Here is a 140,580-nt window from a genome sequence, read left to right on the forward strand (position 1 = left end):
TCCTAGAGACCACCTGGGCTCGTGATGGAAATTCCAAGAAATCTACTGACTTGTTATTCCCCCTAAAAGCAGCTTAGCTTTATTTCATTTTTTTTGTGGAGCCAAAGATCAACATTATTATATAAGTAAGACCTTATAATCTCCATTAGAGTGTAAAGGGATAAAAGGTATCTTTTATCTGTAATTCATCTGGTTGCTATAGGGAGAAAAAAAGAAACCAGAAAAATTGAAAAGGTTTTTTGATTGCTTCAAGGTGGAGAGGCTGTGAGAATGCATTCTTTTCTATAGTGGGTTGGAAAAGAAGAAAATCCTTAATCAGAATCACCAAATAGTGTAACTTTTACTTCCCAAGATGCTGCTGTAGGATCCATCACATGATGGGTGGTGGCTTGCATCCTGCACAAATGAGTAGGGTAGAAGGACCCCCACAATGCACCCCTCAAATTGCCTCTATAAGCAGACTCCCAGAATACATTCTGGCTTTACGATCAAGTTGCTCTTGCTAACTAATGGTAGCAGTGGAAAAGTAAGCCAGTAATCAGGGGTCCACAACCGAAAAGTTAACAGGGAGATGGCTTGGCCTGAGAAATAGCCCTGGGAAGAGTACATGAACAAGAGGCCCTCATCACCCATAATTCCTCTCTCTCCTAAACCCTTGCTTCCACCTCCTGCATTGCATTATGGACACTGCCATCAGTGACCCAAAGCCAAGGAAGCCTCTATTAAAAGTGAAAATCAGAATTTCAGAAAACTTGTACTCATATCCACCATGGTAAGCTTGACAGCTTACCAGTACTTGAAGACTTTTCTGATGAGATTAGCAAATGATTTTAAGAAATGTGATTTTTTGATATTATATAATGAAATGCGTCAATTTGGAAGATATGCATAAGTCAGTGAACCATTATTTTCCAAATAGCCAATGAATGCATGATACCTGTGGGTAAAATATCCATTCAAAATGCAAGACAGGCCAATAGATTTTAATGCAATAAGAGTATGAAGAGCTCATTGATATGATTTCACATTACACATTGCAACTAACATTTAGGAAACTTACAATTTCTCAAATTTTGGTGTAATATCAAAGAATAGATAGTTACCTAAAAAGCTCTTAAAGTACTCCTCCCTTTTTCAACTACATACCTATCTGAGGCCAGATTTTCTTCATGTACTTCAACCAAAATGGTATGTCACAGGTTAAATGAAGAGGTAGATATAAATCCAGCTATCTTCTATTAAGCCAGACGTAGATTTGCAAACCATGTAAAATAATGTCACTCTGCTCATTAATTTTTTTTGTTTTGGAAGATACAGTCATCTTCATAAAGTATGTATCTTATCATTTAATGGGTTTATTGTTATTAATTTAAAATAAATACATACCTAATTTGTCCTCAATTTTAATTCATGTATGGTAATACTGATAGGTATAATTCACATAAACAAAAGCTCTTCGGGGTTTTAAGAGTGTATGGGGTTCTAAGAAAATAGTTTGAGAACTGCTAGTCTAAGCTAAGGATTATGCTTCATTGCTTTTCATTTTAAAATATTGTGTCTCTGATAATTGTACAGAATGTTTGTGAGATGATATAGTATGTTTTATTTCATATAATAATTCTTTGATTCTGGAAAATTAAAACATAAATATGAGGAAAAAATAAACAGTTTTGGCTGAAAACAAACAAATAAATAAATATTTGTGTCTCTGGCATTGGTGGTATAATCACTACACATGGGTTAATTTCTATGGAAAATATATTCTGAGCTACCAACAGGTGACTTACAAATATACGTACTCTGGCTCTTTGAAGAAGACACAAGGTGTAATTTTAAATTTGGTCTTGATTAAACAACCAGGTAGTGGCCATAGAAGCTCTCATAATGTTTAGATTTGCTTTGGTACTTGTTAGTCTCTTCCCACTGGAGTTCTTTGGGGGCACAGAATGGTTATTTTTAACTGCTAGAGCCAGAGGATCTGGTACAAAGTATGACGTAATAAATATTAGTTGAATGAATGAATCAACAAAATAAATACTTAGACACACAAAGGTCATTCCAGACTATTTATAGTATTTATGGTTCCTTCATTGTCAGAAACACCAGCCAGAAGCAGCATACACCTTCCAAAGATATAAGTAAAAGTTCCTTTGATGAACTCAACCAGAAATCATTTCAGAAGATGGTACTTTAGTGAAACCAATTTGATTGTGGTATTGCTTTCCCTGGTCAAGTAAGGATCAGAAATGTGTATCAATGGAGAAGGAACATGTGGAACTACACTTTCTGCAAATATTAGCAGGCAGAAAAAAATCCTGTTTATCCAAACAGCTCACCTATTGCTAGGGGTTAAGCTACTTGGAAAATATAGTGAGGTCTGTTCTTGCATCTTATACCATCATGGCCAAGTTTAGAGTGTACTTAAAAAAGTTAAATGCCTCAAAAAAAATGATTAGAAATTATTCCAAAAACACAATCTGAAGACTTATTTCTGGAAGCAAACATCGTGTTTCCTAATGTATTTCTGGTTTCTGGAAAGGCCATCCCATGCATTATGTCTATTTCACAGTGTGGGGTACGTAGAGATGATGGTATTCACCACACAATGACTCTCCAGGTTTTCAATACCTGAAGTCTTCATATTTCAGTCACTCTAATTCGTTTTGGGGTAGAAGGGTGTGTGGCTCTAATATCTCTTCACAAAATTGGATTAATTCTATTTTTATTGACTTCAAGTTCTTTTGAAGGAGAGTTGACACTGTGAGAATTACTACTGACACTATAAATCCCTGTGGTAACTTTTCTTTTTCTTTTTTAAATTTATTGGGGTGACAATTGTTAGTGAAATTACATAGATTTCAGGTGTACAATTCTGTATTACATCATCTATAAATCCCATTGTGTGTTCACCACCCGGAGTCAGTTCTCCTTCCATCACCATATATTTGATCCCCCTTACCCTCATCTCCCACCCCCCACCCCCCTTACCCTCTGGTAACCACTAAACTATTGTCTGTGTCTATGAGTTTTTGTTTCTCATTTGTTTGTCTGTTCTTCTGTTGTTTTTGGTTTATGTACCACATATCAGTGAAATCATATGGTTCCCTGCTTTTTCTGTCTGACTTATTTCGCTTAGCATTATACTCAAGATCCATCCATGTTGTCACAAATGTTCCTATATCATCTTTTCTTACTGCCGAATAGTATTCCATTGTGTATATATACCACAACTTCTTTATCCATTCATCTATTGAAGGACATTTTGGTTGTTTCCATGTCTTGGCCACTGTAAACAAAGCTGCAACACGTGTCTTTATGTATAAATGTTTTCAGATTTTTTGGGTAGATACCCAGGAGAGGGATTGCTGGGTCATATGGTAATTCTATTCGTAATTTTTTGAGGAACCTCCACACTGCCTTCCATAACGCTGCACCAGTCTGCACTCCCAACAACAGTGTATGAAGGTTCCTTTATCTCCACAGCCTCTCCAACACTTGTTACTATTTGTCTTGTTGATGATAGCCATTCTGACTGGGGTGAGGTGATATCTCATTGTGGTTTTTATTTGCATTTCTCTGATGATTAGTGATGTTGAGCATTTTGTCATATGTCTATTTGCCATTTGTATGTCCTCTTTGGAGAAATGTCTTTTCAGGTCCTCTGCCCATTTTTCAATTGGGTTGTTTGTTTTTTTGTTGTTGAATTTCATGAGTTCCTTGTATATTTTCGATATTAGCCCCTTATTGGAGGCACTGTTTGCAAAAATCTTCTCCCATTCACTTGGTTGCCTCTTTATTTTGTCAATGGTTTCTTTTGCTGTGCAGAAGTTTTTAAGTTTCATATAGTCCCATTCGTTTATTTTAGCTTTTACTTCCATTGCTTTTGGAGTTAAATTCATAAAATGCTCTTTGAACCCAAGGTCCATAAGTTTAGTACCTATGTTTTCTTCTATGCAGTTTATTGTGTCAGGTCTTATGCTTAAGTCTTTGATCCATTTTGAATTAATTTTGGTACATGGTGACAGAGAGCAGTCCAGTTTCATTCTTTAGCACGTGGCTATCCAATTCTCCCAGCACCATTTATTGAAGAGGCTGTCTTTCCTCCATTGTATGTTTTTAGCTTCTTTGTCAAAAATTATCTGTCCATATTTATGTGGTTTTATTTCTGGGTTCTCAATTCTATTCCATTGGTCTATGTGTGTTTTTCTGCCAGTACCATGCTGTTTTGATTATTGTAGCCCTGTAGTACAAGCTAAAGTCAGGGAGTGTGATACCTCCAGTATTGTTCTTTTTTCTTAAGATTGCTTTGGCTATTTGGGGTCTTTTGTGGTTCCAAACAAATCCGATGTTTTTTTGGTCTATTTCTTTAAAAAATGCCATTGGGATTTTGATGGGGATTGCATTAAATCTGTATATTGCTTTGGGTAATATGGCCATTTTAACTATGTTGATTCTTCCAATCCACCTTTGATAACTTTTCAACCAACTTCCTCAGTATAGCCTGGAAACAAACCTCATTAATCATTAGGATAACTTAAGGTACAGAATAAACAAAAAAGAAGGATTTCAAAATTCCATGAGATAAGTAGTTTAAGTGTCAAAAACAGCTCTTGGATACCAGTGAAATATCCATTGATGAGAGGCTAGTTATATAATAGTTCTGTTGTTCTGTCAAAAGAAAATTCAGAGAACTTTACTTGATATGAATCTTTTATTGAACAAGAAACAAAATGCTCACAAACAGGGAGACTTAAAGCTGAAAGCAGTTAGAAGCTTGGCTTCTGGCAGCTGTAGCTCAGTTATAAAGCATAATAAAAGAGTACATTGTTTTTGTTATTGTGACTAGTCAGTAGAAACTTACAGTCTTTTTACTGTGTAAGCTTAGTTGTGCATAGCTGATTGGCTAGGAAGCTATAGGGTCACAATAACATGAAGAAAGCTTAAGTTTTGTTTAAGGTCAGAGTCAGCATTTGGGGAAAATAAAAGAGTTTAAGTTTTGGTCACATGACAATAATAAGGTTTGGTCTATGTATATATTCAAACTGTGTTCTCCATTTTGGTTTTCCTTTAATAGTTCTTACCTGTTCTTACTGTATGACATAATTCAAGCTCAGGAAGCATTCCTTTGCTTTGTGTTTGTCAAAGGGTTATATCACATTGCAAATAAAAAATCTTCCAAGACCAAAACTGGTATCCCTTATTCTCATGCAGTGGATTGATATTTTTACCTTTGGAATTATTTCAGTAATGTAAAGAGCTTAAGTCATACTGTAAATTAATAGATCAAATTTTCTGAACAGAATCTTGGTCATATTTTTTGGTTCATTGAACTCATCTAGTGTCCCAAAGTTGGATTACAGGGTCTCCCAAATGTCAGAACTAAAACAAATAAGCAAAAAATGTTTATTAGGTATTAAAAGTAAGTGTTTTATTTTATTAATGGGACTGAAAATACCAATGAAGCAATTAGTGAGAAAAAGCAAATGGATGAAATAGACCGTAAGTGAAGGAGCACTCTACACTGACCACTCACTATTCAATCCTTACACTAGATTGTTCCATCTTCTAAACTGTAAGCTACTTGAGGGCAAACATGATGTCTTTTTTTTCTCCATAATGTTTAGCAGAGTCTTTTATACCTACAAGTAATAAAAACAGCTAGTTAGTATTTGTTGGGTGTGTGTTTCTTTAATATATCTGATCTCAACAACTTATGTGGCAGTGTAATTAACTCCAGTTTACAGATGAATAAATTGAGGCTCACAGAGATTATGTGATCTAATTGAGATTTTATAGCATCTAAAGGATTGAATCAAGATTTGAACACAGAGCCCACTGTTTCCATCATATTCATTCACCCTATTCATTTATTGAGTACCATAAATTTGCTGAATTGATCAGTGCTTTTGTGACTTCTTCAGAAAAGGACTTTATTTGGATCATAGAAATCCTTTCATTCAACTCACACAACTGTTATTATAAATAAGCCATAAAGAAAAAAAAAGGAAGTCTCTATGTTAAACAGCTTACGGTCTCATTTATATAGCACTTCTGAATAAATTTAAGACAACTATCTAAATCCACTTCAGCATTAATTTGAGTTCTTGTGAGGAAACACTGTATTACGTGTAGGGAGATAAAATATTAAGTCTAGAAGAGACTTCCAAAATATTTTTTCAGCCTTTATTTTTTAGATAAAGGTTGGTTTGTCTCCTCCTGCTTTCCTTCTTCCTCCCTTTACCCTCCACCTCCTCGCTGCTTCTGATCTGATTATTCCTCTTTAAATAAACTATATAAAATTTTATGATTTATTGTAGTCAAACCCATATGTCAGTGGTTTTTAAGCTCAATACTATTTTTCCCTTTCTATTATATTGTAAAATTCAAATCTAGTTTTGGTTCTAAACACAATGGTTTCAGTTTTCTAATCAAAATCTTGGACTAGGGGCTTGATAACAGGTTTTGATGGGGCTTTATTCTGGAAAACCTAGTATTAATGTTTTTAATATTCTGTTTAAAAGAACTTGAACAGGTGGGAAATGCAGTATGAACACCAAAATATTAGATTATCAAAATACTCAGTGTCAATACTGAAACATGCAATTTGAAATTAAGGCAACTTCTGGAAAATTAACTCCTAATAGTAAACCAAAAGGAAGTCTTTTGTCTCTGTTTGGAGGGTATTTTCATAAAATTAAAATGAGAAATATAACAAAATTTAACCACTGGGGAAACACTTTCTTCACTTGGCATCCATGGAACTCTTCTATTTCCCCTTCTCATTCATCTTTACTAGAGCCTCCTTTTCTCTCCAGCTCTCCATGTGGGGCTGCTCCTTCTACACTCCTATAATGGTTTGAAATACTATCTACATGCTGATGACTCCCAAGTTTTGATCTCTAACCCACACCTCTCTCTCCTGTTGCAGAATCATACATCCCAATTGACTACTTGAAATCAACAATCAGATAACTAATAAGTGTCTCAAACTTAACATTGCCAGAACTGAAATCTTGATCCTACCCTTCAAATGTGCTCCACCTGAAGTCTGTCCCAGCTCAATCACTGGCAACTCCATCCTCCCACTCAGTTCACGTCTTGGAGTCATCTTTGACTCTTCTCTTTCTCTCATGCCCTTCATTCAATCGTCAGGAACTTTCAAAAGAATCTGATCACTTCTCGCCACCACCACTAGAATCACCCTGATTCAAGACACTGTCATTCCTCCCCTCCTTTCACTTTCCTTCCCTATAGTCTGTTCTCAAAAGAAGAGTCCGAGTAATACCTTTAAAATTTAAGTCAGGTCATGTTATTCCTTTTCTCAAATCCTCCAATAGATCTGCATCTCACATAAAATGAAAACCAAAGTCCTCACAAAACCCTACACAATCTGTCATTCCTAACCCACTCCCCCTTACTCATCTGACTCCTGACCTTTAGTGTTTCCCGAACATGCCAGGCTTGCTATTGCCTAGGAGCTTTGGAGCCGTATGGTTCCTTTGCCTGGAGTCTTCCTCAGATTAGCAGCTCTTCCCACAGATAACTGCATAGTTCCCCCCATTATCGCCTTCAAATCTTTGCCCAGTGTTAACTTTTCAAGAACGCCTACTCTGATTTCCTATTTAAAAGCCACAACATGCCCCTCTACCCTCTCTACTTTTATCCTGTTTCATTTTTTTCCATACCGTGTATTACTTTACAGCTCACCACACTATTTACTTGTGAGCTCATTTAAGGTCTTTCTAGTAGAATGCAAACTCTATACAACAAAGATTGTTTTGTTCCAATGTTTTGAGGGCTCGGCACATAGAAAACGCTCAATGAAGGATTCCACGAATTCAACATCGCACTACCCATACAGCTGGGCAACCCCCTTAACTTTCCTCAAACTTAAGTTTCAGCACCTTCTTAAACGACTACAGCTCTCGTGGCACTCCACGTTTTTCTTTAAGACCTTCCCGCCCCGGAAGTAAAAGCCTAATAGAGACGGTCAGAAAAAGAAGCTATTTCCGTTTCCGTACGGAGGCGAAGGAGCCAACACCATGGAGGAGGCCGGGGATAAGAGCGGCGGCAGCAGAAAGAAAGGCCTGAAACGCAAAGCCGCTACTGAAGAACTTCAGGAGGCTGCAGTGGTTGAGGATGGGGCGACGGAAAGCGGAGTTCAACCCCGGAAAGTGGCTGCCTTTCCTCCAGGCTTCAGCACTTCGGAGATTAAGAACAAACAGCGGCGACACTTAATGTTCACGCGGTGGAAGCAGCAGCAGCGGAAGGTATGAGAGGGGCGGGAGCAGCAGGGTGGGTGCATGCGCACTGTGCTTAGCTCGTGGGAGGTAGGGTTGTGGGGGGGGGGGTGTTGCACATGCGTGGTCACCCCTGCCTGGGGTCCCGGGCGGTGGTGATTAATCCGGAAGGTTTGAGGCGGAGGCTCATTTATCTTGATCCACTCTCCTTGCTTTTTGCCTAAGCCTCAAGGATTGCCTTCCTTACCAAGCTCTTAGCTGGGGGTCCTGGCTGAGAATGAAAGCAAGAAGTCGTGTTTTTCTAGTAGTGAAAATTACTCCCTCCTAACCATCTCTCCCCTTAGTCGGGTCCACCTAGCATTGATTAATTCCTAGAATTTGTAATACTGGCAATGTATAAATCCAGAATGATGCTTCTATGCTTCCTGCAGCAGTTCTTACCGAAATTAGTACTGTAAAGTTACTAGTAATTGTATTTTCTCCTTACAGCGTTATCCCCGTACTGTTCTGGGAGGTAAACTAGAAGACACACGCACACACTCACACTCAAAACCCCTGGGTCACAGCGCTTATTTGTGGTTAAATTGCAGTTGGAAGTAAGCATTTGCTTATTCTTAACCATCGTAAAAGTTCACACACATAATAAATACTCTTACATCCCTGCCTCTTACTAGTCTTTTTGGGGCCCCTATACTGAGTTATTCATCTTAAGTGCCAAAGTGCTATTGGAGTACATGGAGCATCTAACCACTTGTGGTGTGTGAGCATGGGGGAAGGGTGTCCTAGAAGACTTCTTGAGACTATAATTTCTAATATGAGACCTGATGGATTATGAGTTTTATAAGCGCTGGGGGAAATATTTTCTCTTTGATCAATTAAGCATTCTGTTCAGAAGCCTCCAGAAGGTACACATTTACAATACAAACACTCCTAACTCATCTTGCAAGTTCTTAATAATTGTAAAAGCATATTTTGATTATAAAATATATGGATAACTAGTGATGGTTTTTTGGAAGCAACCTGAAAACCCATCTCCCATTCCCATTTATTTTTAGTATTTTCCAAGAGAAGCAACCAACACAGCTATGGTTTTCTTTAGGACACAACTTGTTAGGAATGTAAAACAATACAACAAAAACTTGTTTAGATGTACATTTTGCACATTTCACTTAATTTGAGGTTTTACAGTAAAAGATAAAGTTGACGATATTTTAAATATTCAGACTTGACAATTTTGATTGTTTTGAAGGAGCAAGACCTTTGTTGAAATCTTAGTGACTGGCCAGTTCATTTGTTTTACAATAATTTAAGTATGAAAACCTATGTCAACATATTTATTTTAATGCATTACAAAGATTGCTCAGTGTAAGTATTCATAGTATTGGTAATTTGTGGTTTCAGTATGTGAGATATAACTAGTGGTTTCTCAATATTGTTCTTTTTTTTTTAAACCCTTTAGGAAAAGCTGGCAGCTAAGAAAAAACTTAAAAAAGAAAGAGAGGCCCTTGGTGATAAGGTAAATAAAATTTAGCCATCTGCTTTATAATATTCAGGAATGCTCCCTGATACTTAGGTTGACTTTCTCTTAAAATTTATTATGAAATATTTCAGATGTATAAAAATAGCATAACAAACTCCTTTCCTCCCCTTTACCCAGCCTAAGAAAAAAATGCATTAGCAAATATTGTTCAAAGCCCCTTGTGTGCTTCCAGGTTGCTTTTCTCTCCAAAGATAACCACTCATGAAGTTGTCCTTTATTGTTCCCATGTGCTTCTTTATTAATCCTTTAATATGCATGTTTGTGTCCCTGAACAGTAAACACAATGGTGATGTTGTGCATGTTTTTAAAATTTCACATAAATGGTATGTGTACTTCAACTTGCTTATTTTACTTAACTTTCTGTGTTCAAGAGGCAGAGACACATCTCCCTGACTTTGGAATGGGCAAGCTCCCTAGGATAGGCCTGTAGCTGGAGTTCTTAGGTCTTGAAGCAAAGGCTCTTTGTCAGGCCAGGCTGCGGAAAGGCAGGACAGAGCCTCTTGTGTAGTAGGGTTGGATATGTAAGAATGAGAACTGACACAGAGGGTGTGAATCTGAAGAGTGAGAATGGGGGGAGGAAGGAAAGTGAGATACCTGTTAGGGCAAAGAAGAGAGCAGAGAAAATGCATCAAAACAAGATTTGGCTATTTTTCTGGTATTGATCAGAAGTGAAATCTTTCTATTGAAAAATTTAAAAAGAAGTACTAAATACTTCCACATTATTGCACAGGTAAGTTATTTTCATTTCATTTCACTTTATTTATAGTTCTGGGTTATGATTTATACTTGCAAAATTTTGAAAACAACTCTTCCCCACTCCTGTCTCTTAAGATGAGATACCAACTAAGTAGTTTTGAAGAAGTGAAAAATATAAAGACTGTATACAAATGAAACACTCTGCTTTTTCATGCATTCTTTTACTAGTATTAGGTTAAATAACATGAAATTGCAAATAGTAGACTATTTTGACCTGTAAAATTCTATCAAGCAATATTAGTCTCTTTTTAGCTCTCAATAATCAGTCAGTTACAGCAAATAGATATCATTTTGATCAGCAAATAGCTGATCATCATTTGAAAATATCACCATTCTTGTTTTTTTGAACTGAAAGATGATTTCCTAGAACTAACTCCTTCAAAAAATTATTTATAACTTAATATTTATTTCATAGAGGAATGAAAAATAAAATCCTGAATAGCTCATCAGCTCATATTTTGTCATATCTCTGCTAGTGTACACATATTTTGAATTCATTTTAGTTTGTATGCTTACAGTTCTGTTCCTGCTCCATTTCATTCACACAGTTTTTGGGTTGAAGCTGAGTATGCGTGATTGCTGGTTCTCACAGTATCCCATTAGGTTGAAGTGCCATAGTCACTACGCTGTTGGACATTTGCCCTGTTTGCTGTTCATTTCTACTAACAATAGTGATACTACATATTTCTTTATGTAAATTGCTCCTCTCTTTTCTTCCTTACTGTAGATCTCCCAAACTAGAATTACTAGTTCAGCAGACAGAAACAGATTTGTAGCTATTGTTAAATATTTCTGAATAGCTTTCTGGAAGTATTGGAACAAAGCTACATGTATTTGTACTTACAAATTACACGTATTTGTAATTTTTTCCATTTTGTTTGATATTTTTCTTAGTGGATAGTTATTTTGATCTCAATTTCTTCTCTCTGTTACATCTGTGTAGTTTTAAGCCATTTTATCAAATGTTGACAATTCTTTCAGTATGTGTATGTTTCTGTTTAGACTGTTAAAAAAAAAAAAGCCTTTTACTCAGTAGTGTTACGATTGATGGAGCAGTGGATTGGAATGAGGAACAGATTGAGTTTTGAGATTGTTTGCAGATTTCTGTTGTTCTTTCCTAAATATAATGCAAAATTATTTATGTAAAGTGCTTCTGCAGCTTAACCTTTGTTATTTTATTTAGGCTCCACCAAAACCTATACCCAAGACCATTGACAACCAGCGAGTGTATGATGAAACCACAGTAGACCCTAATGATGAAGAGGTAATGTTAGAAGTCTTAAATAAATTTGGATGACCACACTTGAGGAATTATCTATTCATATGTTGATGTTTAACTTAAAGTACTGGCTGTTGAATTTGTATTATGGACTGATTCAGTTATACTGTTGGCATATTATGTTATTTGCTATAGAAAAAGTCAGTGATTTCTTTTTCTAGAAATGTATTATATTTATTCCTAGGTAAACTTTTTATCATTTAATCTCTGTGTAGTACTCGTTTTATATCATTTCAAAAGCACTTCTCATATATAGAATTTTGTAGTATTTGTTAAGACATTTTGATGCCTAAGGACAATATTTGATGGTATTTTTTTGTGTCCTCATAAAACTGGACTTCAAAATAATCTAATTTTCATATTTTCCCTTTAAGTACTTTGCAACTGTACAATGAGAGAATCAAGGTTTTAAAAACTTTGTATATGTTTTTTAAATTTTTATACAGGAAACTTGGTTTTGTTATGTTTACTTTCAAACAATGCTGCTATCAACATTCTGTCATGTCTCTCCTGGTATAGTCATTCATTCATTCTGTCTTCCACAAAATGTTTATTGATTGTGTATTATGTATTGAGATCTTTTTTAGGAGCTTGGGATCCATGAGTACACAAAACACTCTCACAAATATACACACAAAATTTCTGCCCACCCAGTGCTTACATTCTAGGAAGAGAGACAAACAATGAACATAATAAAATAAATAATTTATTACATGTTAGCAGATGATGGGTTACTAGAGTTAACAAATAGGTGAAGGAGATTCAGGACTACCTGGAGTAGAGTTTGCAGTTTTATATATAGGAGCTTGTGTGTGTGTATACATTCTATTCATTTTGACATAATTTCAGACTTAATAGAAAAATAGGAATTCATATATACCTTTTACCCAGATTTCCTAAACGTTAAACTGTGCTACACTTGCCTTTCATTTGTATTCTGTCTGAAAGGCTTGAGAGTAAGTGGCAAACATGAAGGAAGCCCCTTTTACCTATAAACACGTGTGTTTTTTAAATAAATACATTATACTTATCAAAATCAGACAGTTAACATTGATATACAATATCATCTTTACAGCTTATTCCAATGTCATCAATTATTCCAATGATGTTACTTTTAGCAAAATAAAAATCCAAGCTCATGCATTTTGTTCCATCATAATAACTCTTTAACCTCCTTTAATTTGGAACAGCTCCTCAGATGTCCTTTACTGTTAATGACATTGACATTTTTGAAGAGTACCCACTAGATGTTTTTATAGAATGTCACTAAATATGAGTTGGATGTTTGCTCATGATTATATTCAATTTATGTACTTTTGACTGATGTTCTTTACAGCGCCTCTTACTAGGAGTCAGATTTGTTGATTTTCCTGTTACTGGTTATGTTAGCTTTCATTACTTGATTAAAGTATCTGCCAGATTTCTGCATTATAACTGTATTTTTCCCTTTGTAATTAATTAATAAATATTGGGGGGATACTTTGAGATTATATAAATACATATTTGTTACTCTTCAAACTTTCACTCAAGATTTTGCAATTACAAATAATTTTTTCTAGTCTGATAGGTGAGAAATTGTATCTCAGTATAGTTTTAATTTGCAGTTCTCTTGTTATGAATGGGGTTGAACATCTTTCTTTTTCACCAATTATTAGTTCATGCCCATTTTTGTTGGTTAGGGTTGCAATTTCACATACAGTGGTCAGGGTAGTCTTCATTGAAAAGAGCTTTTAGCAAAGCCTTGAAGGATGATAAAGAAATTAGCCATCTTTGGGTAAAATGTGCTCTAGGATGTGGCAACAGACGGGGCAAAAGCTCTAAGGCAGGAGCATGCTCAGCATGTTTTTGAGGAATAGCAGAGAATCAGCATGCTGAAATAAAATGAGCAAGGGGGGAGAGGTGTAGAAGAGGTGCCAGGAAGGTGTGGAAAAGGGGAGAGGCCAGATCAGTGACTTTGTTGGCTATTGTGAGGACATTGGTGTTTCCACTTAGTGAAATGAGCCATTGATGGTTTTGAACAGAGGAATAATGTGATTGGACTTAATTTTCTAAAGTAATTGATTGCTGTGCTGAGTATTATTAAGGAGGTAAACAGACTAGTTAGGAAGCTACTGAAGTGATCCAGGAAAGACATGACGTTGATGACTTGGCCAAGGACGGTTACAATGAGTGTTGAGAATTGATGGAATTCTGAGTTGGTTTTTGTTTGTTTGTTTTTTTATTTTCTGGGTATATTTTGAAATTAGAGCTACTAGAATTTCTTGATAGATTGGATGTGGGGTGTGACAGAGGATCCGAAGATGATATTGAATTTTTTAGCCTCAGCAATTAGAAGGATGGAATTATCATTGAGGAGATATGGAAGAGGTCTTGACTGGAGATAAATTGGGGATCATAGGCATATAGAGGCTACATATATGTAAAAGATTTCCTAAATATTTGCCTAAGGGAGAATTTGTTGGGTCATGGGGTGTGTAAATGTTCAACTTCACGTGATAGTGTCAAATGTTTTGCAAAATAGTGTGGTATCATTTTGCACGCTCATTAGAACTGTTCCTGGTCATCCACATTCTGACCAATGCTTGGTACATTCAGACTAGTGATAAAGAGCTAACTCATTGTGGTTTGAGTTTGCATTTCCCTGATTCTTAATGTGGTTGAGCATCTTTTCATATATGTGCTGTGTTTTCAACAGAGATATGCCATCTTATGTCTTTTGCCCAATTTTCTATCCTGTAGATTATTTTACTGATTTGTAGAACTTCCCTTCATAATTTGGATACTAATCCTTTATGTGTTACAAGTATCTTCCAATTTGTAGATCCTGTTTGCACTTTCTCTGTATGCCTTTTGATGAACAAAAGTCCTTAATATAGTTGGGTTTTTAAATTTTTTAATATTTAATGCTTTTTGTCATATTTGAGAAATCTTTATCCTTTGATCATATATTCTCATTTTTTTCCTAAAAGAATTGAAGTGTTGCCCTTCACATTTATATCATCATCAGGAGTTGATTTTTCTGTTTGGTGTGAGAAAAGAAACCAATTTCTTTCTTCCTCTGCCCTCTTTCTCCACTGTGTACAGAGGGTGCCAAAAAAATGTATACACATTTTAAGAAAGGAAAATACTATTAAAATTGTAATATTCAATGTATAACAATAACAAAAGATGAATACAAGTCAAGTTTGACTTCTGCAATTACAGGAGGTACTCAAAGTGGTTACCATCAGCGTCCACACACCTCTGATTACAGCGAACTACTGCTTGAGCAACGTTGACCAGTGTCCGCTTGTATCGCTGTGCATATTTCAATTTCTTCCTGAAGTACTGCCAGTGTAGCTGGTTTTCTATGGTACACCACATACTTGAAGGCCCCCATAGGTTGAGGTCAAGGGGTGATAAGTCAGGAGAACGTTCTCGAGTTTCAAACACCACTTCAAAATGGTCTTGCACTCCTCAAACGACAACCGTGCTTCCATCATTTTCTTTGACTGTCCTGCCTGTCACATGGTGATGCTAGCATTCATTTGATTAACACCATCTTTTGAGGAAACATCATACTACACATTGTTGCCGTAATTCAGTTCAACTTCGAAAAGTGATACATAGATAACATCTCTTAAAATGTGTATACATTTTTTTGGCATCCCTGGTTTAACCAGTTTGCCCAGCACCATTTTTGGAGTAGTGCAACCTTTCCCCAAAGTGAATTATAATGCTGTGTCGTATTATCAAATATCCATAAATGCTTGGCTTTTTCTGGGCTTTCTATTTGCTTGGTCAGTTTGTCACTGTATCACTTTATTTTAATTATTTAGCTTCATGATAAGTTTTGGTATCTGTTAGAGCAAGATGCCCCTCCCAACCCCCATCCTCAAATGCCTACCTTTAGAAGTGTTCTTTTCCTGCACTTTTGGTCTTCCATATAGAATTATATAAATTGCACCCCCAAATCAGTTTGGGGGTCTCTGTATATATTGTTTTATTTAGGTTTTCTTTAAATGCTGAAAATGTATTTCAGTGAATTTCATAATTCATATAAATTTTACACATAAATTTGTTAGCTCTATTCCTGGTTATCTTAGGTTTTTTCTCGTTAGTGTAAATCACAGCTTTCTGAAAATTGTTTTATTTGATTTATAAAAATGCAATTGATTTTTGGATAGTGATCTTTTAACCACTTTACCAAATTCATTTATTTCTAATAATTTGTTTGAGTATTGTTTTCATGTTTAGATAAATCATTTCTGCAAGTTTTTTTCTTCCAATCCATTGTTTTTATTCTCACTTTGTGTTGACTAGAATGTACAGCATAATGTCAAATAAATAGAAAAAGCAATAGTACCATCCTGATTTTAAAGAGAATGCCTCTAATGTGTCATCACTAATATTTGTGTCATTAATGGTATATTCTTATGCCTTAAGGAAATTCAGTTTATTTTTTTTGCTGGGTTTTGTTTGTTTTATCATGAATGAATGTAGAATGTCATCAGATGCTTTTTCCGCCAATGACGAGATGAGTGTACAGGTTTTCTCCTTTATTGCATTAGCACAGTAAAAGAAATAGATTTTCTAATGTTAAACCTCTTGGCATTCTTGGGATAAGTCCAGGTATGATGTTTTATCTTTTTCTATACATTGTTTTTGTTTGTTAATACTTTTGCTAAGAGATACACATCTGTATTCATGAGTGAGACTGCAGTAATGTCCCATTTTTATTCCTAATATTATTTATTTGGGCTTTTCACCAATGGTATATCTATTTTGATATTCTTTTCAAAGTACTTGTTTTTCTTTGATCTTCTCTATTGAATCTTTGTTTTCTATTTCATTTATATCTCCCTTTATTGTTTCTTTCTACACTCTTAAGTTTGTTCTGTTTTTATTTATTTGATTTTTCATCTTCTAATATATGAGCAGTTAAGGCCACAGAATTCCCTCTAAGTACCACTTTTTGGTATATCCCACAAGTGTTAAAAAGATGTTTACTTTCATTATTGTTCAAATCTTAGCATCTCTCTTAATAGATTTGTTGATTCATTCTTGTAATTTCATTAGTTTTTTGCTTGATGTATTTTTATTTAATTAGTTTACCTCCTGCTTACTTAGGGTTTCATTTGCTCTGCTTTTCCTAGCTTCTAAAGATGAAAGCTTAGATTTATTGATTTTATACTTATTTGTATTATAAGCATATAAAGCTCTGGTTTTTCCCGAGCACTGCTTTAGGCACATTCCATAAATTTTAATATCTTTTATCATTTCCATTTTGTTCAAAATATGTTCTAATTTCTCTTGATTTCTTCTTTGGCTTGTTGATTTTTAAAATGTGTAATTTCCAAATATTTGAGGATTTTCCAGATTTCTCTGCTGTTGATTTCTAATTTAATTTTCATTGTGGTTGTGGAACATACTTTCAGTCCTTTTCAGTTAAAGAGACTGTTTTATGTCCTAGCCTATGATATGTTCTGGAGAATGCTCTGTCATATGCATTCTGCTATTTTAAGGTGGTTATAAGAGTTGTTTCAAGTTGACTGTGTTGTTTGTGTCTTCTATTCTTGCTGAATGCCTGTGTAGTATTGGTTACTGAGAGAGGAGTATTGAAATCTCCAGCTATAATGTGTAGTATTGGTTACTGAGAGAGGAGTATTGAAATCTCCAGCTATAATTGTTGAATCGTTCATTTCTTCCATTTCTTTTAGTTTTGCTTCATGTCATTTTGGGGGGTTTTTATGTGCATATACATTTATGATTATATATATCTTCCTGGTATAATTTTTTTCCGTGCTTTTACTTTCAACCAATTTGTGTCTTTGAATTTAAAGTGTCACTTACAGAGAGTGTACGGTTGGATATTGCTTTTTTATTCAGTCTGACAAAATTTATTAATTTTTATGTAGATTTAACATCTGCCATTTTGCTTTTTTTCACAACATAAAATTTTATACCTTTATTTTTATTGTTCCTCCTTGACTGCGTCCTTTTTTATTAAACAAATATTTTTTAATATGCTATTTTAATTGTTGATCTTTTGAGCTATACTTATTTTTTTAGTGGTTGTTCTAGGAATTACAACATGCATTTTTATCACAGTCTGCTTCAAGAAAGTACACAATTCTGGTAAAATACAGTAAGTTTGTACTAGTGTAGCTTCATTTCCTCCACTATTGTTCGTGCTGTTACTGTCGTATGTACTACTTCTGTTTATGTTGTAAATCCAGTGTTGTAATAACTGCTTTAAAGTCTTTTATTTTTTAAAAGAAATTAAGAGTGCACACACACACACACACACACACACAGTCTTGTGTTTACCTTCATATTTACCATTTCTTTCCTTCCTCTAGATTCAAGTTACTATGTAGTGTCATTTTCTTTCAACTTCTAGGATTTCCTTAAGTCTTTCTTTTTATAGTAGGTCTAGTAGCTCATTTTCTCAGTTATTGTTTATCTGAAAAATATGTGCATATTTTGCCTTCATTTATGAAAGACAGTTTTGTAGGATATAGAATTCTTAGCTGATACAAAATTCGGTTTTTTTTTTAGTATTTGAACATAATTCCATTGTATTTTGACATGCATTATTTCTGATAAGAAAGTCGCCATTAATCATTACTGTTCCGCTATACGATTCGTTTTTCTCTTTTTTCAAAATTTTCTCCGATTTTGGCTTTTAGCTTAAACTGCTAAAAGTTAAACTCTGATATGTTTAAGTATTATTCTTTCTTTTTATCCTACTTGGTGTTTCTTGGGCTTGGAGAACCAAGTTAGAGTTTTTCATCAAATTTGGGGAGTTTTCGGCCATATTTCTTCAAATATTTTTTTTTGCCCCGTTCTCACCTCCCTTTCTGGGACTCCCCTTTCACACATTGCTGAAATAATTAACATTGTCCTACAAATTTCTCCATCTTTGCTCCTTTTTCTGTGATTGACTTCTGTTATTCAGATTGGATATTATTCTTTTTTCTAGTTCATTGATTTTTCTGCCATCTCCGATCTGCTAGTAAGTCCATATTTTCAACTCCTTGAATATTTTTATTATAGTTACTTTGAAATTTTCACTAAATTTCAACCTCTAGGCCCAAAGTCAATTTTTATAGACTGCTTTTTTTCCTTATTATAGGTCATATTTTCCTGTTTCTTTACGTATCTGATTTTTTGCTTGAAAACTGGACATAATAGACAACATATTGCAGTAACTCAGGATTGTTTTATTTTTAAGGGTTATTGGTATTTTTTGTTGTTGTGCTAGTAACTTGCCTAGAACTGTATCTGTCTTCCTGACAGTAGCACTATGTCTCTACTCAGTTGTTTTTTTTTTAAAAAAAAAAAACTCTCTCCCTAGGGATTTCTCCTGTTTGTGTGGCTTATTGGCCTGCCAGTGATTTGAATAGAGGTTAGGATACCTTGAGCCACTAAGACATACATAGCTTCTGCCAGCTAAGCTGTGTGTGGGTTAAGGAATGTATTCAAAGTTGCAACCAGTTTTTATGTCTCCCTTGCCTTTCATGTGTGCTGGATTCCCTCCCAGGTCTCTTGCAGCTGTCAGCCAAGGATTTGTGGAGAGATTATGTAAACCTCTCCATGGCTCTTTCCCTTCCAGAGCTCTCCTTTAAATTTCTGGCTCCTTTAGATTTCCACACCTACCCTGAACTGGGCCTGTAACCTTGGACTGGCCAAGCTAGGGTTTTCACACACATATACACACACACCTTGACCCCCTGAATTGAGTCCACCACCTCTGGATTCAAGATTGCTGGTTCTTGCCTACCATCAGACCTGAAGTAGGTAAAGTTACTATTTTCACCAACCAAGTTGATGGGGGAAATGGAATAGCTCTAGCCAAGATTCCTGATACTCTTGGCTAGAGCTACAGCCATTTTTCAAGAATAAATGCATTTCAGTTTATGTCCTGAAATTGTTTTTGACAATTTTTTCCAGTTTTATTCTTGTATTCTATAGAAAGGAAATCAGCCAACTTCTTCATGGTGCCATTAACTTAAGTCCCTCCTGGGCTTTCTTTAAATCTCCTACCAGCTAGGTAATCGTAGCTGGTAGATCATAGAATCCTTCTAGAACTACTTTAACAATCCTGGCGCAGTAGCATATTCGATGTAAAATTATCTCTTTCTGTTCTTAGGTTGCTTATGATGAAGCTACAGATGAATTTGCTTCTTACTTCAACAGACAAACTTCTCCCAAGATTCTCATCACAACATCAGACAGACCTCATGGGGTAATAAATATATTAATTAGTATAGTTCTTGAATTCTTAATTTTCTTTTATTTCTTATACTATTTAAAGGAACTCTATTCAGAAGAGTTAAATTATTACTAATTGCCTTAGATGATGCCTGTAAATAAGCTAAGTAAAATGTAATAATGGTGATGCAAAGTAGGTTCACTACGCAGGATTCTTCAGGATAGGGTTTCTCAATCTCAATATTATTAACATTTTAGGCTGATAATTTTTTGTTATGGGGTTGTTCTGCTTAATATAGAATATTTAGTGAGTATCCCTAGCCTCTGTCCACTAGATATCAGTACCAGCCATCCCCTGCCCCGGTCATAATCACCAAAAATGTTTCCAGACATTGCCAAAGGTCTCCTGGTGGAGCAGAGTCACCCCCAGTTGAGAACCACTACTTTTAGGATTATCATCCTTTGGTAAAGGATGAAACACTATTCAGATTTCATTCTTTCTCTAGCCTTGCTCTCTATTAACAACATTATCTTATAATAATCATTACTCCTTTCCTTATGAATATGTATCACGTGAGATTTTTATTTTCACTTTGAGGGTTTTTATTTTGTTTTATAGAGAACAGTACGACTCTGTGAACAGCTCTCCACAGTTATACCAAACTCACATGTTTATTACAGAAGAGGACTGGCTCTGAAAAAAATAATTCCACAGTGCATCGCAAGAGATTTCACGGATCTGATTGTTATTAATGAAGATCGTAAAACACCAAGTATCCTTTGTTTTTTAAAGGACTCCTATTTTGCATGGTTTAAGAGATTAGCAATAACAAGCCTTTTTGTACAGTGCAGGTACTTAGGAATTGATGTTTGGATTTTGTAGTTTGCTTTTGACACAAATCATAATTTAGTGGGAATGTTTTAGAAAGGATTCAAGCCTTGATTTAGTTTGTAAGAAATGACCTTTTCCTCTCTTAACCCCCTTAAGATTTTATGATTTCTCAATGTGTAAATGATGCAGAAATACTTCTAGCTGTGCCTCATGAAGTTGAATTTGTGGTGAGTCTTTGGGAAATAAAGCAAAGAATTCCAATGTTTACTGCTAATCTGCTATATGGATGGCACTAATATCTGTCAGAAACAGATTTGTCTTCTACGAGCTAAGATTAATTGGGAAGAATTTACACGACTATAACTCAAATAAATGACAAGTGCTATAGTAACAGTAAGATCTGAGATTTAGAGCTTAATATTGACTGTAAAAAGAGGTAACATTTGAAGTGGGCCTTAATGGATGAGTAAAATATTGCAGATATTTGAAATAGCTCAGGCAAAAAAATACATGATAAGATTAACGTGTGTGGTGTATGAGAGATGGTGGTCAATGCCTATCAGTTAGGAAACAGCATAGGGAGACGTTAGGGAAGACAGGTTAGAAATGGTAGTTTGGAGCTACATGAGTGCCGTACTGATGTCTATTCTGTAGGTGAATCTGTGGTAAGAGTGGCTTGAAATTAATTATAGCTGTTAAGACTCAAAAATTAGATATCTAGTTTTTCACTTAGCACATGAAAAACTGGTACAGATATAATGACACAGCCAAGTCCCATAGCTTATTACTTAGAGAACCAAGGCCTGAATCCAGTCTGTATTAGAAGATGTCCTTGAAATGGTGAAGAGGTCAAACCAACCAGGATACTGTTTCAATAATCTAGATTAAAAAATCTCAAAGCCCTCAACTAAGACAGTAACAGTAAGGGAGAGGAGATATAAAAGTGAGGAACTTATGAAAAACAATGAATAGGATTTAGTGGGTGAGGAGGAAATTGAAGCTAACCATAGCTTCTACTCTGGATGAATGGGAATGTGTTGATCCCATTGTAAAGATGGCACTATGTTTTGTAAAACTCTTAGTGTATGCAGATATACTTGAAAACAGTCCAATTCTGATCTCCTTTTAAGGTTCAGTATTTGAGTCAAGTTGAACTACAAAGGCTTCAGGAATGTTGTATAGGTAGTAAATCTTAGTTTGCTGCATCCTGGGCTGCTGCTAACCCTGCTAGGTAGGTAGGTAGGTGTCTTATATTTTAATTGTAGTTTAGACTGTGTGGCACTATTCTCTGTTTATGGTAGACAATCAGCAAATCGTTACTGATTAGTTGATTTTAATTTATGGTACAGTGGTCCCAAAAGTAAGAGCTTCTCTTGAGAAACACTAATAACTTTAATTTTAAGAAGCGAGTTTAGAAGTCTGGTTTTGTGGGATGATACGCAAAGTTGACAGATTATTCTAACCTTACAAACACATATATAAACATATGCAAGTGTGCATTTTCAGTGTTTATAAGGTAACATGGAGGTAAACTTACATTGTTTACAATGTAGTTACTCTAGAACCCCGTTCTGTCTTAACCATTCCTGCTATAGTGGACGTTAGATAGTTCACTCACTTTAGTTGAATACTCAAATACCCTAGTGAGCGTGATGATGAGCTGTTTATATTGTGAAAAGAGAAAAGAGACAGTAGGTTAATCTGTTTTTGTGAAAGATTTGGGTTGCCTTTTGTGTCTCGAGTTTGGCGTATGGTAGGAAAATGTCCATTAACCCAGAGGAACACATGCACCCACATATTCACCTAACTACAGATTTTAGGAGTCTGAGGGCATACAGAGGACCAATTATTTAAACAATTTAAGATCTAGATTACAGTTTAGTATGTTCTTAGCTTTATGAACAGATGGATTAATACTGAGTCATTTGCCAAGTGGACCAACTGCTCATTTTAAAATGAGCAGTGTTCGTCTGCGTAAAGAAATGAAGGTAAGTTTTATGTATTCCTTGATTGGCATTGGTCTCATAGTATTTGCTTAAGTAGATGTTGTAACTGATTAATTTTAATATCCTGATTAAAGCAGTTTTATCTACTGACAGTTTTCTGAGACTGTCATAATTGAATTATGTGTAGACAGGCAGTAATAGCCTTCATTACTATGAAACGTTACTTTTCTAGTAGGACTTTTTTGGTCCATCCACAGCATATTAAAATAGTTTTAGATACATCTTATGGGTTCGATAAGCCATCTGTTGTCATTAAGGTAATTTTAAATTTTTCAAATTTGTCATATAAATTATAAAACTTAAAATTGCAATGATATAGTTTTGTCCATTAACTTAATTCACTATTGTGATTTTTCATCATTTTTGTAGAGAAGAGGCAAAGATCCTACAGAACACATACCTGAAATAATTCTGAATAATTTTACAACACGGCTGGGTCATTCTATTGGACGAATGTTTGCATCTCTCTTTCCCCATAATCCTCAGTTTATTGGAAGGCAGGTTGCCACATTTCACAATCAGCGGGATTATATCTTCTTCAGATTTCACAGGTGAGGAAGGTACTTTTAACTCCTTGGACTTTGACATCAATCATGAAATACATTTTTAACGTAACCTGTTTTCTAATGTATTGTGACAGGTATTGTACATGAGAAATAAATTATCGTTTGAACTCTGTCATAATGTTAAAGAAACAACATTTGGGTTTATGCAGACTAATTTCCGTAACTATTTTTGTCTTTGAAGATACATATTCAAGAGTGAAAAGAAAGTGGGAATTCAGGAACTCGGACCACGTTTTACCTTAAAATTAAGATCTCTTCAGAAAGGAACCTTTGATTCTAAATATGGAGAATATGAATGGGTCCATAAGGTATGTGCTGACTCTTTTGAGAAGCCATTTAGATGATTTTAAAAGTATGTAACCAGAAGGAAACCTAAGCTTTGGGTGTCTATGTCTCAAGTTAGGCTTCTGAATTTCTTCACCCATGAACTACCGTGTTTCCCCGAAAATAAGACCTAGCCAGATAATCAGCTCTAATGAATCTTTTGGAGCAAAAATTAAGGTAAGACCGGGTCTTACAGTGTAGACCCGGTCTTACCCGGTCTTAAATAAGACCAAGTATTATATTAATTTTTGCTCCAAAAGATGCATTAGAGCTGATTGTCCGGCTAGGTCTTATTTTCGGGAAGACATGGTAGACTCGTTCACTGACGTGGTGTTTGGTCTGGTGATTAATCCTGGTTCGTTTGAAGTATCCTAAAGATCAGTGGTATTAAAGTGGGACCAGCAGCATCACCTAGGATTTAAAATGGAAAATTGCTGGGACACAGACCTACAGATCTGAAACTTAAGGAGTGGGAATCAGCAATCTGTTTATAAGCCTGTTTCCCTGATTCTGGTGCATGCTGGAAAACTATTGCTATCAAGTTTTTATAGAAGTTGGGAGCTGATCATAAGTCATAAATGAAAACGTCAAAATTGTAAAATATATTATTTTCTACCTAGTAAAAAGTTATTCACTTAAGTGTGATTTTTACTTTAAAAGTATATAAGTATGTGTGTGTGTATATATATATATATATGTATATAAATAAATCACACATACATATATTTGAACCGTAACTTCTAATACCTTTTATATTAGACATGAAGAAAACAAGCCCAATCTTTTGCAGTAACCAAGATTGTTTACTAACTTTTTTTCCCCTTTCAGCCCCGGGAAATGGATACAAGTAGAAGAAAATTCCATTTATAAAGAAAGACTGAGGGAATAGTATTGGATTTTGCTGAACAGGTCTATCTTGAATTTGTGACAGAAGACCCTTTTTAAAATGGCATTTACTGATTTCATAAACCTTCTTTCATGTCTGGACAAATTACCAAATGCCATGAATTGCCACTCACTATTTCTGTAGGAAATACAAATAAAAGTCATTTTGGTAAGAGTTTAGAAGTTGCAATTTAGGTTTCCTGAAATTTAGTTCTTTTATTTTGGGTAATTGTGAATAATTTAAGTTGGAATCAAGATTCAAACTAACTTTCCTATTTGCACTTTCATGGATCACATGGGCTAGAGAAAAATACAGTGCTTGGTAGATTACGGTGGAACCAACCCACTCGTTTTCTACCATACTAATCTTGGATCTGGCACATAGTTTTTAACTCCATTTCCTGAATGATTGTTGGAGGACAAGTTTCTGGGATGTTTTAACATTCCCTTAGGCCTTTCAGAAGGGTGACGATTTTAAAGTAAAATAGTTTACCAAGAACTTAAAGTAAAGTTGTAGATTATAGAAGCTAATCTTCAGTGTTTTTTCCCCTGGCTCCTGTGTGTGTACCTCATTACATTGTACTATATATTCCATTCAGGAATTGTCTCAAGCTCTGAAGTTATTCTTAAGTCTTTTAATTCAATTCTTACATCTAGTCTTTTCTCTACTATCTTTATTAGGAGAGTCATCTGTTACGAAGTAACTTTAAAGTGTAATGGTAATACCCCTGCAAAGGAGTTTATCATAAATATTTATTAAAACAAAGTTAACCCTATAAATAACTCATGAACAGAAACTAATAGCCTCCTCCTGACCCTTAAGAGAATGAAAGTTGGCACCTCACCTTTATTTCTCTAGTAGTCTTGCAAGTGTATGGCATAAAGTTGTGTGAGAAGAGTTGGTAGAACAAACACTAAAAAGTTTAACCCATACGACAATGGGAAAATTGCCGTTTATCTTAGGTGTTCAAAACAAATAGTGTATTTAATACCAATAATTAAGCAAAAAAAATCCACTTAATACTAAGTATTTTATTGTATGCTGCTACCAGTGTATATAAAATAATTTCCCTTATGAAATAGAAATTCATGAAAATTCAGAGAGGTAGATGTTAAGGACTGACAAAAGCAGAAGTTTGTATATAGTATGGCACATGTTATAGGCAGAAGCTTTTTGTACAGGCATCAGATTTAGCTCTCCGGTGAATATTCACTGATTCATGAAAAGTGGTTTAGAAAACCTGAAATGGAAAAATAAAGGGAATTAGGGTAATGTCAAAGAACAGTAGTTTTTTCTGAGTAGCAGTAAATCTTGTACTGTCAAGGCATTCATCTGAATGTCAGTTTATAAAGTACTTTCAATTAAGCTAAACCTATTTAAAAAAGACATCACAGCATTTCTACGAAAAAATGAAAAAGAGGATGGAAAATGACTATAGTGTAAAATGTAACTTTCTCTTCTTTTTCACAATCAGTCTGAAGTATATATATCATTCATGGTTTATAAATAGATTTAAAGATTAACTTGCCAATACCATTGCCAAAATACGCTCTGTATCTTAATAAAACGGTTAATATAAAAATCTCTTTAAGTTCAGAAAAATCTGAACACCTCTAGAAAATGAGCAGGAGTATTTCAGAGAATAGTTTGGCAATATCTATTAAGATAGAAGATGCAAACCTATACAAACACTACTATTTACCTATTTACTTCTAATTTACCTATACAAACCTATACACAAAAAGAAATGTGTATAGGATATTGACTATAATAGTGTTAACAGCAAAGAAAGAACTGGAAATAGCCTAAATGGAACTCAACAGGCGAATGGATACGTAAGGTTTATTATACATGATGGAATACTATACAACTATTAAAATGATTAAATCTACATGAATCAACATAAATCTCTCAAAAGTAATGCAATAGTTATGCCTTTAAAAAAAATGAGTTATGTTTTGGGGGCGTTGGATGGCTCAATTGGTTAGATCACAAGCTTTCAACAACATGGTTGCAGGTTCAATTCCCACATGGGATGGTGGGCTGCGCCCCCTGCAACTAAGATTAAAAACAAACAGCAACTGGACTTGGAGCTGAGCTGCACCCTCCACAACTAGATTGAAGGACAATGTCTTGGAGCTCATGGGCCCTGGAGAAACACAGTCTTCTCCAGTGAAATTGAAAAAAAATTTAAAAAATAAATATAAAATTGTTTTAAAACTACAAAAAAAAATAAATATATGTTGTGAAAAGTAAAAACGAGGATACCAACTTCAGAGTAAATTACCTATGTGGAAAGGTAGAAAAAGTATCTTTATTTTTAAAAATTAAGGTACAGCATTTAATTCAGGATGGTAGATACAGGGTTCATCTTGATACTTATTTGAAAATGAACGAAAATGTTCAAGAGGCATAAATCAATGGTAGGAAAAAAATATTTAATCTCAACAAATTTGAATCAGTGCAAATTACAAAACACAAGATAGGCAGAAAATAGCAATTAGGCTGAGGTCTGTTTGGCCAGGGCTCAGCAAAAAAGCACTTTCAAACTCCAGGTAAAAGAGCAAAGTTTAAGACTAGTGTTATGAAATTTTAAATGTCATTCTTGAGTAATTTTACTTCTGGAAGTGTAGCTTAAATAAAGTATACATATAGGTACCAAGATACTCACTTCAGTGTATCGTCAAATTTGGAGACTTCCATATTCGATGAAGTGTAAGTAAGTTCCAGTACAACCAGTGAACATCTCATTTACAAATATTCAATGAAATAAGAAAATTCATTGTGCAGAGTGAAAAACTACTACTATGATGCTCATTTTAAAAAAAAGTTTCTCTCTTAAAAGGAAACATCTGCCAACAATAGTTATTTTTAGGTATGCCGATCATGGCAATTTCTATTTTCCTTGTACTAGCTATTGCTGAATTACCTATGCTTTTTTTTTTAAAGTGATAAATCGTATGTTTTTAAAAGCTATGAATTTAAAAGACTCAAATGTAGGTTCTCTGCATCCATGCCACTCATGGTGGGCCTAGGACCACCAGGGTCAGTCAGTATAACCTGAGAGCTTGTAAGAAATGCAGATCATAGGGCCTTACTCCAGACATTCTAAATTAGATTTTTAACAGTGATTTGTAGATACACTGAAATTGGAGAAGAAATGCTTCTACATCAAAATACTTTCCTAGCTTCAAATCTTAATATCCACAAAGCTGTTTTATTATACTGCCAGGATTAATAGCCACTATTTTATTTCAAAATCTGGGTGGTTATTACAGTCATTACGCTGAGCAAATCATTACGCTGAGCAAATCATTTAAACACTTATCAGTAGACTCCTATTAACAGCCAGTTAAGAAGCCAAGCTTCTTATCAGTATTTTATATCAAATGAAAAACCATTTTGTAAAGTGACTACAACTAGAACATGGGTTTAAAAAAGATCTTTAATAAGCCATAAAAATATAAAATTGCCAAAAGCTGCCATGAAGTATTAATATTGCTAGAAACAAGGAACTATTAAATATGAGATAGACTGTTAAAAAGAATTACTTCTTTATGGGAAACCTGTTAAAGGGTCTTTTTTCTCCCCCTAGTATTTCAAAAGTCTTAACCAATCATTGTATTTACTGGAAACATACAGATTTCCTGGACACTCCCAAATCTACAAGGCTTAATTAGGGAGGGCACACTATGTAACATGGTATTTTAGGAAGCAGCTTCCTGGACTTTGAAGAGTTAGAATGTTTGTAAAGGGTGTGTGCCATACAGAGGGCTTTTTTATTTGTTTTGTTGTTTTTTTAAGCACTGTTTAAGGTTGCGTCTCAGGTCAAAACTAGTGAGTATGCACTGTGACTACAGCACGACGGATTTTTTAAAGGTAGCATCATTGGACTTCATTTTAAATTATATACACAGCATGTTTCTGGTAACATCTCTTTTGGGCTAACATGTTTTTGCACACACTGACATTTGATTTGGAGGGTGCAGATTAAAATATACAAGTCAGTTTATTCAACTATCTCATTTTCTCTTCCATTCACAACTCCTAAGTCTTTGCTATGCTGCCCTATAGCTGGGTTCTATTAGAACAATAACATCAGAATTAATCTAAATCAATTGGTAGGACTTTAAAAGTCATCTTCTTAAACACTGCAGATTTTTAAAAACTGTCTAAATATGTGTCAGGCACACAATTATTAAACTAGTATTTAGGGACCCGAAAATACACCATTAGGCCAATGCTATAAAAAAAATGCCATGCTTGTCACAGCAGTAGAATTTTCCAGTAATTCTATATCTTCTTTATGGTTATTAAATCCTCTATTTAAACCTCTTTATGATAAAACAGAAACAATTAGCCTTCATGACTACCAAATCAGTGAATTTCATCAATCCTCACTTTCACAAAACAAAAAGACTGGATACTCTAAGTGCCAAACAAAAGTACATGGGATGATCTTTGTCAACTTTTAAGTGCTACAAAGTAAAACACTTGACTAGTTAATTCTGCTATGTGGGGTTTATTGTTTTAATCTAAAGAAACTTACCTCCAAAGATTAGTTTCACTACAAAAAGGAACAGACTTTCTGGGGTCTGAAGGGATTTGTACTTGAAGATACTCCAGTCAGCAGGGGGTCATGTTGAGCATTCTGCAGACAGAATTGTTTCAAATCTGCAGCTGCCTGGGAAACCTATAAATAACAAAGGGGAGGGGGAGATAGGACCTGGTGAGAATATTTTAAGGAAGGTTTTCTCAAATCTCTCAAAATACCTGCAATAAACACTTCTCTTAATTCAAAGGAACATACATACTAATTGAGGGTCAACAGTCATATAACTGAGCTCTTAAAATTACATGTAAATAAGACTAATTTGTTTTCTTACTAAAAGCATCAGATGATTCTGTGCAAACAGTACCATTCCACTTATCTGTCAAGTACTGCACATCTTGCTAGTTTATTAATAGGCTGTTCAAGTGCAACCTTGAGGGTAGGCAACATCTTGTTTACTAAAAGTAAACAGGACATTAGAGGTCAAGCAAAAAGTGTTAGAATTTTAGTAAACTATTCCTTTGTCTTGAAAGCAGTACTACTGGAAAAATGCTACTGTTAATGAACATAATGTTCTAAGCCTGAACCATTCAGGTCATTGTTTTGGTATGTACCATCAGCTGTTTAATGTTACAAGCTGGACAGTGACAGCCTTCTGCTAAGTGTCATGTGACTGAAAGGCTGACAGCAAACCAGTTAAATTTAACAACTTCACTGAGCAGCCTTTAAGGAATTGTATTATTTGCCTTAAATGTGATGCAGTAATTTTCGTATGTGTATGCAATGCAACACAAATAGGAGATAAGGAATTTATATGGCTTTTTAGCTATTTTGTTTATAATAGTGTAAACACTTAAACATCTATTTGTATGTATTCTGGTCAGGTGATGCAGGATACAACAATGAACTGAATGGTTCAGATGTAGAACACGAATGGCTAAAAGATGCCCCAAATGAATAAAATATCCTAAGTCTTGAATTGAGGTTTAGGAAGATGGGAAAAATAATCATTTATTCTCAGTTTTAAATATCACCAAGGAGGGTGAGGGCAGTTATCCAGTCCAACTGGGTATGTCCTTTGAAAGGGAGGTAAGAACACCACACACTCTTTCTATACCAAAAAATCCTGCAGATTTACAGCTGTACCCCAGACATTAACCTGATAATAGGATCCATTATCCTGACAGGAATCTAAATTCTGTTCTCAGAATCTATTTTACAACAGTCCAGGGTAATGATTCCCATAGGTTTATTTAGCAACTGTGTAAAGAAGTTGTTTCAACATACCTGGTACCAAGTACTGTGACAAATGTCCATTCTGCTCCCCCCAAAAAGAAGGTATAGAGGTCAAGTAGGGGAATGGGTGGTATCATTTTTCACAATCTTATGACTTGATTTCATTCTTATTAAGCAGCAGTAAAAATAAAATATCTGTTAATTTTCTGTCTAAAGTATAAGGAAGCACCAATTTAACTCCCTTTCACAAACTTCTCAAGCACCACTATATGCCAAATACACTTCTAGGCACTCAGAATACTTAAGAGCAGCCAGGTCCCTGCTGTTAGGGAGCTGACAATTCAGAGGAAAAGACAGACAAGGTGCTCTGCAGAAAAAAAGAGTGGTTTGTTACATTGTGACCTACAGGAAGGTGTCTCTGAGGAGATGACATTTAAAGAGATCTCAATGACACGAAATCCAGCCAAGTAACCATCAGAATTCCAAGCAGTGAGAAAAAACACAGAGACAAAGGCTCTAAAACTAAGCTGCTAGCCTGTAAGGCACTGTAATAATAATCACCAGCCAGGAGGTTGAAACCTTATAATCCTGGCATAATTATTAGTGTCCTCTTTCACTCAAAAGTGTCCTGAGTTGGCAATAAAGTTTGTCACCGTACATATGGGAGAATTGGTCAAGCATTTGTGATAATTTCTATCAACTATACTCAAACTTGTTTAAACAGTAAACTTACTTGTGCAAGATTAAAACTAAAATTTCACCCCCATAAAAGCATCTACCACAGATGGTTTACCACAGATGGATTAAAAAAGATGCATAAAATGAAATCGAATTAACTACATTTTGCAACTCATCTAAAGAAAAGCTCATTTCAAGTCCCAAGGTGGGATGTGCCCCTCTGCCCCGCCCCCTACAGCCAAATTCAGAACTAAATCCAAGTCGTTTGTGGTGGCTTTAATAATCCCGACCAGAAGCCGCCTGAAAAATTAAGTGTAAGAGGCAGGCCTCATGCTGGGCAGTTATTGGAGGGTCCAAGGTTTTCATAAAGCCCTCCGAGTACTTTAGTCGGAGGATTTCATCTCATTTTCCTTGGAGACTAGAGCTAAGTACCCCTACTTAACACTTACTGCTTTCAACCAGCATTTTTTTCTTTCCTGGGACACTCCAATCTATGGTAAAGGCACACCTGAATGCCAGTGTAATGGTTGGCAAAGCAATATATGATTTCAAATTTCAGAGTTAAATCCAGCCAAGACTGACCATCAACCACTGAGATGAGGTTACCAATCTGGAGATTAGACAAAAGGATTCAAACAGCAATGGCGTGTACAGCATTTAAAGGTCAGAAGACAGGGGAAACCCACACCAAGACTGACGGGAATTTCCCTCCCGAGGTGAACACAACTAAGGCAGGTCCCATTTCTCTTTAAGGAAGTAGGTACGTGGGAGACCATCTCCACAGAACATTTCAGAGAACTGAAGACTACTAGCCTGATGAGTCCAGACATCATCTTGAAAATTGGCTGCTCCTTTCAACAGAGTACATGATTTACATTCTGTTTTCTTATTTTAATTATAAAAAGTGTTTAACATGTAAGCTGACCTGCACCAGAAAGAAGTCAATTCACTTACGATTTTTCAAAAATCAAGAAACTTGGAATAGCACTTGAATGGGAGGTTGTCGTATCAACACACACAAAAGCTTCTTCCCCAAATAACCAAAGACAAGGTCAATACTAACCAGACACCAAAATAAAGACTGGTCCACCCTAGTCCCTTTCTCGGGTATGCGGACCGGTAGAAAGCCCCAAGGTCAGATCATGGCAAACTGCCAAACAGGTATGACATGAACGATTTATTCGAGGTTGTGCACCTAAAAACCGAGGACGTTTCAAAAACAAACATGCTGCTTTAACCTATAGTCGTAGTTATGCAAGAATTCGTTGTCAAGTATGTGTTCGGTGGATGAGAGCAGCTGGAAATAATCTACTAAACGGAGTGGGTTTGAAAAGTTCTGACACGAAGAGAGAAAATATGCATGTTCTAAATCAAAAGTCGGATAAAACCCTACCCAGTGACCAGAAACAGTGGGCGGCTGGCAGAAGGGTGCGGACCGCGCGCGGCCGGTGGCTAGGCCAGCGGCGAAGTCACCGCGAAGGGAGGGAGCGAGGGAGGAGGGCCGGAATGCGGAAAGCCGCTCTTCAGTCCAGGGACCAGCCCGCTTTGGAAAGTTCTGGGGCGGAAGGGAGCACTAACCGGCCCCCCGAACCACAACGCCGACCCGCGCCACTACGTCTCTAAGGTTGGCCGCTCCCGGGTCGCGGCCGCCCAGCGCGCGTCCTCCCCAGGGGAAGCGAGTCCCGCCCGCCCCAGCCAGCTCGACGGTTGGATACCTTCCCCTCCCCCTCGGCCGCCCGCCCCCGCTCACCTTCACGCGGTTGAGCCCGGCTTCCAGCCGCAGCTGTTGAACAACTTTCTTCATAGCGGTGACGCTGGAGGAACCAGACATGGCGCACGCGAGAGCCTGGCAGCTTAGTCGGTTCTGGGTCGGTGGGTCCTGGGTCCGCGGGGCCAGACGGCGGGGCAGCGAGGCGAGGGGCGGGGCTCGGAACTTAGTCGCTAAGTTTCCGGTTCTTTTCCCAGTGGCTCCACCCTCGATGCGCATGCGTGCCGTCCTCCGCTTGCTGGTTTAGCTCCTCGCCCGGGTGGGAGCAAGAGCCTGAGGGAAGTGGGGAGGAGAGCAAGCAGGGGCGGAGCACACGGGGGGCGCGGCAGCCGCGGACTCGAGCGCGACGGGACGCCCGGCCTCTCCTCCCTCCCTCTCCCGAGAAGCTGATTTGGGAGAGGTAAGGAAGGAGCTTGTCATTTCCCGCCAAGACCCGGGAAGGAGTCTGTAGAGGACCGGTGAGGGAAAGTCAGCCGCTAGACGGAGTTTAGGAAAGGCCTGGTGGCGGGGTGACACGGAGGTTGCAGTTTTCCTGACGGGGTTGGCGGCTGAGATTCAGGCGCGAGTCAGTGGCACCCAATCCCCATATAGAGACGTGTCTCTAAGTGACCCGAGTTTGTGCAACGGGCGGCCCATCCGCAGCCCGTTTCCTCAGGGTTAGAGCCCCGAAGCCTAAAGAGGGCGCGGAGGTCCGTGTAACCGACCCGAGAGAGTCCGGCGGCGTGGAGCAGGGGCGCTGGTTCGCTGGAGAAAAGACGATCTTCTCAAGGTTTGGCTTCTGTCGCCCTTACCTTTTGGTTTTCTGGAAGAGGTTGTGCAGAAGCTAAGGTGCTGGCTGAAGATTACACCTGTCATCCATTTAATTTGGGAGATTAACGCTTACTTTAGTTTAAAAAAAATAAAACGTCTTTTTGTGTTTTGTTTCGGGAGAGTTTGCTCTTTTGTATTTCAGTTGTAACTCACTACCGCTGCTTGAAATTGATCTTCAAAGGGGTTTTCTAGAGAAATAGATCTAACAAAGCAAAATCGGCGCAGTCAGTGTATGTTTCACCCATGGAAACGTTTGTGTTAAGTCACAGCATTTAGGACAGATGTTTCCTATTCTGTTAGGATAGTCCATTAACGAATATATTTTCTATAAATATGAACAATTTCATCAATACATTACAAATTTTTGTATAGTAAAAAGTTCCATGTATAATTTGCTCTATGTCAACCAAACCTAATTTATTTACTAAACAATTTAAGTCATTTCACAAAAATGTACAGTGTACTTCAGTATTTAACTCATACAGTGGATGTAATGACTCGGACAAACTAGGGTTTGAATTCTGGCTCTATCTGCCCTTGGTATCCCTGGGCAAGCCACTTAAACTTTGCTCAGCCTATGTTTACTCATTTCAAAATGAAATAATAAAACTTAATTCCCGTAGTTGTTTTTGAGAATGAAATGAAATTATATACTTAAAGAATATGACAAGTATCTCAATAAATGTCACTTCTTCCTCCTCCCTAGCAGTATTTTAAATTATTTCACCTTTGGTGACTTGTTGACTAATCTCATTCATACATTGCAGATTTGGAAAATATCTTTACTGAAAGAATGGTTCATTTTAGTAGTTGTAGAGTATGCCTCTAAACTTGAAGGTAAGAACTGTGAAATGGTAGTGCTAGAAGGGATTTCAGGAAATACTGTTTCCCCAAAAATAAGACCTAGCCAGACCATAAGCTTTAATGCGTCTTTTGGAGCAAAAATTAATATAAGACCCGGTCTTATTTTAATATAAGACCGGGTCTTAAATATAATATAATAAAATAATACCAGGTCTGTAATATAATATAATATAATATACCAGGTCTTATATTAATTTTTGCTCCAAAAGACGCATTAGAGCTGATGGTCTGGTGAGGTCTTATTTTTGGGGAAACAGGGTACATAGTTCAATCACCTCTTCTGTGAGGAAGAGTGTTAAGGAATGAGTAAAGCTCATTGTTATAGACATAAAAATTCTCAGAAAAAGCTTTTTGGTTTTTTTTTTAATTATTTCAGAGACCAACCACAGAGTTTGGATTGCTGTCTCAAATTAAGATACTGTTCTTAGTTTTTGTAGTGTCCATCTAATAAAGGATTCAATTTAAGATAGGAAGGAGGATAAAAAACATTGAGTTCATTTGAAATTCAGTTGCATGGGAATTAGCAGTAAATACAGTTTGTGAACTATCAATAATATCTCCGAAACAAGCCATGTTCTTTGACCTTCCACAGTGATTTAAAACAGACTTTACCAACTTTGCAGACATCGAATTTGCATTTCAGATAGTTAAACACAGGCCCTGTTGTAAAAACTGTTTACACCAAGAGAATCATTATACTAAGAATGAATGACAAGAAAACACAACCAAGAAATCTGTCGCATTTTTTTTGTTTTGTGAGCCTAATATAGTGAATTTAAATTTACCTGGGATCTTTACCTTATTGGATTAGTACCCTAAGTTCTTTCATTTAGTAGGTTTATATTCAGTATTTGAATACATAAAATACTTTGTTTCAAGTTCCTTGCTTTGTAATTTAAAAGCTGAATATTTTTAAGGGGAGGCTCACAATTCTGACTTCTTTTTCAAAGAGTGAGTTTATATTACTCTGTAGTCTCTAAGCAAATTGAGATTTGCAGGAGATAGGTGACTTGCCCACCATTGTACAGTTACTTTGTGGCAGAGACAAGACTAGAACTTAGCTCTCCTGATTTTTATACCATTAGATGTAGGTAATATATGTGTTCCATGGAGCTGCCCATATATTGCAATAATAATTAGTTTTCTTAGTTGGGTATAGAACTATAAGGAAATTTGGTTATAAGAAACAACAAAAAGACTTAAGGTATCCAGTAAAACTGTCATGACTGTACTTTATTTGTTCAACAGCTATGGATGTGAGGAGGTACCATTAAAGACCAGTTCATTTACAATTTTACATTTTTTCTATTACCTTTTCTGTTACCTTACGTTACCCTTCATCTCAGTAGTTACAATTCTGTCCAAAAAAAATGACAAATAATTTTATTACTGTGCTTTGTCCCCTTTTGGAAAATTTCCCAGAAGTAACATGGAGAACTGAAAGAGCAGTCTTTGTTTCATAGCTAGACATGTACATAGTTCAGAAGCTATATTCTTTCATAGGGAAAAAAGGAGAAGGGGGGCATGTATTCTTTCTCCCTCTTATAAACCCATACTGTGCTTTAATTTTGTGTTACTGATACCATACTGACTGGTACTTAATAATCAGGAAGAATGAGACAAGGTTTTGTTTTCTATGTTCAACTCTAAATATATTTGAAGCCCAGTCATTTCAATCTTGAACTCTATTTTTGTTTTTGAAATATAAACTTTGAGTTCTCCCTAACCAGACATTCAAATACTATTTACCAAGAGGAATATTGTAATGTGCATTTTAAATCAAGTTTTATTCTGGGCGAGAAGGTATCTCTATCTCTTTGAAAACTTAAGAAGTAATTTTTGAACAGAACAGAAAATTTTTTAAAATGTTCTATTGTTGTTTTATGATTATGAAAATTACACTTCCTTTAAAAAGACCTTGAAGGTATGTATATATGAATAAAAAACATAGCCTATAATTCCTTTTCAAACAGAGAGTCTAATTCTGTATTATTCTGCTATTCTCTGGGAGACCAGACCTCACTCTAAAATGCCCCCACATATCCTGAGAATATCCCAAACCAAGACAAATATGCCATTTTGTCTACACTAGAATCTATATGGAAAACAAACTTCATTTCTCTATTGGTCCTACAAGTCTAAGCACTATAAAATGCTTAGGAGTTCTGGAGTGATCCTTTAAATCGATTTATTTATTTACAGGTTAATCTGTGAACTAGATAGAACTCTCAAGACAAACATGTATATAAACTGAATTTATCCTGATCAGATAGACCTCGTGCCTTGGTAACTTAAGAATCAGGAATTATGTCAAGAATTTTAGAGCTGTAAAGGTCCAAACCACTTCATTTACAGACTAAGAAACTGAAGAGTGAATGAATGGTCTTATACAGGACTAGAAACCTGTTTCTTTGAATCCCAATCCATATAATTACTTTGTGTGAGATTCTACTATATTGGTATGTTTAAATATAGCCCATTCAAGGTTTCAAATTTTCATATTTATTTAGAATTTTCTAAGTCCACTGAGCATCTCTTTGTATGCCCTATGATCAAATCAAGCAGGAAATAAAAACCACTAGAATCCTTATTTCTAGGCGCTGAACAGTGTACAGAAATTCTTAAGCTTGATTTTCAGCTCTGCTACTGACTCCCAAAATCATTTTGGAAAAGTGCAGAGAAAGCATGATAGCTGATTCTCTTTAAAGTAGAGAGTAGATCAGAGAAGGCAGATAGGTGATATATCTACCAACACTTACTACTCCCAAACCCATGGTGGACTTGATAGTCTATTTCTGAACTCTCCTGCTGAGGCCTGATGTAGTCTTGAAGCAAAATTGTGCAGTAAATGAGAGATTAGACTAGAACTCTATAATCCTGTTATTTTTGGCTATCAAGCTATCAATCTTCTTTTGTTTATATTGCCGTTATTTTGTTCACCAGGTAATTAATAATACATAAGGAATTTGAAAATACCAAAGATTATATGTTAGCAGTTAGTACATGAAATGTGATTTGGTTAGGATAAACTACAAATTCTAGCACTAAATGAAGCCTCTTTTGGTTTCCATCGCAAAGACTTACTCAAGTTTCCTCAAACAATGAAGAGATTATTGTCAAGATCAACAAAGAGCAGTAGTGGAGACAGTCATCCCATTGAAATCCAGAAAATAAGAACTATTGCACTGATAGGCCAGACTTAGAGGGGGTGCAAGGCTATGTAGGGACTTCAACAGGGAAGTATTTTGACTCCTCTCTAGTGCTTAGCTATCAACATGAATCACCTATGTATCTCTGAAGATTCCTTCTCACTACCAGTTAGTCGTTCTCTCTATTCTTTGTCTCTTTTTCTATCTTCGTTTACAAATAATTATAGCTTTCTCATAACATGGGCTTGCTTCGTTGCTATGATAATACTTTATGACTTCCCTTACTACATTCTTTTTGCTTCAGTATCTACTAACTACATACTTGATTCTTGAGTTCTTCTCCCAATTCTAATTCCTAAAGGCTCATCTTTTCATGCCAGGCTATTTTATTTGTCTCTGACCAGCCAAGGTTTCGTCTTCAGTCTTGATCCAGTCAGAAATGACAAATGGAGTTATAGTTCAGAATGGCTTCTTTGCTATTCCTTAGAAGGGATAACATAGTAGGGCAGTTTACTGCAGACAATAGTGAAGCAGGTCTTGATTGATCTGTGTTGAGTTTGCTTAATTAAAAATTTGTTCTCAATTAAAATATCAAGTTTTTTTAAAATGCTTTCACAGAAATTAAAAATTCTAGCATACCAATTTGGATAACAGTTAATGTACTGTATTATAATTACCACTAATTCTTACCTAATAAGGAAATTACCATAGCTGTATCTGAGTTGTGCTTCGTTTAGGTTCATAATTGACACTAATATTAGTACAATGGCAGAAAGAGCCTTGGGTAGATATAGAAATGGAAAGATCTAAATGTTTTCTTAATATATTAATGTATTTAAAATAGTGTTTGAGATGGTTAAAATAAGAAAGCACATTTTTTAAGTTTTAATTATTGTAAGAAATTTATATAGGAAGCAATTTGTGAAACTACACGATTTAAAAGGTTGTATGTCCCAGGATATAATCTTTTAATTTTGATACCGTTAGAACAATTAATTAGTGGTCTCTGGTCGGACTTCGCAGAGCTGTAAACAGTATCAAATCACAAGATTTTTAAGTTTTGTTGGATTTAAATCACATTTTAATAAAAATCAAGTTGGAGCAATGCTTTGATATCTTGAAAAAGCTTTTACTCTGCTCTTGGTATGATAGTGTATCCTTAAGGATTGTCCAACTTTGATAATTCCTTTTTAGCTTATTTTTCAATTTTTGTTATACATATACCTTACATTTTATTGTCTATTCTTGTAAACTGCCATAAATCCTCTGAAGAAAATGCCAGGAAATAATACACAAGCATAACCTGATATACTAAAAGACTGGCATTTTCATCTGGAATGATCGTTCGCATTATTATTGAGGTACCCAAGCCCAGAAAGAAATGCATATGGTAAAAGAGTTTTTAATCATTCTACAGCCATTTGTATAAATTTAGTCTTCTCATTTACAAAAGTATTTTTCTACTTTATGTAAAATACTATACTTGTATATATTTTATCTTAATTTTTGGCCAAGAGAAGATGAATTGCTTAAAATATGTCCTGGTCTCAGTTTATTATAATTTACCACTTATTTGTACAGAATGTATATTCATTTCATTGCAATTACTGGCCATATTTACTAGTAATATATCTACTTGAATTATTATAATAAGATTGTGTATATTCCTATGTTGTCATTTTGAGTCTTATAAAGCCTTTTGTGTGTGTGTCTTTTTTTTCTACTTTTTGAATGCATCAGGGACCAGAAATTAGTGGAATGCTATCTTAAACAAGTCAAAAATCTGTTACAACCATTATACTATTTAAATGAAGAAAGATTTAAAAAAAAAAACAACCCACATAATTTCCAACTGATAATTACCCCATTCAGACACTGGTGAATATGTCCCTCAATCCAAGTCGACCTTCCTCATCAGAGGTAAGAAAATATTTTTATACTAAAATATAAGAAAAACCTGCTTATTGTTTTTGAAAAGATTTGATAAAGCAAAAAATATGGATTGTATAAAATATTAGATATTAACTTTCCTTTGCACCCAACTTCGTGTATTCCATTGTCTGATTATTGTTCTTATATCTCTAGCTCACTTCCTCTAAGTACCCTGATTGATCTGGGACCTCTAATCCATTGATCCTATCACTTTTTTTTTCATTCCTCACTTCATGATGCCCTCCATAGCTGACTTACATACCATAGGACAGTCTTTATCACTCTCTCACACTGTCAACTCTTTGCCCCTCTCTCAATTCATTGTATCCTTGGCAAAACAAAAACCCTGGTTAATCCAATTCTTCACCTATTTTACACTTAATGCCTATAGCAGAACATGGCTGGAAAAAAATATACCAACATAAGGACTATTCTCACTTTAAATTCATGACCATGAATCTCAAGTGGAGCCTTCTGCTGATATGTAGTCAGACTCTTCCACTCATTCATTCACTCTTCCACAATTCTATGCAACTGTTTCATATCTTCTCCCCATTTTCTATTTAAACCAACTCCAACTGAGCTTTTCTTTTTTTCCGCCAATTTCTGTATGGTTTTACAAGTATTTAATAGTGTAGCTATTAAATATGTGGTATTAATAGTACAATATAATATTAGCTATTAATAATATGGTATAGCTAGGGAATATTCTTATAAACGCTCTGGTGTTCAAAATACCATATAGCATATGGCATGCTTCACTATCAGAGCTATACAAACATCTTAAATTATCGGTTAATATTCTGTCATCAAAAGTATAGAAGTAATTTACTTTGTCTATGAAAACAACTTGAGGAAAGCATCCAGGTCAAGAGCCATTTTTATCTCCTATAAAAATTACTACTATTGTAGGTCATATTTACTTCAAAATTTGAAAGTTTTTTAACAGATATTTAATATTTTAGAATATAATCATTTGAACGTTTTGACTTGTAATATGCCATGAATATCAAACTTAATTAGATTAAAAAATAAGATTATATTTCTGTAATTGTTCTTTTTCTGTTGTAGTAATCTAAGTATTCTAAATAGAAGGATTCTAATTGAGGTCATAACAAAATATTAATAGAAAAGATAGCATATATAAGCACAGACAAAATAAGCTTACAGACATGCCCTATTTAAAAAGAACCATTCATTTCTTCATCACTGGTCAGGAATAGGTTCTTCCTAGGGTTCTTAGAAACAAAACTATTCCCCAAACCACAGTATGCACACTTTGCAGGTGCTGAGAACTAGCAATCATCACAACTGTGTTAGGGAGACAATGCATAAAAGGGTAAGGAATCCACAAGGTCACCCAAATGGAACTGAGTAGGTAGGGATTGGGAGAGGGGGAAAGGTTGGTAATAAGAAAACTGCTCTTGGTGGTCTAGTATTCTTACTGCAAGCCACAGAAAAAGCACTGTCTGTCAGAGATGTTAGGGTAATCTGGGACCACCTCTATGACAGTATGTCTAAGGGAAACCACTCCAAGTGCCAACTAGCCAACTTGACAAATTTTTGTCTCTTCATTTCGTTTTTTTGTTTGTTCAGAAGGATGCATGTATTGCATGTTTACTTCAATTATGTTTATTAAACTTAAAATTTTAGAGAAAATCAGTTGAGTTTCTTTCACTTTAAAAATATTTTAACTGATGTTCTTCTCAATTTATTCAGTTGGTGGAACTTCATGTTTTTTATGTCCCCGAAGGATCGTGGAACTATAAGTTAAATACCATTTCAATAGAAGTTGTTAACAAATTCATTTCAGCTGGATTTATAAGGCAAGTATTTTTGGAGTCATGTTACAGCATGTCTGAAAAAGCAATCTTTTTTTCTGCAGAGAAACATGCTTCCTGGAAATTTAAAAACTATAAGTGAAAAATATCCTAGCTATGTGATGGATCCAGTTCCGAGCTTAATGAATACTATCAATAAATAGTGCTATATAACAGTTAAATAAAAAAGTGCTGTAGGAACAGGTGTCACTTAGCCAAAGTACTGCCACCCAAAAAACAGGGTATAATCTATACATTACATCTTTGTGTATGGTTATACACAAAGAGAATTAAGAGAGAATTTATCTGAAATTAGAAACCTATTGAAGAGATGTGAATGGTAGTTCAGCCAGTATACCAACAAAGACTTTTTCACTGAACTGTTTAAAGATAGAAATGGAAGATATGTATGTGTACACTTATATGTATGTATGTATATGTGTATTTTCATATTCACAGAAACATGACACTATGTGACCTGCTTGTTGTTATTTCTCTTGTGTGTACCTTAGTCTCCCCATCACTTTCTTCAAGCACAGTAGCCTCCTTTCTGTTTTGGAACACATCAGACGTGGCCCTACCTCAGGGCCCTTGTGCTTGTTCCTTTTGTCTAGAATGCTCTTTCTGCCTTTACATATACTGTCTCATCTTCTTCAGGTCTTTACTCAAATATTACTTTTTGTTTAGATCTTCTCTGATCATTGTATTTTAAATTCCAGCTACCCTCCGTCTGTTTTGTTGACTGTTTTATTCCCATTCCTTAGAACAGTGCCTGATACATAGAAGGTGCTCAATAAATATTTGTTGATCATATAATATTTCCCAGGAGATCCTAGAAAAACAAGAACTCAGAGCAATAGCATAAGTGATGGCTTTAAATTTTGGATGTTGAGGTATGAAGTATCCCTCATAAGCAAAGATGTGGAGTCTGACAACATTTGATCATCAAAGAAATTTTTAAGCACTAGCTAATCCTGTCAAGCTTCCGAAATAAATATCTGTGGCTAAATCATTCTTTAATATATGTATAAAAGTATATAAATTCAATGGCAAAGTTTTGAATTAACAATAAAATTGGGCGGTGGATAAGAAAAGTAGACAAGTGTTTTCCTTTTCAGTATAAAGAGGGCCTTTATAAAGTGTTCATTTGCATAATTTTAAAAAGGCAGACTTTTAATCATTTATTTTTAAATAGTTACAAAGGCCTACAAAATGCCATGCAATGTAGAAACACGACATGTTAAGCTATATGTGATACATTAAGTTAGTATTTATATCTGAGATAGCTGAGTAAAGTTACCAGTCTTTAGTATAGCTGAAACTTCCTTCGTTTTACATTATGAGGTAATGTCATGATATTTCAGAGTATCTCCTCACCTTACTTTACAAGCCCTGAGGGAGCGTCTCAGTGAGTTTCTTGGTGAAGATGCTGTTGCAGAAAAATTTTTATTTCTGAAATGCATTGGAAATAATCTAGCTGTGGTAAGTTTCTTTTTTTCCCTTTTGATTAAAGAAAAATGTACCTTAACAAATTATAACTTTTAAATGCTTGTCAACTCAGCATCTTAACATACTATGAGATATGTAATCTCAAGCATAATGAAATGGAAATATCACACAGATCATCAAGAAAACATGGGTCTTATTGGCATATTATCAGGCCCTAAAATGATGGTATTTTTGCATGAGAATTTCCTTGGGAAGAAAAGAAAGACAAATGTAAAATGTTATCATATAAGTAATGTAAATTTTTAAATGTAAATGATAGTGTTTAAAAGCTTTGTAAACAAGTACTTACTTGTGTTCTGAAGAAATCATGGATCCAGTTTCATTTTTTTGCATGTATCTGTCCAGTTTTCCCAGCACCATTTATTAAATAGACTGTCTACCCCAATGTAAATTCTTGCTTCCTTTGTGATAAACGACCATATAAGCATGGATTTATTTCTGGGCTCTCTATTCTGTCCCATTGATCTATGTGTCTGTTTTTATGCCAGTATCATGCTGTTTTGATTACTATAGACTTGTGGTATAATTTGATATCAGGTAGCGTGATACCTCCAATTTGTTCTTCTTTCTCAAGGTATTATCTTTCAAAAGGGCCTTCTCCGACCACCTAGGTTTTAGATATCCTTTCTCTAAGTTACTCTCTATTATATCATTCAGTTTTATTTTCATAAGTCACATATCTCTATCCTAAATCATGTTTATTTAAGATCTGCGCTCCCAAGTAGAATGCATGCTGCACGAGAGCAGGAACTTTGCCTGTTTGCCATTTTATCCCCACCATATAGAAAACTGCCAGACACATAATATACCCTCAATATTTGTTGAATAAATGAATGAATGAATGAATGAATGAATGACAAATGAACTCTATGTGTTGAATGTTTAGGAAATAAAGTATACAAGGTTGAACTCTGGATCCAGATTCCTGGTTTTGATTCTCAAGTTGAAAATTTTCTAGCTATAAAATCTTGGGAAGTTACTTAACTTCTGTTTGCCTCAATCTTGTCTGTGAACTACAGGTAATATGTATCACATGGAATTGCCTATCACATGGAATTGTGAGGATTAACTCAGATAATATACTGGGGGTGCCAAAAAATGTATACAAGTGGACACTTTGGTCAGTGTTGCTCAAGCAATAGTTCGCCATAATCAGAAGTGTCTGGACACTGATGGTAACTTTGAGCACCTTTTGTAATTGCAGAAGTCAGACATGACTTGTATTCATCTTTTGTTACCGATATACAAGGTCTGATGATTAAGTTCTCAAACTCGTCCTATAAAAAGTGCTACATACCTCATTGCTGACTATCACTAAGGTCACCTTTGAAGTTCTCCCCTTGGGAAGCTATGCGTCCACACCAGTGCCTAGTCCACCCTTCAAAGCAATTTTGGAACTCTTTTTCTGGAATGGCCATCAGAACTGTCATTGTATTACCCTTGATGTCCTGCATGTCATCCAAACTTCTTCCTTTTAATATTTCCTTTATCTTCGGGTAAAGAAAGAAGTCATTGGGGGCCAGATCAGGTGAGTAAAAAGTGTGTTCCAATACAGTTATTTGTTTACTGGCTAAAAATTCCTTCACAGACAGTGCCGTGTGAGTTGGTGCATTGTCATGATGCAAGAGCCATGAATTGTTGGCGAAAAGTTCAGGTCACCTAACTTTTTGATGCAGCCTTTTTAGCACTTCCAAATAGTAAACTTGGTTAACTGTTTGTCCAGTTAATACAAATTCATAATGAATAACACCTCTGATATAAAAAAAAAGTTAGCAACATTGTTGCAACAAGTTCTTGAACCTAATTGTCAAACCTCATATATTGAGTATTACAATTTTAATAGTTTTTACCTTTCTTAAAATGTGTATACATATTTTTGGTACCCTCTGTTTATATATATATATATATATATATGAAATATCACTTAGAATGGTGCCTGGCACATAGTGAGTCCAGGTAACTGATAGCCATACTTTATTAAATGACATAAAATTTCTATTATGCTTATTACAGCAAATAGAAATAGGATTGATTATATTCTACATTTTCTAGAATCTAGCCTTAGTTACCAGCTTTTAGATTTGATTTTTGTTGCAGATATGTGACTTATGCAAAAAAAAAAAAAAAGTGGGGTAAAAAATAATTGAAAAACATTACAAAAGCTTTAATTTTTTTTTCTCATTTACTTCTAGGTAAAGGCAAAGCAAGAATCGGAACTGAAACTCAAATCATTTGCTCCTCCATATGTATGTAATGTGACGTTTAAAATGTATGCTCATTTTTTAACTTACTGGCTAATTTTTTTAACTTGCTGTTTTTTAAATTACAAACTAATTATTTTAAATTTCCTATGTATTTTAGGCTCTTCAACCAGAATTGTATTTGCTTCCTATAATGGATCATTTAGGAAATACTTATTCTGCATCAACCGTTTCTTTAGATGAACAGCAGATTCATAATAGTGTTGCTGAGGCTGATGGGATAATCCACAGACCAGCCAGTGTAACTTTGTCAAAAGAAGAACCTGGAACAGATCCCAGTTTTTTAGATAACACTTCGAAAGAGCTTCTTAACAAGAATCAAGAAGAAGGTGATTTCAACTGGAGTGGGAAAACCAAAGAGGTTTTTATAGTATTTTAGCAGTCAGGTCTGTAAGCAAAGTCTGGGCAAATCTAGCCTTACAAATATGGGCAGTATAAAAGGAAAGCTACAATTCAATTTGGGTATTTTAAAAAATAGTTTCACTAGGTGGGAGATAAAAAACAATTTAAGTACCATTTTAAAGTAAAAACAAAATCAAAATACTTACAGCACTTAAACTCTGCCACCTTTACTTCTTTCATAATAGTTTCTGAGAAAGTTAAGGTTAAAAGTGAAAAGAAAGGAAATGATGAGTGCATAAAACCTTGGTATTATTATTTTAAGTCCAGGAAGATCTTAGCCAGGACAACAGTATTAAGTCAAAGCAAAACAACTTTAATGTTGATAGACATTTGTATTTCAAAGATTTTAAAATTTTTTATCTGATTATACCCATCAATTTACTGATGATTCAGTTAAGTGGTAGGCAATTTAAAAATCAAACTTATATAAGTAAAGCTAGTACTGCACTCTCAGAATTAACTGAAAAAAATTATTTGAATTATTTTCCCTTATTTCATATAGAAAATAAACTTTTTGTGATGGAAAAGCAAGTATACTAAATATTTGTAAATGAACTGAATCGCCCATCCCAGACTAAAGACAACAGCCATTACAGCTACAAAATGTACCTGTTCTTAACTAGTTGCATTGTTCTCCGTCTTCAATTATAGCAATTCTTATATTCTAAGTTTATTTTATTCCAGTGATCTTCTAAACTTAGCACCAACTTTAATCTTAGGCACATTTAACATTATTGTTCTGATGTGATTTGTTATTTCTGATGAGACATATGAATGAGATCCACCTATTTTATTATTTGATGCCAATGACATGGTTGGTGAGATACTTTACCTCCTTCTTTATGTAGGCCTTTCTCTGCATTATTTTAAATACTGCTTTCCTGTCATGATTTCACTTAAAGGTTAAAGGGAAAAAAACACCTGGGGAAAAAATTCATAGTGGAATCCCAGTATTTCTGAAAAGTACAAGGTCAAGTGGCTAATGAAGTGGGCAATTGCCCTACATAAGGCTGTGAATAGTATCATATTTCATACTTTGGGCTACTGGCCAGATTCTTGAACTGCTACTTGCACAAAACCCAAAAAAGTCTGTGGCTGGAGTATTTAACCCTATGAAATTTGTGCAAGAAGAAAATAAAGATTAACAGTATAATTCCACCATCCAAGATAGTTTCTGCTAGTATTTTGGTGTATTCTTTCAGGTAGTTTTTAAAGTTCTTGTATATAAAATATTTTTTAACTTTTAAAAATGAGGATACATGCAAACTCTTTTAAAGCTTCTTAATTTTAGACTGTATTGTAGATATTTCATACCAATAAATATAGATCTACATCACTATAGAATTCCATGGTGCTGTAAGCAACATTTTTCAGAAACAGCTTCATGCATTTGTCCTGTAATTTTTTTAGAAGTTAAAATGCTGTTTTTAAGGTAATATTTTTTTTCTTCTTCTTCTTTAAAAAGAACTTTCTAATCTTGGGTCTCTCTCTCTTATCACATCTTCTTCCTTCCCCAGTAGAGATAACTACTACTTCGAGATAAGTGTTTTCTTGCTTTTTTTATAGTTTTACAACCTTAATATGTGTTCCTTAACAGTAGTTCAGTTTTGTCTATTTTTAATTTTATTTGGATGGCATCATATTGCAGATAGTTTATTTTGGACTTGCTTTTGTTACTCAATATTGTAATTGTAAGACTCAACTATGTTGTCATATGTACTTCAATTTCTTTTCATTGTTGCAAAATATTCCATTATATGTCTATGTCATAATTTGTAATATTTACCTATTCTGCTCATGGACATTTGGTTTGTTTTCGGTTTGGGGCTATTATAAATACACTATTATGTATATTCTTGTACATGACTTCTAAATGTACATGTGCAAGAGGATTTTAAGGGCATATAGCTAGGATTGACATTATATGCACATGTTCAGCTTCACTTTTACATTTCAAGAAAGTTCATGTGTTTTCCAAAGTGGTTATACCCAGCAGCAGTATCTGAAAGTTCCTATTGAACCATATCCTTTTAATTCTGTCAGACATTTTCTGTCTCCTTGTTTCTCTGCTTTACATTCTGGGTGATTTCTTCAGATCTTTCTTCCAAATCTATCTTATTGATTCTCTTTTTAGCTGTGTCTAATCTGCTGTAAATGCTTACACTGAATTATTAATTCCAAATATTTTATTTTTCTTTTCTAGCAATTCTTTTTAGTTGAGCATTTTTTCATACTTTTAATGGCCATTTGCATTTGCCTTCATTCAATTGTTTTGCCCATTTTCTGTTCTTTCTTTTAAATATTGATTCATTATGTATACGTATATATTTTTCTGCCATATCTTCACACACCACACACACCTGTGTGGTATAATTAATTATAGATTTTTTAGTTTGTGGCTTGTCTTTTTAGTCTTTTATGATTCTTTGAATAAAAGGAATTCTTAAATTTGTGAACATGCTCTAACAATTACAGAGGGAAGAGTGTTGACATCTTCAATGATCAGTTTTGCTTTATGTATTTTAAAGCTGTTACTACATTCATGCACATTTAGGATTATTGTCTTCTTGATGAATTAACCCCTATATTATTATTTAATGTTTCTCTTTATCTCTGGTAATAGTCTTTATTTTGAAGGTTACTTAATCTAACATTAATACAGTCATTCTAGCTCTGTTTTGGTTAGTGTTTGCATCGTATGTCTTTCTCCATTCATTGACTTTTATCTATGACTTTATATTAAAAGTGGATTCCTTTTAGAAGCATATATTTAGATTTTACTTTTTAATCCAATTTGATTATCTGTGTCTTTTTATAAGGATCTTTAGACCATTTCCATTTAATGTAATTATCAATGTGGTTGGTTTTAAATCTGTTATCTTGCAGTTTATATTCTATTTGTCTCATTTCTTCCATTTTCTTCATTTTTATGTTTTCTTACCTTTTGTTTGGATAGAGTAGTTTTTTTATGAGTCAGTTTTATCTCCACTATTGGCTCATTAGTCAATCCTTATCTTAAAAAACTTTTAGTGGTTGCTGTAGGGTAGAGGGCAGCAAACACCTATTATTTTCATATTATTTTATTTTAATCCATGTCCTGTGGCTTTTTTTAATCAATAAACTTTTAGTGAAACACAGTCATGCCCATTACAATAACAGAGTTGAGTAATGTGACAAAGACATTATGGTCCATGAGCCTGAAATATTTGCTGCTTTGCCCTTTAAGAAAATGTTTTCTGACTTCTGCACTAGGCTACACATTATACATCTTTAATTTGAAGTTTATTTTCAAATTATGTACAACTTCATATATAGTATAAGAACCTTACAGCAGTATACATCTATTTCCTCCTTCAAATCTTTTGTGCTGTTGTTGTCATACATTTTACTTATACATACATTATAAACTCCACAATATACATTTACCATTTTTACTTTACACCGTCAGTTATAATTCCAAGAGTATGCGCAGTATGTTTCACGATTCCTTTAATGAAGGAAAAAAGAAGTACAGTATTGCTTTCCCCATTTTTACATCTCGAAATGGGTATTCCTTTTCTTTAGTCATCTTATGTTCTTTCTTTCCCATGGAACACATCTCTATATTTTTGACATGCCTCAACTTTAACGTGTTTAATGCTCAACTCCATCATTACCCCCAAACCAGTATGCTTTCTTGATTTCTTTCTTTGCTTTCATCATTCTTCCACTTGTTCAGACTTTAAGCTTTCAAATTTTTCTTATTGTAGAATAATAGATTTTGAGGGTAAAAGAACCTCAAAATCCATCATGACTAGCCTCCTTGCTTATAATCTCCTTTCCAATCTATCTCTAGAGCGCTGTCAGCCTCATCATTCTTGTTACAAGTTGGATTATTTATCTCCCTGCTTAACAACCTTTGAAAGACTCATTGTTTGCTACTGAAAGCCCACATTTCTTAAGATGATGTAGAGAACCCTTCATGCTCTGACTTCAAACCCAGGGTTGTAAATGTTTGGCTATGCAGATTATTCAATGCCCTACTCCAGAAGGCTTCTTTCACATAGCTCATGATATGAATGGAGCTTTCAGGATTAGCTTAATAACATAGTTGGTTCAAAAATTGTTACCTATCAGTAGTGGTAGTACTACTATTATAATTTGGGGTTCGGAAGGGGAGGAAAAAGTACCTTGAAGTACAGCTGGAGAGGTAGGTAGGGACTTGGACTATAAGAGCCTTGATCGCAAAGCTAAGGAATCATGTAGGCAATGGGAAGCCATCTGAAGTTTTTAGCACGAGTGGCATGATTGAATTTAAGTTCCAGAAAAACAACTCAGGTGACAATATGGAGAACAGACCGAGGTAATTAAGAGCTGAACTAGAAAGTGCAGTGGAATAGAAATCAGAATTTGAAGAGACTTCTAAGAATTGGGTACTGTGTTGGGTGCTTCACATGTACTATGCCATTGTAGAAATAAGGAAACTGAAGTTAGAGAAATAACTTACCTCAGGTCACACCTGCTGTGACAATGCCAGGACTTGATCCCTATGGTTTGACTGAAGCCCATGCGTTATAACACTGTGTTAGAATCATACTTAACTTTTCACTGTTGGCAAAAATGCTGCATACATTAGCATTCTGTGACCTGCAAATGCCATTTTCTTTGTTTAAATTCTTTCTTCTTTGGGAGGCAAACATCTCACAATTCAAAACAGTTTCACAGTTATCGCTCCCATTTTTGTTGAAAGGTGCAGGTCGTTATGCTCCAAACTGTTACTAGGAATAAGAGATTCATGTCCTATGTACCTATCAAAATGTAATTCAGAATCAACTGAGTTTTGCAATGTTTCTTTTTTTGGGTGGATTGGGCGAGTGGTATTTTATTATTAGCTTTTAAACAGCTGACATATCCATTTTTTGTGTTCATTTTGCATTGAATATACCTTTTAGAAAATTTCTGTTTGTTGTCCTTAAATGATTATTCCATTGCCAGCTGAGAAATAAATAGTAGCAGCCAGACTAAAATTAAACCAATATGGCCTTCAGGTTGTAAAATATTGTGGCAATCCTTGTAAAATGATTTTTCAAGTATTAATATGACTCATTAATTTTTTCTCAATTAAAAAATTGATTTCTCCAAGTGGGGAAAAAATCTACATTATCACTGCCAGGTTCATGGGTCTTTTGTTTGTATAGATCATACAGAACATTAATGTTTTAAAGATAGGTTGTGTTTTTTTCCTACATGGAAAAATTCTGTTAAAATGAAGAGAGATGTTATAAATGGAAAGGTATGTGAAATACTAATGACGTTATATGCTCCGTGTTTACACCAGCAATTTCTGGAAAAGGTTCCTCAGAATATTACTTGAAAAGCCAAAAGCTTCCTGAAGACAATTAAGTTTGAATAAAACCCAGCTTACCCGCCTCTTGCAGATTCATATTATACATAAAAACAGAGAAATCTTGCAATAAGTAGGGGTGAGAGTGTGTGTGTGTGTGTGTGTGTGTGTGTGTGTGTGTGTGTGTGTATACAGGGTTGTGTTCCTGTTAGAGTTGCTTACCCAATTTTTCCCAAACTGAATTGACCAAAGAATTCTCCATTCACTTTGATGAAATGCCTCATGAAATTCACTTTGGAAATAGTTGCCTTGTATTATGTAGGGCAAACTTCTTGGATATTCTGAACCACAGGACAAGATAATAGCATGTACATATAAAAAAAAAACTTTTTTTTAGTATTTTATTAACGTTATGAACTCTATTTGCCGTGGATAAACGTCAACATCAGCTGAGGGCAAAGACATTCCAAAAGAAAACCAGCCTGGAAAAAAACAGTTCGGAAATTCTGAATTGCCAGGATCATTGGAAGATTCAAATGATTATGTTAGCAACAAAAACAGGTAATTAGTATAAATATTGATCCCACATTGCATAAATCTGAACTATAAGAAGAGTAAGATATCCAGGGTACTGTTATAGGGATGTCTAACTAGAACAAAGATATGAGTGAAATCAGTGATATTTTAAAGTAAAATTACCTTGATTCTGATCTTTACTGTTATATTCCAGCATTCCTCTCCAAAAAAATGATGGATATTTTATCAATTAAATTTGTTTTTGTTGTAAAACTTACTATTAGGGGCAACCTGATGACAGAAAAATTCCTGCATTCATTTGCATTTCTTAGAACTAATTTTTCAGCCTTTCTTATTAGATTCTTGGTTATGGGTAAACTAATTAGTATGCTTGAGTTTCACATTGGTATCATTTCATTCAAAATTATGGTACTTAAGCAACAATTCTGCATATACTCATCTTTTTAAATTAAGGAATTTTATAAATAATTATTCACAGAAGATCCGCGAATAAAATGTTTACAAAATTTCCACTTATTTACCTTGCAATAGATATTGGACTATGATATTAATTTAGCTATAATATAATAAAATATGATTTTATTACTGATACTAAATGTAGTTTATATTGATCGTTAATGAGATTGAAAGATAATATAATTGCCTCATGCTGACTTTAAAAAATTGTAATGTTATATCTATGTTTACAGAAGATGAAATAAAATATAAAATATGAAAAGCTAATATTTATGGGATCATTTTTTAATATTTTAAAATCTCTCATTCCTTTTAAGTCAGTTTCTTTGGAAGAATGAAGATGATAGAGCTAATATCATTAGAAGAGATGACAGTCAGGTATGATTTTAAGATGTTTCTTAAAATGTGGTATTGAAACCTAATATTTGTACTGAAATTCAAAATGAAACTGCAGATTAAAATGTCTAAATTTTCTAACATTATTGGTTAGAGAGTGGAGAAAAGCCTAAAAAAAAATTCAGGAGCTTGCCAATTCGGTGAAATTTCTGAGTTCCATGGTCTGGGATCTGTTGAGGTATGTATGCCCTTTGAGGTGAAAGCCAATGTTTTCGTATCTTGCCCCAGCTACCATTGACAACAAGTCACTTGATGGACCTCTGGGATTTGGAGAGAGATTTAACACATTTGGATGTGCTGCTCCAATTTTTTTGTTTTTCAATCGAGTAATTTAAAATACTGCCAACTAAGTGGGCCCAAAGCTAGAGAAGGCTCACCAGGTGATTGAAGCGGCCTTGCAAGTAGTGCTGCCACTTGGGTTTAATGTCCAGCTAATCCAGCGATGCTTGATGTGTCGTGGACTAGAATGCTGCATGGAGTCTGAGATAAGCCCAGGGAGGGGGATCGCAGCTCTGAGCCCCACAGAGCTGTCTTTACATATGTTTTGGAGCAAAGGCATGCCATCTTCAGCAAATAATTGCTCTGTTGTTGCTGGATATTAATAAAACATGCTGTCTTCAGGCTTTAAAAATTTTGTCAGTCTGGTGGATGCTTAATGCTATTTCACTGAGGTTTGGATTTTGATTTCCTGGATTACCCATAAAGTAGGATCATGATTTTATATTTTATGGACTCCATTTTGATAACTTTGTTTGGAAGTACCTTTTCAAGTATTTCTATAGGTTGTCTACCATAGATTTCAGATTAATGTGAATTTTTAATATACTCTGAAAGATGAGAGTCCTTTGGTGCTTGTGTATGTTGCAAATATCTTCCCCTCTTGTGTGCCATTTCTATAGTGTATCTTGCTGACTACATTGTTTAATTATTCCATATCCTTATTTTTTTCCACATTCTGCTATGTCTTAGACAAAATGGTATAGTAGAATCTCTTGTTATTAATGTGTTACTTTTTATCCGTACATCTTCTGTGGTTTCTGATTCAATTTTGATTTGGCACAAAGTTCTTAAGTGAATATTAATACCACTTTTGCATTATGAAGTATCCTTCTTGGACTTATTTATATTTTTTGGCCTAAATTCTTCCTTATCGTATATCACTTTCTGCTTTCTTTTTGTTTACATTTTTGTTATGCCCACCATCTTTCTTCCCATTTTTAGCCAGCCTTTCTGAATTGCTTTGTTTTAGGTATGTCGTTTACATACGGCTTAGAGATGGGTTTTGCTTTGTGAGCTTTGTAAATCTTTTTCATTTAGTAGATGAGTTATATCCATTTATGTTATTGATGGAAGTAATATGTTTGATGTCAGATTTGTCATTTTTTATAATGTTATAGTTAGTACATGATACTATGTGGGTTATTTGGACTTTTCCCCTCTTCTGATATTTAATAATACTGTATTTTTGTTCTTTTTTTTATCTTTATACTAATACATTCATGCTAGTATTCTTAGTCCTCTCTCTCTCTCTCTCTCTTTTTTTTTCTGTTTTTTTAATTGATGCTTCTCCTTTTGATTTGTTACCTCCAAAATTATTCTCTGACTCCTACCTGTTACATTCAGGGCAATCAAAAAATCACCCTTTTCTCTACTTTCTTCTCATGTATTTTTAGTTGTGTTATTTCTACTTTGTCAAAGAATATAAAATTTATATATTGTGCTCCTAGTTTTATCCCCGTCACCTCTGTTTTAGTCTCAGGTCTATAACTAAATATATCCAACACTTACTGCCAGTTCTTTTGCAGAAGATTTTTCATTCTCTTGCTTGGATTAAGCTCAGTTTATAATAGAAAGATCTCCTATGTACAATATTCTCTTACTTCTCCTACATTATAAACTTTGTCTAACGTAGGGGTGGGGAAACTATGGCCTGCAGGCTGTTTTGTGAGGCTGCCACGTACTCATGTTTTTACATTTTTGAAGAATTGAGGAAAGAATATGACAGTGATCATATGTGGCCCACAAAGCCTAAATTATTTACTCTCTGGCCTTTGACCAAGCCTGCTAACCCCTGTTCTGGAGCCTGGATACTTGAACAGTTTGATCGGCTATAACATCCTTGGCTTATACCTTTTTTTTCAGAGTTTCTTTAAAATGTTGTTTTACTGATATCTTGTTTTATGTGTTACTATTAAAAAGTGTGATGCCACCCTGATTTTCTTTTCTCTGTAAGCTGGCTTGAGTATTTCGGTCTGGAAAGCCAGAGGATCCTGTAATGTGTAGTAATTTACCAGACTGTATTTCAGTTGAGAATTCTAGGCCCAATTCTTCTGAAAAAGAGTGGGCCCTTTAAGTATGAAAAATCAGGACTTCTTTTGTTTTAAGAAACCAATTATAATTTTAGAAAACACTTTAAACAGCAGATCCATTCCATTGGTTTCTTTTTCTTTTTCAAGGACCACAATTAGTCTTATCTCAGATCTTTTTTACCTTTTATATCTGTTACTTCTCTGATGTATTTTGTTATTTTCTTTGTTTCATATTCCTTGCCCCTTTTATTTCGGTTCTCTATTATCCTTACTGTATATTTGGTCACATCTTTTCCTTCTTGGATACCTGCTAACTTACTCATTTCTAAGACAATTTTGGTTCTTCAATTTCTTTCTTCAGTTTGGCCATCTTCCATTTCACGTCTTCCTGTTTTCCATTTTCATTCTGAGTTATTTGATTTTAGATTTATGGGTGTTTGTTAATATCTGCAAATGCCTGCTTAATTATTTTTAATCTAGGTAAGGAATGTTAAATTTTTCTCTGTTTTATGGCTTTCTGTTTTTTAATTTTGTTTTAGTTCTCAATTTTGAGGGTTTTTAAAAAGTAACTTTGTGTGGATGCTAGATTACTTTGTAGGTAATGTTTGTACACGTTCATTTGTGTGGATTTTTCTGTATCAGTAATAACAGGTGTTCTTATAGAGGAACAAGGAGTGGTGTTTTGGTGGCTTTTCTGCTTCTTAGATCAGGAGGGCCCTCTTCCTCTTTGTTGTTACAGTGAAATGCAGTTATTTATTTATTTTTAAATAAGTGTGGCCTTTTGGGAAAGGGCTCTGTTTTCTTTGTTTGTTTTCTGCTAATTTCATTCAACAGAGCTGTTATCATGGCTACTCTCTTCCTTTTCCTTACCACGTAGCCCTGAAGGAATACCTCTCACTTCCAGAGCGTTTTCTAGTTTCTCAGAAGCTATGTCTTCCCATGGTTACCATCTCTGGTCCCCTACGTTTCACAAGTCCCTTTCTTTGGATTCCTCATAGAAAGTGCTCTGATGTACTAGATTTTATTCTTACTCTCAGTATGTCTGCACTGCATGGGAGGGGCTTCTTCTTCCAGACTAAACTGTGGTGGTTGTTTTTTGTGTTATGTGTTCACAGTTCTCTAATGTATCGTCACTTCTGACAGCTCAGTCATCAGCTCATGAACACACTCTGCTGGTCTAGGGGGTTTATTTCCCCACTTACATGTACATTAAAGCGTGTGTCAATTAAAGGATTCTATGTCCTAGTTATGCTGTAGGCATAAATTATGGGTGATTTTATTTGCTTTCCTTTATAGTAGTTGGCATGATGTGTGGAAGGATTCTAATTTAGGTGGTTGCCGTTATCCTTGAGAACCTGACTTTTATAAGTTAAAAAAAATAACATAGATTTTAAAAGGAATAATAGAGCGAAGTAGTAGTAAGGGCTTAATAAAGATAAATGTAGAGACTAGTAAGTTACAGAATTTAAAAACCCTAGCAGAACCGAAACAATTCAAGATCTATAAAGTGGTAGTGGGACAAACATCAACATTGGTAAGGCTTGAGGTAGTTTATCAAAAAAGCAAGCAGACATATAAAAATTTGGACCAATGAAGGTTATATAAACACAGATATAGAGCAGATAAAATATATGAAAATAATACGTATGCTAAAATTTGGAAATGTATAGGATGCCCCAACTTTCTAAGCTAATATAAATGATCAAAATTGGCTCAAGATGAAAAAAAAATCAGTAGCCATCTTAGAAAAATTTAAATGTTGCTAAAAGAAGTAGCTAAGATAGGAAATCTAGAATAAAATCATTTAGAAAGCAATAATGGTTTGGTTTTTTTTTTAATTTTAAGTTTGAAGTCCCTGTGATTAATGTCCATCTAATAGTGGAATGGAGAAGCTGGAGCACAAAAAAGAATCCATAGGTATAAACAGAGATTTGGGAGTTCATCACCACATAAGTAAAAAAATGCATTGCTGTTGTACCTTATCAAGTGCTTACAGGTGGATGAGAACTAATATGTCGTCCTACCAAATCTTACTGCATTTCATGTTTTCTTACAGACAGGTAATAAAGAGTACATCACCCTGCCAGATCTTATTGATTTTCCTTCACTTCCTTGGAAATCTGCTTTTACTCCAGGAATAACTGAAATTTCTTTATTACAGATTGAGAGTAAGTATGATAAAACTGTAAGAACAGATGATTCTGTGAAGTAAAATTAAATGATGTTAATGAGGAATTATTGTTTGATGAGAATAGAGTTTCAGTTTGGGAAGTTAAAAAAAGTTCCAGAGATAGATGGTGGTGATGGTTTCACTACATTATAAATATACATAATTCCATTGAACTGTACATTTAAAAATGCTTAAAATGATAATTTTATTAAGTATAGTTTACCACAAAAAAGGTAAATTGTTTTAAAGTATATGAATTGTATGTTGATTACTGCATATGTTTAGTCAGTAATATTTCTTTTAAAAATGTATTCTAAAATTTACATTTTCCATGTAAGATTTAAGTACACTATCTTAGGCCCAAGATAAATTTATCAAAAGAATTAAAACAAGAAATATAACTACTTAACCTTTATCTAGTTTTACAAATACATGTAAATTCAAATGAGACATACTGTATTATCCACATACATGTAAATAATGTAAATTATGTTTCACTCTTAGAATCTAAAATGAACTACTCAGTGTTTTCCATAGGGACAAATGCTATATTTATTATAGGAAGAAAAACAGAATTTAGGTAAAATTTATTTTTGCTGTTTTAAGCACTTTGAAGTTTTATACACTATATTTTTTAGGAAATGAACCATCTTTTAGCTTTTAGACATTGATAAATATGGGTTATATTTTAGGAGAGAAGATTATCAAACAAATAAAACAAGTAAAGGAAGAAAGAAGATATTTGGAAAGAATTAGAGAAGAATTAATGAGAAAAGTTGAAAAGCTATCTGGACAAAACAAATTGAAGCCATATCATGGTAAAGTTTATTACATATCTTTTGTCACTATAAAGAAAACTTGGACAGTATTTATGCTTTTTAATGTTTACTATTTTACTGTTGTGATTTCAGTGGTACACTACTAAGTTCAATACAGAAAACATGAAGTCATTGCTCAACTGTTTCACATTAGGTGTTTTTTACTAAAATTCACATATTTATCATAAGTGACATTCATTTATTTCTTTCTTTGTTGTTCCGTCCATTTACTGAATAAGTATTTATTAAGTGCCTACTGAATTTCACCACTTCCAGGGGCTGAGGAGATACTGGTAGGCAGACACGATCTGGTCACTGTCCTCCAAGAGCTTACAGCCCCCTGGGGAAATGATAATCCACTTAGGCAGTAATGATACATCCTGATGAACACTGTGATAAAGGCACCACAGAACTCTGTGCGTAGGAACACAGAAGAAGAACACCGAAGTTAGATGGAGAGATCGAGACAGGCTTCCAGGAAAAGATGTGCTAGAATCTGAAGCGTGCCTCCTCTTGGCTGCAGGCCTTCAGGCACGCCTTTCCCTCTGCCATCTGCATCTGCCTGTCCTCTCTTCCCCTTCTGTCCCCATCTTCCCAGTTCACCTGGCTATTTCCTACTAACCATTCTATTTCAGACTAGATATCACTTACTCTAGAAGCCTTCTTGCAGTCCCTTAGTCGCCCCCAGGTGCTGACTTTGTTGGGATGTCTGTCTGCTTTGCTGACCTGAATGAATGAATAAATGAATGAGAGAATTAGGTAGGACAAGTAGGTAGTTTTCTTAGAATACAATCAGAAACATTGTTACTGGAACTGGTGGAAATGGAAAAAATGACCCAGTGTGGAGAAAGTATAGGATAATGGTTTGCAAGGTGCTCAATGATTTGAGAGGCCTGCATTTTGGGTTGTTCTTGAGAATTATAAGGGTAAAAGGTTTACAAGGAATTAACTGGTTTAGGATTCTCAATTTACAGAAAATTATTGTTTCAGTACTATAACTGCCTGAAGATTTCAGACACTGTCAGGAGATATTTCTGAAGGTTCTACCTCCTAATATTAAAGTGTGTCCTGGAAGTGCTGGCAATGATAGCCTTGTTGTAATGGTAAACAAGCAATTTTATCAAACAAGTTTGAGCAATGGACTGGAAAGTACCAGGATTCTAATAGCAGATCAGCCTTTTGTTAGGCAAGAAATTTCTCCTTTGTGCCTCATTCTTTCTTTCTATAAAATGAAAATGATCAGTCACTTTCTACTTCAACAGGAATATTTCCAGATAAAGGCATGTCTCAGCCATCAAACACGAGTATTTATGGAGCCTACTATGTGTTCAATTCCCAGCATTGTTTTAAAAGCCTAGGATACAGCAGTAAATAAGACAAATGTGGCCGTGCCCTTGGGGAGCTTGCTTCTAATGGGGGTAGGGGAGCAGACAGACAATAAAAAAGTAAGACAATATCAGCTACTGATTAGAACTGTGAAGAGCATAATTTAAAAGAGCGTCATACAGAGTGATGGGGCAGGAGAGATGTTTTGGTTCCAAGGACACCATTTCTGTGGCGATATCACTACGATTTAATTAATAAGGAGGTAGGCATGTAAAGAGATAGGGAAAAACAGCCTGAGCAGAAGGAACGCTAAATGTCACGGTCCTAAGATAGGAATGAGCTTTCAGTCTTAGACCTGTAACAAGGCCAGTGGGTTGGAGTGTGAGATAAATAAGCAGGAATGAAGAGGGAGATAAAACCAAAAATTCAGCAAGGAACAGAGGCCAATTCAAGGAGTTTGGATTTTATTCTCAGTCAGGTGGTAAGCCATTGGAGGATTTTTAAGCTAAGGATTTACATGATTCTTAAAATATTTTAGAAAAATCAAAATGACTGCTATATGGAATAGCTTGTAGAGAGGCCAGAATGAAAGCAGAGAGACCAGTTAGGAAGCTAGTGCATACATACTACATGGTGCATGAGGATTACATACAGGGCAGAAGTTCAAATTTTGAGTTAAGTTCCATGTAGTTATGTAATTTTAAACAAATCACCACATAGAATTTCACATGGGGTTTGAATTTTTTTTTATAATCTTAAAAAAATAAACAAATCTGGAATGGTAGCATGTAGTTTGTGTTCCTATTAAGTATGTACTTAGAAGATTCTCACTGGTGCCTAAGTGATTCCTACCTGGCAGTACTGAATTTCTAATTAAGGATCTCAGGTTTGAGAAATTCTGCCCCACACAGTTTTGCAGATATGTTCGGAATAATTTTGATAAATGATGAATCAGATTCAGCCGACATCATAAAACATAAGTCATTTAGGGAGCTGAAAAAAATAAGGAAAAACCTAAAAAAGTATATTATTCCTCTTTCTTTCACAGTTATAGTTACGTATATAAATAACTTTTCCATAATCAAATCAAATGTAATCAAAATAAAAATATATGCATTTGGTTATTGGTGGTATTTTAAATAAAGGTGTTCCAGAAATGATTATAAGCTTAAAGAAGAACTTGGTTGTGGTTCCTGGATTTACACTATTCCATTGTATTTGTAGATAAGTACTTTTATTATCCAATAAACATTTTGTTCTTAGCTCTGATTTCCTCAGCATGTAAGGAAGAAAGAAGAGGGGAGTAGATGGGTTTAAATTAACTCTTGGGACCTTTCCAGGTTGAAAAATTTAATCCTTTAATCAGATTCAAACTATAGCCTTTGCTTTCCTTCTTTTTTTTTTTTATAGCTTATGATGGTTGGAAGAAAAAGCACTTTGAAACAAAGAAAGTCACAGCATCATTGGAAGAGGTTTTAACAAAACTTCGAGAAGATTTAGAACTTTACTATAAAAAATTGCTCATGCAACTTGAAGCCAGGGAGATCAAAATGAGACCAAAGAATCTGGCAAACATCACAGACTCTAAGGTGCTGTAAAAGTGTTCACATTCTATTAGAGAAGTTCTAGTCAAGATACATGCTTTCACATTGTTAGTATTATCATATTTCGGATGCTAGGGCACAAGTAGCAAAACCTTGATTTAACCTGGTTGAAATAAGAAAATTCATGATCTCATGTAATGGATGCTAAGGAGATACATTGAGCGGCTTACTGATGTCTTTGAGGGCCCAGGTGCTTCTGACATTTCTCCCTATTATGTTCAAGTGTTGGATCCATTATAAGAGGGCTTTCCCTCATGGTAGCAACAGAGTGGCCAATGGTAAGTAGGGCTATCTCCCTCCATACCCAGACAGAACCTCTTCCAGATGCATAGAATATGTAAAGCTTTCTCTTTTGCCTGGTGGGGCGTTAACCAGGCCCACCCTGGACTGCTGGTAGTTACCAGAGTGCTGTGTGCTGACTTAGACCAAGTAGGATCAAATCTGTACCTGAGGCCAGCGTCACTTTTCTTATTTATGGGGGAGATGAACATGTGATGCAATACAGAGGGGCACGAACATGGTACTGCACTCCTCGTTTTCAGTGTGTGTGGGGGTTAATAACACCCACGGAATTGGTTTTCTAAATATTAAATTATGTTTAATTTTCATCAATTAATTTTTGGAGATAGTCTTGAATGTTGAAAACTCAGAGACCTGAACTTTATTTTTTCAGTCAAGTAATTCTACCACATACTTAAAGAACAAATTCCAGAGGCCACTTTTCAGTTTAACTTGATTGATTTGATTCCACTTACCCAAAAAAAAGATTTTATGGTAATTACCATTAAAAGTATGGTTTTAACCTAAGACATATTGAATCATTAAAAGTTTATTCTTTTATATTTCTGCAGTTTTATTGAGATATCAATGACATAATGTATTAATTTAAGGTGTAAAACACAATGATTTGATGTAAGTACATACTGTGAAATGAGTACCACAATATATCTAGTTACCATCTATCACCTCACAGTTACTTTTTTTGTGTGTGTAAAGAGAACTTTTAAGATCTAGTCTGTTAACTTCCAAATATACAACACAGTATTTTTAATTCATTTCTGTTCTGTACATTACGTTCTAAACTTATTTATATAATAACTAGAAATTTGTGCCTTTTGGTTCCTCCACCTATTTCCTCTACCCACCATCCCTGGCAACCACCAAAATGTTCTCAGTTTCTATGAGTAAAAGTTTACCATTTTACATAAATTTAATGTAAAATCCTAATAGGCTCACATAACGATTTGTCCATATAGCTGATACTTTTTTTTTTTTTGCATAGCTGATGCTTTTTGTCCTACTATTTTATTAGTTTTAATGTGCAATGTTTTTTCACAAACACAGTTTAAAATTTTAAATAATTTCTGTGGTGACCATTACACCTCATAAACTTTTTGAACAAAAATAACCAAAAAGGTTTCTTATGTTAAATGGGTTCTCTTGTATTAAATAAGTTTTCTTATATAAAATATACTATTTCATTATTAAATATGTATTTTAAAGTTATTCTAATAAAGCATTGTGCCAATTTCAAAAGCATTGCTAATATCTTAAACCCAGCGTATTCCTTTCATAGTAATGGTTGTTGGCTTTTATGGTACTAATTTGATGGTTACTTTTACAAATATCTGTTTATCTTTATAATACATGAATAATGAGAGTAGAACAGAAGAGAAAGTGGCCCCTAAAACTTAAGAAATCAACTGGTCAGTAGTAATTTACTCCAAAGTAATAAGTTTATTTTATGGAATAGGTTATTTTCATGATTTGCTCTTTTGATATTTGTTATCACATTGCAGTTTATATTAGTAAGGCAGTTAAAAATAAAAATGTATAGATGTTATCCTTAGTAAAGATGTCTTTATATATCTCACACAGAATTACCTTATAATCCAGATCACCGAGGTACAGCGTGCAATTGACCAACTTAAGAGAAAATTGGATATAGACAAAATGAATCTCATCATAGAAGTTAAGGTAATTTGCATTTCTCCTAATCGGATTATAACATTTATCCTGAAATAGAATATTTTGGTGTTTTAACTTTGGGTGTCAGTAGCATAAAGGTAGTAAGGATTGACTGTGTTAAAATGGTTCCCTTAACAACAAAGAGCATGAGTGAAAACAAATTCAATAACAACAAGTAAATCGTGAAGAGATGCATATTATAACAAGTCCAAAGTAAAATTTAGAAAAATTCCAGTAAAAATTAAAAGAAAAGGGCCCTGTGAATCAGTATAGTGTCCATAAAGTATTTAAAGAAGTGGTCTTCACGTATTGAAGTCATTTGTAAATATGTCTGACAACCACTGAGCTTTCTGAGCTCCCACTGAATTTTTTTCCCTCTCTTGGGTGATTATCTCATTCTCTCTGATTATTTTCATATATATATATGAATATATATATATATAATGAATATATATATATGCATTGTGTGTATGTGTGTGTGTATATATATATGTATATATGTATATATGTGTATATATATATATATATGTATATATATATATATATTTGAATGCTCTCAATTCACCTCTTTATCAGAAATAGCCTTATGACACATAATAATGACCCTTTTCTGGAATCAGCACTGTCCAAGAGAACTTTCAGTGATGACTGAAATGTTTCATACCTGCTCTGTCCCATATAGCAGCCACTAGCCAAATAAGGGTATTGAGCACCTGAAATGTAGCTTGCTGGGTGACTAAGGAACTGAATTTTAAATTGTAGTTAATTTAAATTTAAATAGCTCCCTGTGGCAATTGGCTACTCTCTTGCACAGCACAGTTCTAGATTCTTTTCCCTAGCAGCATTCTCAAAGCTGAGCCCTGGCTAAATTCTACACACTGATAAGCTTAAAATACAGAAAAGGAAAATGGCAAAGAACAAATTTTAACAAAGTGTGAATATTTAGCATTGTTATACAGTATGCACTCAAAAAAATTACTCATTTGATGAATGAAAAGTGTGTATACAAAAAATGAACAGAAAGCCAATGGGAAATGTGTGCACTTAAGTATAGTTGGGTAGGAAAAAGGGAGTAATAGCCCCCAATGCCTTCAGTTATGACTCTTGCAATATTCTGTTCTTCTGGAAAGCATGCACATTACATCTTACCATCTTTGTACATTTTAACCTTATAAATGTCACCTATGAATTGTTTGGACCCATATTAGAATAATTAGTACAAAAACAGGAGAGACTACTAAGAAAAAGAGAACCAAGTTTTCAGCTTGGGGGAAAGTTTTTAGACTGGGGGAAAAGAATCCTACTTTTAACCATAATGCTTAATTGGCACATAGTATGTATTACTGATTTCCTGAATAATTTACCCAAAACTTACCTAGAAGATTCAGAACTAGGGGGCAGAAAACCTAGCCTGAGTCTTTTGCAACCATATTCAAGTTAGTATAGCATAAACAGTGCTTCAGTGCTTCTGTAAGTTTACTGTGAGATCACATGGGGATTCTTTGGAAGTTAGCGGGATCTGAGTCAGTAGGTCTGGGGTGAAGCCTGAGATTTTTCATTCCTAAGAAGCTCCCAGGTGCTGCGAATGCTTCTGGTCCACAGACAATACATGGAATAGTAAGGATTCTGGCACCAGTTGATGAGTTTGAATTCTGGTTATGACACTTAACTAGTTTTATATCTGGAGCGAGTTACTGAACTTCTAGGCATCTCAGTTACCTCAGCTGTAAAATGGAGATAAGTAATAGTATCTGCCTCAATAAAATATTTGAAAGAATCAAAGAGGTTAATCCATTTAGAAGAGTGCTTGCCGCCAAATAACACTTTTTTTTCCTCAGAATAACACTGTTATATTACTTGAGTACCTGTTCAGTTTCTAAGGGCTGGGAATTAAGATTTTTTGCAATTTTGTTTTTTGGGATATGGGATTTTTTTTTTTACTATTTCTTTACACTTGAAAACAACAGATTTTGAAGCTTGAGCAAAAGATTTCTTTTTTTTCCTCTCTGGCTTTTTACAACAATTTAATTGTATTATGACTGTATACTAATAAATGAAATTATTTAATAGCTTATCTGGCAGTAAAGAAGCATGCTTTTTCAACATGACTTTTGACCTATGTATTTACCATAATCAGTGGCAGTGAAGGCACTGAAGGGAAATGAGAGACTACAGTAAAAGCAGTTAAAAAAAACAACAACCTTTGTTTACATGACAATTATTTAATTTTAAAGGGGTGAAATGAAATTCATTTTTGAAAGGTAATTCTTTTTATAGATGAGAAAACAAGCAATTTCAGAAGTACGCACATTGAAAGCTGAACTGGCACAAAATAGAATGAATTTATCTTTACAGCCTCAATTAGGTATGTTAATTTAAAATTTTTATTTCTCTGAAAATTAAATATTTATTTGAACAGATTTGTTTAACCTTTGTTCTCCTTGGCAATGTTTTATGTAAATCATTAGGTTTACATCTTTTCGCTTTCTATGCAGGTATTACAAAGGGTTTCAGGAAATACTAGATATATAAAAGCAAAATGGTAGTAGGTATTTGGTTATTTTTAACGGTTTCAAATCTGTTACATATATTGACAGTACTATATTTCATACTTTTCATTTTGAAATAGTCTTAAATTTTAATAACTGTACAGTTGACTATAAAATAACTGTAAATATGACTGTAAATTTTAATAAAAAATCATCATTTAGTAAATATTCAAATATTGCTTGTAAATAGAGACAGTTTAATTTATTCATTGTATTTTAATTAAAACAATCTGGAAAAAAAAAGCAATAGGGATATTGAACTTGCATCTAGAGCTATGATACAATTTAGTGTCTAAGAATTTAAATTTTTTAGTAATTTATTTTGGAAATACAAAGACATTAGAAATTCAGCAAATGTATAGAAAATGGTTGGTTCTACAATGCCATGAATAATTGTGTAAGTATGAATTGAAATATTCTCATAAAAAAATGACTGAATCATCATTTCTTTCAATTTGGAGGGGAAAAAATGTGCAGGGAAGGTAGCATTTATGTAACTCCAGACTTCAAGGATGCAATCTTTTAATCTAAGAATTTATAGGGAAAAATATAAGTACAACACAGTGTTCTTAATTGCCTTGAGAAAGAAAATAGAGACCTCTGTACATTTAGAAAAGTTCTTTGCACAAAAATGTCTGTTTTAGAAAGCAACTACTTGAGAAACGAATGTCATAAAATAGTTAAAAGTAAAATGCAGATATATAAAAAAAAATTTAACTATGAAAAAAAATTAGCCAAGAAATAAAACATAGATGTCCACAAGTAAAGGAATATGAATAATGGAAGAGTAAATGATCATGGATAGAATCAGGTTCAGCAGCAAGCTTTTCCTGTTTTTAGTAAATGTCAGATATAACCTGATGAAAAATAATACAGCTGGAAAATATTAGGTAGCTCTAACCTACTAATTCCAAATATTAACAATTTCACTATCTGTATTTTGTGAGTATTTTAATCCTTATATTCTTTTTTTTAATTCCCTTCAGGGTTAAGTGAGTTTAATTCAAGAGAATGTGAGTACTATACAAAATCAGGAAGCATAAAATTATTCCAGGAGATCAATTCACCTAAAAAGGATACACTTAAATGGCAGGTTTTAAATTCAGATTTACACCCCCCAAAAAAAAAAAATTGCAGAACAACTGATTCTCAATGACTAGGTTTTTAAAAATCTATGCTAAGCAAACATATATGACTTCAAATTTGCATATTTTAAAAATTAGGATTGATTTTTAAGCATATATTTTAGTATCATGGGGAACAATTTAGCATAATAAAAAAAGCAATTGTTCCTACTTTATTAAAATACATGTTCAAATACATATACTATTAAAATATAGAGGAATATTTAATATAATAAGAATGTGTTTCTTTTATGTTTCTGGATACTTAACATATATATACATACATATATATATATTTCAAATTAAAAAAATCAAAGAATATATTTGTTTTTGAGTATTCTAATAACTACAACACATAGCAACATGAGAAAAATGTGTATATATTTTATCTCTTTGAAACTAGATTTGTTTATACAGATAATATTCTAAATCTTAATCGTTGAACAAAAGATGTTCATGTTTATACATGAACATAGTTTGGTTTTAAGGCTTTCCACATTTCTTCAGATTGCTGTTTGGCTACAGCATCTCCAGAGTAGTCAAGACAGTTTGCGTGCCACATGCCAATGCCGCGTAAGCCGTGCGTTTGTATATACGCTGCCTTTAAAGAAATGCTCTGTGGGTTATCATACCACACTTGATGGATACGGCCAGCAGCATCCTATACGAATAAATGAAATTGGAAATTTTAAGTATTTAGTACAACAAGACGGAAACACATTTCCTAAGTCTAATGATTCAAAAAGGATACAATGAAATCATAAAATTTTAGGGCAGAATATTTTCCAGCTCTAGGATTCCATGGTTCTACATGTGATGCTTGCTAGATATCATCACTTGTGGCACTTTTACAACAGCAGAGATTACACAAATGAATCTCTTAATATATTTCATTTAAGGCCCTTCTCATGCCCTAAGATTTCTTCCTTCTCTGATCTGATGATTATCAACCAAGATGTATATCTGAGTCACTTGTGGAGCTTTTAACAAATACAAATTCCCGGGACCCATACCACACGAAACCTACTGAATCAGAACTTGCCAGGGTCAGTGCTAGAACACGTTTGTTTTGTGTTTTATGTTCTCGTAGGTAATTCTGATATGCACCAAGGTTAAGGAGGACCACTGCTCTGGTCCTGTGATCCCAGCTTATACACTTTTTTGTATGCCCTACAGTTCCTGGAAGTATGCTTGGTTAGGAGCTCAACAGATGCTTTGGTTAATGACAAAACAGTTAAATCAAAAGGTAATGGCAAGAGACGAGAAAATTAACTCCTTTTCTTGGTCTTAGAGTATTGATTCTAGAGCCTGTCAGGTCTGAACTCCATGGTGCCTTAAGCTCACAGCTGATGAGGAACCATGAACTAGAAAATGGTCTTCAGCTCACCTTCCACCTATAAAGTCCTTTTCCTCAACAACACCTGCCTCCATCTAGTAATAATACAGTCTAGTAATAACACAGCCTCTCTTAGAAGGTATAGAGCTATGGATCAGGAAGAAAGGAAGGAGGGAAGGAGCAAATCTAGGCAAATAGGTAGAAAAGGGGAAAAAAATAGGATGCAAAAAATAGAATGACCTGTAATTAATTAAAAATAATTACTGTGTTTTATATACATCTGCGAAAGGTTTTATTCTCAACAAATACCAGTAACATTGTTTGTATGGTAGCACCACTGGAATTAGAATAGTCTCCTGAAATGACAACTTTGAAGGACAGTAGTCACTGGGTAAATGAATAAGCTGTGGCATATTTTAGTAGACTCATTACATACAAGCGTGTCTTATACTACATCTTATATTCTATTCTTTAAAATAATACTTAGAACTAGAAAAGGCCATGCATGCTCTAGTAATAATTGTAATTCACTATTACAAGGCAACTGGTAGAACCTGTACCTAAATATAGAAATATTTTTGAGGATTTGGGAGCAAACCCGAATACATATACTTTTCAATGTTGCCATCGTATTAGCTAGTACTTTGAGCCTTTTGATACTGGTAAGAAATTTCAAATGCCTCAAAACAGTGAACGATCAAAGGATGCATCACTGAGTATAAGTAAGATAGATACACACACGGTGAAAGCATAAATGCCTTCAAGAATATCAAGTTCAAGATGAAGTTGCTATTGCCAAGACAGCATGAGAAGGCAGAATGATTCTCTTCAATCACAGCAGAAATTTGATTTTAGTGGCTAAGAATTTTACAATGAAAATAAAAGAGGAACAAAAGAGTTATAACTAGATTATTGTCTAAAGTGCCATTGAATGAATGGCCTTGAAGGCCCATCAAAATGTTTCCTGAATTCTAACATCTTAAAGAATGTGTCTTCTTATTCATTAAGGAAAAAAATATTAAGAAATATTAAATATTTCTAAACTATAACTGGTTACATATAGTCTTTACCAAATTGATATCCATGAAACACTCTTCCTCATCCATGTTTCTAAGAGGGCTGGGAAACAAGGTTCTATGTTAAACAATTAAATGGCTTATGTAGTATATCACTTTTCAAATTCTTTAATATAATGCTGTACATTATAAATCTCTAAGAGGGACATACAGTATCTAGGCATTGTTTTCAAAATATTTGGCCATGGTATATGTGTGTATATTTCTGTGTGTGTATGTGTGTAATATTAACAGTTCCCAGGACAGAGTTCTATAAATACTTTTGGGCAAAGATAAGGTTACAGTATGCTCTAGCTTAATGAATAAGTATATACTTTAGATTCTAAAGTTAAGAAGAAAACTCTACAGTAAAGCTTCTTATATAATTTATATACAGGCATATACAGATGTATATCAATTATAATTTATTAACTGTGGCCATTTGCAGTCATTTTTAAAAAAAGAGTACTAGACCATTAATTAAAAGTACAAATTCTCACTGGAATTAACTTACAGCATATTATTTTAGAGATTTTATACAGTAACATAATTGAAAGTCAATACAAAGATGGTCTGTATTTAGGTTTTCGAGATGTGGAAAAGTTTTTATTATGCTAAACGTAAATTATGAAAAATATATCTTTTCTTTGGCTCTTTGGTAAGGCAATTCCTATTTATCAAACAGTAACTGACAGAAATGCTAATCATTCACTCCATTTACTCAAGTCTCTGTAATGTTTCAGTCTCCAATTTTAACATTGTTTATCATGTGTCTAATGTCACGTAGTTTGACCGAATTGTGAAATAATTTTGAAACGATGCCATTTCCCATTGTACAATCCACGATGGCACATCTCTTGTTCTCAGCCTCATTCCTCTCTAATAAGAGCCTCATCAGTGTCTTTATCTACTTTGAAATGGAGGCTGTCAGAGCTGGCAACCAGTTTTGGCCCAGAGCTCTTTTAGAAGCCATAGTCGTCATACATATTTCTCTAGTATTAAGGAAATCCTGTTTGTGAAATGCATGTTTTTATTATGTCATTATAGTAACAAGTAGCCTATGCAGAGCAGTTCCGCTATGAGCATAACTTGAGTTGCCCACCAGGGAAGTAAGAAAGATTACTGATTACACAGATGAAAGGCAGGTTTACTCATGTAAACAGAAGTTTGTATACTGTACCCTAAAAGAAAACTAGTAGAAATTCTCCATATCTAATATGTAATTATGAAAATATTCTATTAGGAACACTTATAGAAATAAATGTTCATAATTTGTAAAAAGTCTTACTTTATAGTTATAGTAAGGAGCCTTTTGACCTTCATCCCACTGGATTCCAGAAATAGAACTGTTTACTTGCTTCATAATGATTTTATAGGGCACCTGATGTCCTGCTGCATCACTACAAGGAGCCCCCCGGAAAGGGACTTTTGCAATGGTACAAACATGATCCTAGAAATGCAAAAATGTTCTTGTTACAGGTTATCAACTAACAGTATGTTGAAAGATAAATCAGAAAATACAGTCAAAACTATTTATTAGAAATATATACTATAAATAGATATCCTGACTATACAGTATAAAAATTAAACTTTATTATTAAATGAAATATATAACATTCAGAAACTTTCATGGGATTAAACAATTAATAACATCTCTACGTTTTAGTCTCAAACTATATTTCAGAAATTCTAAAGTTTACATACTCTATATAGAGAGAAGTTTATATATATGAAAAACGCAAGTTCTAAAAATGCAAAAGAAAGAGAAAAAAAATCATAAGAAATGAGCTGTTCTTACCTCCAATAAAGTCAGGCAGGTATAATCATAACCGTACCAGGGAACACCCATTACAAGTTTCTTAGGGTTAATGCCCATCTTGATGTAGTCATCATATGCTAATCAAAGACAGACAGTAAAAGCAATTTTTTTCTCTTCCTATGTGTACTAATGTGTTTATTCAAGCTATGCAACCACTCAGAATCTAAGTTTGTAAACATAGTATGTTTATGCAAAATACTAACACAGTGTTTCTCTAATGTGATTATAAAAGTCATCTTTAAAAACTTTAAATTCTAAATCACTTTCTAAACCATTTCTTTGGAATAATAAAAACATTCAAAACAATTAAGATTAACCTGATGCAAAAAGTTACAAAATTTAATTCTGGGAAGAATGGCACATTTCAGAAAGACATGCTAATTGTGTCTATTAACTACTAAGACATGATATATCTGATACTCTGGATTTTAAAGTTTCAAAAAAGTTCTGTAAGTCTTGAAACTTTCTGTCTGGGATGACCTCAGAATTTCTTATAGAAAGCACAAGTGTTTCATGTTTTACAAATATCCTGTAAGTAAGAATTACACCTAGGGATAAGATACTCTGTACTACATAATCTGTAGTTATAGGAAACAGAGAAAAAAATGAACAGATTTCTAGAACTATCTATTCCTTTCTTGCCCAGTGCTACAAGATATGTTTTCCTACCAAGAGAAGTTCCAAGACAATCTAGAATGTTAAGAAGTAAATTTGCTACTTTTCAGAGCCTTTAAAGTCATTTTGTACTTAAATATCCAAGAGAGGGGTGAGGTATGCATCATTTCTGAAATGTATTTGATAATGAACCTTTTCTTGAAAGAACACAATTATTACCTCTTTGATGAAACACAATTTGGGAACACTATATTAAATAAATACTTTTTAATTGTTACAGAATTAAATTGTTTTTTTCAAATTTTTAATAGTATGTGTTTGTGATCAGACTATTCTGTCCAAACAATTATGACATGATAAAATGAGGCCAGGTCCTAAGATTTTACCTGTATATGAAAAAGAAAAAAATTTTTATTTATTAACCAATCAACACTTAAATCAATGCCAGCTACCCCAGAAAATTTCACTTGAGTGCAAAAGATAGCAGGCAACCTTTTATGCAATTGGCTGATGTGATACAAACCAGTCCAAACTGTGGAAAGGATAATGCAAAGTCCAAATCATATGAATGACAGATCAGAATTACTTGTAATTCTAATGATATCATTTTTAATATAGCATGGGTACTAATATAAATGCCAAATAAAATAAAGCCATCCTATCATGTATAGAAAATACATCAAACTATCTTTGCTTTTAAATTATTTATCATTGGTTATTTCAACAAAAATATCCTGTCAAATTATAGATAAACAAATATCTTCTTCTTGTAATTTTGAGAGACCAGAGTTGACTTGAGGGTAAACACTTGCTTGAGTCCCAACTATATAATATTTAATAGCTGTGCAATCAGGAGAACTTAACACCCTCATCTCATCAAAAATAGATGGTTGGTAATAACATACTTGTCCCACATGATTTTTAGAAGAATTAAGTGAAAACTTTTAAAACTTTTTGTAAACTTTAAAGGTCTCTAAATTAATTGTTTTTCATATGTTTCAAGAAAGCATTACAAATGGAAGAGTTATACAAATGACTTAGAAATACTAAAAGATATATTAATGTCTGAGGTTATGGGATTAATATTACTTATGATCATTTGGTGTATTCTTACCAGTTAATGTCTGATTATAGGGAGCATTGGCTGCTGCAATACATTCTGACCAGACCTGACTTTGTTCATCATAAGACATGACAAAGAGAAAGTCACAAGCATCTGCAATTCCAGTATAATTATAGCACCTTCTGTCTATGCACTTTGGAGACCAAGCTACATCAAATGTTACCTGTGGAGAAATGCATGCAGTTTTACGTGACATGGTCAAATATGCATTATTATATCAGATATTTTGTTGAATACATATGCTCTTGCCTCATACTACCCAAGAAAACAGAACTGCTTACATATATAAATGTAGAATTTGAACACAGAGAACTAAAACTAGAACAATTCTAAGAAATATTTTTTGCCAACAGGACTAACCCAGACATATACTTGGACAATGATTTAGACATATATTTGGACGATGGACAATGGACCTATATTTGGACCCAACATATTGGGACATATACAGTGACCAGGAGCCAGAACGCTGTGTAGGAGAGGATTTTTAAACTCAAATATCTTCAGAGGCTTGACTGGTAACTCAGCTGACGGAAAGAAACAGGTGTAATGACAGTAGGATAGGATGAGGCCTGTGAGCAACTGGGAAGAAAAGCACACTAGAAGAATTCAAATACAACAGTTTTTTAAACTATTATACTGGCTAAAGTGGACATTTGTTGGCACAAGCTGACTGGCCTGTGTGGGAAGATTGAGCCCCTGATTTATAACTACATCATAGGTTAGTTTCAGTCCAACCTGACAGTGGTGTTTTATAGCTACACGTATAGATAGTCAACTCGAAATGTTGAACAAATCACTTAAATGGTCTTATTTTATGGAACTATTCCAATAAAATTTGAGTGATAAATTCTGTTATTTTGAATGGTGAGCCAGTCTGGCACAAGATATTTTTTGCCTTTAAAATATTTATTGCCTTAACCAAATATTAATCAGCCTTATTTTATATGTGTGCAAATGTTCTAACGCTTCATTAAAAAATTGTTTTTCATAATTCGGCTCTCAATAAACCCATTGATTGATTATTATAAACGATACTTTAGTTAAAATTTTTACACTTTGGCAAGTTTATTCTATTCTTTTTAGGACTTTCTCAAAGTTCTCTCTATAATTCTCTGAGTATTAGCACTAAAGGAAGCTCTGCTTTATAAGTATAAGCTTTCCTTAATAGTTCTCCAGCAAAATAGGTTATAAAGTGAAATGTTTACATATGGACCTCACTTTATTACAACCTCCTATTACAAAATGGAGCCATATATACTGTCATAAAGGAGAAACTAACAAGCTGGTAAGTTTCAAATCCATTTTGTTAGTCCTTATCTATCTCCTGAGCATTCAGAGTTATTCTCACCTCATTTCATAGTTAATCTCTGATTTTTGAGAAGGCAATATTAATATTTCAGATAAGAAATAAAGACTTTGTTTCTAATCTTGGCTCTGTTATAACTCAATCTATGTAACAAAAAACATCTGAATGTGTGTTCCCACCTATAAAAATGAGGATGTAGAAAGATCTCAAGAGCATTTCTAGCTCTTTAATTCTCTGACCACAATTCTGTAATCTTAAATTATCTTCTCTCCAAAATACATTTCTCCTTCCAGAGTCTTTTTCAGTCATTCATTTTCTGGCAACCAGTTCAAGAACCTTTGGGCCATTTTCTGAATCCTTTTCCCTACACACCATCACTAATAGTGCCTCTTCCAATCTTGAAAAACAAATCTCATGTAAGAGATGAAACTTGTCATCAGCCTAGCGTGAGCTCCTCGTTCTCTCTCAAACCTTTGTGATGGTTCACGTTGCTGTCTTTGTTCTTCTCACTCCCAGTAGGCGAGGGTGCTCCAAGACCCATCAGTGTCCCACAGGGAGAATCCCAGTGAGCACCAAGATGCAGGCGAATTAGAAACTAAACCCTTAGGCAGCTGGGAAAGTATGCAGTTAAACCCCTTCCCGGAGATGGATGTTTCTTCTTACTCCCTCTGGGTGGACCCTAAGTGTATAACCTTGGGGGTTCTTTCCCCATTTAAAAACTGCTTCTTTCTTTGCTGTAATCCTAAGGGACTCATGCATGCAAACCTTGCTGGCTATGAGAGCTGGGTGATTTAGGGGCCTGTCCCTTGAATGGCAGCCATAAGGTTGGGATGCTATATGTGTGGACATGTCCCTTTCAGGGAGATACTGGTGACCTGGATTTCGATGTGGTCATTTTCTTAGCCAGCCCACTGCTTGCCCTTCTGGGGCCTGGGGAGGATCACAGTCACTACCTAGACCTGCACTAATTAGAAGCCAGAAGCTAAGGCAGCAGCTTGGGAAGCACGAGGTCAAACGCTTCCAGAAAAGACTTGGAGCTGCATGTCTCTGCCTGCACCTTGTGAGCTGAGCCCTGGGGGATATCCAGTGCTGGTGCTCAAGTGCCCTGGGAGCCTCTTCTTTGTTTGCTACAGCCCCGTGAGACTCATGAAGGCAAGTCCTGTTGGCTTTCAGAGCAGGGTGTTTTGGTGGCCCATCCCTCATGTGGGAGCCTTAAAAGTTGGGGCACTAAATGTGCCCCTCAAGGAGAAGCTTGATCATACGGTGCTGTGTCAGGTGTGGGGTTTATTGGGAAAGTATGTCTAATCATTTCCCACTAGTTTCGATGTGGTCATTTTCTTAGTCATCTGATGTGTAGGAGTCAGTGAGCTCGATTCTGGATTTCACTCTGAAGAAATTGCTCCATTTGTAGCTGTACATTCTGTGTGTCCATGGGAGGAGGGAAATTCAGGGGCCTCCTATGTCTCCATTTGGTCCAGGATCTCCTAGCCTAGTAGTTCTAAACCATAATCACCGATGAAATTTTAAAAAAATACGGACTCAGGGCTTACCCCAACCTTCTGAATAATAATGTCTGGGAGTGTGTGTGTGTGTGTGTGTGTGTGTGTGTGTGTGTGCGCGCGCGCGCACGCGCGCGCCTTTTCTAAGACTCCTTGTTACCTTCATATATCTTGGCCAGGATTGAGAATCCCTTATCTGGGGCCACTGTATCCTTTGTTACCCATACACTGCCTGGCATGATGCCTGGTGCTGTGATCTGCTCTCATCATTCTCCCACTGGCAGTGGGGAAGCACCCTGCCTAGTCATAGTTCTGACTAGTTCGATGGAGTTAGTCCTTTGCGCCTTAGTGGGCCTGGGGGCTTTACAAGTAATTCAGAGTCTATGGAGCATCTGAGACACTTCCCCAGAACTACCCCTTCTCTTAGCAAGAGCCATCCCTGCTCTGCACGGGTGAAAGCAGGGCCTGGACAGCTGAGCACTTCCTGATTCTTGCGGATACTTTCCCTATCAAATATTCCTAACCCGTAAGTAAGTCTAAAAGGTGGGGTAATCCACATTGTATCTTGATGTCCATAGACAACAGATTTATCACACTAAAAGTCTGGAAGACTTTTTAATATAACCTCCGAAATTCCAGAAATCTTTTCTAAGACATAAATGCTGAAATTTTTTTCTACTCAATTACTATAAAACTGAGATTCTATTAATCATACCTTCATGAATACATTTTGATAGGGGTATTACAGGTTTTCCAAAAAATATCAAATGAATTTTTACCTGTGATCCCTCAATTTCACGATGGAAAGAATCTGTAGTTTCTTTGACTAAAGCAGTTAATGCATCATATTCAGGTGAAGAACGATTAACTTCTTGCTCTATGTCTATATTAATTCCATCCATGTATTGTGTTTTGCACAAGTTCACTTGTTGCGCTATCCAGGATGCTCTGAAAGTAGGATCGACAATCTCCTTTACCGACACGTCTCCTGGGGAAGAAACATACATCTTCTGTACATACAGGATTTTCACAGTTTAATAACATTTACTTCCCAAACCCATTCCAGGAGAGAAAACATCCTTAAAACATCTCATTATTTTGGAATACTAAGCTACCAATTGAAGTTTTTCAAAGGGAGAAGTAACATACCAAAATAATAAAAAGCCTTCTGTTATTAATCTTTTTTATCATTATTAATCTCCAAAATAACCATTATGAATAATTAGTAAAATCATTCTCAAATTAGAAGCAGAAATTGTGGATTAGGATAACCTAAAGGTCATTATGGTAATTAGGAGTCATATTTTCCTCAAAACTATGCAGTGGTTTATTTAAGTTTTTAACACTATCTGCATCTGTGAAATGAATTAAATAGCCTTCAACATTAATTTTCGAATGTTAAAAATATACCAGATGATGTGAAAAGGGAATTTTTTGGATCGTCAGGATAGCAGATGATTCAAGTAAACTTACCAATTGCCTGGACACATCTGGTAAAAACTGTCACTCACCTTTTAGCACTACTCTGGCCCCTTTTGAATGAGCATAGCACATAAGTTCTGGGTCATATTTTCCAAAGACTGCCACAGTTGTAATCTGTGACCAGTCATAAGATTTCCAAGTTTTGTCACCAACATGAAACACAAAGACCTGCCAGAATAACAGGAATAAGTACCATCACTTGAACCAAGAAAAATATCATGCCGAAAACCCAAAATAACATCAGTTGAACACCAACCATATGCCAGGCACTGGTGGGCACTGAGAGTACAAAGTGAATAAGACATATGGGTAGGGGGCCTATATAATTGGTAGCAGGGGAAATTAGCCAGCCTGGAAAGTAGGGAAAGGTGGCCTAGGAGGAAAGAGTGGCAAGTGACAAGACCCGCGGCAGAGAGGACGGTGGTTGTGTAACTGAATACGGAGTGTGGCTGAGGCCTAGAATGTGGATTGTGACAGCAGGGATGAGGCAGACAGTGGTAGGCAGGGGTAAGTCATAAAAGGCCTCGAAAATCCTCTTTTGAAAATAGTATTTTATCCTGAAGCAAGGGGTTTTAAAGGAGAAGTTGCATGTTTGCACTTTAGGTATGCATTTGTACATACATTTGAGACACATTCCTTCAGTTGAAGTGGAAATGGATTCAGAAGAGGCTAAAACTGGAGGCAGAATATCTACTATGGATGTTGTTGGAAGAATCCAGGCAAGAGATGATGGTGACCCTGCCAAAGCTGGGGCGAAGCAGAGACAAGTGAGGTAAATGAACAGGTCTGGAAGACCCAATGGAGCAAATTTCACAGGACTTTGTGACTATTTGAATGAGTGAGACGAGAAAGGAAGGAGGTTGGTGACACTCAGGATTCTGGCTGCTGCAGGTGGAGCCGTACATTCTGCATTTCTATGAATGATTTTTGGTGAACTTTACTTCTTAGAATAGTACTCAAGTTAAATTCCAACGAAGCTGATGTTTCTTCAGTATTTTTCCCCACGGAAAATTCTAGAAGCACAGAAGGCTAACTGATCATTTTTATTTATTCCAAATAAGGTGTTAAGTCAATTTTTCAGCAAATACTTATTGAATTCCATTAAGGTATAGGGAGCATATATTGCAAGGGATTAGTGACAAAGAGGTTAAAAAGAGAGACCAGGTTCATTATTTAATTACAATAGTATTCCAGGCTCCATCAGAATGCAGGGGGGCCATGACAGCGTATAAAGGTTGGGCAGGAAAACTTCCCTGAGGACTACGTACTTTTAGGATAGGACTGAAATCTAGATAATGACCTGGACAGAATGAAGGACGAAATCTGGGGAATTGACCTGGGCAGAATGGAGGAGGGGTACCTATAGACAAAAAGAGCATTCTCGGCAGAGGGAACGAAAAACGGCAAAGGTCTCAATTACTTCAGGAGAACTCTGAATTTCTGAAAATAAAAGAAAGTCAATGTGGCTGGAGCACAAAACCCTGTAAGTACATAGACTTGGATAAAACTAGTAAGGTAGGTGGTGCAAGGTCAAATAAAGCTTTGTAGACAACTAAGAATTTTATATTTTACCCTGAGGTCAATGGGAAGCCATTAGAGTATTTTAAGCAGGAATGCAGTAAACTAAGATTTGCCTTGAGAAATAGGAAAGGGAAGGAGGGGAGGGAGAGAGACAGGGAGGGAGATCATTGGGCCACTGTGAGTAGAATAGAGGGGGAAGGTTTGTGGGGAGATCTAGCTATAAAACTGAAACTGAACATTTCTCAATTTTCCAATCTCGGGGTTTTTTTTGTTTCGATTTTCTTTTCACAATTTACTGCATCACTCATTTCTGTTAAGCAACAGCCCACTGATACAATAAAAAGTACAAAATGTGAAATTGAACAGTTCACTGTTTTTGGACTCACATTTCTATCATGAACCTTATCTCCTGTTTTAATTCTGATAATTAAAATGAAATTTGTTTTAAAACATTCTGAGAGCTTGTCATATAACAGAAATCCTGAAAAATACCTGGATGATCCAATTGAAAATATAAGGGAAAAGAGCTACAGAGTCTCGTCTTTGTGTTTGAAAAGTATAGAAAAGGTCAGTAAAGAAAAAGACCATTTTATCGCTTCTCGGCCTTTTGGCTAAGATCAAGTGAAGAAAAAGACCATTTACCAGGAAGATACAAATGAACAATTTTGCTCAATTACATAATTGGTTTTCCAAATGCCTACAGACACTGCCTAACCCACTAACAGGTATTGGTGCTACAATAAGTCTTACAGATGTTATGTTTCCACACAGCAGGTTCTGCATAACTACTTTCACCACTTTTATTTCATCTCCTAAGCAATGCACATATACTTTTTTTACTGGGCATTTAAATGCCCCAGCCTGAAACTTATTCTGCTAGATTGAGAACTGGCAATTGTCCCTGTCACTACAAAAGAACTGCTCTTTGGACTAACTAAGACTTTTGACCTCCCTGATGTCCAATTCCTGTGGCAGTCATCAAACTAGGCAGTCAGGTAGTTTTCATGTTGCCTCCAAAACAGTTTAATTGAGGTTACTAGAGGCCTTATAAATCGTTAGGTGAATAGAAGTAAAATGGACTGATGGACCCATTTGTACCACCTTCTTGGGTGGTTTTGAGGTGCCTACAGGAAAGAGCTGGTGGGTACAGCAAAGCCCAGGGAGGCAAAACATGCTGCCTTCCGGTGTTCTGTTGGAGCGCTGAGATACTTTCAAACTGAATCCTCCTTCTCAAGGAAACCGGTGGGTCTTGTTACTTAGGGATATCTCATTATCCCAGCTCCTTGCTTGTAAGCCCAGAGTGCACTGCAGAGACACAGCGGGATGAAAGCAGCTTGTATTTGGAGTCAGACCTGGGTTTGAATACTTGACTGCCTTTTGCAGGCGACACTTACTGTGAGACGTGGGAGGAGTTAGTCAACCTCTCTGAGTCCAAGTTCCCTCATCTATAAGATGAAGCAATCTGGAAACAGAACAGCCCGAACGAGTGGTGAAAGTTGGTTTCAGCACCCACACCACCTCTTTTTAAGGCTCGGTTCTACTCTAACTTCTCTCGGGCCTAGAGGACCAGAGCTGGAGCGGCAGGCAAGAGGCGCTTACCTCGAAGTCGGGGTGGCGTTGGATGGGTTGGCAGAGCGCTGGATCCTGGCACGGGCAGTTGGCACCAGCCGGGAGCGGCAGCATCAGCAGCAGTGGCAGTAGCAGCAGCGAGGCCATCCCAGGGGCGCTGCTCCGCGGGCGGGCGAGGAGGCGCCAGCGCCTGAGCGCCGGCCTGGACAGGCCGCGGGATCACCTGGCTGTGCGAGCAGGATCCTCAGGCCAGAGCGGGCGGGGACTGACCCTCCACAGGCCGGGAGGGGCGGTGCTTCAGGGGCGGGGCGGGGAGGGTCTGGGCGGTAGCCTAGGCGGGTGCGTGTGGGCGGATGAACGTGGAAAGGCGCTGTGAGTGCTGCCCCCTACAGACCAGTGCTTCGGCTCACAGACGACCAGTTAATCAAGTAAATATAATCTGTACCGTTCATATGCCCTCTCCCCAGCACTCTGTCCCTGTCTTTGGCTTATTGTGGTAGTTGGTACAATCCTTGTGGAGTCTGAAGGTGAAGCCAAACTGCAGAAGTAGGGGGCCTTGGAAAGAGGCACTGAGCAACATGGTTGGAATGGCCAAAAGATTTTTAAAATACGTATATTAGTTCTGAGTCAACATTGATAGTAATACGATCACCTAATTTCGCTTTTCTCGTGCTTTAAACCTCTAAAACCCTAAGCCCACAAGGACAAGAAGACAGCAACAAATTTCGGAAGCTGGAAAGCACCAAGTATGAGACGGAAGTGCCCCAAGCCCCAACAATGGGGACAGCTGAGAAACAACCCAATTTAAACCATCGACTCCTTGAAAGTTTGTGGAACTGCAAGGGGTGTTTCGGGAGTTAGGATTGAAGGGGAGATAGGGGTATTTCTGAAAATAAGGGGAATTCGGTGAAAACTGCTTGCGAAGCAGTTAGATCTCTAGATTTTTTTTGTCTAGCGTTATGTCTCTTGGCAGCTGCCCCTTTCCACCTAGGCTGAAGTTTTGAGGTTGAATTCTCTGGAGAAAGTAAATGCTCTAGAAGGTGCTTGGGTGCTATACCTAAAATGGGAAGTACGTGACCTTGCGCCTGACCGAAGATACGGGCATAGGATTCTTCTCGACACACCATATACCCAGATCACTCTGTAGTGAAATTCAAAGTCAAAAGCATGACCCACCCACCCAGAGCTTTCTCCCTTTTTACTTTTTATCTTTTTTATTCATAGAAAACAAGAAAATTCAATAATATAAAAGGAAGAAGCTTAAACAACAGAAAAAGGAATATAGGGGAAACAAACACTGCAGGGTGAAGACTTCAAAAAACTCTCAGTAACATTCTCGGAAAGATAAGAGAGGATGAAGCCACAACAGAAATGCAATAAAATAGGAGAGGGGGGCTTGTGAGGAGTGGATAAATAGAGTGTTCTCAGAAATTACAGAAAAAGATAGCAGAAATGGGGGGAATTTACAGAATATTTGAGGAAAATAGAGCAAAAATACTCTTCAAAGAAGAACGATAAAATTGAAAGAGCAGTTCAGAGGGAAAGAAATCAAGTAATTCAAGAAAATCTTCCAGGACTGAAGGACATACGTTTTCAGAATAAAAGAACAAAGAATAAATCCTAAAAGCTTCCAGAGAGAAAAAAAAAAAATCACAGAGGATAGAGAATCAGAATATCACAGTTCTCAACAGCAACATCTGAAGCTCAAAGACAATGAAGGAAATCATTTGAAATTCTAAAAGAATATGATTTCCACTTAAAGTTCTACCAAATTATCAAGTAGGAAAGTCATGCAAACTTTCAAAGTATTTACGTGTCATATATTCTTTCTCAACCTACTAGAAAATGTGTTTTACCAAGACAAAGAATGAAAGAGGAATAAAAGGGATAAGGAAATACAAGATCTAAAACAGGAGAGAGAAGATGGAAATCTCCCCCCCACACACACACACAGAAAGATGGTGAATCCCATAATAACTGCTGAGTATCAGAGAACATCAACATGATCAGATTGGATCATGTCGGAGAATTCGTAAACGACATGCAAAGCTATTAGTCAATAATCAACTTATCTCCAGAGTGAACAGATAGTCAAGATGAAAGTCAGGGAGAACATCATTTTATTGATGAGATACACACTATATAGGGCAAAGACTGATAAGCCCAATAAAGTAGTATATTCATATGAATGGTTTCATTGAATCTAGTTATCTTTTAACAAACAAGGAAAGAGCTTTCTGATTCTCGTAGAATCAGAATATTCTGTAATACAGAAGAAAACACATTTCTACCTGTGTTGGGGTTTTCCAAGACCTCTTCCAAGTTCAGTAATTCACTAGAACTCACAGGACTCAGCAAATACTTATACTCACAGCTAAGATTTATTACAGCAGAAGGATGCAAAGCAAAATTAGCAAAAGGAAAAAGCACATGGAGTGAAGTCTGGAGGAAACCAAGCACAAGCTCCCCGTGGAGTAACATAGGACATACTTACTCCAGCGTCAAATTGTGACAATACGTGTGCAGTGTCCTATACCATGGAAACTCATTAGAGACTCTGGAAATGATAGGAACCAACTAAAATCGAACTTTCCAAAGGCCAACCAAGAGCCAAACTTGGAAGCAGGCCTTTCTAAGGGTGGCACTCTCAAGCCTGTTGTATTAACTCTTTTCTACACACTACCCAAATGAGGAATTCTTATATATCTGTATATGCATAGGAGATACATATACTTCTTGGAAGGATTCATAAGAAGCTAATGACATGTTTGCCTCTGAGGAGGGAAAAAGTTGGTGCCTGAGAGAAAGTGGTATGAGGGATACTTGCTTTTCACCATTTACCCTTTTGTTCCTTTTGAAACTCATATATGCAACAGAGCAAGATTTAAAGAACTATAACTTTATGTTAGGTACCTTTAACTACTTAATTTAATTTTTGTTCCTTCTCTAGATGTGAGCAGAACAAAATCCTCCAACTTGCTCCAATCTGTTTCTTAGAATGGAAAACTTCCCCAAGGGCATATACAGGTCTGTCTGGAACTTGCAGCTAGAGAAGTTTGACATTCAAAATCCCAAGCAGTGTTTTCCGTAGAGTCTTTAATTAATATGTGGTGGGGAAAAAAAAAATCTTGAATACTTCTAATAAAATTGCTTTGAAACCTGTAAGGAGCCTACTTACCAATAGTTACATAAATAACACATTCAGATGGTGAGACTGCTCAGATTGTTTCATGTAGCCTGTTGTAATCATCTTCTAGTTTTCTGGACTCTAGATTTTCCTTCCTTTAACTCATCTAATAATTATATGGTTTTCAAACCTTAGTCTTGATAAGAATAACCTGCAAGTCTCAAAATACAGGGTCATAGGCCCTATTCCCAGAGATTCTGATTCACAGCGTCTGGATGGGGCCCATGAATGTGAATTTCAAACAAGAGCCCCAGGTGATTGTGATGCAGGTGGTTGTGACATATAATTGGAGAGACACTGCCATAATTAGTGCAGTGCTTTCAGAATCTTTCTAAAGTTCAGGGTTTGGGGTTTTGTTTTTGTTTCTCACATCTCACTATCTTTTCAAAAATCTTTCCTCATTTAGTATGGCAGAATTTCTTAATCATATGGGAGCTCACAATTTCTTCTGAGGATCTAAAAATATGCACTCTCTAGAATAGTGTTATATGCATGTTCATACAAATTTTGTGTACAGTTTTTAAGTTTATCTATGGACCACTAGGGTAGTTGATCTTAGGTATAAGGCTAAGTGATTATTCACATGTACAGTCCTCAAATGCCCTTTATAGTATTTCTTTTACTGCTCAATTCACTCATGCCCATGTTCCCAAAGCTTCCTATGTTCAGCTCCTTCCCATTCCCCTTACCCACTGCTATCTTGTCATTTCCACCAATAACATGTAAATGGATCACATTTTCCTGAACCAAAAGTCAGGATTCTGTACAAGTGATGACACATGATGCAGATGATAGAACACTCTCTCTCACTCAGCCACAATCTCCGCTGCTTTTCACAGCCAGAAGTTATGGAGACTTCTGTTCCCAGCACTTGAACCCTGGACTACGGAGCCTGCTGTGTGGCTGGGCCCTATTATTCCTCACGAGAATCTCCAAAGCCAAGATACCCTCCTGATTTTTAACCGCACTCACAAGAGTGTGGGGCCAGTCTATTCCGTGTCCTGCCCCTACTCCCAGTCTTGACATGTCTTCTTCTATATATCCTTAATTACAGGACTTCTGTTCAGCTAGACTTCGGGCAATTCTCAGTGATGGTTGTTCTGTAGTTTAGTTGTAATTTTGATGTGGTTGTGGGAGGAGGGGAGCACAGCATTTACGCATCCATCTTGACCAGAAACCCCTCTTGGTCTAAACATCCTTGTGCAGATTTTTGTGTTATAGTATTTGTAAACAAAACAGAAATTTAAATTTACTTTTGCAGTTTAACTAAATGTAATTAAATACTTTTTCCAAAATAGAACCATTCACTATTCTATAATTGTATGTCCCTCAAGTTTATCTACTGATCTATAAGCGCATGCCATAGAGTAAAAAATAAAAATTACAGTAGCAACATAAAATATCAAACATATGGGATTGAATTGAACAAGTATGAAAGATACAAGACCTCTATGTAGAAAAGTGTAAAACATTATTCAGAAAAATGGGAAAAGATCAGTGAAAGAAAAGTATTCATATTGGAAAGGAAGAAGAAAAATTGTCTCTGTTAGCAGATGACATGATTGTATATATAGAAAACCATAAAGGCTCCACCCAAAAAAATATTAGAACTAATGAAGAAATTGAAGAAAGTTGCAAGATATAAAAATTACATACAAAAATCGGCTGAGTTTCTATACATTCACATTTTCTTTTTAAAATTCAAAATTTATTAGAATTAATACATTACGGCATTCATAGTTAAGGGCATTCTTTCCAAGTTTCAAAACAGTTTATTAAAATAAAACAATGAATTGGATGGGATAATATTACTTTCACATTACCAAATATCCAGTTAAATATGATCTGTGACTCCCAGTAAAAAATAAAATAATTATAAACACAGTGGTCCAATGGTCTAATCTCGTGGATTTAGCTTGATACACACTATGGCATTTTACTACAGGAACATGCTGTGAGAGCATCAACGATTTTGACCAAATCCTCACATTTGTGGTCTAGATTCCTCTGCTCCTCAACACCAGTGGATTCTAGAAGAAAAGAACATTTTGAAAGTTAATTTGTGCATTTAGGGATTCTCCTATTTAAATATCAGTAGGCAGCTAATGCAGGTGTCAGCCCGTGGGCAGTTAAGTTAAAAATGGAATATAAAATGTGTAGCAGTGGACTCTGTTCAAAGTATGTACTAGCATCCCTCTGCTCATTTAATTCTCACAACAACCTAGGAGACAGGTTCGATTACTATCCTCTCTAATTTACAAACAAAGGGGCACTGGAGGTTAAATAACAGTTTTGCTCAGATAGTAAGGCACGGAGCTAGGATTTAAACTGAGGCGATGTCACTCAAAGTCCATGATTATAACAAGTATGCTATGCAGTCTCCATCTCACAGCTGGAAATGCAAGTCTAAGACTGGGCAGGTGTGTGGGAACCCATCTTTTCTGGCCTTTGAGCAAGTGTCTATCAGGTCAGATGGAAGAGCACAGCTTCCCAGGACCATTTTCAGCAACCAAAGCAACACTATTTTAGCAGATGGTCATTTAAATTAAATAACGATATTATATGCTGTTTGCTGGGATGGAGAAAACAAGTCACCACTAAGGTGACTGTGGGGACAGAGTTCCAGAGAGCAGTTTCCAGGCTCTCAGCCTCACGCAGAAAGGTGCTGGCTCGGGTAGGGGATGGCTGTCAGCTGTGACTAGTTGGCCATCAGCTATTACTGGTTAGCCATTAGCCACTGATATAACTGCCATGTCTATGCTAGGGATTGGTGTGTTGGTTGCCAGAGAAGCATGGCGGATTGCAGTTAGCAAGTGAGGTTGGTTGGCAGAGAAGTGGACGGCAGATTGCAGATCATGTGGCTCTTGCTTCCTGTGTCTCCAACCCAGCAGCCAGCGAGAACATAGTGGTATGACTCCCCTATCTATGGCTCCATGGGTGTTCCTTTCTGGCCTCACCATATCCTGCGTTCTTATGTGGGGAGCGGGACTAGAGACCCTGCATGACACCCTGCATGACAATGACATAGCCCAAGACTGCCACAAAAATTAGCAGCATGGGCCAGGATGGCTTCTGGAATCTGCATGAGCCATCCTTACCACACTTTTGAATAGCAGGTCTCAAAGTCCCACCTTACACCTGTCTTCCCCTCCTATAAGAAGACCCTCGTGGGTCTTCCAGTATAACAAGCTCACCACCCCACAAAGCAGGCTGGCCTATTTTAAGGAAACTAATAATTACAAATAGCTTCCTAAGATGAGCCTGAAATTATCTACCTTTACCTTCATTGGTCCTGGTTCTTTCTCTCGTGGACCTCTAGAACAACTACAATCCCTTCCTCACCTGGTATCCTTCATGTATATGAAGATAGACAACACGTATTTTCTCCTCCTCTGCTTCCCAAATCCTTCTTTTTCTTGGCTAACTAATCGACTTTTGTCAACTGTTCATCATATAACATACTTTCCAGACTTTTTACCATCCCACCCACAACCCTTTTTGATGAGCTTTAAGGATATATATAAGTTGAATATTTGCATTCCAGGTCAGACATGATCTGGCCAATGCAGCGTACAACAGAATTGCTAACTTCTATGAGCTACAATGCCTAATGCTTCCTGCACATGAATGGTGTTCCTGAGCTTCCTGGGCAGCAGTATCCTTCTTGGCTCATAGTAAATTCATGACAACAAAACCCCTTTGCTACCTCTGTTTGACGGGAAGTATTTTGCACTGGATCTCTTTCATCTTTTACCTGTGCAGTCATTTTGCTTAAGAAATGACCTTACATTCACCCCTTGAAATTGTGTCTTATATGAGCCAGTCCATCCTGAATACAAAGAGACAAACAGTGTGGCCTCATGCGTTCCTCTTGGATTTTTGAAAACAAGCTGTCAACCTGTAAACGTGGTTTTTGTCTGTATGGACCACCATTGAAAAGGTGTCCATTACCTATTATCGCAATCAGGCTCTGAGAAAATGCCAGAGGCAGAACTGAGAAGCAAGTGGAAGCTTTCATTTCATAGCCTATGTGCTTCTCATCTTTATGACTTGTTTCTGCAGTCCCCCTACACGGAGATATACACAGTATTTCATCTGGTGTCTGTATATAGTTTGCTAGGGCTGCCATAACAAAGTACCACAAACCCAGTGGCTTAAACAACAGAAAGTGATTGTCTGATAGTTCTAGAGGAAAGAACTTAAGGTATTGGCAGGAACAGTTCCTTCTGGGCTTCTCCTTGGCTGGTAGGTGGTCATCTTCATGTTTCCATGATAGTCTCCTGCTCTGCCAGTCTGTCTTCTTTTTTTATAAAGGACACTATATATATGGGATCCTTGCCCACCCTAATGACTTTATTTTAACTTACTAAAGACCCTATCTCCAAATTGTCACGTCCAGCGCAACACAGGCAATGAGAGAACGAGAAGGGGCGGAGAAGGGTTAAGAGAGAAACAGAAATCAAGAAAGTTATGAAACGGGGCCAGGGGTCTCCCAGCCTCAAAGGACTGAGAGCCCTGAATCGGGCCCCTTCTGGCTTTTATTGATGAACACACAAGGAAGTAGCATTGTTTTCTCCACGGTCTATGAGTCTTCTACATCATACCAGAAAACTGACTCAAATCAATCACCCTTGCCTGCAAATAGCCGGAACAGAAAATCCCATGATGTCTTAACAATTATGGTATGTGCCTCCCCAGGGACAAATCCTTTATGCTGAAACTTATTGATAAGAATGGAAGGAGAACTGATGTTATCACATTGTTGACTCACTTCCCAAGCAGGTTGTGGGAAGGAATATAGCCACATAGGCAGAAGCTCTCCTTAGCCGGGGGAAGGTGGGGGGCTGTGCCCACCTCTATCGACCCCGTGAGTTCTCCTGGTGGTCCCCAAGCGGCTGCACCTGGCTTGGGTGGTTCCTTCCATGAGGAATCTTACCCGTCATTGACTGACCAGCCATCTTTTGGGGCCCAAACAGAGAGACATGAGGTGTAAGCACAAAAGTGAAGCAAAGTCCCTGAAAGGAACAGTCTCATAGACTCTTCTTTCTTTAGGGGCAGGTACGAGGGAACAGATTCTGGTTAGGCTGCTGTGTGACAACACAAATAATGTCACACTCCTAGGAACTGGGGGGTTAGGACTTCAACCTATGAATATTGAAGAGACACAATTCAACCCGTAACAGTGTGGATGTACCAACCACTTTGCAATGTCCATTTCTTCCACAGTGTTCAAGATACAGACACGTCTCTCTCGTATTCTGGTTGATATTTAAACGTTTGAAATTGCTCTCATGGTCACATGGACTATGCTAACACGAAGCTGATGAGGAGGGTGATTACGGTGGCCATGGTAGTGCTGGTGGCAATTTTTCTAACAGAAACTGCAGTTCAGTATCATGCAGACAAGCTACTCTACCTTGTTAAAAGAACTGTCATGTTCCAACTTACCCCACGTGTTTGCACAGCCAGAGACTTACCTCCCCATATGTCAGGGGCCAGGTAAACTAATCAGACGTAATTTAATAGGCAGCTAACATGTCCTCCTAATGACAGCCCTGGTTCATAGCATATTGATCCTGTTTATCACCATGATTCCATTGGGATCAGTGCTGCCCTTCCAGCACTTTTGATTTTGGACAGAATCAAAGGACCTGAATTCTAATCCCAGGTTTATATCTTTAACACTATTTGGCCCTAGCATTGTCGCTTGTCTTCGCTGGTTAATGAAAGGTAAAAAGAGAGAAAGGAATTGGCTTTCCAGAGGAAGCACAAGCCATTTCTGGATTCCGTGTGCAGGAGCCTGTCCCTCGTAGGCCGTTCCCTCAGGGTCACTGAGAAGGTCAAGCGGAGCCTCAGCCAGGCCAAGGCCAGGCCGGGGGCAGTAACTGCTCACCTGCCCTCTGTGCTCCAGCCTGAGAGGCAGGTCTCCCTTGCTGACATGGAACCCGAGTCTCCCGTGGGATGTTTAAAGACAGATAGCAAGACCCAAGGCAGCCTACTGCACACATCTCTACCACAGGGGGTCCGTGTGTTTGTTTCCTGTAAACTGGTGGTGCAGCTTCTTCAGAATTATGCTGGACACAGCCCGTCAGCATATGAGTCGTGTTGCCAAAATGTACAGTCATAAACTGGTGAAGGGTCCTGTTATATTAGCTAAACTGATGTTTCTCAGGAAAGTTAATGTTCTCTTAGTATACAAGAAGGCATTTGGGATATTGGCAACTGCAGGCTGAACGAAAGTACGTTTCCCTTCATTCCTGAATTATAGGAACCACGTGCTAATATCACGACTGGGCCCTGGTCACTGCACTTTAGCTCAGTAATTATCGGGCATTTGGGATTCTGATTATTTTCTTCAGCATCATTTTCCACAGATAACATGGATTTTTCCAGTCATCTAAGTTTTCTAACCTTCAAAGTTAGAGGATTGAGATAAGCCTGAAGAAAGTTCAGGAGCCTGCCAATTCGGTGAAATTTCTGAGAGTTCCATGGTCTGGGATCTGTTGAGGTATGTATGCCCTTCGAGGTGAAAGCCAATGTTTTCGTATCTTGCCCCAGCTACCATTGACAACGAGTCACTTGATGGACCTCTGGGATTTTGAGAGAGATTTAACATATTTGAATGTGCTGCTCCAATCTTTTTGTTTTTCAATCGAGTAATCTAAAAGACTGCCAACTGAGTGGGCCCAAAGCAAGAGAAGGCTCACCAGGTGATTCAAGCGGCCTTGCAAGTAGCGCTGCCACTTGGGTTTTAATGTCCAGCTAATCCAGCGATGCTTGATGTGTCGTGGACTGGAATGCTGCATGGAGTCTGAGATAAGCCCAGGGAGGGGGATCGCAGCTCTGAGCCCCACAGAGCTGTCATTACATATGTTTTGGAGCAAAGGCATGCCATCTTCAGCAAATAATTGCTCTGTTGTTGCTGGTTGTTAATAAAACATGCTTTCTTCAGGCTTTAAAAATTTTATCAGTCTGGTGGATGCTTAATGCTATTTCACTGAGGTTTGGATTTTGATTTCCTGAATTACGCATAAAATAGGGTCATGATTTTATATTTTATGGACTCCATTTTGATAACTTTGTTTAGAAGTACCTTTTCAAGTATTTCTATAGGTTGTCTACCATAGATTTCAGATTAATGTGAATTTTTAATATACTCTGAAAGATGAGAGTCCTTTGGTGCTTGTGTATGTTGCAAATATCTTCCCCTCTTGTGTGCCATTTCTATAGTGTATCTTGCTGACTACATTGTTTAATTATTCCATATCCTTATTTTTTCCATATTCTTCTGCTATGTCTTAGACTGAAAATGCTATAGTACAATCTCTTGTTATTAGCATGTTACTTTTTATCCTTATATCTCCTATAGTTTCTGATTTATTTAGATTTTAGTGTGTTATTTGGAACAAGGTTGTTCTCGTGAATGTTCGTATTATCACATTTGCATTATGAAGTGTCGTTGTTTGACTGATTTAATGCTTTTTTGGCTTGAATTCTCAGTCCTGCATGTCAACCTCTGCTTTCTTCTTGTTTACATTTTTGATATTCCCCATCTAACTCCCCCACTTTTTTTCAGCCTTTCTGAATTGCTTTATTTTTGATATGTCTTTTATGTACAGTGTAGAGTTGGGTTTGCTTTGTGAGACAGTCTGAAAATCTCTTTCATTTATTTAGTACATGACCTATGTCTGTTTACATTATTGATAAGACTGATATGTTTGATGTCACGTTTGTCATTTTATTTTATATTATAGTTGCTATGTGTTACTATGTGGTAGTTTGCATTTTTACCCTTCCTGATATTTAGAAAGATTGTATTTTTGTTCTAGTGTTTACCTTTATACTAATACATTGATACTAGTATTCTCAGTCCTCTTTTTTTTTTTTTAATTGGTGCTTCTGCTTTTGATTTGTTAGCTCTAAAATTACCCTTGACTCCTACCTGTTACATTCAGGACAATCAAATAATCACCCTTTTCCCTACTTTTTTCTCTCATGTATTTTTACCTGTGTTATTTCTACTTTGTCAAAGAACGTAACATTTATATATTGTGCTCCCTCATCTCTGTTTTAGTCTCAGATCTGTAACTGAATATGTTCAACACTTACTGCCAGTTCTTTTGCAGAAGATTTTTCAATCATCTCTTGCTTGTATTAAGCCCAGTTTATAATAGAAAGATCTCTTATGTACAATATTCCCTTACTTCTTCCACATTATAAACTTTGTCTAGAGTAGGGGTGGGGAAACTATGGCCTGCAGGCTGTTTTGTGTGCTGCCACCTACTCATGTTTTTCACATTTTTGAAGAGCTGAGGAAAGAATATGACAGTGATCATATGTAGCCCACAAAGCCTAAATTATTTACTCTCTGGCCTTTGACCAAGCCTGCTAACCCCTGTTCTGGAGCCTGGATACTTGAACAGTTTGATCGGCTGCAACATTTTTGGCTTATACCGTTTTTCTCTGAGTTTCTTTAAAATGTTGCTTTACAGATGTCTTACTTTATGTGTTACTATCAAAAAATGTGAGGCTATCCTGATTTTTTTTTTCTCTGTAAACTGGCTTGAGTAATTTGGTTTAAAAAGCCAAAGGATTCCTTTAATGTGTAATAATTTTACCAGGTTGTATCTCAGTTGAGAATTCTAGGTCAGATTCTTCTGGGTACACAGTGGGCTCTTTCAGTATGAAAATCAGGACTTCTTTTGTTTCCAGAATGTTTTCTAAAATAAACAACAGCACCATTCATTGTTTTGTTTTTCTTTTTCAGGGACCTCAATTTGTCTTAGCTTAGATCTTTTTTACCTTTTATTTCTGTTACTTTCTTCCATTTTACTACTCTCTTTACATTTCATTTTCTTTGCTTCTTTATTTTTATTCTCTCTTATCCTTACTGTAATTTTGGTTGTATCTGTTCCTTCTTGGATACCTGCTAATTTATTCATTTTTGAGATAGTTTTGTTTTTTCTTTATTTTTCAGTTTTGCCAGCTTCCAATTACATCTTCGGTTTTTATTCTGAGTTATTAAATTTTCAATTTATAGTGTCCATTCATATCTGCAAAAGCCTGCTTAATTATATTCAATCTAGGTAGGGAGCGTAAGTTTTCCTCTGCTTTATGGCTGCTTGTTATTTAATTTTGTTTTAGTTCTCAATTTTTAGGGTTTTTAAAAAGTAACTTTCTGTAGATGCTAGATACTTTGTAGATGTTGTTTGTATATGTGCATTTGTGTTGGAGTTTTCAGTATCAGTAATAACAGGTGTTCTTATAGAGGAACAGGGAGGGGTGCTTTGGTGGCTTTCTGCTTCTTACGTTATGAGCGCCCTCTTCTGTTGATATACTGAAATGCAGTTTATTTATTTTAAAAGAAATGGGGTCTTTTTGGAAAGGGGTCTGTTTTCTTCTGGATATCTTAGCCACTTTCTTCTTACCCCGAAGGAATATCTTTCGCTTCCAAAGCATTTTTCTCTCTCTCAGAAGCTATGTCTTCCCATGGTTACCATCTCTGGCCCCCTAACGTTTTACAAGTCCCCTTTTTTTGGATTCCTCATAGAAAGTGCTCTGATGTACGAGATCTTGTTCTTACTCTCAGTATGTCTGCACTGAATGGAGGACTGTCTCCTTCTAGGCTAAACTATGGATGACATAATCTGTGTTTTCTGTTTGTAGTTCTCTTTAATAAGTACTGTTAGGTTGGTGCAAAAGTAATTGCGATTTTTGCAATTATTTTTGACCTTTTAAACCGCAGTTACTTTTGCACCAGCCTAATACATGTCTGACTGCTCAAATGTAGACACCTGGGCACACTCTACTGATGTTGGGTGTTTATTTTTCCACATACATGAAGTATGAGTAAAATCTGTATCCTAGCTATGCAGTAGACATAATGTGGGTGATTTTCTTTGCTTTCTTTTTATGGTAGTTGGAAAATGAGTGGAGATTCTAAATTAGGTGTCTGTCATTATCCTGTGGGATCCTGACCACATAAATTAAGAAAAGAAAATAAAACAAACTAGAAAAAGAATAATCCAACAAAGTAGGAATAAAGGCTAACATATCTTTCAACACAAAAAGAAATGTAATTTATACAGAATTTCACTTTCAGAATAAAGAATAAAATTATAGTTAATATTTACTGTTTTACTATTATGATTTAAGTAGTACACTATTGATATAAGTTCAATTCACAAAGCATGAAATTATAGTTCAACTCTATTTTATACAATGCTTCACGTAGGCTATTTTTTATTAAAATTCAAATATTTTTATGTGACATTCACTTATTTCTTTCTTTGTTGTTCCGTCCATTTACTGAATAAGTATTTATTAAGTGCCTACTGAATTTCACCACTGTTCCAGGGGCTGAGGAGATACTGATAGGCAGACACGATCTGGTCACTGTCCTCCAAGAGCTTACAGCCCCCTGGGGAAATGATAATCCACTTAGGCAGTAATGATACATCCTGATGAACACTGTGATAAAGGCACCACAGAACTCTGTGCGTAGGAACACAGAAGAAGAACACCGAAGTTAGATGGAGAGATCGAGACAGGCTTCCAGGAAAAGATGTGCTAGAATCTGAAGCGTGCCTCCTCTTGGCTGCAGGCCTTCAGGCACGCCTTTCCCTCTGCCATCTGCATCTGCCTGTCCTCTCTTCCCCTTCTGTCCCCATCTTCCCAGTTCACCTGGCTATTTCCTACTAACCATTCTATTTCAGATTAGATATCACTTAGTCTAGAAGCCTTCTTGCAGTCCCTTAGTCGCCCCCAGGTGCTGACTTTGTTGGGATGTCTGTCTGCTTTGCTGACCTGAATGAATGAATAAATGAATGAGAGAATTAGGTAGGACAAGTAGGTAGTTTTCTTAGAATACAATCAGAAACATTGTTACTGGAACTGGTGGAAATGGAAAAAATGACCCAGTGTGGAGAAAGTATAGGATAATGGTTTGCAAGGTGCTCAATGATTTGAGAGGCCTGCATTTTGGGTTGTTCTTGAGAATTATAAGGGTAAAAGGTTTACATGGAATTAACTGGTTTAGGATTCTCAATTTACAGAAAATTATTGTTTCAGTACTATAACTGCCTGAAGATTTCAGACACTGTTAGGAGATATTTCTGAAGGTTCTACCTCCTAATATTAAAGTGTGTCCTGGAAGTGCTGGCAATGCTAGCCTTATTGTAATGTTAAACAAGCAATTTTATCAAACAAGTTTGAGCAATGGACTGGAAATCACAGCACCAGGATTCTAATAGCAGATCAGCCTTTTGTTAGGCAAGAAATTTCTCCTTTGTGCCTCATTCTTTCTTTCTATAAAATGAGAATGATCAGTCACTTTCTACTTCAACAGGAATATTTCCAGATAAAGGCATGTCTCAGCCATCAAACACGAGTATTTATGGAGCCTACTATGTGTTCAATTCCCAGCATTGTTTTAAAAGCCTAGGACACAGCAGTAAATAAGACAAATGTGGCGGTGCCCTTAGGGAGCTTGCTTCTAATGGGGGTAGGGGAGCAGACAGACAATAAAAAAGTAAGACAATATCAGCTACTGATTAGAACTGTGAAGAGCATAATTTAAAAGAGCGTCATACAGAGTGAAGGGGCAGGAGAGATGTTTTGGTTCCAAGGACACCATTTCTGTGGCGATATCACTACGATTTAATTAATAAGGAGGTAGGCATGTAAAGAGAGGGAAAAACAGCCTGAGCAGAAGGAACGCTAAAAGTCACGGTCCTAAGATAGGAATGAGCTTGCAGTCTTAGACCTGAAACAAGGCCAGTGGGTTGGAGTGTGAGATAAATAAGCAGGAATGAAGAGGGAGACAAAACCAAAACTTCAGCAAGGAACAGAGGCCAATTCAAGGAGTTTGGATTTTATTCTCAGTAAGGTCGTAAGCCATTGGAGGATTTTTAAGCTAAGGATTTACATGATTCTTAAAATATTTTAGAAAAATCAAAATGACTGCTATATGGAATAGCTTGTAGAGAGGCCAGAATGAAAGCAGAGAGACCAGTTAGGAAGCTAGTGCATACATACTACATGGTGCATGAGGATTACATACAGGGCAGAAGTTCAAATTTTGAGTTAAGTTCCATGTAGTTATGTAATTTTAAACAAATCACCACATAGAATTTCATGTGGGGTTTGATTTTTTTTGGATAATCTTAAAAAAATAAACAAATCTGGAATGGTAGCATGTAGTTTGTGTTGCTGTTAAGTTTGTAATTAGAAGATTCTCACTGGTGCCTAAGTGATTCCTAGCTGGCAGTACTGAATTTCTAATCAAGGATCTCAGGTTTGAGAAATTCTGCCCCACACAAATTTGCAGATATATTTGGAATAATTTTGATGAATGATGTCTCAGAATCAGCTAATATGATAAAATATGTCATTTTGGGAGATGAAAAAAATGAGGAAATATCTGAAAAAATATATTATGCCTCTTTTTTTCAGTTATAGTTATATAAATAACTTTCCCATAATCTAATCAGATTTGAAAAGTAACGGAAAAGTACTCAAAATAAAAATATATGCATTTGGTTATTGGTAGTATTTTAAATAAAGGTGCTCCAGAAATGATTACAAGCTTAAAGAAGAACTTGGTTGTGGTTCCTGGATTTACAGTGTTTTACTATATTTGTAAAGTACTTTTATTATCCAATAAACATTTTGCTCTTAGTTCTAATTTCCTCAGCATGTAAGGAAAGAAGACGAGGGGAGTGGAAGAGTGTAATATAACTCTAGGATACTTTCAAGGTTGAAAAGCTTAATCCTTTAATCAGATTCAAACTATAGCCTTTGCTTTTTTTTTTTTTTTATAGCTTATGATGGTTGGAGGAAAAAGCACTTTGAAACAAAGAAAGTCACAGCATCATTGGAAGAGTTTTTAACAAAACTTCGAGAAGATTTAGAACTTTACTATAAAAAATTGCTCATTCAACTTGAAGCCAGGGAGATCAAAATGAGACCAAAGAATCTGGCAAACATCACAGACTCTAAGGTGCTATAAAAGTGTTCACATTCTATTAGAGAAGTTCTAGTCAAGACACATGCTCTCTCATTGTTAGTATTATTGTATTTCGGATGCTAGGGCACAAGTAGCAAAACCTTGATTTAACCTGGTTGAAATAAGAAAATTCATGATCTCATGTAATGGATGCTAAGGAGATACATCCAGCAGCTTACTGATGTCTTTGAGGGCCCAGGTGCTTCTGACATTTCTCCCTATTATGTTCAAGTGTTGGATCCATTATAAGAGGGCTTTCCCTCATGGTAGCAACAGAGTGGCCAATGGTAAGTAGGGCTATCTCCCTCCATACCCAGACAGAACCTCTTCCAGATGCATGGAATATGTAAAGCTTTCTCTTTTGCCTGGTGGGGCGTTAACCAGGCCCACCCTGGACTGCTGGTAGTTACCAGAGTGCTGTGTGCTGACTTAGACCAAGTAGGATCAAATCTGTACCTGAGGCCAGCGTCACTTTTCTTATTTATGGGGGAGATGAACATGTGATGCAATACAGAGGGGCACGAACATGGTACTGCACTCCTCGTTTTCAGTGTGTGTGGGGTTAATAACACCCACGGAGTCAGGTATTGGTTTTCTAAAGAAATTTTTAAATTATATTAAATTTTGAAATAGTCTTGAATCTGAAAAATCAGAGACCAGGTGAATGTTTAATTGAGTAATTCCACCAGATATTTAAACAACAAGTTTCAGAGGCCATTTTTCAGATTAATTTTGTTGGTTGTTCCCACTTATCCAAAAAAAATTGTGTAATATGTTAGTTATTATTAAGTGTATAGTTTTAACCCGAGGCATATTGAAATATTGAAAGTTTACTCATTTATATTTTCCAGTTTTATGGAGATATAATTGACATAGTATTGTGTCGATTTAAGGCGTACAACACAATGATTTGATATATGTGTATACTACGAAATAATTACTCCAATATATCTATTAGGTTGGTACAAAAGTAATTGTGGTTTAAAAGGTTAAAAATAATTGAAAAACTGCAATAACTTTTGTACCAACCTAATAGTTAACATCTATTATCTCTCAGTTACAACTGTTTTCTTATAATGAAAACCTTTAAGAGCTAGTCTCGTTTAACTCTTAAATATACAATAGACATTGTTAACTATAGTTACTAGACGGTACATCACATCCCCCAACTTATTTATATTATAACTAGAAATTTGTACCTTTTGGCCCATTCACCTATTTCTTCCACCCACCATCCCTGGCAACCACCAATATAGTCTCGGTTTCTATGAGTAAAAGTTTACTATTTTAGGTAAATTTGATGTAAAATCCAAACAAGCTCAAGTGATGTTTTGTCCATATTAGCTGATACTTTTTTAAAGCATAGTTGGTACTTTCTGTCTTACTATTTTATGAAGTTCAATATACGCTAGTGTTTTTTTCACAATGGCAACTTAAATTTTTAAATAATTTCTTTGTTTATCATTATACCTCATAAACTTTTTGAACAAACGTAACCAAAATAGCTTATTATATTAAATATATTTTCTTGTATTAAGTAAGTTTTCTTATGTAAAATATGGTATCTCATTATTAAATATTTTAAAGTAATTCTCATCATATTCAGCTGATAGAACAAGAGCATTATGTCGATTTCTAAAGCATTGCTAATATCTGAAACCCAGCATATTCCTTTTATAGTAATAGTTGTTGGCTTTTATGGTCCTAATTTAATGGTAACTTTTACAAATATCTGTTTATCTTTATAATACATGAATAATGGTAGTAGAACAGAAGAGAAAGTAGTCCCTAAAACTTAAGAAATCAACTGGTCAGTAGTAATTTACTCCAAAGCAATAAGTTTATTTTATGGAATAGGTTATTTTCATGATTTGCTCTTTTGATATTTGTTATCACATTGCGGTTTATATTAGTAAGGCAGTTAAAAATAAAAATATATAGATGTTATCCTTAGTAAGGATGTCTTTATAAATCTCACACAGAATTACTTATAATCCAGATCACTGAGGTACAGCATGCAGTTAACCAGCTTAAGAGAAAATTGGATACTCACAAAATGAATCTCATCATAGAAGTTAAGATAATTTGCATTTCTCCTAATCAGATTACAACATTTATCCTGAAATAAAATATTTTGGTGTTTTAACTTTGGGTGTCAATAGCATAAAGGTAGTAAGGATTGACTGTCTTAAAATTGTTCCCTTAACAACAAAGAGCACGAGTGAAAAAAAATCAATAACAACAAGTAAATTGTGAAAAGATGCATGTTATAACAAGTCCAAAGTAAAATTTAGGAAAATTTCAGTAAGAATTAAAAGAAAAGGACCCTGTGAATCAGTATAAAGTGTCCATAAAATATTTAAAAGAAGTGGTTTTCATGTATTGCAATCATTCGTAAATAAATCTGACAAACCACTGAGATCTCTGAGTTCCCATTGAATTTTTTTCTCTCGCTTGCGTAATTATCTCATTCTCTCTGGTTATTTTCATATATATATATACACACACACATATATATATATACATATATATATTTATATATGTATATATATATATACGTATATATACATATATATGGTTGTCATCATATGTGGTTACCATCAGTGTAATTTTCATACACTTTTTTACTTTCTTAAATGTATATACATTTTTTTTGGCACCCTCTGTATTTACCATAATAATCCAGTGGCAGTGAAGGCATTAAAGGGAAATGAGACAAGACAGTTAAAGCTGTTAAAAAAAAAAAAAAAAAACCCAACCTTATTTACATGACAATTATGTAATTTTAAAAGGGTAAAATGAAATTCATTTTTGAAAGGTAGTTCTTTTTATAGATGAGAAAACAAGCCATTCCAGAGTTACACACATTAAAAGCTGAACTGGCACAGAATAAAATTAATACACCATTACTACTTCAATTAGGTATGTTAATTTAAAATTTTTATTTGTCTAAGACTTTAAATATTTATTTGAGCAGATTTGTTTAACCTTTGTTCTCCTCGGCAATGTTTTATGTAAATCATTAGATTTATATCTTTTCCCTTTCTGTGTGTGTATTACAAACGGTTTCAGAGAATACGAGATGTACGCATATAAAGGCAGCACGCGTGGTTATTTGGGTATTTTTTATGGTTTCGAATCCATTACATATTATTTGACAGTACTATATTGCATAATTTTCAGTTTTAAATAGTCTTAAAATTGAATAGCTATTGGTGTATATTTATTAATTGGAAAATTACCTTTTCAAATTAGTTGATAATGAGAATGATTATGCTTACTCTCACTTAGACAGTAGTAAATAGTCAATCCCCCAAAAATTTAATAGCTAATATGACTGCAAAATTTAATTATAAAAATAATAGTTTAGTAAATATGAATATAAAGAGGGTGCCAAAAAATGTGTACACATTTTAAGAAAGGAGAAAACTGTGTCAAAATTGAAATAATATATACCGATAACATAAGATGAACACAAGTCACGTTTGACTTCTGAAATTACAACAGGTGCTCAAAGTGGTTACCATCATTGTAAATTTAATACAGTTCTTTCTTTCTTAAAATGTGTATACATTTTCTTGGCACCCTCTGTATTTGCATGGAAATAGAGACATTTTAATTGGTCATTGTATTTTAATTAAAACAACCTGGCAATATAAAAGACTAGGGATATTGAACTTACATCCATAGCTATGATATAGTTTAGTGTCTAAGAATTTAAGCTTTTTTAGTAATTTAATTTAGAATTACAAAGACATTAGAAATTCAGCAAATATATGGAAAATAGTTGATTTTATGATGCCATGAATAATTGTGTAAGTATGAAATGAAATATTCTAATAACAGATGCCTGAATCATCATTTATTTCAATTTGTAGGGGACAATATATGCAGGGAAGGCAGGGTTTATGTAAGTCCAGAGTTCAAGGATGCAGACTTTTAATCAAAGTATTTATTGGAACTAATATAAATGACCCCGGATACAATCAGGTTCAACAGCAATCTTTTCCTATTTTAAAACGTCAGGTAAAACCTCACAAGAAATAATTTATTGGAAAAATATTAGGTAGCTCCAACCTACTAATTTCAAATATTACTAATTTAGCTTTTTGTATTTTATGAGAATTTTAATCCTTATAATCTCTTTTATTTATTTCCTCTGGAGGTTTATGTGAGTTTAATTCAAGAGCATATGAGTACTATACAGAGTCAGTAGCAGAAAATTGTTCCAGGAGTTCAATTAACCTCAAGAGGGGACACTAAATGGCAGGTTTTAAATTTAGATTTATTTCCCCCTGCCAAAAAAAAATACAGAGCAAATTGATGTCAAAGACTGGGTTTTAAAAATCTATTCTAAACAAAGAATTTCCACTTCAAATAATACATATTTTTAAAATTAACATTGATTTTTTTTAGGCATTATTTTAGTATTATGGGGGAAATTAGCCCAATAAAATTCTCAAAACAAGTGTTTCAACTTATAGTATTAAAACATTTTTTAGAGGAATATTTAATATAATAAATTGACTAGCTTCTTACTTTTGTTTCTGGACACTGAAGATATCTCTCTATCCATCTATCTATCTATCTATCTATCTCTTTCCAATTCAAACAAGAATCGCTTTATTTGTTTTTGAGTACACTAATAACTACAATATATAGCAACATGACAAAAATGTGTATATATTTTATCTCTTTGAAACTAGATTTGTTTATACAGATAATATTCTAAATCTTAATCGTTGAACAAAAGATGTTCATGTTTATACATGAACATAGTTTGGTTTTAAGGCTTTCCACATTTCTTCAGATTGCTGTTTGGCTACAGCATCTCCAGAGTAGTCAAGACAGTTTGCGTGCCACATGCCAATGCCGCGTAAGCCGTGCGTTTGTATATATGCGGCCTTTAAAGAAATGCTCTGCGGGTTATCATACCACACTTGATGGATACGGCCAGCAGCATCCTATACAAATAAATGAAATTGGAAATTTTAAGTATTTAGTACAACAAGACGGAAACACATTTCCTAAATCTAATGATTCAAAAATGATACAGTGAAATCATAAAATTTTAGGGCAGAATACTTTCCAGCTCTAGGATTCCATGGTTCTACATGTGACAATTTCTAGATATCATCACTTGTGGCACTTTTACAACAGCAGAGATTACACAAATGAACCTCCTAATATATTTCATTTAAGGCCCTTCTCATGCCCTAAGATTCCTTCCTTCTCTGATCTGATGGTTATCAACCAAGATGTATATCTGAGTCACTTGTGGAGCTTTTAACAAATACAGATTCCTGGGACCCATACCACACGAAACCTACTGAATCAGAACTTGCCAGGATCAGTGCTAGAACACGTTTGTTTTGCGTTTTATGTTCTCGTAGGTAATTCTGATATGCACCAAGGTTAAGGAGGACCACTGCTCTGGTCCTGTGATCCCAGCTTATACACTTTTTTGTATGCCCTACAGTTCCTGGAAGTATGCTTGGTTAGGAGCTCAACAGATGCTTTTGTTTATGATGAAATAGTTAAATCAAAAGGTAATGGCAAGAGACGAGGAAATTAACTCCTTTTCTTGGTCTTACAGTATTGATTCTAGAGCCTGTCAGGTCTGAACTCCATGGTGCCTTAAGCTCACAGCTGATGAAGAACCATGAACTAGAAAATGGTCTTCAGCTCACCTTCCACCTATAAAGTCCTTTTCCTCAACAACACCTGCCTCCATCTAGTAATAATACAGTCTAGTAATAACACAGCGTCTCTTAGAAGGTATAGAAGCTATGGGATCAGGAAGAAAGGAAGGAGGAAAGGAGCAAATCTAGGCAAATAGGTAGAGAAGGGGAAAAAAATAGGATGCAAAAAATAGAATGACCTGTAATTAATTTAAAATAATTACTGCGTTTTGTATACATCTGGGAAATTTTTTATTCTTAACAAATACCAGTAACATTGTTTGTATGGTAGCACCACTGGAATTAGAATAGTCTCCTGAAATGACAACTTTGAAGGACAGTAGTCACTGGGTAAATGAATAAGCTGTGGCGTATTTTAGTAGACTCATTACATACAAGCGTGTCTTATACTACATCTTATATTCTATTCTTTAAAATAATACTTAGAACTAGAAAAGGCCATGCATGCTCTAGTAATAATTGTAATTCACTATTACAAGGCAACTGGTAGAACCTGTACCTAAGTATAGAAATATTTATTTTTGAGGATTTGGGAGCAAACCCAAATACATATACTTTTCAATGTTGCCATCTTATTAGAAAGTACTTTGAGCCTTTTGATACTGGTAAGAAATTTCAAATGCCTCAAAACAGTGAACGATCAAAAGATGTATCACTGAGTATAAGTAAGATAGATACACACAAGGTGAAAGGATAAATGCCTTCAAGAATATCAAGTTCAAGATGAAGTTGCTATTGCCAAGACAGCATAAGAAGGCAGAATGATTCTCTTCAATCACAGCAGAAACTTGATTTTAGTGGCTAAGAATTTTACAATGAATAAAAGAGGAACAAAAGAGTTATAACTAGATTATTGTCTAAAGTGCCATTGAATAAATGGCCTTGAAGGCCCATCAAAATGTTTCCTGAATTCTAACTTCTTAAAGAATGTGTCTTCTTATTCATTAAGGAAAAAAATATTAAGAAATATTAAATATTTCTAAACTATAACTGGTTACAACAGTCTTTACCAAACTGATATCCATGAAACACTCTTCCTCATCCGTGTTTCTAAGAGGGCTGGAAAACAAGGTTCTGTGCTAAACAATTAAGAGGCTTACAGAGTTCTGTAAATACTGTTCAGCAAAGGTAGGGTTACAGTATACTCTAGTTTAATGAATAGGTATATACTTTAGATTCTAAAGTAAAGAAAACTCTACAGTAAAGCTTTCTATATAATTTATATACAAGCATGTATAGATAGATATATATCGATGATAATTCATTAAGTGTGTATGTTTGCAGTCATTTTTTATAAAAGAGTAGCAGACCGTTAGTAAAAATATGTAAATTCTTACTGGAATTAACTTACAGCATATTATTTTAGAGATCTTTATACAATAACATAATCGAAAATCAATTCAAAGATGGTCTGTGTTTAGGTTTTCAAGATGTGGAAAACTTTTTATTATGCTAAAGGTTAATTATGAAAAATATAACTTTTCTTTGGCTCTTTGGTAAGGCAATTCCTATTTATCAAACAGTAACTGACAGAAATGCTAATCATTCACTCCATTTACTCAAGTCTCTGTAAGGTTTCAGTCTCCAATTTTAATATTGTTTATAATTTGTCTAATGTCACGTAGTTTGACCGAATTGTGAAATAATTTTGAAACGATGCCATTTCCCATTGTACAATCCACGATGGCACATCTCTTGTTCTCAGCCTCATTCCTCTCTAGTAAGAGCCTCATCAGCGTCTTTATCTACTTTGAAATGGAGGCTGTCAGAGCTGGCAACCAGTTTTGGCCCAGAGCTCTTTTAGAAGCCATAGTCGTCATACATATTTCTCTAGTATTAAGGAAATCCTGTTTGTGAAATGCATGTTTTTATTATGTCATTATAGTAACAAGTGGCCTATGCAGAGCAGTTCCGCTATGAGCATAACTTGAGTTGCCCACCAGGGAAGTAACGTTCCTGATTACACAGATTCAAACAGAAGTTTACTCATGTGAACAGAAGTTTGTATACTGTACCCTAAAAGAAAACTAATAGAAATTCTTGATACCAAATTTATAATTATGAGAATATGCAATTATGAAAACTGATAGAATGCATGTTAATAACTTGTAAAAAGTCTTACTTTATAGTTATAATAAGGAGCCTGCTGATTTTTATCCCACTGGATTCCAGAAATAGAACTGCTTACTTGCTTCATGATTATTTTATAGGTCACCTGACGACTTTTAGCACCCACACAAGGACCCTTCTTGTAAGGGGCTTTTGCAGTGGTACAAACATTAGCCTAGAAATACAAAAATGTTCATGTTATACATTATCAACTAAACATAAGTTAAAAGCTAAATCAGAACATATGGTCAAAACTATTTATTAGAAATAAAATATATACTGTAAATAGATATCCTGACTATACAGTATGAAAATTAAATTTTATTATTAAATGAAATATATAACATTGAGAAACTTTCATGAGATTAAACAATTAACAATAACATCTCTACTTTTTAGTCTCAAACTACGTTTCAGAAATTCTAAAGTTTACATATTCTATATATAAGTTTATAAATTCTAGAGTTTAGATGTGAATAAAACAAGCTCTAAAAATACAACAGAAAGAGGAAAAAAATCATAAGAAATGAGCTGTTCTTACCTTTGATAAAGTCAGGCAGGTATAATCATAACCGTACCAGGGAACACCCATTACAAGTTTCTTAGGGTTAATGCCCATCTTGATGTAGTCATCATATGCTAATCAAAGATGGACAGAATAAGCATATTTTTTCTCTTCCTGTGTATACCAATGTGTTTATTCAAGTTATGCAACCACTCAGAATCTAAGTTTGTAAACGTAATATGTTTATGCAAAATACTAACAGTGTTTCTCTAATGTGATATTATAAAAGTCATCCCTTAAGAACTTTAAATTCTAAATCATTTTCTAAACCGTTTCTTCTGAATAAAGAAAACATTCAAAACAATTAAGATTAACCTGATGCAAAAAATTACAAAGTTTATTTCTAGGAAGAATGACACATTTCAGAAAGGTATGCTAATTGTGTCTATTAACTGCTAAGACATGATATATTTCTTATTCTGGATTTTAAAGTTTCAAAAAAGTTCTATAAGTCTTGAAATTTTCTGTCTGGGATAATCTCAGAATTTCTTATAGAAAGCACAAGTGTTTCATGTTTTACAAATATCCTGCAAGTAGGAATTACACCTAGGGATAAGATACTCTGTACTACATAATCTGTAGTTACAGGAAACGGAGAAAAAAATGAACAGATTTCTAGAACTATCAACTCCTTTCTTGCCCAATGCTACAAAATATGTTTTCCTACCAAGAGAAGTTCCAAGACAATCTAGAATATTGAGAAGTAAATTTGCTACTTTTCAGAGCCTTTAAAGTCATTTTGTACTTAAATATCCAAGAGAGGGGTGGGGTATGCATCATTTCCGAAATATATTTGATAATGAACCTTTTCTTGAAAAAACACAATTATTACCTCTTTGATGAAACACAATTTGGGAACACTATATTAAATAATTACTTTTTAATTGTTATAGAATTAAATTATTTTTTCAAATTTTTAATAGTATGTGCTTGTGATCAGACTATTCTGTCCAAACAATTATGACACGATAAAATGAGGCCAGGTCCTAAGATTTTACCTCTATATGAAAAAGAAAAAATTTTTTATTTATTAACCAATCAATACTTAAATCAATGCCAGCTACCCCAAAAAATTTCACTTGAGTGCAAAAGATAGCAGGCAACCTTTTATGCAATTGGCTGATGTGATACAAACCAGTCGAAACTGTGGAAAGGATAGTGCCAGTGCCACATCATATGAATGACAGATCAGAAGTACTCGTAATTCTAATGCTATACAGGCATACCCACTTTATTGTGCTTCTCTTTATTGCACTTCAGAGATATTGCATGTTTCACATGTTAAAGACAGACTCTCCACCAGCAAAAAAGATTATGACTCGCTTTACTGGTCTAGAGCTGAACCTATAATATTTCTGAGGTATGCCTGTAATTTGTACTAATAGTAAATGCCAAATAAGATAAAGCCAATCTCATCAATTATGTACAGTAGGTGCTCACATCATAACTATCTTTGCTTTTAAATAATTTAGTATTGGTTATTTCCACAAAAGCATCCTTGCCAAATCCTAGATAAGCAAATATCTTCTTCATGAAACATTGTGACAAGAGTTTTTGGCTTGAAGTTAGAACATCTGCTTTTGTCCCAACTATGTAATACTTAATAGCTGTGCAGCTCGAGAACTTAATATCCTTCATCGCATCTGTAATTGACAGCTAATAATCATATACCTATCCCACAAGATTTTTAAAATTAATTGAAAACTTTAAAGCTCTACAAATCAAGTGCTTTTTATATGTTTCAAGAAAGCTTTACAAATGGAAAAGATATACAAATGACTTAGAAATACTAAAACATAATTTAATGTTTGAGATTATGGAATTAATATTATTAATAAATTATTATTTTGTTGATTCTTACCAGTTAATGTTTCAGTATATGGAGCATTGCTCCCTGCAATACAGTCTGCCCAGACCAGACTATGTTCATCATATGACATCACAAAGACAAAGTCACAAGCATTTGCAATTTCAAAATAATTATATCGCCTGCCTGTGTACTTTGGAGTCCAATTAAAATCAAAGGTTACCTGTGGAAAAACACACACCATTTTAGGCAACATGATCAAACAAGCATATGATGTCAGATATTTTGTTGAGGCATTATTCTTTTGCCTCATACTGTCCAAGAAAACAGAAATCCTTACATATATAAATGTAGGGTTTGAACATATAGAACTAAAGCTAGAACAGTTCTAAGAAATATATCTTTTGCCAACATGGACTGACCCAGACATATGAGGTCAGGTCGGACACATAAGTTTGCGAACTCATCCTAGAAAAAGTGCTACATACCTCATTGCTGAATATCACTACAGTCAGGGTGTTCCAATACAGTTATTTGTTTACTGGCTAAAAATTCCCTCACAGACAGTGCCATGTGAGCTGGTGCATTGTCGTGATGCAAGAGCCATGAATTGTTGGCGAAAAGTTCAGGTCGCCTAACTTTTTGACGCAGCCTTTTCAGCACTTCCTAATAGAAGCTGGGTTAACTGTCCAGTTGATATAAATTCATAATGAATAATCCCTCTGATATCAAAAAAGGTTAGCAACATTGTTGCAAAAAGTTCGCGAACTTAATTGTTAGACCTCATATACGCGGACAATGATTTAGACATATATTTGGACAATGGACCTATATTTGGACCCGATATATTGGGACACATACAGTGACCAGGAATAGAGCACTGTGTAGAAGAGGAGTTTTAAACTCAAATGTCTTCAGAAGCTTGACTGTTAGCTGATGGAGAGAAACAGTTGTAATGACAGTAGGGTGGGTTGAGGCCTTGAGTAAAAGCACACCAGAAGAATTGAAATACAACTGTTTTTTTAAAAATATTTAGAACAACTTAAAATGCATACAAAACTTCTACATTTATTTATCTCCCACATTTTATGTTTTTGATGTCACAATATGTATCTTTTTAAAATAGTGTATCTGTTAACAAATTACTGTAGTTCAGTTATTCCTAATTCTTCTGCCTTTTAAACTCTATACTACATTTATATAAGTGATTTATCCACAACTATTATTATACTATTCCGAGTACATATCTAACAATGCATTTACGTTTACCCATGACTTTTATACTTTCAGATGTTTTCATGTTACTGATTCGCATCCTTTTGTTCCAGGCTGGTCTAGTGGTGATGAAATCCTTCCGCTTTCATCTGTCTGAAAAATTCTTTATCTCTCCTTCAACTCTGAAAGACCGTTTTACCAGGTAGGAGTACTCGTGCTTGGCCATGTCTTTCTTTTAGAACTTGGAAGATCTCCCTTCTGGACTGCAAGGTTTATGCTGAAAACTCCAGATTGTTTTATGGGGGATTCCTTTGTACAATACGTTGCTTTTCACTTGCTGATTTTAAGATTCTTTCTTTGTATGTAGCTTTTGACAATCTAATTATAATGTGTCTTAGTGTGCATCTCTCTGGATGTTTATTTCTTCCCCCAGGTTAGGGAAGTTTTCCAGTCTTACTTCTTTAAATAAACTTTCTGCCCCCTTCTCTCTCTTCTCCATCTGGGAAAAGATGTATATTGGTCTTCTTCATGTGTCTCATATGTCCCGTAAGCTATCTTCACTTTTTTTTATACTTTCTTTTTTTTTTTTTTTTTTACTGCTCTGATTAGATGAATTCCTGTGGCTCTGAGTTGGCTGATCCTTCCTTCTGCTTGATTTAGTCTGCTGTTGAATCTTCTGTTGAGTCTTTCAGTTCAGCCATTGCACTATTCAGCTCTATGACTTCTGTTTGCTACTTCTTAATATTTTCTATCTCTTTGTTAAAATTCTCATGCTGCTCATGCATTGCTTTCCTGGCCTCAGTGAGCCATTATGTTGAACTCTCCGTTAGGTAAATCACCTAACTCCCATTCATTAAGGTTTTTCAAAGCTTTTATCTCATTATTTGGTTTGGAACATATTCTTTTTTTCTTCATTTTCTTTGACCCTCTGTGTTGATTTCTGTACATTAGATAAAAGAGCCATGTCTTCCACTCTTGATAGACTAGTCTCTTGTAAGAGATGAAACTTGTCAGCCTCATCTGAGCTCCTGAATGCCTCTCAAATATCTGTGATGGTCCAAGTTGCTGTCTTTGTTCTTCTCACTCCCAGTAGGCCAGGGTGCTCCAAGACCAATCAGTGTCCCACAGGGAGAATCCCAGTGAGCACCAAGATGCCTGCTGATTAGAAGCTAAACCCTTAGGCAGCTGGGAAGTATGCAGTTAAACCCCTTCCCGGAGATGGATGTTTCTTCTTGCTCCCTCTGGGTGGACCCTAAGTGTATAACCTTGGGGGTTCTTTCCCCATTTAAAAACTGCTTCTTTCTTTGCTGTAATCCTAAGGGACTCATGCATGCAAACCTTGCTGGCTATGAGAGCTGGGTGATTTGGGGGCCTGTCCCTTGAATGGCAGCCATAAGGTTGGGATGCTATATGTGTGGACATGTCCCTTTCAGGGAGATACTGGTGACCTGGATTTCGATGTGGTCATTTTCTTAGCCAGCCCACTGCTTGCTCTTCTGGGGCCTGGGGAGGATCACAGTCACTACCTAGACCTGCACTAATTAGAAGCCAGAAGCTAAGGCAGCAGCTTGGGAAGCACGAGGTCAAACGCTTCCAGAAAAGACTTGGAGCTGCGTGTCTCTGCCTGCACCTTGTGAGCTGAGCCCTGGGGGATATCCAGTGCTGGTGCTCAAGTGCCCTGGGAGCCTCTTCTTTGTTTGCTACAGCCCCGTGAGACTCATGAAGGCAAGTCCTGTTGGCTTTCAGAGCAGGGTGTTTTGGTGGCCCATCCCTCATGTGGGAGCCTTAAAAGTTGGGGCACTAAGTGTGCCCCTCAAATGCTGGGAGTTGGGGGTTCCCCCCCGATCATACGGTGCTGTGTCAGGTGTGGGGTTTATTGGGAAAGTATGTCTAATCATTTCCCACTAGTTTCGATGTGGTCATTTTCTTAGTCATCTGATGTGTAGGAGTCAGTGAGCTCGATTCTGGATTTCACTCTGAAGAAATTGCTCCATTTGTAGCTGTACATTCTGTGTGTCCATGGGAGGAGGGAAATTCAGGGGCCTCCTATGTCTCCATTTGGTCCAGGATCTCCTAGCCTAGTAGTTCTAAACCATAATCACCGATGAAATTTTTAAAAAATACGGACTCAGGGCTTACCCCAACCTTCTGAATAATAATGTCTGGGAGTGTGTGTGTGTGTGTGTGTGTGTGTGTGTGTGTGTGCGCGCGCGCGCGCGCCTTTTCTAAGACACCTTGTTACCTTCCTATATCTTGGCCAGGATTGAGAATCCCTTATCTGGGGCCACTGTATCCTTTGTTACCCATACACTGCCTGGCATGATGCCTGGTGCTGTGATCTGCTCTCATCATTCTCCCACTGGCAGTGGGGAAGCACCCTGCCTAGTCATAGTTCTGGCTAGTTCGATGGAGTTAGTCCTTTGCGTCTTAGTGGGCCTGGGGGCTTTACAAGTAATTCAGAGTCTATGGAGCATCTGAGACACTTCCCCAGAACTACCCCTTCTCTTAGCAAGAGCCATCCCTGCTCTGCACGGGTGAAAGCAGGGCCTGGACAGCTGAGCACTTCCTGATTCTTGCGGATACTTTCCCTATCAAATATTCCTAACCCTGAAGTAAGTCTAAAAGGTGGGGTAATCCACGTTGTATCTTGATTTCCATAGACAACAGATTTATCACACTAAAAGTCTGGAAGACTTTTTAATATAACCTCCGAAATTCCAGAAATCTTTTCTAGGACATAAGTGCTGAAATTTTTTCCACCCGATTACTATGAAACTGAGATTCTATTAATCATACCTTCATGAATACATTTTGATAGGGATATTACAGGTTTTCCAAAAAATATCAAATGAATTTTTACCTGTGATCCCTCAATTTCACGATGGAAAGAATCTGTAATTTCTTTGACTAAAGCAGTTAATGCATCATATTCAGGTGATGAATGATTAATTTCTTGCTCTATGTCTATATTAATTCCATCCATGTATTGTGTTTTGCACAAGTTCACTTGTTGCGCTATCCAGGACGCTCTGAAAGTGGGATTGACAATCTCCTTTACCGACACGTCTCCTGGGGAAGAAACATACGTCTTCTGTACATACAGGATTTTCACAGTTTAATAACATTTACTTCCCAAACCCATTCCAGGAGAGAAAACGTCCTTAAAACATCTCATTATTTTGGAATACTAAGCTGCCAATTGAAGTTTTTCAAAGGGAGAAGTAATATACCAAAATAATAAAAGGTCATTATTAATCTCCAAAATAACCATTATGAATAATTAGTAAAATCATTCTCAAATTAGAAGCAGAAATTGTGGATTAGGATAACCTAAAGGTCATTATGGTAATTAGGAGTCATATTTTCCTCAAAACTATGCACTGGTTTAAGTTTTTAACACTATCTGCATCTGTGAAATGAATTAAATAGCCTTCAACATTAATTTTCGAATGTTAAAAATATGCCAGATAAACATGAAAAGGGAATTTTTTGGATCGTCAGGATAGCAAATGATTCTAGTAAACTTACCAATTGCCTGGACATATCTGGTAAAAACTGTCACTCACCTTTTAGCACTACTCTGGCCCCTTTTGAATGAGCATAGCACATAAGTTCTGGGTCATAGTTTCCAAAGATTGCCACAGTTGTAATCTGTGACCAGTCATAAGATTTCCAAGTTTTGTCACCAACATGAAACACAAAGACCTGCCAGAATAACAGGAATAAGTACCATCACTTGAACCAAGAAGAATATCATGCCGAAAACCCAAAATAACATCGATTGAACACCAACCATATGCCAAATTCTCAAAGCACAGAAGTCTAACTGATCATTTTTATTTATTCCAAATAAAGTGTTAAGTCAATTTTTCAGCAAATACTTATTGAATTCCATTAAAGTATAGGGAGAGTATATTGCTAGACATTAGTGATGAAGAGGTTAAAAAAAGAGACTAGGTTCATTATTTAATTACAATAGTGTTCAGAGCTCCATCGGAATGCAGGGGGGCCATGACAGTGTATAAAGGGGACCTGCCACCCTGGTTGGGCAGGAAAACTTCCCTGAGGACTATGTACTTGTAGAATAGGACTGAAATCTAGATAATGACCTGGACAGAATGAAGGACGAAATCTGGGGAATTGATCTGGGCAGAATGGAGGAGGGGTACCTATGGACAAAAAAGAGCATTCTCGGCAGAGGGAACGAAAAGCGGCAAAGGTCTCAATTACTTCAGAACTCTGAATTTCTGGAAACAAAAGAAAGTCAATGTGGCTGGAGCTAAAATCCTGAAACTAGGTGGAAGCAGATAAAACTAATAAGGTAAGTGGTGCAAGATCAAATAAAGTCTTGTAGACTATGGAAGATTTTGTATTTTATCCTGAGGTCAATTGGAAGCTATTAGAGTATTTAAAGCAGGAGTGGAGCCTAAGATTTGTGTTAAGAAATAAGAGAGATGATAGAGATAAAGATAGAGGTAGAGGTAGAGTAGAGGTAGAGGTAGAGGTAGAGGTAGAGCTAGAGCTAGAGCTAGAGGTAGAGGTAGAGAGATATAGAGATAGAGGTAGAGACAGAGACAGAGACAGACAGAGACAGAGATAGAGATACGTAGAAATAGATATCACTGGGCCACTTTAAGTAGAACAGATGGGAAGGTTGGTGGGGAAAGCTAGCTATTAAAGTTAAACTAGACATTTCTTAATTTTCTCAATCTCCTTTTTTATTTTTCAGATGTAACTTTGCATAACTCATTTTTCTGCTAAGCAATTGCCCACTGAAATAACAAAAATGACAAAATGCGATATTGAACAGCTCACTTCACTGTTTTTAGACTCATATTTCCGTCACAAACCTTATCACCTAATTTGTTTTAAAACATTCTGAGAGCTTGTCATATAATAGAAATGCTGAAAAATATCTGGATGATCCAATTGAAAATATAAGGGAAAAGAGCTATGGAGTCTCGTCTTCGTGTTTGAAAAGTATAGAAAAGGTCAGTAGAGAAAAAGACCATTTACCAGGAACATACAAATGAACACAATTTTGCTCGTTTGCATAACTGGTTTTCCAAATGCCTACAGACACTGCCTAACCCACTAACAGGTATTGGTGCTACAATAAGTCTTACAGATGTTATGTTTCCACACAGCAGGTTCTGCATAACTACTTTCACCACTTTTATTTCATCTCCTAAGCAATGCACATATACTTTTTTTACTGGGCATTTAAATGCCCCAGCCTGAAACTTATTCTGCTAGATTGAGAACTGGCAATTGTCCCTGTCACTACAAAAGAACTGCTCTTTGGACTAACTAAGTCTTTTGACCTCCCTGATGTCCAATTCCTGTGGCAGTCATCAAACTAGGCAGTCAGGTAGTTTTCATGTTGCCTCCAAAACAGTTTAATTGAGGTTACTAGAGGCCTTATAAATCATTAGGTGAATAGAAGTAAAATGGACTGATGGACCCATTTGTACCACCTTCTTGGGTGGTTTTGAGGTGCCTACAGGAAAGAGCTGGTGGGTACAGCAAAGCCCAGGGAGGCAAAACATGCTGCCTTCCGGTGTTCTGTTGGAGCGCTGAGATTCTTTCAAACTGAATCCTCCTTCTCAAGGTCTTGCTACTTAGGGAATATCTCATTATCCCAGCTCCTTGCTTGTAAGCCCAGAGTGCACTGCAGAGACACAGCGGGATGAAAGCAGCTTGTATTTGGAGTCAGACCTGGGTTTGAATACTTGACTGCCTTTTGCAGGCGACACTTACTGTGAGACGTGGGAGGAGTTAGTCAACCTCTCTGAGTCCAAGTTCCCTCATCTATAAGATGAAGCAATCTGGAAACAGAACAGCCCGAACGAGTGGTGAAAGTTGGTTTCAGCACCCACACCACCTCTTTTTAAGGCTCGGTTCTACTCTAACTTCTCTCGGGCCTAGAGGACCAGAGCTGGAGCGGCAGGCAAGTAGCCCTTACCTCGAAGTCGGGGTGGCGTTGGATGGGTTGGCAGAGCGCTGGATCCTGGCACGGGCAGTTGGCACCAGCCGGGAGCGGCAGCATCAGCAGCAGTGGCAGTAGCAGCAGCGAGGCCATCCCAGGGGCGCTGTGTAGTGGCCTTGCCAGGGGGCACAGGAGTCTGAGTGGTTGACTAGATGTGCTTGAGGAAGTCACCAGGCATGCAGCTGGAGCCTGATTTTCTTGAGGAGCCAGGGGGGCGGGGCCTACCTCCTGGTGGGTGGGGGAGGTGCGGCAAGCTGGGTGGTGTTCCAGGGATAGGAAAAGGAGAGGCTGGGCCCTAGCCATGTATGGGGATGTGCAGGCTGGGTGAAGGAGAAAGACCATGGTGAATGTTTACACCAGTGAGCCAATGCCCCTGCGGCACAGCTGACCAACTGACTCAATCAAGGGAGTTTCAGCCGTACTGCCCCACCCCCCAGCACACGGCAGCAATCTTTGGCTGATTGTGGTAATCTGTATAATCCTTGTGGAGTCTGAAGGTGGAGGAGCCCCCAAATGAAATAGGGGTCCTTGGAAGGGATGACTGAGCAACATGGTTGGAATCGCCAAAAGATTTTTAAGATACTGATATCTGTTCTATCTTACGATGGCGGTTTGAATACAGTCATCTAATTCTGCTTCCTCACATGCTTAACCCTCAGTAAAACCCTAAGCCCACAAGGACAAGGCAATGACAGCAACAAAATTTTGGAAGCTGGGAAGCACAAATATGAGACCTAAGTGCCCCAAGCCCCAACAGTAGTTAGGAAAGAATGAAGAAATAAAATGGAGTTATTATAGCCCAGCAAACAAAATTACTTAAATCAGTATAGCTGAAGCATGAGCAATTTTATTTTAATTTAGTTAGACTTAGTACTTAAACTTTGAGCTTTTTAGTTGTGTATCAATGCCTGGAGATATATATATATATATATATATATATACACACACACATATATATGCACCTCATGGTGGGTGGGGGGAGGTGGGGCAAGCTGGGTGGTGCTCTCTCTCTCTCTCTCTCTATATATATATATATATATATATATATATATCCTCTAGGTAACTCTCTAAAGAACTTAGGAAAGAATGTTTATGTGTCCAGACCACCTGACATCCATTATCCAGACCGCTGAACATCTATCTGGAGGATCACCATCTCTGACCAAACCAGAAGCTAAAAATGCAGGACTGGTTCTTCTCAAGAATGTACTTTTTACTATAAGAACTCTCAACTTTTCTGTGTCCTTTGGAACGCTCTGGGTGTTACTTGGTAGTGTTTCCAAATTTGCAAACCTTAAGATTCTTGAGTAAAACGTTGTCATTTAATTTTAGTGAAGCCTCCTGACTCATTTACATTTGGTCAACATTTATGGTGTCAGAAGTTGAGGATTCCAAGAACCCACCTCTTCAATTCCAGGGCCTCTGTTGGATTTGAACAAGGTGTCTGCTTAAGTCCTTTGTGTTCTGTCATCTACCCAACAGCTTTGGGATTCTAGTAATGAATTCTTCAGGTTCGTCAACCTCTCTCCTTTGGTTGAGGTTCAGACAGTTCATAAATATAAAATAATTTAAAACTCTAATGACCATTCAGGAAAATCTCTAAGTCCACCTCAACCCCTCTCCCCCTTTAAAAGTAAGGATTCCTAACCTCTCAGGGACAATGGAATGAATTCTTTGATTGATATGCAGAAGCTTCTGAAAGACAAAATTATTTCTAAAAACAGCTTGTGTAGAGCACCCCTGAAATGTGTTTTTGCCTGAGCAAGAGTGAGTCCATTTTGAATGAGCGAGAGTTACTCCATTTTGTGTGTTGAGTGCCAAGTAGAAACTCTGAGAAGTAAACAACTTGTTTGTAAAAGTACACAAGTACCAGATGGCCGTGAAGCAGCTGTGAGGATTGATAAAGTGACGTCAGATGGCTCTACTGAAGTGCATAAGAACTCAGGATTTTGACAGCTCAGTGAGCCAGTCTCACTTGAGAGGTGAACGCGCCGCTCCTCTGCTCTGAGAACCCTGCACTCCTCTCCGGACTCCGGACTCTCTGCCTGCCTGACCTCGCAGACCAGCAACCCCGTGCACCGGATGCTGAGTGACTCTTGGACTAGTTCATTAGCAAAACACTTCACCAAATTGTTATTGCTATATTGATGGTCATATTGCTGATTATATTGTAGTGTGACGTTAAGGAGGCTATTGCTCCCACTGCATTTTTTGTGTGAATAAATGAGCATATGACAGGCACTAGACCTGTGTGTTTGCCTTAATTCTCGCTCCAAGTCACAACTACCGTGGAGGCCTCAGTCAGTGCCAGGTAGATCCTGGGGGTCTGAGAGTCTCTCGAGGGTTGGTCCCTCTGACTTGCAGGAAGAGACTGCAGCACACACTGTGAGCCTAGCAGACGCTCACGACACAGCTCTAAAAAGATCTGAGCAAGTGCTTGAACATTTTTTTGTCTCCTGCCTGAAACATGACAAGATATTTTTAAAAATTTAATTGGTTTATGATTGGAAACTTAGCAAAATTGGAATGGAAGTTTCAGAGACTGATAAGAATTTTTTTTGAAAAACCTTCTCCCCAAAGCTAAAATAAAACTATGAACCCAGAGGGAAAGAAGTAAGTGAGGATTGTTGTGGATGGATGATTAGATCAACCTATGATGTCGCTCACGTTGCAACTCGGTTCTTTGGGGAATTGAGAGCAAATGTGCTTATCTTATAAATTTTTGCAAAACCAGAAATGCAACTCTAGAAACAGTTTAAAGCCCAGCTATCTCTACCATCCTCAGTTCCTTAGACTGAAAAAGAAAATTGTTTAGGAGAAGAAAACATTTAAAAGAACAGGCAGCTGAAAAGGTTCCCTTACTTAAGCAGCACCCCTCCTAAAAATAAATTTTTTTTTTTAAATTACAGTTGACTTACAATACTATATTATCAGGTATACAACATAGTGATTAGACATTTATATAACTCACAAAATGATTACCCCAGTAAGTCTAGTACTCTCTAAAACCATGCACAGCTATTATAATATTATTGACTATATTCCTTATGCTGTACTTTACATCCCTGTGACTATTTTTATCCGACAATTTGTACTTCTCAGTCCCTTCACCTTTTTCACCAATGCCCAACTTCCATCCCATTTAGCAACCATCAATTTATTCTCTCAATTTGTTCTGTTTATGAGTTTATTTCTGTCTTTATTATTTGTTTTTTTAGATTCCACATATAAATGAAATCATATGGTATTTGTCTTTCTCTGTCTGAGTTCTTTCTTTCTTTCTTTTTTTATTGTGGAATACTGGGGAACAGTGTGTTTCTCCAGGGCACATCAGCTCCAAGTCGTTGATGCGGGAATTGAACCAGCAACCTTGTGGTTAAGAGCTTGTGCTCTAACCAACTGAGCCATCCAGCTGCCCCTCCAGCAGCTCAGCTGCAGCTAGTTGTCTTCAGTCTGGTTGTGGAGAGTGCAGCTCACTGGCCCATATGGGATTCAAACCAGCAACCCTGTTGTTCAGAGCTTGTGCTCTAACCAAATGAGCCATGCAGCCACCTGCTGAGTTATTTCACTTAGCATAATACCTTCTAGGTCTATCCATGTTCTCGCAAATGACAAGATTTCATTCTTTTTTATGGCTGAGTAATATTTCTTTGTATGTATGTACTGCTTCTTCTATATCCATTCGTCGATCAATGGACACTTAGGTTGCTTCCATATCTTGGCTATTGTAAATAATGCTGCAATGAACATGGGGTGCATGTATTTTTTTCAAATTAGTATTTTGGATTTCTTTGGATAAATACCCAGAAGCAGAATTGCTGGGTCATATGGTAGTTCTATTTTTAATTTGTTTAGGAAACTCCATACTGTTTTCTATAGTCTCTGCGCCAATTTATAATCCCACTAACAGTGCATGAGGGTTCCTTTTTCACCACACCCTCACCAACACTTGTTTATCAATTTATTGATATCATTATGACTGGTGTGAGGTGATATTTCATTGTGGTTTTAATTTTCATTTCCCTCATGCCTAGTGATGACGAACATCTTTTCATGTCTGTTGGCCATCTGTATGTCCTCTTTGGAGAAATGTTTGTTCAGGTCCTCTGTCCATTTTTCAATCAGATTGTTTGGGGGTCTTTTTGGTATTAAGTTGTATGAGTTCCTTATGTATTTTGGATATTAACCCCTTATCAGATATATCATTGGTGAATATCTTCTCCCAGTCAGTAGGTTGTCTTTTCATTTAGTTGATGGTTTCCTTCACTGTGATAAAACTTTTTAGTTTGATGTAGTCCCATTTGTTTATTTTTTCTTGTTTCCCTTACCTGAGGCGATATATCCCAAAAAATATTACTAAGAGTGATGTCACAGAGTTTACTGCCTGTTTTCTTCTAGAAGTTTTATGGTTTTGGGTCTTACATTTAAGTTTATTCTTTTTGAGTTTATTCTTGTATATGTTGTGAGAAATTGATCCAGTTTTATTCTTTTGCAAGTATGGGTCCAATTTTCTCAATACCATATATTGGAGAGACTGTTTTTAGTCCATTGTGTGTGCTTGCCTCCTTTGTCACAGATTAATTGACCATATAGGCATGAGTTTATTTCTGGGCTCTCTGTTCTGTTCCATTGATCTATGTGTCTGCTTTTATGCCCATACTTTGCTGTTTTGATTACTATAGCCTTGTAGTATAATTTGATACCTCCAACTTTGTTTTTCTTTCTCTCTATATATGTTTTTTTTTCCCCTCCGTTCAGTGTCTTTTGTGGTTCCATATTAATTTTAGGATTATATGTTCTAGTTCTGTGAAAAATGCCATTGATATTTTGATAAGGATTGCACTAAATCTGTAGATTATTTGGAGAACAACACAACCTCCTTAAGAATTGTTTGTCAAGGACAAATACAAATTTTAAAAGTCTTCTCTAAATTAGTAGAAGCCTGAGCCATCTGAACGAATAAGCTGAATTTATTCAACTGTTATAAATTAGTGGGTTTTTACTTTATTGTCTTATTGGAGAAAGTGATTATATTACCAGGGTTTGACTGGAATGTCATATTTGAGAAAGATATGCATAGACTCAGATGTATCCAGACAGATTTAGGAAACTAAGATTGATTTATGGAAGCCAATAAAACCCTTGGAAATATCAGCCTGGTACCTTGCCCGCAGGATCCCCAACATCCTTACGAGGTAAGTAAAGGTCACTTCTTGACAGGTGCAGTAACCTCAGGATATTCTGGGGACTTCAGAAAAGAAGAACTCACCCAAATCTGTAGGTATTGTAGGCAGTCTAATGGCAAGTTGTTGCCTTAGCTTTTCTGGCCTCAGGAAACCTTTTAAAGTTCAATCTGATTTCTTATGAAAAATCTCGGCAAAGCAGATTTAAAAGAGCCTAGATGGCTAGTTACTATTCTTCCTTCTCCTGTGTAAATAACAGGCCAAGTTTATTGAAACTAGATTTATTTTGCTAGCAAATTAGACTTAATTTGGCCATCTTTGGTAAAAATTGGGGCAATTTTAAAGAGAAAATCTATGTTTTAGTAATACATCCTTATGGATATTAGAGTCTAATGCTGTTCATTGTTTTTTGTGGCTTTGTTTCTACCCATAAACTGCACTGGATCCTGAGTTTTTTTCGTTTCTTTCAATATCTGGCTATGACTCTCCAAACTAATGCTTTGAATTTTCCTCCCATCCCTTGACTTAAAATCACTGAGAACTAAAACTACCCTTTTATTTGAAGCGATGCAAGCTAAAATGGGACAACTTAATATAAACTCCAGAGAAATCACCGTAATAGCTCATATATGGACAATCTTTGTGCCTGTTGCAGAAAAGTCACCAGACACACATTTAAACTGCAAATCAGCAGAATCTATCAAATTGTCACTGCCTGTCTTTACTCCATCTGAAAATGTTTCAAGCCTGACATTTAGAAATGTTCTCAACTGGCTGCCTTCAGAACTCAGAAACTGGGATCATAGTCTGATCCACTCATTAACCATTGTTTTTCTTTTGTTTCTATTGAGATACCACTCACTGATACCTGATTGTTTGCACCATAGGCCCCAGTTTGGGACCCCACCTGCATCATTGCCTCCTGAAATGAGACACAACTGTTTCACTGAACTGACCTATTCTCAACACTAAGACTGGTTTCTAAAGCTGATATATAAAAATAATGTCTTAATTAAACTTTTCCTAATGTTTCAACCAATTTTCAAATGGGCAACAACATCAAGGTGGCTAAAAGACTCATTTATGACAAACATGTCTCTAACTTATTTCTCCCCTTTGAAGAACATGAAGGGTCCAAGGACGGCATTGCCATCTTGGCATCGGGGGACTCTAGTGCTTGCTTCTTTGATCTGTGATGTTTTCTAAGGAAAAATCTTGATCAAAAGGGGACATCAAGAAATAATGAAGAAACAAAAAGGAGTCACAATAGCCAAGCTAACAAAATTACTTAAATTAGAATAGGCTGAAACATGAGGACTAGACAGTATTTTACTTTAGATGAAGAATAGATGTTATTTTACTTTAACTAGCTGGAGGACTTAAACTTTTGAAGTTTCAATCATGCTTCAATGACTGGAGCTATGTGTAAATCCCATAGATCAATTTCTAAAGAACTTAGGAAAGAATGTTCATGTGAAAAACTTGGGAAACAATGTTCACCTATCCAGACCATCTGACATCCATTATCCACATCACCAAACGTGTGAAAGATCCCCATCACGGACCAAACCAGAGGCTAACAATGCAGGACTGATTCATCTCAAGAATGTACTTTTTATGATTAGAATTCTCAGCTTTACTCTTTTATTTGCAACATTTTGGATGTTAGCGGGTAATTTTTCCAAATTTGCAAATCTGAAGATTCTTGAATAAAACTTTACCATTAAATTCTAGTGAAGACTCCTGATTCATATATATTTGCTCGAAAAGGGAAAGCAGGAAAACAACCCAATTTAATTCACAGAATCCTCAAAAGGTTTTATAACTCAAACAGGTACCTTAGGAATTAGGAGTGATAAAAGGATAAGGAGAGATGTTTGAAAATAAGAGGGATTACATAAAAGATCCAAGACTTCTACCTAGAAAAGTATAAGAAACTTTAAAAATGTTGTGAGAAGTGTTAAAGATCTAAGTAAATTAAAAATGCAAATAGGCAAGAGAAAGAAAAAAAAAGCATCTAAATCAAAAAGAAAGAAGCAAAATTGTCTCTGTTAGCAGATTGTAAAAAACTGTATTGAAACTGTAATACTCTATATACCGATAACAAAAGATGAATACAAGTCACATTTGACTTCTGCAATTACAAGAGGTGCTCAAAGTGGTTACCGTCAGCATAATTTTAATACAGTTTTTTCCTTTCTTAAAATGTGTATACATTTTTTGGCACCTTCTACACACACACACACACACACACACACTCATATATATCCCTGAAGAATCCACCCCAAAATTGTTGGAATCAATAAAAAATTCAGTAAAGTTGCAGGATACAAAAATCAACATACAAAAATCAGTTGCATTTCTATACACTCACATTTTCTTTATAAATTCAAAATTTATTGGACTTGACACACTTAAGGGCATTCTTTTCCAAATCTCAAAACAGGTTGTTAAAAAAAACAACAACAAGGAGTTGGAAGGGATAATACTACTTTCACAAGCTGGCAACCTGTAAACATAACATTTTAAAATGGCTTTGGTCTCCATGGACAACCACTGAAAAGGTGTCCATTACCTATTATCGCAATCAGGCTCTGAGAAAATGCCAGAGGCAGAACTGAGAAGCAAGTGGAAGCTTTCATTTCATAGCCTATGTGTTTCTCATCTTTATGACTTGTTTCTGCAGTCCCCCTAAATGGAGATATACACAGTATTTCATCTGGTGTCTGTATATAGTTTGCTAGGGCTGCCATAACAAAGTACCACAAACCCAGTGGCTTAAACAACAGAAAGTGATTGTCTGATAGTTCTAGAGGAAAGAACTTAAGGTATTGGCAGGGACAGTTCCTTCTGGGCTTCTCCTTGGCTGGTAGGTGGTCATCTTCATGTTTCCATGATATTCTCCTGCTCTGCCAGTCTGTCTTCTTTTTTAATAAAGGACACTATACATATGGGATCAGAGCCCACCCTCATGACTTTATTTTAACTTACTAAAGACCCTATCTCCAAATTGTCACGTCCAGCGCAACAAAGGCAATGAGAGAACGAGAAGGGGCGGAAAAGGGTTAAGAGAGAAACAGAAATCAAGAAAGTTATGAAACGGGGCCAAGGGTCTCCCAGCCTCAAAGGACTGAGAGCCCTGAATCGGGCCCCTTCTGGCTTTTATTGATGAACACACAAGGAAGTAGCATTGTTTTTCTCCAGGGTCTGTGAGTCTCATACATCATACCAGAAAACTGACTCAAATCAATCACCCTTGCCTGCAAATAGCCGGAATAGAAAGTCCCATGACGTCTTAACAATTATGGTATGTGCCTCCCCAGGGACAAATCCTTTATGCTGAAACTTATTGATAAGAATGGAAGGAGAACTGATGTTATCACATCATTGACTCACTTCCCAAGCAGGTTGTGGGAAGGAATATAGCCACATAGGCAGAAGCTCTTCTTAGCCGGGGGAAGGTGGGGGCCTGTGCCCACCTCTATCGACCCCGTGAGTTCTCCTGGTGGTCCCCAAGCGGCTGCACCTGGCTTGGGTGGTTCCTTCCATGAGGAATCTTACCCGTCATTGACTGACCAGCCATCTTTTGGGGCCCAAACAGAGAGACATGAGGTGTAAGCACAAAGGTGAAGCAAAGTCCCTGAAAGGAACAGTCTCATAGACTCTTCTTTCTTTAGGGGCAGGTACGAGGGAACAGATTCTGGTTAGGCTGCTGTGTGACAACACAAATAATGTCACACTCCTAGGAACTGGGAGGTTAGGACTTCAACCTATGAATATTGAAGAGACACAATTCAACCCGTAACAGTGTGGATGTACCAACCACTTTGCAATGTCCATTTCTTCCACAGTGTTCAAGATACAGACACGTCTCTCTCGTATTCTGGTTGATATTTAAACGTTTGAAATTGCTCTCATGGTCACATGGACTATGCTAACACGAAGCTGATGAGGAGGGTGATTACGGTGGCCATGGTAGTGCTGGTGGCAATTTTTCTAACAGAAACTGCAGTTCAGTATCATGCAGACAAGCTACTCTACCTTGTTCAAAGAACTGTCATGTTCCAACTTACCCCACGTGTTTGCACAGCCAGAGACTTACCTCCCCATATGTCAGGGGCCAGGTAAACTAATCAGACGTAATTTAATAGGGAGCTAACATGTCCTCCTAATGACAGCCCTGGTTCATAGCATATTGATCCTGTTTATCACCATGATTCTATTGGGATCAGTGCTGCCCTTCCAGCACTTTTGATTTTGGACAGAATCAAAGGACCTGAATTCTAATCCCAGGTTTATATCTTTAACACTATTTGGCCCTAGCATTGTCGCTTGTCCTCGCTGGTTAATGAAAGGTAAAAAGAGAGAAAGGAATTGGCCTTCCGGAAGAAGCACAAGCCATTTCTGGATTCCGTGTGCAGGAGCCTGTCCCTCGGAGGCCGTTCCCTCAGGGTCACTGAGGAGGTCAAGCGGAGCCTCAGCCAGGCCAAGGCCAGGCCGGGGGCAGTAACTGCTCACCTGCCCTCTGTGCTCCAGCCTGAGAGGCAGGTCTCCCTTGCTGACATGGAACCCGAGTCTCCCGTGGGATGTTTAAAGACGGATAGCAAGACCCAAGGCAGCCTACTGCACACATCTCTACCACAGGGGGTCCGTGTGTTTGTTTCCTGTAAACTGGCGGTGCAGCTTCTCCAGAATTATGCTGGACACAGCCCGTCAGCATGTGAGTCGTGTTGCCAAAATGTACAGTCATAAACTGGTGAAGGGTCCTGTTATATTAGCTAAACTGATGTTTCTCAGGAAAGTTAATGTTCTCTTAGTATACAAGAAGGCATTTGGGATATTGGCAACTCCAGGCTGAACGAAAGTATGTTTCCCTTCATTCCTGAATTACAGGAACCACGTGCTAATATCACGACTGGGCCCTGGTCACTGTACTTTTGCTCAGTAGTTGTCGGGCATTTGGGATTCTGATTGTTTTCTTCAGCCTCATTTTCCAAATATATACTATGGATTTTTCCTGTCATCTAAAAAAAATGTTGGGTCTGTGTTATTTAAAAAAGGACAAAGAGAAGAAATATAATTATGTATTTTAATAAACCGACAGCCATAATAATAATAATATGTAATCCAAATGGTAATTGTAAAGGAAGGAGTAGCTGCATGTGGCTCTTAGTGTGAGACTGTATTTCTCATGCTCAGCTGGCACATTGAGCTTTATATGGAAAAAGAAAACAATTCAAGTGGAATAGTTGGATTCTGATATTCCCTATTATGTCCCTATGATGTTAAGAAATGTTAGATGTTATAAATGCTTTCACTGCTAAAAAAACTAAAATTTGAAAAGTATAGGGCACCTGGGCCTCTCTACCTTGACCAAGCATCTTATAACTCTTGGTTTTGTTACGTGGTCTTTTGCTCTAACACCACCTGCATACACATGTTGGACACAGGTACAGTCTGAGCTCCTCCTACTTTGCTGTCTCCAGAAGGATGTGATTTTCCTGCTGCTGTTGGGGCGGTTTGGCTGGTACTGTTCTGGGTGCGTGTCCGTGTTCTGTGGGGGCTACTGTTGGCATGGCCTCTGCTGCTGCCAGTGTCGGAGCTCAAAGTGTCACTACGGCCACTGCTGCTTTGGCTGCTACTAATGCTACTGCTTTTGCCACTTGCTTTGCTCTCCACATCTTCCAGTTTTGAATTCTAAAATAACCCAGATAAATTTCAAAGCACAAAAGGACACAGAACCTTTTCTTAGAATTTACAGAAATGCCTCTAACCATCTGCAAATGTTTCTCTGGCATCCTTTATGTGTACATGTCAGATGAGGGTTGGTTTCAAAGCTTCCAGAGTGTAATCTCTTATTTTTAATGAAGACACACTTTTCAAAAATAATTGGGTTTTCACCCAATATAATGTCAAACCTTTAGAATAAACAGTTTATTTATAATGGTTTCCTTTAATAGGCAATACAAATATTTTACAGTGTTACACCCTGTTGTTTTACTTCAAAACCGATTTTAAAGTTCTTATTTTTTATGCCTGGAAATTGTGAATAAAATAATAAGTTATCTAATTCTGGCTCATAGCTTTTTTTCTCTCATATTCCTTTCCAGTGTAAGAAAAAAGTACCATGAGTTGTTCTGGTATGAAGGAGCCTAGACAACAATGGCTCTAATTGTATATTCTTAAACCCCTTCTCTCTTGCCTGGCTGACCCTAATTAGGGCCTGCTTTCTTCATCAACGGAAGATGTGTTCTTGGAAAATTAGAATTCACTTGAGGAATAATACCTAACCTATATTTGTGGAATGATCTGAATTTTAATTGATAGATCTCTGGTATGTCTGAACTAAAGTAAAAAAACTAATATTACCCTTCGATGATACAGAATTCTAGGGGTGGCCGGACGGCTCAGTTGGTTAGAGTGCGAGCTCTGAACAACAGGGTTGCCAGTTCGATTCCCACATGGGCCAGTGAGCTGCACCCTCCACAACTAGATTGAAGGACAACAGCTTGTAGCCGATAGGCCCTGGAGAAACACATTGTTCCCCAATATTCCCCAATAAAAAAAGTTAAAAATAAAAATAAAAAAATAGAGTCTTAAACAAACAAACAAACAAACAAAAACTTAACCAAATCTCCTTAAAAAAAAAGAAAAAAGAAATAGAACTCTATACTGCTATCATTTTAAGTGGAGACACAAAGCCCAAGCTATCACAGATCAAGTAAAATTTTAAAATAATGTCCATACTATAATCAAAACCAAAGCTTCATTAAATGCTATCTAACAAAAAAGTAAAGTAGGATGTAAAGGGAAACAATTGAAATGATGATTTGAAAAATTTTGAAAGCAGGCTGACTCATTCTGGAAAGCACAGGAATGAGTAAAACCAAGCAATACTAACTGATCAGCCTCATTTAGCCCAGGTTTATTTGATAAAGTTCAGTTGGTCATCCTTGTAAGGTAAATACCTTACCAAATGGAGATTATTCACAGAATTTAAAAGATAGGAAATGGGCCCTATTTAAATTACGTATGGAACTAATATAACCAAATGACCAAAAGTCTCTTTGGTATGCATAAAAAAAATGACACTTTTAATTAGCAATAATATTATTTGTGATCATTATTATCTCATTAATAGCAACCTCGTGAATAATTATTCTTAATTGTGATGCTGCTGTTTACAAAGCACTTTAATATATATTATCTCATTAAAACATGTCCAGTGAATAATCATAGATTTAGATCATAGTAACAATATAGTATATTCCAAATAGATTTCTAAAGCCCAACATTTGAATCTGGTGGCATGAGTACTACCAAGTGTCATCTTTTGCTTCTGTGAAGATGCCAGCGAATTCCCTTTTTCTCCTAGCTCTCCCCATTCCTGAGGCTGGTTTTGCTCATTTGGCTCCCTGCAGCCGTAATGCTGCTGAGACTACTTTCACCTCCTTGACTGCACCCATGTGACCACAGATTCTTTTTTTGTTTACATTCATTATTGTATTTGCCGAAGAGTGTGCCTCAGGCCTAAGACACTCCCTTACATGGAGATAAGAAGTCCTCACAGCCTGTGCTGGGCTGATCGCTGTGTTTGAGAATACCTGTCCCTGTTCTGGGTTTCACTCGTACTTCCTCATTTTGCTTGAATTGTGTGCACTACATGGAGACCTGGCTAACCCCACTGGTATATCTGTTCCTGGGGAGGGGGGAAGAGAGTTCTTTACCTGCAGCGAAAAGGGGGAGGGGGCTTGTAGACTATCTCTCTGCATCGGCTCCACAGCAAGACCTGCTGGCCACCAGGGCTCCTGGGCAGATCACATAGGACTATGCAGGACATCGTTTGAAAATCACTGATCAAATCAGTATGGCATTAATTCAGGAGAGAGGGCACCTCTTTCTCTGTGATCAGGAGCAAGAAGAAGACCACCCACAACTCCCCTGATTCAATTTCTCACATGCCTCCTGAAGTCATGCGCCCTTAAAATCCACTCGTGCTACCTAGATCTGATTGTATACTCTTCACTTAAGACACTTATGTGGTTTTTGTTGCCATTGTTGTTGTTTATAAAATTTAAACTCCTGAGCTAGCTTGTGAAGCCCAGCTCCACTTCCCACCATTTCCTGCTCTCACTCCCACCCCGTGCTCTGGCCTCCCAGAGCTCTCAGACAGTGGTCCCGGATCCGCAACAGGAGTACCACCTGGAACCTGTTAAAATGCAGAATCTCAGGCCGTACCCCGGATTTAATGAGGAGCGCAGCAATCTGCATTATACCAAAGCATCCAAGGGACTAGGATGCAGGCCCAAGTGTGAGGACCATTGGTCTAGTTTACTGAACCCCTGGCTGCTCCCCAACTCAGCTGGGTGTTGGACACCTCCGTGCCTTTACACACGCTGTCCTCTCGCCCAGAAGCCTCTTCTCCCTTCCATTCTTCTTTTCAGAGCCGTCTCAAGGTTCACAACCCTCTGCAAATCATCTCCTGACCAGCACTCTCCCTCCTGGGCTTCCATGGAAACTGGTGAGAACATCTATTATTTACATGCCACACTTCTTTCAGCTCATGGTTTAGGTGTCTGCCATTCCAAAAGCCAGTAAGCTCCACAGGTAGCAACTGTGTTTATCCTGACACAGTGCTGAGGCTCGGAAAATGTTTGAGTCGAAATGATATTGAGGAGCAAGTACAGAGAGAGCTGAGAAAAAGATGGAAAGTGGAGAGTATGCAAGAAATTAACAACGACAAAATGACAATAGCTGACATTTCTTAGGTTCTATCTGTGTGCTGGGTATTGTGCTAAGTGCTTCACATGGATGGTGTCATCGAATCCTCCCAACAACCCTGTAGGTATTATTGCACTCACTTAACAGAGATGGAAACTAAGGCACAGAAGGGCTCCGTAATATGCCTGAGATGCCCTGAGCTGGTCCATGGTAGAGCGAAGATTCACGCATAGGCGGTTCTGCTCCGGAGCCTACACTCTTCACCCTACAGTTTGAGAGAGGAGGTAGCTTTCTTTGGAGCCATTATCAGTATTCACTAGTTCAGCAAACATTCCCTTAGCTCTTGCTCTGTGCCAGACTGAGAATACAAATAGGATGCAGAGGAGGGCACCGATATGACAGATACAATCCTGCCAGTAAGGAACTCACATGTTAGCAGAGAAGAGATCTGTAAACTAATAAGTATGATTCATACTTACTGAGGAATAGTCAAAGTATTATTCAGATCCAGCTGCAAGCAGGGTGGGTCTGCTCTGCCAGGGGTGGCATTTGTCTTGAAAGATCAGCATAAACTCACTGGCAGAGAAGTGGGGGAGGTGGAAAGACAAGATCCAAGGCAGAAGGAAATGCAGAAATGATGTAAAGGAGGCACGAATGTGTTGGCAAGTCTGAGTTATTCCTCGAGGCTGGATTGAGGCGTGGGAGCCGGAAACTCAGGGCTTACTTTATATTCATTACCAGTATACTTGCCTGTTCTGCAGAACTGGAAATAAAGCCACATTTCCAGAATGCTTTGAAGCAATGGCTCTGGATGTGATTCTGCCAATCAGATAGCCTTTGCAAAACCCACCAGTCCGCCATCTGCAGTGGCAGACAGTCATTTAAATAATCACCTGTGGTCACCTGGGGAAAAAAGTATCTATGGAAACCAAAATCATGTTAGGCCAAGTGGCTATGGTGAGAAACCTTTATGGCAAGAATACAGAATTCAAAGCCTGTGAGGTTGGCTGACTTCTTGCGTCCCTATGGAGCTTAAAGAAAGAAAAGACAAGCACAGGGTCACGTGCAGCATTCCCTATTGGGTAGCAAATTCTTTCAGTCAATAGTACGCTGAGCAGTACAGGACAGAGACTTCGAATAACAGTGGCTTAACCAAGTTAGAAGTTCATTTCTCACAGAAAATTCCAGAGGGAGGTAGTTAGGGCTGTGGCAGCTCTGCTCCATGGCACCTTCCAACGTGCTGAAACTCCTTCCCTTGGGTGTGTCCTTCATGGTCCAATTGGAGCCATCACATCTGTGTTTCCAGGCTGAAGGATGGAGACGGGAGCAAATAAAAAAGATGCGTGTCAGCTCCCTCGGGGAAAAGCTCTTACATGGAAACTCTTACATGATACTTCTGTTTACATCCCATAGTTCTGTAGTCTCATTCTATAACTATATTCTATAGTTCAACATCTACAGTTTGTCACCCGGCCACATCTAACTTAAGAAAGACATGGAAACGTAATTAACAATTGTTATTTCAATCAGGAAGGAGAACCTAAATTGGGGAACGGTATGTAGTCTCTCCCACAGGACGCCTGCTGGAGTGTCAGCGGAGGACTGGCATGGATGGGAGCCAGACGGAGAAGGGCTTGATGTGACGTGTCATGTAGTGTGAACTTTTTTCTACTAGCAGTGAGGAACCATCAGATAGGTTGAATCAGGAGAGAGATGAAAAACTGAGGTACATTTACAAAGATCTCCCAGAGAGCTATGGGGATAGGTTCTGAAGACGAAAGAAAAGCTAAGATTCTTACAGTCAAAAGTACCTTCTGGAGAAGAATCTGTCCTGCCTTTTCAGCCTCTGGACTGTTCTGAGGTCATCCTCTAGATAACCGGTGGTCTGGATACGTGAACATTCTTTCCTCAGTCCTTCAGTGGGTAACCAGAGGGTTGGTTATCTAGAGGTTTGGTGCATAACCAGGCATACACACAGGCCTGGGGAGTTCAAATGTCTGAATTCTCAGGCTAGTTAAAACAAGAATAGAATCTTTTTCTCATGCCTCAACCTATGTGATTTTAGTAATTTAGCAGCTTGACTTCAGTGACTCCATTTTATTTGTTCTGTCTATTTCTCGCTCCCAAGCAGGGGATGTGAGGAAGATGTAGAGGAGCTCAGACTCCGCTCTAAATGTTCAGCAGTGGGAGGATGAGCTGGTTATACATTATGCATTTAGAATTTTTGTAATCACGCTCTTCACATGCCATAATAGAGCTGAACATGCATTTAGAAGCCATTCAAAAATTCCATTCACCCGAATTTCAAAGTAGAGAATTTAATAGGCTGCTGCTCTGTTAAATGAGTCATTTGAAATTAAGAGTCTATATTTCTCAGAACTGCTGGGATGATTCTCTCTCTCAGGGACTCTTTGTAAAGATGCTCTGACCTAAACCTTTATAAATATCGAGTGACTGCTTTGACACTGAACACTTTCTGGTCTGCAGACTGCAGCGTTCTTGGCCAGTTTCAGAGACTAAGCCCCGAGCTGGGTTAGGGCACAGAAACAATGTACAAGATTCAGATTTTTATACCTGAGCCCACAAAAGATGGTCATCTAATTTTGATCCGGCTGGGCAACTAGTAAGAATTTTTCATTAAGTCAAGTAGTTTATGACTTGCCTTATTCTTTTTTTAAATTAAATGTATTGGGGTTAATAACATTGGTTAATAACACTATTTAAGTTTCTAGAGTACATTTCTGTAATACATCATCTGTATATCACATTGTGTGCTCACCACGTAAAGTCTCGTCTCCTTCCATCGCCACATATTTGACCCCCTTTACCCTGTTCATGCTCCTGCTAGCCCCCTTCCTCTCTGGTAACCACCATATTGTTGTCTGTGTCTATGAGTTTGTTTGTTCATTTGTTGCTTTCTGTTTTATATCCCACATATGAGTGAAATCATCTGCTTCTTGTCCTTTTCCGTCCGACTAGCATATACTCTCAAGATTCATCCACGTCGTCACAAATGTGTGCACAAGGTGGCTGTTTATACAGTACGCACTCAAACATAAGAGAATTTCATCCCTCCCGTTAGCATAATTTGATCATGTTATCCTAAAAGGGCAGACAGACCACCGCCAGGGCACCTGTCCTCTGCTGCCTCCCCCCACACCCACATTTCTCCTGGGGAGCACCTGGGCAGGGGGAACCAGAAACATTTAGAGCTGACTGTTGGGGGACAGGGCAAGGTGAAAATGCAATGCACTGGGAGCAAAAATAAACGCTAGAAATGAGTTGTTTGGGAAACGTGCTGGGGATTTTATTTTTGCCTGTTTATTTCAGTAACTCACCTAAAGTGAGAATTTTCACATTAAGATTGAATCGTCTCTATGAAAGAGAAACAGAAGTGAGTTCCCAGATGCAGAGGAGGGTAAATAGCGCTTACTCCTCGGCCGAGTGCTCCGTTGTGTTCGGGGTAAATCTTTCAGGCTGTGGCCCCTGTCCCTATGACTACAGGTTTCAGGACCATTTCTGACACCCAGAAGCTGAGAATGGAGCTCAAACCACCCTGCATGATCCGTGGGGCACCGCTCTTCTGCTGCAGGCTTCTCAGAGAGCACCCCCTTCTGAGCTCTCTCTCTAGTCAGTGGGTGACACTTGGGAGAGAGAACTCTGCCGGTACAAAGACATCAGGAAGTATTGCCCTGCACTTGGGGAGAGAAGAAAACGAGGCTCCCACAACAAGGCCTGCCAGACTGAGCCAACGCTAACTTCCTCTCCTTCCTCAGATATTAAATTGAACCAATTATATAACACAGTAATTCACCTTCTGAAAATTCACTCGGCTTTGGGGATATTCCAGCTGTGGGTGGAAACCGCTGGCTTGGTCTACAGGATTGGGTTTCTGCTCGGAGGTACTGGGGACAGACTGGAGTCTGCCCATGGGCCTCGGGTCCTGACCACCCCCACAGGTTTGCCAATTCCTTTGCTCTGTATTTCCAACTATAGATTGGCATCTTATTCTGTTGCGGCACATTGATAATGGTCTTCCAGTGGTTTGTTACACGAGCTGCCAAATTCTCCTTTGCCTAAGTTACTTCCAACTGGGTTTCCATCATTTATACACAGGATCGAACATGCGTTTGCTATGATAGGACTGAGACTCCTAGTATGGCTTTGAGGTCCAGTCTAGCAGCTGGCATGGTGACGCCTTGCCTGGTTAAGTTCACTACCGTCTCCCTCAAAAGAATATTTTGAGGTCAACAAAAATTATATGAAATTCTATTTCAGAGACCATAATTAAAGTTTTATACTAGCACATTTTCATTCATTTACACATTTATGACTGCTTTCATGCTAAAATGACAGAGTTGAGTAGTTGTGACAGGAACCACCTGTGACACTCTTATTGCTTTGCACTGCTGCTCACTTATAACTGTGATCTACTGTGGGGACAGAGTTCCAGAGAGCAGTTTCCAGGCTCTTGGCCTTACGTGGACAGGTGCTGGCTCAGGTAGTAGACGGTCATCAGCTGTGATTAGTTGGCCATCAGGTGTTACCGGTTAGCCATTGGCCACTAATATAACTGCCATGGCTAAGCTAGCAAGTGCGGATTGTGGATTGCAGAGAGGCACAGATTGCAGTTAGCACAGCGGATTGCAGTTGGCAAGTGAGGCTGGTTGGCAGAAAAGCAGACAGCAGGTTGCAGATCGTGTGGCTCCTGCTTCCTGTGTCTCCAACCCAGCCGCCAGCGAGAATACAGTGGTATGACTCCCCTATCTACGGCTCTGTGGGTGTTCCTTTTAGGCCTCACCATATCCTGCGTTCTTATGTGGGGAGCGTGAGCTGAGACCCCGCATGACTCTGCATGACACCCATCGTGACAAAACAAGAAAAGTGGACTTTGAATATTATACTCTTGAGGTACAGTGGAATTTTGTTATCAAGTTAGATAGCAAAGCATGGTTTTATTATGCGATAACACTATAGCTGTGTTGAAAGAATACAATGTGTGTTGACCTTATTAGATAAACATTCACCACAGTATTTCCAACTCACAGAAAAGCAGTGGTCGAAAAAAAAATTAGGAAACTTAAAATGGAGTATTTTATAGCAGAATTTCTTCATAAAAATAAAAAATGGAAATGAGGCTGCAACCAAACTGTTTCCAAGGAGTTCATTTGTTAACCAGGCAAAAAAACTGCTTACTGATAATGGCGAGTTAAAGATTTTGATCGCTGCAGCAGAAAAAATGCGTCCAGACACAATGAATGTGTTAAGACTATTAGCTTTATTGGCAAGAACAGTTACTCAAGGAGCTGAGGACAGTGGGCCCAGCATCAGTAGTCAATTTAAAAACCAAGGCAAGTGTTTCTGAGTGGTTCTCCAGGGCTCCTGATGAGTCAACAGCTATTACTTAGGCTGCCCGGTTGTTTATTTGAGGAGTCCAAACGTGTTTTTGTAGTGATAGAAGAATTAGCCTCTATGAATAGCTGGCATGGAACAACTACAGGTGAGAGTATTTTCAAAGACATTAAGAAAACATGAATTCAGTACAATCTAGAGTAAAATCTGCAAAGATGTGTTTCAACGGATGGCGGTCAATGTGTATGGAGTAGCAGATACTGTACAGAGAGATTTGAATCTGTTTGAATCTATTATGCCATGACACTAGAGCTGTGTTATTGAACCAGTGGTCCCGATGGGGAATTACCTTCATTCTCGTGGACTTCACCACTGCCAATTCTGTGAGAGTTTGTCAGAAATAGGAGCTGAATATCCTGACTTTTCCAGTCACACAGCAGTTTGATGGCTTAGCAAGGGGAAAGTCTCGGAGGATTATTGGAGCTCAGGGCCAAGACTGAAATTTTTCTAAGGAGGAGGAACCACCCTCGCCCACAATTATTGAATACTGAATGGTTTCGAAAATTAGCTTTTGCTGTAGACTTGGAGTTTCTTAATGAATTCAACCTTTTTGAACTTCCTTGAAATTCTCTCCTGCCCAAAGACAGTTGATGACAACCTCTCTTCGATATTCACTCTCAAAATCCTGTCTCATCTGCTTCCACAAGTGCCTTTTAAATGCCAGTGACATGCAAGTCTCTACCTTCTGCTTCTTTTTTGATGATCTCTTTTGGACCTCATGTATGCCCATAGCTTCCATAACCACTTATGTGTTGATTCCCAGACCTCTGTGGGTCCCCAACACCACTCTTAAGCTTGATGATTCACTAGGACAGGCACCGAAAAGCTGTTACACTCAGGGTCATGACAGTACAGCGGAAGGTCTGGATTAACGTCAGCAAAAGGAAAAGGCACATGGGCCAAACCCAAAGACTCAGGAGAAACCAAACACAAGCTTTCAGGTATCCTCTATTAATGGAGTCACAACAATGTGTGACAACACCTGTGAAGAGTTGCCAACCAGGGAAGCTCATTGAAGACTTGGTGTCCAGGGTTTTCACTGGGAGCCAGTCACATAGGCATGAAGCACCTATGTGATAGATCTCAGCTACTCAGATGCCAGCCCAGGCTTTGACCATAACTTGTGAGCATGAACCTAATGTGGTCACACTGGTACAGCACGGCCACGGCCTCAGACATGCACAACCACTCTTTTTAGGCAAAATATTCCAAAGCTCAGAGGTTATTTCCCAAGAGCCAAAGGCCAGTCCTAAAGGCAGAACCTTACACTCTATCATCCACCACTACCTGAGCCAGAAATCTTAGCCGTGTTGCACGGAACCGCAACGTCCAATCAGATTCTCCCTTAAATCCATCCCCTCCTTGCGGTCACTTCTCACTCGGATCACTGCAACCTGGTCTCATCTCCATTTTGCTTTCCTTCCAGAAATTCTCCATATTGCTTCCATCGGGAAATAAGAACTGTGATAAATGCTATGACAGAAGTGTACACAATTAAGGCATTTGTAATAAGGCTGTAATACAGGAATGTTCCTGGTGCTATGACAAGGAGAGTGAGGAAACAGCCGTCTTGGGTTGCATCTGTCCTTGAATTACTCAGTAGCATCACCAAGCCTTTTAGGCAAGTTCAAAATCCCTTGTATCTGAGCCCCTTTTAGCCTGGCCCCTGCCTACCCCTCACACTGGTCTCCCACACGCTTTACTCCGTCCAAAACAGAACCATTTGTAATTTTCCTAAAGGTCATGTGGTTTCACACCTCTGATCTTGTCTGTTCTGTTAGGGACAGAATGTACCTGGAATGTCTATGCTTCGATATTTAGCTCAAACATCCTCTCGGATGCCCTACCCCTGGTTTGGAAGGCGGCTGCCCTTCTCTGCTCTTCAGAGCATTCTGACACCTCTATCGTAATGCTTATCCAACTGCCTTAAATTGCTCATTTACTTGTTTCCCTCCGTGGATTGTTAGTTTCTGACAATAGCCAAGTCATCTTCAATGTTATAGCTCCGTGTCTGGCATTGCAATCCTAATAGGTACTCAGTAAAAATTTGTTAAATGAATAAAAAGAAGAAAGTTAGTTTAATTCTGAGAGCAGAAAGGTGCCTGCATGCTTACAGAATCAGGGAATGCTGTATAGATGTAATGTCATTTAAGTTGATATTAAAAGAAAATAAATGCTTATCGGATTAAAGAAAGAATATGCCATAAAATAATTTTAATATGAATCCTGTGTTCAAATCGCAGCTGTGTGACGCTGGGCAAGTTTCTTTAACTTTCCTTGCTCCAGTGTCCTCCTCATCTGTAAAGTGAGAATAGCCATAACTTCTACCTAGAGAGTTGTTGAAAGAGGTAAAAGAAATTGCTTATTAAGGTTCAGTGTGGTGCCTGGCACACAGCAAGGGCTCAGTAAATTTCAAAACATTTTTTTAGCACAAGAAAATAACAAATTTAGTACCTACATATGTGTGGAAACCCCGCATACATGACAGTCAGAAACCCCATATGCATGAGAGGTTCAGAGCTAGAAAGGAAACACGTATGTAAGACATCCTTAGCTAGGGATGAGGGAATGCACCTTGGGGGCTTCAAAAGGTCATTTCAGGATGATAAGAGCGGCTCAATGCATTTTAGATACTTATTTGAAATTTGGCAAGTTTCAGCCCTGGAAATAATAGTATGTTACAGATGTGTAGACTGAGGAAAATTGGCATGGAATTCTGAGAAGTTATCCAGCAGTGTGTTATAAATGGAGGACAAAAGGCTACTCTTTTCTATCAGCTTAGTTTTCATACAATATATGCACTCCTAAAAATCACCATGCTGTGCAGAACTGCACAATAAAAACCACAGGCTGTATGGGGAAAATAGGGTTGGGGGCACAGCATTCAAAAATTTTGTGACACCCCCCCAAAGAAAAAGGATCCTAATAAAACTGATAGCAGTTTTATGCACATTAAATGGTTAATAACACATACACACTACAATAAATACAGCACTTTACCTTGAAAAAGACCAGAAATTTGCTTGTGGTAGTGGGTGTAGGTAGGTTGTAGCTTATGCATTATTGCGAAGTGGTGGAATGAGGGCTGTCAAGTTGAAGGGCAAAACAGGGATGGACATTGCTTAAACACATGTGGTAAACTGAAGTAGCTGGTAGGTATTGGAGATGTGTGAGTACACGTGTTTTGTGTATCCCTACCAGCTCAGTTAAGCTGGGTGTAGTTTTCTGCACTCATCTAGCTTTTCTCACAGGCAGAATCATGCATAAGCAAATGCAAATTTTGCATCATGCTCAAATTGTTCCCTAATATATCAATAGCATTGGGACAAATTGTGGGGTTTTTTTGTGTGTGTTTCTAAAACAAGTGTTACAGGAAATTTAACTGTACGTTAGGATAGACTACAACTTGATTCCATGTTTTAGAAACCATATCTGAGGCACGAATTAAAGGGAGTTGTTTTGGGGGGATTAAGGCTCAACAATCAACTCGAGTCAGAGCTCTGGTTACTTGGAGGAGGAAGCCCTCGACCATACACGGGGTGACCATTCATCCCACTTCACAACACTGATGGAATGGGTCTAATTATGAAGAGCTCCCCCTTTCACTGTCGAAAACTTCTGAGTTTGGGTAATAATTTATATATTTTTATTTAAAAGCACGTTATCAGTCGTTTCTTCATATCTTTGCCTTTGATAAAAATGAGAAATAGTGTTTTAGAAAAAAAGGATCACAGCTGAATTTTCAAATTCGTTAAAAATTTCCATAGTTCCTTTAAGGTCAAAATAGTTTCTCTTAAAACTAACATTTGCCAAGGCTTGTGTGGCTAGTTGATGATTTTCTGTTTTTCTTTAGGGCACTAAACCTGGAACAAATAACTTGGTATCCTCGAAAAGTGTCGTTTCATTGAGATCAAATAATTTAGAGAGATTTTATTTTTAATACTTTTTGGTTAAAAAGGAATTAAACTACCAAAAATAATCTATAAATTAGTTACTTTTCAAGGTAAAAGAGACTTGTAAAGGAAAAAGGCTAAAACAGTTTGATATTTCACAAAAGCATTACACTTCTTTGAGAATTACACTTGATTGATCCTCTTCACTAATAAAAAAATTAGAAAAAAAGAAAGGTTATTTTGAGTCAGTTCCAGATTGAGAATTACAGGGGGAAAAAAACCTCAAGGTATTCAGATTACAACATTCTAATCAAGTAGTAACTACACTTAGGGGCTGTCAGAGCTAAGAATTAGCAGTCTGACTCCATCCCTGGCTGGCATGCACAATTTTCACCTCAATTTAGACATCAGGTAGAGAATTGGTGCCAAAGAATTGGAATGAAGGGCTTTCGGGAATATGCAGTCTACTTTTTTCTAGTCAGTACACGGGGCCGGGACATGGCTTGCTTTAACAGGGCACTGTGACATGGAAGGAAACTATCTTGACACACTAGAAACAAGAAATCTAAATGCAGACGCAGCCGAGAAACTAGAAAATCTCAGCTGCCCTGCAAGCAGCTGTTCTTTTTAAATTGAGTAAAAAGATTCATACATGTTATTTAATTCCCACTGCTTTAGCATTTATGTTTCATGATGAAATATCTACAAAAGTAACTGGGCCTTTGGACAAAACCAAGTGTTTCTGGTCACTGTGACTCGCCAGAGGGACACAAGGCGTGAAAAGCAGGCCGTCTAGGTATGTTTTGGGATTTACTTAGTGGCCTGTACTTTTTGCTGTACTATTTCAGTTAGAGCCTTAATGCCCTAATCTTGAAAAGGTAGAGATCCAGCTCTGACTAGGGTTGCCATGGTAACCATTCACAAAACAAGGGTGAGCCTTGCACGTGGACCAATCTATCAATACCTTTTGGTGTAGATTTCAGGGTGGCGGATTACAGGTTAATACCGTGTTTCCCCAAAAATAAGACCTACTTGGACAATCAGCACTAATGCGTCTTTTGGAGCAAAAATTAATATAAGACCCGGTCTTATATTATTTATATATTATATTTATATTATATAAGATTGTAAGAGCCGGTCTCATATTGCACTAAAATAAAACCGGGTCTTATGTTAATTTTTGCTCCAAAAGATGCATTAGAGCTGATTGTCCAGCTAGGTATTATTTTTGGGAAAACACGGTAATTGAACAATTTCACTTAACAAGGCACTGTAGATCTGGAGTAAGTTAGAAATTTAGGAATCAGAAAATCTGGGTTTTTAAGTTTTGATTTTGTCACTTGCGAGTTATGTGACCTTGGGTTCGTCACTTAATAGCTGAGTCTGTTACCAACTCTGAAAATAAGGTTAATATTCTCACACGGTTATTGAAAGAATAAAAAAAAAACGGGCTCTATAAAATGTAAGATGTTTTAGTTAATGTGTACAACTACCACTTGAACATTTTAAAACTTAAAATATGAAAAAGTTATTAAAATATTATGAAAAAGCCTTAAATACATCCTTAGCAGAGACTGTCAGTGCTTACCAAACAGCTGTTTTCTATAGCTCTGTCTTCTTTGTAATTAGGCTAGGGCTGTAGGCCTAAGGTCTTGGCAAAGCAATGAAGATGGAAGTATGTCTCTTTCAGATCTGGTCCTTGATCTCCAACGTTATCTGCCAGTCTGCTCTTTCCCCGATTTGACAACCTTGGGGGCCATGTGTTCCAGAGAGCATAAACATGGTGGAACACTGACCAACCGACATTGGGCGTTTCATGAGCAAGAATTAAACTTTTGTACTGAGACACACCAACTCAGTGGTTTTTATTTGTAGCATGGCCTATTCTATTCTAATACTCTGTGCAGGGAGCCAAGTTAGATAGGGTTGAAACTACAACCCAAAATTCCTACCCTTCTGAGAAAGAAGAGTTAGAATTTGGGCCTTAGAGTCCATTCATGCCAATGAAGTGATGTGCTGTTTGTTTCATTAATATTTTATATTTCTCATTAACAAATATTATGTGCTTACTGTGCATTAAGCATACTAAGTACAAATATTCTTGAATCTAAAATAAATGAATATTGTGGATCTTTGTGTATCACTGGCACTACAGTAACTCTTGAGACCTCTGCAATCAGTTATTTGTAAATGTTAAAAATTTTAAAATCTTAACCAGTCAAGTGAAAGTTTTTATATAAATTGATTTAATCAACAGTCCACTCCACTCCAAATTTACATCCAGCCTGAAAAGACACTGTATTTAGTAAAAGGATGAGAATAACCTATTTCATTATCCTTATCTATATGGCCCAAAGCTTTGTAAATGTTTTTTCTATTAGATAATAATACATGTTCTTATGGGCAGAAAATCTTATACTGCTTTGCAGGTCAATATTTTGACTGTAAAAAATAAAACCAAAACAAGGATATATTAATTACATATTACTTTCCATAGGAAACAAAGCAAAGACGAACTGGAATGGAAACCTAGCCAGGTCAGTTATGGAATGAATATGTGGTCCTGGGGCAGAAAAATCAGTCCAAGCTTTATTAACAGCCTGAATGACTGAATAGCATTTACCACTGTTACTACAATTTAGCTTTACGGAACTGGTCTTCCATTCAACTCGGAGATTCTCAGTGGAAGCAAGTGTGCTTAGATGCCTTTCAATCTCCACTGACTAGAATGTAGAAATAAGTCTTGACATTCAGCAGATACTTCATAAATACTTATCAAGATTGAAAAAAATTAAGGACAACATAGGAAAAAGTATACTTACTAGACTGCCGTGACCCGTATTTACTTTAAATCCAATCTAAAAGAGCATGATTTACATTAGGCAACATACTTTGGAGACTTTTACAACAGGGCAATCACATGCTAACTCATAGGGTCCCAGGAGTACACGCTGCAAAACCTCTCCTGGCACCCTGGGTGCTTTCAAATGCTCCCCCAGGGAAGGTCAAGACTGGATTCCAGGGTGCTCCCCGTCTCATCATGCACCATGGAATGTGTTTTCCCACAAAAACCATGTTATCACAAGTCTATGAACAAGTCTGGTAAGGTAAGGTAGGTAATACGGAACTCTCTCTAAGTAACAGTAGTATTTTAATTATACCATCAGGAAAACAATGTGCCATGGATTGTTCTGTAAATCTAACGATTTAATACACTGCTTCTACAAGAATATACCTGTTTATTAAGTTAAACTTTAATCTTAATTTTCTGGCATGATTGTTCTATTCATTTTATCATCATAAATTGAAGATAACAATTTAAGAGTAGGAAATAAAATTTTTCTCTTAAGTTTTGTTTGCCAGTTTTATGCTCTGAAAATTCAAAAGGGATGTGCAATGTAAAAACAAATCTGAGGTACAAAGTATTTCAGATTGACATATTGATAAACAAGAACTCGTAAGAATATCAGGCCTTTCAAGCTGACGCACACTGTAGTACCACCATCTAATGGCTAAACGTCAGACAGCAGCACAGCTGTATTATTAATACATTGCAAATACCTAGAAAGGGAAACAAAACCCTAGGAGTTTTTTATGTGTGGAGTCAGACAGGAGTTTTCCAACATGGAAACCACTTCCACATCCTGGGACGTTTAGTGTGACTAGGAATCACTTTGGAGTAGGAATGTACAGTAAAGCAAAACTGACGCTGTTAGATAAAACACAACTTGTAGCAGATCTATGCTGACTTTTATCAAAAGTACCATGAACCTGCCTTTCATTTTACTGCTTCTTTCACACCTTAGATTTCAAGGTAAGTCTCAAGAAATTTTTCTTCCAATATGAAAATTCAACCAAATTTGAAATACACAACAAAAAACATGCTACTTTGTAAAAATCCATTGTCGTGGATTTTCAATATTGGCAATTTTCCCTGAAGTAGGAGATTTACTTTAAAAATTAGAATGCTTATTTCTGGCAAAGTATATAAGAGAAACCCCTGGGAAAAAAATCACTATTTAAAATTTCTTGATCATTTGTCTTTGATCACATTATTGCTCAATAGCAAAAGAATTATATCCCAGCTGTTTCTTTCTTTGGAATATGGTACTGTCTCTGAAATGTTGTATCACTTCTAATATTTTAAATGGTAAAGAAGTGACCATGTATTAAGCTGAAGGTAGTGAGTGACTCATTTGGTTTTGTTCAAGAGCCAGATTTTGAGACTATAAATATGGTTACTTTCTCATAAGTAGTTGCATTATCTTATAAGATAT

General features: G+C 36.6%; 5 protein-coding genes across 6 annotated transcripts; 2 read left to right on the plus strand and 3 right to left on the minus strand.

Moving 5' to 3' along the window:
* The first annotated feature begins 8,022 nt into the window (after positions 1-8,022).
* RPF1 (ribosome production factor 1 homolog) lies at positions 8,023-24,799 on the plus strand. 2 transcript variants are annotated; one of them, XM_033113264.1, is made up of 9 exons: positions 8,023-8,270; positions 9,700-9,756; positions 11,720-11,800; positions 19,950-20,045; positions 20,631-20,784; positions 21,033-21,070; positions 23,219-23,400; positions 23,597-23,723; positions 24,568-24,799. In XM_033113264.1, the coding sequence occupies exons 1-9, from the start codon at positions 8,043-8,045 to the stop codon at positions 24,607-24,609; spliced, it is 1,005 nt and encodes a 334-aa protein (XP_032969155.1). In that variant the 5' UTR covers positions 8,023-8,042; the 3' UTR covers positions 24,610-24,799. The 2 variants fall into 2 exon arrangements, with proteins under 2 accessions (XP_032969155.1, XP_032969154.1); XM_033113263.1 differs by lacking the exon at positions 21,033-21,070 and adding an exon at positions 22,749-22,831.
* An 837-nt stretch (positions 24,800-25,636) lies between these two features.
* On the minus strand, positions 25,637-33,064 carry GNG5 (G protein subunit gamma 5). The gene is made up of 3 exons (XM_033113265.1): positions 32,842-33,064; positions 29,175-29,318; positions 25,637-25,865 (listed from the first exon to the last, which is right to left on the minus strand). The coding sequence occupies exons 1-2, from the start codon at positions 32,920-32,922 to the stop codon at positions 29,193-29,195; spliced, it is 207 nt and encodes a 68-aa protein (XP_032969156.1). The 5' UTR covers positions 32,923-33,064; the 3' UTR covers positions 25,637-25,865; positions 29,175-29,192.
* Positions 33,065-33,112: 48 nt separating this feature from the next.
* Positions 33,113-64,947, plus strand: SPATA1 (spermatogenesis associated 1). Its single transcript, XM_033113261.1, is given in 14 exon segments — positions 33,113-33,628; positions 39,423-39,602; positions 41,334-41,440; positions 42,799-42,916; positions 45,136-45,189; positions 45,305-45,533; positions 51,379-51,490; positions 52,240-52,300; positions 56,684-56,795; positions 57,490-57,615; positions 60,352-60,530; positions 62,424-62,522; positions 64,791-64,852; positions 64,854-64,947. Coding segments are annotated over 13 exon segments (1,320 nt in total). The 5' UTR covers positions 33,113-33,628; positions 39,423-39,566; the 3' UTR covers positions 64,879-64,947.
* Positions 64,948-65,091: 144 nt separating this feature from the next.
* Positions 65,092-79,789, minus strand: CTBS (chitobiase). Its single transcript, XM_033113262.1, has 7 exons — positions 79,545-79,789; positions 76,454-76,592; positions 75,722-75,930; positions 72,126-72,297; positions 70,376-70,473; positions 69,866-70,027; positions 65,092-66,847 (listed from the first exon to the last, which is right to left on the minus strand). The coding sequence occupies exons 1-7, from the start codon at positions 79,659-79,661 to the stop codon at positions 66,647-66,649; spliced, it is 1,098 nt and encodes a 365-aa protein (XP_032969153.1). The 5' UTR covers positions 79,662-79,789; the 3' UTR covers positions 65,092-66,646.
* Positions 79,790-100,399: 20,610 nt separating this feature from the next.
* On the minus strand, positions 100,400-113,214 carry LOC117027316 (di-N-acetylchitobiase-like). The gene is made up of 7 exons (XM_033114926.1): positions 113,071-113,214; positions 110,672-110,810; positions 109,966-110,174; positions 105,945-106,113; positions 104,060-104,157; positions 103,532-103,693; positions 100,400-100,671 (listed from the first exon to the last, which is right to left on the minus strand). Exons 1-7 carry the CDS (start codon positions 113,185-113,187, stop codon positions 100,471-100,473), a joined length of 1,095 nt encoding a protein of 364 aa, XP_032970817.1. The 5' UTR covers positions 113,188-113,214; the 3' UTR covers positions 100,400-100,470.
* Positions 113,215-140,580: the final 27,366 nt, after the last annotated feature.

Source organism: Rhinolophus ferrumequinum, chromosome 9 (assembly GCF_004115265.2).
Source record: "Rhinolophus ferrumequinum isolate MPI-CBG mRhiFer1 chromosome 9, mRhiFer1_v1.p, whole genome shotgun sequence".
NCBI lineage: Eukaryota > Metazoa > Chordata > Mammalia > Chiroptera > Rhinolophidae > Rhinolophus > Rhinolophus ferrumequinum.

Excerpts from the sequence above, each read along its gene's own strand:
- RPF1 (XM_033113263.1), top strand. The coding sequence starts at position 8,043 with ATGGAGGAGGCCGGGGATAAGAGCGGCGGCAGCAGAAAGAAAGGCCTG. Across the intron at positions 9,757-11,719 it reads GAGAGGCCCTTGGTGATAAG|GCTCCACCAAAACCTATACC; the intron begins GTAAATAAAATT and ends TATTTTATTTAG. Across the intron at positions 20,046-20,630 it reads CATCAGACAGACCTCATGGG|AGAACAGTACGACTCTGTGA; the intron begins GTAATAAATATA and ends TTTGTTTTATAG.
- GNG5 (XM_033113265.1), bottom strand. The coding sequence starts at position 32,922 with ATGTCTGGTTCCTCCAGCGTCACCGCTATGAAGAAAGTTGTTCAACAG. Across the intron at positions 29,319-32,841 it reads CCGGGCTCAACCGCGTGAAG|GTTTCCCAGGCAGCTGCAGA; the intron begins GTGAGCGGGGGC and ends TGTTATTTATAG.
- CTBS (XM_033113262.1), bottom strand. The coding sequence starts at position 79,661 with ATGGCCTCGCTGCTGCTACTGCCACTGCTGCTGATGCTGCCGCTCCCG. Across the intron at positions 76,593-79,544 it reads AACGCCACCCCGACTTCGAG|GTCTTTGTGTTTCATGTTGG; the intron begins GTAAGCGCCTCT and ends TTATTCTGGCAG. Across the intron at positions 75,931-76,453 it reads GGCCAGAGTAGTGCTAAAAG|GAGACGTGTCGGTAAAGGAG; the intron begins GTGAGTGACAGT and ends TTTCTTCCCCAG.
- LOC117027316 (XM_033114926.1), bottom strand. The coding sequence starts at position 113,187 with ATGGCCTCGCTGCTGCTACTGCCACTGCTGCTGATGCTGCCGCTCCCG. Across the intron at positions 110,811-113,070 it reads AACGCCACCCCGACTTCGAG|GTCTTTGTGTTTCATGTTGG; the intron begins GTAAGGGCTACT and ends TTATTCTGGCAG. Across the intron at positions 100,672-103,531 it reads CTCCTTATTATAACTATAAA|GATGCTGCTGGCCGTATCCA; the intron begins GTAAGACTTTTT and ends TTATTTGTATAG.